Raw genomic sequence first — 144,179 nt, forward strand, 5'->3', positions numbered from 1 at the left:
CTTAAGTCAATGGGAATTTTGCTGTTGGCAGTGTTAATTTACTTCAATTGGACTGTTTGTACAAGTTTGGCCTGTGGGACTTGTTTAGAAATTTTAGTAGATTCCTCAGCTGTTCTATATATGTACTATATATGTAGATTCCTCAGCTGTTCAGGCCTATATATATTAAATCAGTAACAATACTTTGCACTCATATAGTACTATTCATATACCATGGGCTTCATAAATCTCCTAGAGTATGGCTACACAGCAATTAAACACTTATGGCTGTGTCAGATGACTCGGGCTCATAGGGCTATGGGCAGAAGCCTGATCTCAGGGACCCTACATCCTCACTGGATCCCAGAGTTCAGGCTCCAGCCTGAGCCTGAACGTCTACACTGCAATTTTATAGCCCTGCAGGCTGAGTCCCGTGAGCCTTAGTCAGCTGACCTGGGCCAGCAGGTGTTATTTGGGTGGTAATTTTCATACACAATTCCTTGTGAGCTATTTGTGTGCTCTGACTAGGAACTGTTCGCTTTTATAGCTGGATGTGAGCCCTCAGGCGTTTGCTGACCAATGCTACATGAGCAGAGACCAAAAGTGACAAAATCAAAAACATTAGCATAAATCAACCATAATGAGTTGTCAGAAAGCTAACCTTTTCCTGACTAAAAATATTCTGCCCATGCAAAATTCTAAACAGTTGCTTTACAAGGTCATGATGTCCACATTTGAAATATGCTCTCAAGTACACATTCACAGCCCATTCAGATGGTGCTACTGGATGTTATTTATTTTTTAAATTACTTTTGCTGAATCATGTGCAGCCACTGCCCCCTTCTGGTTTTATTCTCATTTCCGTACACACCAAGTATATGCCCATACAAATGAAAGAGTGACAAAACAAGACTCTTTAGGTAACTCATTCTCTTGCTTAATCAAGTTTAGACAGGTTTTTCATTTATATTTATTTTCACCATCATAAATGTGGACGGAATGCAAATCATTTTTTTAACGTTATGAGAAACAAATATGAAATTTTACTGCTTAAAATGTTGTTTTCCAATATTCCAGTTAATATTTAGCCTACCCTTAGAAGCATGATTCATATTTAACCAAGTGCTTTCAAAGGGTCAGAGGTGTGTAATGTAAAAATGAATGGGTTTCACAGTTCTAGAACATATCACACAATTAGGCTTCATTTTGGGCTAACCAACATTTATACAATATGTGACAAAATACAGAACAATGCTAATGTATATTGAAGTAACAAATACTGTCAGAATTAGTGTTACATATTTTCAGATAAAACTCCTACTGAAGTCAGAAGCAGCTATGTCAGAGAAAGAACTGTAGGATCCAGTCCTATGTTTACGTAATTTCGATGTGGTAGACATAAAAAAGTGTTATATGATATTAGAGTTTTTAACAAGGTCAGCAAAAAAATTAATACGAACTTAAGAAAATAATCGTAGATCAAAAGTGTACAATTACATGTTAATGACATTCTTTCCTTAATATATCCGCAATGTTTTCATATGCTGTTCTCTATTGTAAACCAACAATATGTATCTCCATTAGTGAAAATTTATGAAAATATTGTAGATGGGGGGGGAGTGGGAGGTGGAATGCTAGAATCATATTTCAAAGTACTTTATAATAGGAGGAACATAAAGGAGTGGAATTACTGAGAAGTTTAAAGTTTTATCAGAAATTGCTATTTAGCAGTAGACTTCACTTTTATATTTTTGAACTACATATCCTTCTAATCCTTTTATCTTACTAAGCATAGATAAATATAAATGCTAATGGGGACAGTAAAGTTGTTAAATTTGGATGAATATTTTCGCAAACATTAGCTCAATAGTTTCCTTTGTAAAAAAAATTAAATGAATGCCGACTGTCTTCTTTTGTTTTCGTAGATTTCTCTAAAGCTCGGCACCACTTCTTGTCTAGCTACTCAGGTATTTTTTAATTTGTCTATTCTCAAAGTATAAGCCTCTTCCTGCATTTGCAGTTTTTCATTTATCTCAGTCTGTGAAGACAATCAGAAAAAAAAGTGGTTACGATGGAGCTATTTTGTGCTGCACATTGTCTTTGTGGTTTTGACATATTATAGTGCCTTAAGACAGACATTATCCTGCACACACCTTCCTGTTTTTCAGACATTATGGTGTTCCAGCCTGTATTTACGTGATAACACTTTATCATATTACTGTGTACAATCCCAATGTGGTATGTCTGTCATGAACAGGAAGTGATATTGGGACAGCCATTTTTCATATAACCTTAAATTAGGAGATAGGCTAGTTTGTCTGTATTCTCAGACAGATTTCACCACTAACCACCAAATCAGAAAAATTGCTCTGGGGTTTGGTTATTGCAGTGTTTTCTTTCGCTGTAGATATTAGGTCTCCAGTGTAATACATTTTACTGACCCACTACTGGAACTTAGAAAGCATATTGGAAATGAACAATAAAAAACAAGGTTTCTGAGATGTTGCTTGTCTGTCTTGATTATATACATAATAATGAATATATATATTATACATAGGAACTCCAGAATTCTGAAGCATTTCAGTGCTTAAATTTCAATGTAATATTTGCAATGAAGGGATGTGACACATTTTAGCAAATTTGTTGGCAGTGATAATATGTAGCTGTCTGCAATTCTGTTGCCTGTAGAAATCTGGGCACATTGGATCTAAATCCATGAATACCAGAGGCCTTGGAATTTATGTAACCTTTTCAGTATGCATAGATGTATATGTCCATGGAAACAGATGGTGTTTCATAACAAAAATAGATCAGAAATTGAAAGAACACAAGATAAGATCCTTCCAAGTGTTTTAAGTTTTCTATGAAAGTTTGGAGAGGGTAAAAATATACTTTACTGACTCCATACAAAATAATCATAGATTTAGGGCCAAATTCTCTGTTAACTTCATATTAATTTCAAGAGAGCTATGTAATTTATACCAGTAGAAAAACTGGTCTTTAAAATCTAGTGCTGCATTCCATCCAAGAAAATTTGTAGTAGGTTATCTTTCCAGTTAAACTTCAGGCCTTTAGCCTTAAAATCCCTATATTGCCATACTCCAACATACAAAGCAGTGATGGGCAAATCTCAAAAAATTCTGAAAAGCTTGGATAAAGCACCAAAAAATCTGAATTGTTATTTGAACTTTATCCAGATCTTAGCTGAACTTTACTCAGATCTTATCTTATCTACCTTGTTCACTGTGTTTGGACCACTGTCAAGTATAAACAAACAAGTCCATATCCCATTGACCCATGTCTTCTAGGTACATACTTAATCACTTTCCTGAGGAGAACTGAATCTCCAGGTTAATTCTCTCACTCACAACCTAGCTGCCCTTCTGTTCCCATTCTTACATTCTTCTCTGATAAATGTCTTTAATGAAAATCAGCTGTCCCTGTGGCAGCTCCTGCTTCAGTCCACTACTGTTATCGTCACACCTATTTTGAGCCAGCACTGTGATCCAACACTTAATATATTTCCTTGATTCAACAGCACCAGAGGATGTATTACATCCATTGGAGAAACAATGCAGAGTATAAGATCGTAGTTCAATGTCTAAGGATGTAGTGGAAGGATTTTGATCATGGATCCGACAGAATCTAATGATAAGAGCAACTGGGGTTGGGGGGGGGGGTGTCAAAGAGCAGAGGAATCAGTTGCAGGAGAAGAGTCTGTGGAGGACAGTTACTACAATAAAGAGGATATTATTCTCTGGGTAGGTAACCAGAGCTTGACAGATGGAAAAAAATACATCTCTTACTGGATCCTGCAGTTCTTTTTCATGCAAAACTCTCAATGACTTCACTGGGAGTTTTGCCAAGCTAAGGTCTGCAAGATCAAGAGAAAAATATATATTTAATTTCTTAGAAAAGATGCAGGTTCTATTTGCATGTACAGGCCCAGACTTTTTCACCTATTTCTAATGACAAGTTGAATTGGAATACGGAGTCAAACCTGGAAGGCATTGCACTGGTGTCAATTTTCCAGCTGATGTTTCCCATTCATGCATAATCCATACAACTACATTTTAACAATATCAAACTATTTTCAGATAATGTGATATCATTAGTAATAAAGTGTTTCTCATTCAAATATGTATATCACTGTGAGTGGATGTGCAGCATATAAGATTATAATGGTATGTTCTGTTCACAACAGCTAATACAGAGTGATAGGTGCAATGAAGACAATAATAATGGATACTGAACAAGGTTTTGGCTGTTTCTCTTCAGTATGTTCAGATGTTTGATGGAGCAGGATGCAATATGAGATGGTCAAATAGTCTGTTCCACTGGGGCAACTCTTATGTTAACTACATACAAAGAAACTAAAGTATAGACTAGGCTTACATATATTTGTAATACAGAACCTACATAATAATTGAGCGTGTGTATAAGTTTCAAAGGCTGCATGTTTCTGAAAATTCATATTGAGCATATTCAGTATGGCACGTGTTCTCTCACTGCATCAGATTCTACACTACTGAAAAGGAATTTTTCCATTGATATGAAAGAGAGCAAGATTTAGCCCATACTTTCTAAATAACACAGCAGTTGTGAAGACGTGTTGTTATGTTACTGAATCTATTTCTGGCTCTTATTACATGTGAGATGACTAATTTGCAAGTTATGTATATCTGTTAAATCACATTCCTACAGCAGATGAATGTGTTGTTTGCCAGCATAGTGTGGGTACAGTTTACAGTCATTAATTAGCTAATTAACTACAGTTAGAATTAGTGAGCATATTTCCAAAATAGTACCTGAAGGCTGCCAATTATTTCAGTTGTGATCTGACCCAATACTGATTTAACATCTTCAATGGTGAACCCAGCCATAGAATCTATGTCCAAGGATTCTGTTTCTGGTTGGAGCCCTTCTGGATGACATTCTTGATCGATTTCCTAATAAATTAAAAGTAAATGCCACAATAAATGTTTCAGTTTGAACATTCCACTATTATATACAATATCAAAGTGTTGCCAGCCCAAAGGCACAACAACATGCTGTGCTGGCATGTGAGAGTCTAATTTGGGAAGAGATCTTCAGAGTGTTTTTCACTGTCCAATACAGAGAATGCATACTACTGAGGTATTGTGATTGTTTCCTAAGGAATGGTGGGAGAGGCTGACTGAATACATGACATACATGCTCCCTTCCTGACCAATTAATGCATCAATTGCAACTTTATTCAGTCTTAAAACTGAGTGCACATTATACCCTGGTAGCATAAGATGGACAGAGGAATCAAACTGGTGACTTTCACTGTGCTCCTATGGGAAAAAGTGGGGAGGGTGAGGTGGCTCATAGTAGAACAGATGAAAAAAGAAACCCTTACCTGAGTTTCCACCTCTGATTCTGGGGGTAATGCAATAAATGATGAGTACATATCGTAAGATATACCTTCTTCTAGCGGAGCAGGGAAAAGTGGATCCATTGGTTTGACAAGTTCAACCACATTCTGCTTGGATTAAAAAAACCTGCATTGTAATATTGGATTTAATTCTTGCTCACAGCTTTGTGAAGACTTTTTGAAAGGAAATAAAATGCTTGGCTCACAACAAACATAGTACCTTTTTGTTACTATCCAAGTGCTTGAAATTGGAAAGCCTACTGACAACTATTACAGACCACTGTTTGCTTTCTGACACGGTGTCATAAACAGATAGGCCTTGTCTACATCAGAAAGTTGCAGCGCTGGTGAGGGAGTTACAGCGCTGCAACTTAGGAGGTGTACACATCTGCAGGGCACCACCAGCGCTGCAACTCCCTGTTTGCAGCGCTGGCCATACTCCCGTTTTGTCTCGGGTGTAGAGGATCCAGCGCTGGTGATCCAGCGCTGGTAATCAAGTATAGACACTTACCAGCGCTTTTCTTGACCTCCGTGGAATAAGCAGGTATCCCAGCATACCTGAGGAAGCCTCTGGTAATCAAGCTGGTCTCCTTCCCCGGCTTGCTCTCGCGTTCCCCGAACCCCGAGCAAGCAGGTCTCCTTCCCTGAGGTTTGCAGGGTGGTTCGGGGAACGCGAGAGCAAACCGCGGCGAAGCTGGTCTCCTTTCCCGGTTTGCTCTCTCGTTCCCCGAACCCCCGAGCAAGCAGGTCTCCTTCCCTGCGGTTTGCAGGGTGGTTCGGGGAACGCGAGAGCAAACCGTGGCGAAGCTGGTCTCCTTTCCCGGTTTGCTCTCTCGTTCCCCGAACCCCCGAGCAAGCAGGTCTCCTTCCCTGCGGTTTGCAGGGTGGTTCGGGGAACGCGAGAGCAAACCGCAGCGAAGCTGGTCTCCTTTCCCGGTTTGCTCTCTCGTTCCCCGAACCCCCGAGCAAGCAGGTCTCCTTCCCTGCGGTTTGCAGGGTGGTTCGGGGAACGCGAGAGCAAACCGCGGCGAAGCTGGTCTCCTTTCCCGGTTTGCTCTCTCGTTCCCCGAACCCCCGAGCAAGCAGGTCTCCTTCCCTGCGGTTTGCAGGGTGGTTCGGGGAACGCGAGAGCAAACCGCGGCGAAGCTGGTCTCCTTTCCCGGTTTGCTCTCTCGTTCCCCGAACCCCCGAGCAAGCAGGTCTCCTTCCCTGCGGTTTGCAGGGTGGTTCGGGGAAAGCGAGAGCAAACCGCGGCGAAGCTGGTCTCCTTTCCCGGTTTGCTCTCTCGTTTCCCGAACCCCCGAGCAAGCAAGTCTCCTTCCCTGCGGTTTGCAGGGTGGTTCGGGGAACGCGAGAGCAAACCGCAGCGAAGCTGGTCTCCTTTCCCGGTTTGCTCTCGCGTTCCCCGAACCCCCCTTGAAGCCGCCCAACAGCGCTGCAGTGTGGCCACATCTAACACCACTTGCAGCGCTGGTTGCTGTAAGTGTGGCCACTCTGCAGCGCTGGCCCTATACAGCTGTACTAATACAGCTGTAACAACCAGCGCTGCAAAATTTTAGATGTAGACATGGCCATAGTTAAGGGTTAATGCCTCTTTAACCTGACCAGAGGAACCAATGGGGGAACAAGATGTTTCAAAAGGAAGGAGGGAAGTTTTCCTTTGTTTAGAGTCTCAGTTTCAGCCGCAGTGAAAAAGATCAAGGAATCAGCCTCTTATCAGAGTAGTAAGTTTTAGAAAGGGATAAATAGGTTTATGTTTATTTCCTTTGTAACTTGTCTTGGTACCATTAAGGGAATTATCAAATTTGGATATTCTTGTATTAAGATTTTTGCCCGGGGAACATCCTCTGTGTTTTGAATCTGTTGTCTGTGAAAGTAGCTGGTATGCTAATCTCTCCCATAGAGTTTTCTTTTACCTTTCTTTTCTTTAATTAAAAGTCTTCTTTTTAAATACCTGATTGATTTTTTCCTTGTTTTTAGATCCAAGGGGGGTTGGATCTGGATCCATCAGGAGTTGGTGGGAGAAAGGAGGGGGGATGGTTAATTTCTCCTTGTTTTAAGATCCAAGGGGTTTGGATCTGTGTTCACCAGGAAATTGGTGAAGTCTCTCAAGACTACCCAGGGAAGAAAAGTAGTGCTTAGGGGTGGTGGCAGCGATACCAGATCTAAGCTGGTAATTAAGCTTAGAAGTGTCCAGGCAGGTCCCCACATCTGTACCCTAAAGTTCAGAGTGGGGAAGGAACCTTGACACATGGGCTTCCAGGGGCTCTCATTAAAACTGAACAAGTTATCTGGAAAGAGCTCTTGATTTCCATAGGTTCCATAGCACTGCAGTTCCATACCCATCTGGATAATGAAATTTGGAAACTAAAGTGTTGGGCGTATCTTAAAGGTTATTATAAAATATAAAATTGTCACTCCTGAATAAGAATGTTTGTTGTATCTTAGAGTCAAAGGTCCCAGTTCATCACTGCATTATTTTATTAATTTCAAAGGACTTATACTGGGATTCCACAGTGCCAAGTCAGGCCCCAAGATTATAGGATGTACACCTCTACCTCGATATAATGCTGTCCTCTGGAGCCAAAAAATCTTACCGCATTATAGGTGAAACCGTGTTATATCGAACTTGCTTTGATCCACCGGAGTGCGCAGCCCCGCCCCTCCAGAGCACTGCTTTAAGCATTAAATTCGAATTCGTGTTATATTGGGTCACGTTATATCGAGATAGAGGTGTAATAATCTTCAAGTTTATTACTATAATTTAATACTGTTCATAAGTGATCATCGAGCTAGTGCTTCGAAATCAAAGAGTAAAAGAAACCAGTATAAACAATAAAAACTAAATTAGATTTTTAAAATCAATTCAGATTTAATCACCGAATATGTTTTTTTGAAACATAGATAAGATTTTGGGTTTTTTTTTTTTTGTTCATTTGTTTGTTGGGTGCTCCTTGTCTTTGTGGTGCTGCCCCTGGCAATATCCCCTCAGTCTCAGGGTCTCCCCACCCAGGGGAACTCCCAAACCTCTATTCCCACCTTGCCTCAGTCATGGGCTACTGCCAGTCACCATCTAGCAGACTGGGGCAGACTGCAGTATAAAAGCCACTCACCTAGCCTTTCCCCTACCACAGCCCACTCCCAGAGCTGTTTTAAGCCCTTCAAGGCAGGAGCAGGGTAATCACCCTGCTACACACCCTCCCCATTAACAATGCATGGTGAGGGGATCCCTATCGCCCCAGCATCTCTCTTAGCTGGGCCCTGAGGATGTCCCTCTTCTGCCTCAGGCTCTCCAGCATCTGGAGCAGCCGGCTTCCTTCCTGAAGGGTTTGGGTCCCCACCATAGCCCTCCCAGTTCCCACGTGGGTTCCCCCCCTACTTGGGTCCCCACCATAGCCCTCCTGGCTTCCGTGAGTTCCCTGTTCTGTCTGAGGCCTCTCTGCCCCCGACAGTTCCTGGTCTGGGGCACCAGCCTTGCATGTCCCTCTCACCTGGTCAGGCTCAGACTGGGCCACTTGTCTGGTGCTCCCCCTTATCCTAAAGGGGCAGTGCCTTTTTAAGTGGCCCTTGGTGTGGCAGTGGAAGCACCTCCAGCGCCTTCCTCTTGCCACGGCCCTCTCACAGTTCTTTGCAGGCTTAGCCCTTCCCCCAGGGCTAACTTGTGCCCTGTAAGTCTCCTGAAGGCATTCCCTCATTAGGTGCCCGGGCTCCATGCAGGCCCAACAGCTTTGGAGCCCCCCTGTTAACGTCACACTCTGGTCCTTCTACAGTCTGTCTCTGGTGCAGCCCTTCCTTCAGGGCTCGTCTGTGCCCTGCGAGTCTCATAGGGGCACTCCCTCTTCATGTGCCCTGGTTCCCCACAGGCCCAACAGTTTCTCTGCCTTGGCACCAGACTCCTGCCCCAGGTGTCTGGCCCCCAATGAGGCCTATGTGCTCTCCCCCCAACAGCTGCAGCAGCCTTGCTTGCTGCTTGGCGAGACGGGCCACACAGACTCTCCAATAATAGTCTCTCATTTCTCTCCACCTTCCATTCCTCAATGCTTGGGTTCGGCCAACAGTCCCAGCGTCTGTGCCCTGCCCCTTGTATCGGGGCAGACCGCTATGCCCACATTCTCCACCACGATGTATGAGTGCAACGACTCACTGCTGCGGCACCTCCTGCTGATTGTCCAGGGAATTAGCATTTCCAGCCTCCAGAGCGCCCTCTGCCAGCTGACGTCCCACTGCCGCTGGCCCCCATGTGCCTCCCAGGACCCGGTGCCTCGTGTCTTTGGAGTGCTGCCCCTGGCAATACCCCCACAGTCTCAGGGTCTCCCCACCCAGGGGAACCCTCAACCCTCTATCCCCACCTTGTCTCAGTCGTGGGCTACTGCTAGTCACCATCTAGCCCCTGTTCGCTGGGGCAGACTGCAGTATAAAAGCCACACATCATAGGCAACAGGGGGTTGGACCTGCTGCCTCTGTCTACCCGTGGGCTGCCATCTGTAACCTCAGTACCTAATTGGCCTTCCACGAGGCCACAGCCTGGGGGGTTTCCAGGCCAGAGCTCCCCAGCTCCCTTGGCCTTCCCCCAGCCCTGCTCCACTCCAGGTACCTTCTCTCAGCTCTCTGCAGCCAGGTCCCTCCCTCTCAAAGCTAGAGAGAGTCTCTGTTGGCTGCTGGCCCCAGCCCTCTTATAAGGGCCAGCTGGGCCCTCATTAAGCTAGCCACAGCTGTGGCTGCTTTCCAAGCAGCCTAGCCTTTCCCATGCCACAGCCCACTCCCAGGGCTGTTTTAAGCCCTTTAGGGCAGGAGTGGGGTAACCACCCCACTAGAGGGGGGTTTTACCTTAACAGTTTCCCTTTAAAGAGAGTCATATAGTTAAAAGCCAGAATGGACCACAAGTTCAAGGCCACCAACACCAACCAGCACCTGCCCATTTAAACCCAACAACCAAAATGAGACCAAAGTAAATGAGAGTCACAGGAGACTAAATTATTATGCGGTATAGACAAAGAATAGGAGGGACCGAATTGCACTACTGCTTGCGGCCCGTGCAATGGCAGAGAAATGATTAAGAGAGATATACCCAGATAATCATGGCAAATGACCTGCAATCACATGCTGCAGATAAAGGCGAAAACCCCCAAAGGTCACTGATCTGGGGGGAAATTCCTTCCTGACCCCAGGGACTCTTCTTTCCTTTTCTGTTGAGTCTTATAACCACCTTTGAATTGTCAGATTATAACTAAATTACAACACAACTAATTTCTTTTATAAGCCATAACAGTCACAAAATTCAAACAAAAATATTAAAAGTGCCTGACATGGCAAGTAGACTATGAAATATCTTGTTTAGCAATAACAGGTTTATGAGCAGTACTATACTTTGTAGCAAAAATGCAGTGAAAGGGGCATTATGAATTGTCCCTTCCTATATGCTGCATTCTTAATAAGTCCAGGGGAAAATTAGAATGAATGAATTGTGGTGAAAGCCCAGAGCAAACAACTGTATTTAAATGAATCCTTCTAATGCAATACTTTCCTTTAAAAACTTCAAGTAAGTCTTTGTATTTCCTTAGAACAAAACCTTATGTTTAACACCAGAAATGGTTCTATAGTAAAATCTATTTACAAACACAGGAGGAGACAGGGTCAGTATTATACTCCTGCTTACAGTTACAATTTCCCTCAAATAAACTTATAACTTTCTGAAGTCTGTGAACAGATTTAAGACAAATTACACTGATCTATATTAAAATATTTGCGCTGCTTACTGAACAATTCTGAAGATTTTTAATTCTCAGAGAGTTATTTACTCATGACAAAGTTGTGTTGTTCAAAATATCCTTTTAAATCACTATAATTCTTGAGCTGTGAGAAACAGTTTGATGGGGGGAAAAGCAGACAAAATGGATTATGCAATCTATTTGTGCTAATATGGTGTTGCACTTGCCACAGAAATGAGTCAGATCTTTACTGACTGCTATAGGCCCGTGGTGCAAAGGACCCTTAAACCACCCTTAAAGTGGCTGATGAGGATTCCCCCATATTGGAGGAATCCTGGGCTAGCCCCACAGTGCAGAGGGTGTCATGATCAGCTGGGGACAAGGGGAAACATGATAGAGACAGAGGTAGTGGAACTAAATCACAATATGCTTTGCCAGTCTCCAGGTGGTTCAATGCTCCCTGGGGAACTATGCTAACTGTGACAAGTTACAGCTGTCCAGCAGCTGCTCTAACTTGCACTGGAGGTCAGTTTGGTGAAGGTGGTTTAGAACCGGCTTTGGATCCCCCTTCAGCTGCACCAAGTATGAGATTGGTACAGCTAAGGATTGCACTTACTGTTTCAGTGTTACTCTAAACCTATAACCATATACAATTACTTTTCATTTAATTCTTTTCTACTGGAGGTTTGCATAAAAATGGACAAGTCTTAAAAAGTAGTCATATTGTTCCCTGTGTATGTCGTTTGTATTTTTTGTTGAGAACTAGCAGACTGCCTTTTTAGAAATGTGGGCATAGCAGACGATAAAATAGTATAAAAGAATATTTCTAACAGAATAACAGCAGGATTAGTAAGAAATTCTAATAAATGAGTTCTACAGATGTGGTGGTGGTGATTATAAAATTAATTTTGCATAAGTTATGAATATAGAATTACATTTCCCCCAGATGTTATCTGTTACTTAAATTAATGTTGCTTAAGTTACCATTATAATACATTTTATCCAACACTGTATTATATTATTTAAGTTTCTATTGCATAAAAACAAGCAATGGCTGATGACATAACTTTTAATAGTGTATGTAAACAGTTTTTAATATTCTATAAATGACTGTTTGGTATATCTTAATAGTCATAGCACAAATGTCCACTCTCAAAATATTATGGAGATTAAAACCATATTGACTTATGCAGAAATTCAAGTAATTGGAAAACTTTGCAGTATTTACATATGCAGTATGAAGTGAACCACTCTATTCATGGAATAAATGTCAGAGTTTGAAAATCAGCAAAAGCTAATATTAAGGTCAGTTTGGATTTACTAATATGTTTGCAGAAAATCAGAATCTACATTTGATACTTGTTTGTTTCTTCCTGAATGAAAAAATGTAATATTTTGGCCCAAAGCTCTATTTGCTTCAAGCTTTTTGTATCCTAAAGAAACTTTAAACTCTTTTCCCCATCTCACAAACCATCTACAGTTCTGTACTCAACTCCACATGGTTAAAACTTTATTTCTGTGTAGTAAATCTTACCAAAAAGGCAAAAGTGCATGTTATATAAAAAATGAAAAGTATTCCCAAATTTCTGCCTTATGGAACTGATCTAAAACTCAGTGATGTACCAGTGAATCTTTCCACTGACTTCAATAAGCTTTGGATCAGGCCATATATGAATGATAGCCAAATTAGAAACTATTCCTTGTTGTTTCTTCTGTATAAATACACACACCATACTTCAGATTTCTACATGGTATGCCTTAGGGTCATACGATACCTGCAGAGCCACACAGGCTTATATCTAAAAAGTTACTTAAGTGAGATTTCTTGTGAGCCAAAACACTTAATGCAGGATTTGCAGGATTTTACCAGCTAGTCTAAATGTGCTTAATTCCAGATTTGCAAATCTTCTGAGTTTCAGACATTGGGATAAAAGCCTGTGGTTTATATGGTAGAATACTTGGAATAAATAAACTGATGACTAGAGGTCTAAACTCACACCTTTGGCCAAACCACCAGTTTAAACCCATCTTCAAGCACATATGCATACAATTTGCCTACTGTAGCTGGCTTAATAGGCATTAAGCAGAACACCAAAATTCTAAAAGAGCACCAATTTTATGGGGTGGCTGCTGTGGCTCGCTCCTCAAACATATTGCTTATATTACTTTGCTGCAACATGGTGTCCACATTTGAAGACATAAGCAAGCCCAAAGAGTGAAGGCTGTTATCGGATCTATGCAGTCTGAATAGGATGTCAGAATTGAGTTCTACAGTAATTAGGGGCTAAATTTTTCCTCAACATTCTTTACTTGCATGGGAGTTGTGTATTCATATTCAAGGGCAGAATTTGGACCACTTGAAGACAATTACAATTACATAAAAGAAACAGAATAAAAAATCACATTTCTCCTTTACGTTCCTTTTCTTTATCTTAGAATTTATGTTAATCCATTTTAGAAATGGGTTTCTCAGCTATAGGAACTGAGCAATAAGCAAATACTTGAACTGTGAAACTCGACTTCACCAGGAATGAATCTGGCCCAAAATTGCTATTTTAAACACTTTGGTGCTATAACTAAATTCACAAAACAGGATAACTCCCTCCCGCCCCCCCCCCCCCCCCACACAAGCCATAAATCAGTCAGTGACATCTGGCCTCAAGGACATCAGTGTCATCCGAAATGTGGTAATTTATATTAATGAACATCAATATTAATTTTTAAATAAAAAGAATTTGCTGTAGCCATTATGTTTACATATGGGATATTATTTATTGGTTGTGTTCCTCCTGTATTTTGCCCATAAATTATTGTAAGGAGAAACAGAGTCATGGTTATAAATATTTTCCCTCTGAGTTTAATCTTCTAAATATCGTCTTATTGTTTCAGTAGCTATACAAGACACTCCCCTGTTAGCAAACAGCCAGGATTTTCTTGCTACTCCAGCAACTGCTGCCAATTTAAACGCTTGGACAATTAGAAAGGGGTGTTCCTACAGGAAGCAACTAAACCCTTCCTTTCTAGAGGCCCCTCTATGGAAAACACCTCTTAATGTTACATTCAGGAGCTGCAACAGTTTCAGGGACCAAAGAAAAGGAATAATGCCTCCACTTTACTGAATTGCAACATGCTTTCTTTGTTTTTAACCAAGCTTTCAATTAATACTATACAATTCTGAGATGTTAATACATTACAGACATCATTGAGGGGACAATGAAAATATGACCAGTGTGCTTCCACACAGAGGGCATCAATGCAGTACTGATTCACCTTGGAATAGTAGCTGTAAATTCATATTGTGTTCACAGTAATGTTAACCTTCATGGAGTCATGGGATTACATGAGAATCTCAGCTTTCATTTAAAAAAATAAAGTTAGTGTCTAGCCCTTGTGGTTGCTAAGAAAAGATTGCAAATATAAATCCTTGCGGCTCAAAACCAGAAGGCAAATAAAAGAAACCCAGAATTTATTATTTTTAAGTCAATACCATGATTTCTTGGGGCTTGACTCATGATTTTCAAATGCTTGGAGTTAGCAACACTAAGGTACAGTATTACCTCTTTAAGTCATGTACAGTATTGTAGGAGTTTGGGTGTTCTTTTTTTTTAAACACCAGAAAGCATGGCTCCTGTGTGTTTGAACCCTGCAAACTACTTACTGCCATCCTCTCCTGTCTCATTGAAGTTCTGCCAGCAAACAAAGCACAGAAGCTGGCTCCAATGAAAGTTGCAGGATTTTGTTAATACAGAAACACATGCTCCCTAAAGATGAAGGCTCATGGAGCATGCGTGGTTGGCACAACTTTTACAAACTTGCAGGCCAGGCCTGACATTCTTGGTTTGAAATCAGAGTTGTTATTATATATAGAGATAGAGAGATCTGAAATAAAAATCCAGGGACATTTGGACACCAAGTGTTCATCTTAGTCATCCAAACATTGTAGAACTTAGACGTTTTACCAGTCATATGATACAACTTCGAAGATACTAAATTTGTACTCGGCATGTATAGCTACATCTAGGTGATGGAAAATAACCTTTCAGAAGAAGTGTTGCCTATAAAGCCTCCAGGTGAGCCACAAAGCAAGCAGTTGGAAAAGTGAAAAAAACAGCCTTAGATGAGCTGTATGAATTGAACAACAGCCTTCAGCTGTGAAGAAAATATAAGCAATCGCATGGACAAGAAAGAAAAGCAAGGAATATGGAAGGAACACACCATTTGTAAAGACGTAGAGGACAGACTGCTTGTGATGAAAGACACAATATGTAACTGTGAGAATCTAATTAATGCAAACCCTTTATACGTTACACTAAACCGGTGTGAACTGATAATTATGGATATTGATGATTTCTCAAAGGCAGTGGTCAAAGATGCACTGCTGAAGATGGCACCTGGAAAAGCAGCAGGTTCAGACAAAATCATGGTGAAAATTACCAAATGTCAAGGGTTTTTCCCCACTTTGAACTTTCGCGTCCAAAAAGTGGGGACCTGCATGATCACTTTTAAGCTTAATTACTAGCTTAAATTTGGTACGCTGCCACCAGCCAAAATATAGTGTTTGGCACACTTCTTGTTCCCCCAAAACCTTCCCTGGGGAACCCAAGACTCAAACTCCTTGGATCTGAACACAAGGAGAAATTAGCCTTCCCCCTCTTTTTCCCCCCAGACTTTCCCCTCCCTGGGTTACCTTGAGAGGCTACACTGATCCAAACTCCTTGGATCTTAAAACAAAGAGGAATTAACCTCCCCCGCATCCTTTCCCCCCACCAATCCCGGGTGAGTTCAGACCCAATCCCCTTGGGTCTTAAAACAAGGGGAAAAAATCAATCAGGTTCTTAAAAAGAAAGCTTTTAATAAAAGAAAGAAAAGATAAAAATTATCTCTGAAAATCAGGATGGAAAATGTTTTACGGGGTATTCAGATTCATATAGCCTAGAGGGACTTTCCACCCCCCCCAGCCTGAGATTCAAAGTTACAGCAAACAGAGGTAAAAATCCTTCCAACAAAAGGGAAAACATTCACAAGTTAAGAAAACAAACATAAGACTAATCCGCCTTTCCTGGTTATTACTTACTATTTTGAAACATGAGCGACTGATTCAGAAAGACTGGAGAAAACCTGGGTGTATGTCTGGTCCCTCTTAGCCCCAAGAGCGAACAACGAACAAAACAAACAACACAAACAAAGACTTCCCTCCACCAAGATTTGAAAGTATCTTGTCCCCCCATTGGTCCTCTGGCCAGGTGTCAGCCAGGTTCACTAAGCTTCTTAACCCTTTACAGGTAAAAGAGACATTAACCCTTAACCATCTGTTTTATGACACCAAAGCCTTGAGAGAGGTTGGTCACACTGCATGTAACTCTTAGAGCAGTAGTTCTCAAACTTTTTTTTTCAGGGACCACTTGGAAATTGCTGAGGGTCTCGGCGGACCACTTAATGATCTTTCCAAATGTTGTTTGTGCCATTAGCTAACTATCATAAAGTGCTTTGGATAGAAGCGCTATATTAAAAAAACCCTTAATAAGTTTTTTTGTTCTACAAATAAAAGCATACAACTCATATTTTAATATCAGTAGTCCTACCTTTCTAGTGTGATGATGTGCTCTCTCCCGCACCACGGCAGCCCCCGAGCTGGGGCTGGGAAGAAGGGTGGTCTCTCACCGGCAGCCGCAGCCCTGCTGCTGAGGAAAGTCACCTCTTTCTCTTGCCGCTGCAGCCCTGCATGTCCCAAATTCCCCCCAACCCCTCTTCTCACCTCACTGCCTCCCTCCCACCTATATCCTATTCCCCCCAAGGCCACCACCTCACCTGACCTGTTTGGCTCCACTAATTAGGTGGGTGACTATTCATTCTCTTGTGTGCGGCCGCCCAGGCCCGAACCTTAGTGGGAACTATTCATGGACCACCTGAATGGAGCTTGTGGATCACTGGTGGTCCATGGACCACAGTTTGACAACTTCTGTCTGAGAGGGAATCTCTCAGATGTGATTGTCACATCTGCAGAATAGTGGAGCCCATTTGAAGATAGGAGCAGTTTGATTGTAGAAAAGAAAAAAAGAAGACAAATGTTATGTTCACTGTTAAGACAGTTGGTAGAAAAGAAGGTGGAAAGGAAAAGAGTGCAGTTGGGTTTTCCTTGAATTGGAGAAAGCATTCAACAAACTACCAAATTTGCTATGATTTTATGAGGTGCTGGAGGATCTTGTCCAGACAGCGATGGGTTTGTATGATGGTTCTAAGACAAAAGTGCACACGCCCTTGGCCTTCGGTATAGTAGAAGATTTCAAGGTGAAGGCTGGATTCCACCAGGAATCAGCATTTAGTTTATTACTATTCATGACTGGTGGATTTCATATGTAAGCAAATTCAAAGAGAAAGTGGGACAAAGTTGATCTATGCAAAAAATATTGCACTTATGGCTAATAGTGAGGAAGATTTCATCTAGGTGATTGATGCCTGGAACATGGAACTAACACATTTTGTCTCAAAATGAGTAAAAAAAAAAAAAAAAAGTCTGAAGTCCTGTGAGTGACTCATACGGAACCAAGACAGATGAATATCACCATTGAGGGCCTGCTCCTACATCAGGTTTCTGAGTTTAAGTACCTTAGGGGATGGGTTAATAGCAAATGGAGAAAACAACAGAGAACTGCAAGCAAGGTGCCTGAGCGCACAGCAGTCTGGTGCAAGGTAAGTGCAGGATTTATGATCTATGGATGCTCAGACTACTTAAGGGACAACTATACAAAACCATAGTAAGATCAGAGCTTCTATATGGGTCAGAGACACCGGTTTAGTGTAACATATAATGGGTTTGCATTAACTAGATTCTCATAGTTACATATTATATGGATCAGTGACCGAGTGACCAAAGAGAGGCATTTCAAAAGACTTGAAATGAGATGTTTGAGGGCAGTGAGAGGGATGACACTACTGGATCCCATGTGGAATGATGCCATCAGGAGTGAGACCAAAGTTTGCAGTATTAGAGAGAAGCTGCCAGAGAGGAGGCTGATATTGTATGGGTATGTATAAAGGATGGTTGAAGGAAATCCTATTAGGGAGGCATTTGAGACTAGAGTTTGTGAATGGAAAACAAGAGGAGAGCCAACAAAATGGTGGATAGACTGTGTTTGGTAGGGATGAGTGGATATGGAGTGAGCACTGGGCCACCAAGCCTGGAAAAGACTGATCCAGTGAGATCACCCTAGCCAGGGAGGAAAAAGGGTAATAAGAATAAGAATGTGTAGCTACATCTTAATATCTTGTAGCATATCTTAATTGGGCTGTGGTTTTAGATTCCCACCCATGTCTCATTCTCAGAATTGCTAAACCAGTAGGGGATAACAAACATAAAAATGTTAAGCTATACCTAGCCAATTACCTTTGATTATATCTTACAAATTAGTCAGTGAGGTAAGAGGAGGGATTTACACATTTAGTGAAGATTCCTTTCACCTCTATCTTCTTGCAATGAAAGATGGCAAACAGATTTGCATGAGTACCTGCTGAGTTTAGCTGCATAATGGTCTACAATGTTTTGAATGCTTAGATGTAAAAAATGTGGTGGCACTACATTTGTCTCCTGTGGGCTCACCATAGCAGCAGATACTAGAGCCCTGCACAGAGCTGCAGGTTAATTACTATTGGTTTGCCGGGGCAGTTGCAGCTTCTCAGACTTCATCTGAATATAAGGGAGGTGTTAGCAACCCTCACCCAGAGCTAACATGCTGCAAATGTGAAGGAAGGACCCTGAGCGGCACAGAATGGATTTCATGTAGAGTTATTTTGGAATTGCTTTTCTGCTAATAAAATGAAACTGAAGAAGGGGGACTTTTTGATTCTGTGATTATTGGCTAGCTATTGCCTGACGCTAGATAGAGATTCCACCAGCTCACCGATTCTGTGAAACATCAAGGCTTTGTTACACAAATTTATTGTACATCCTTCTTTTCTTATCTTATCCCTCTAATTAGAGCACCCTCTGCATGCAAGAGTGGTCATACACAATTCCCCCAGCCCCAAAACTGAACAAAACAAAACCACCACCCAACCAAAACAAACTATGCATTGTGTGCAGCCTCCAACTGTCAAATGTCCAGGAAACAAATTGTCTAAATTCCTCTCAGTCCATGGGTGGATCCAGTATCATTAATTAATTCTCAGCTGATATATAAGTAAAATAGTTTAATTTTTAAAAGGTTGGCATAAAAAAAGCCCAACCCTAAACATAATATTGATTCTAAGCTAGTAGGATGTACAAATTGCTCATATGATTTAAAAAGGGCAATATGGTGTTTCTTTTTAATATGTTGCACTATAAAAATGTTCTGATGTAGGGTGATATAAAGACAGTAATGTTGCATCCTGTGCTATTAGACATAAAATACAAAGAGAATTGGCTTAAATCTTTGCCTCGGAATGTGTATGTTTCTGTTAAAACAACAATTTGTCCTGTGGACTATAAATTCAGTTTCTGTTTTTATTGGAATCACATTTTGCTTTGGAAACAAGCGTGCAGAAAAACAATCAGTAACTTAAATATTTTAAAAACATCTCAAAACAGGCATGGTTGTGAGATCAGTTGCTATTATTCTTCCTCTGTGAACTGTAATGTGTTTTAAATCTATTTCCATATTTTTAATTAACACCTAGTTCAAACAAAATCTTACCGTGGGTCATTTTAATCACAAATGGAAAAACAAGTTTACTTTATCAGAAAATTGACTAGAGACTGTTTTAGTAACTTATTTTCATTTTCGTATCATTAAAATTAAGTTATTAACATGCATTTCTGGATTCACGGATGTATACCCTGAAAGAGTTTTCCTCTAAAATTTCTAAGTTATAGATTTAAAATTGCACCTCTGCATGTGACACTAATTTGAGGTATTACCAGTTTCCATCTTCTTACTACAATATTTGATCGGCACTCATCAATTTAAAAAAAGAAAATACATAGCTTAAAAATACTAATGTTAAAATTATTTTCAAGGTATCATTATTGCATGACAGTTGTGCTGCTGTATAAATTCGAACTCAAGAACTCCAGTCATATCTTTTTTTGATCTGAAAAAGACAGTATACTTCAGTATTGCTTCAGTATACCATATAAAAAGTTGACCTACTTTACATCCCACTATAAACAAGCCAATAATAACTGGTTCTCTCCTTTTATAGTATATGTTCATCAGTTTATTTATGTTGGGTCAGAAAGTAACTTGAGTGTTTGGGGGTTGGTTAAGCTGTATTGTATGTTCCTGCAATTTATGCTGAATAGAACTGCAGTTGTGGACCGGGTTATGTTTTTGTAGTATGACCACTGTACCAACATAAAAATTAATTTAAATTTGGCTTAAACCTGTCCTGGTGGATGACTGGAAATAAACTTCCTCTTGGTTAGCCTCCAAAGCCAGCTGCACCTTGGATGCGGTGAGTCTGGCTGGATCAGAGGTTGTTATTGAGGGGGTATGAATCTCCTAAGAGAAGGTTTTTCTTCCCTCCAGCAAGGGATGCAAAAGTTTTGGAGAAGACATTTTCCAGTTGTTGGGTTGTAATGGTTTCTGATGGAAGAAACCATTTCCAACAGAATAATTTTTCATTGAACTGAGTTTAAACATAACACTCACTTAAGTCTGTATCCCTCATCAACGGTAATTTAATCTCCATTCTTTAAAAAACAGCTGCATTTGTTTGCACAAGAACTCCACAATCATGTAGAATTTTACCTCAAGCTGGGATTCATGGCGAAGATTTTGAGTTTTAAAATTATACTAAGTTTAATCTTTTGAAGCTGCAGAGAATGTGGCATTTAAAATGGTTGTGTTTGTAGATACTTGCTTTTGTTAGCCTCTTTGGATTTCTAAGTGACTATCAGTGAAAGATTTTGTTATTGACATCCTTGTTTGTAACTAAATGTTCAGATGATTTGATTTATCACTGCAGGACTGTTACATGTAATCTCAAGCATTAACATTTCAGTTTCAGTTCGATGTAAAAAAATTATGAAGATTTAAGGTTCAAACAAGCATCACCATAGCACTGAGGCAGAAGCCTTGACTCTTGAGATTAGTGACTGGATAAAGTAAATGTTGTACTCTAACAGGAAAAAAAGCCCTTGATATATACAAATTATACCTTGTTCTAGATGCATATTTTACTACTCTATGTTTAACATTTTAAAGGGACTTTGCATTTTTTAGATTTATAAATTAATATACCCAGTAACCATACAAAGGTGAGAAATATTTTCATAAGATCATGAAAGTGGATAAGATTACAAGATTAAATCTGAATCTTGATGTTCCTCCCCATCCCCCATAATCAGGGGCAGCTCCAGGCACCAGCGCAGCAAGCATGTGCCTGGGGTGGCAAGCCGCGGGGGGGCAGCGTGCTGGTCTCTGTGAGGGTGGCAGTCAGGCAGCCTTCGGCAGCATGCCTGCGGGAGGTCCGCCGGTCCCATGGCAATTCGGCAGCAGCAGCTATCTGACTGACATGCTTGGGGTGGCAAAAAACATAGAATCACCCCTGCTCATAATCAAATGCACATCCGTATCCTTGGGGGTAGATGAACTGCCAGAGAAAATGATCACGCAGGGTGTGAAGACAGTTGTGTCTACAGTTAGGGCAGTATCTCCACCATGGTCAGTTTTGGAGGAAGAATGTCAAAAGGATTTATTATTTACTCATTCTGAGAGCACTATTACCATGGCAGCTATGCTCTTCAGTTCCAGATAAATGAAACATAAAACAAAAACAGTTAATCAAATGTAAATGAAAAGAAATGCACCGCATCATTACCTGAATGATACCAGCTATGGCTATGATGGACAGCCAAGGGGACTGAATGCTAAAACCAGGTCTCTCAACCAAGAATGTCCTACTACAGGATGTGTTGAAATGTAGGTCTCAGAATCACTCCCTACAGCTGCAAATCCTCCCTTTATCAGAGCTCTGTATCCCTGACAAAGCCAAGCACCAGAGCTGCTGGGTTTCAACCTGACCATCAGAATGGGAACCATAACAGGAACACCAGTCATGTCAAGCCTGCAGGCCAGAGAAGTTGGAGAGAGAACATATGTGGAGCTAGAGGCAGGCAAAAGTTGGGGGCAGGGGCTGACAGCAAAGGAAAGATGGGGAAAGCACAATAGTAAGTCAGCCTTGTGGAGGGAAAAGGGCTTGCGTTGTGGCTCAATGAGATGAATGAGCAAGAAACAGGAAGCAGCTAAGAAGAGGTGGGATGGCTACTAGAGTGGTCAGGGGGTAAATGAGAGTGAATAGATTTCTCTTTACAGCTCTGCCAATATACTTTATTCTTGAGCTGAAGCACCCTGCTATTGGAGTCCTGCATTTGTCTTAAGCATTATCTACCAAGAGTGCCAATCTGTGTCAGGTGGATAAGTGTCTTGAATGAAACCATCAACATTCATTTCAGTTGTGACCCAAGTCAAAATTTAAACTAAATTCTCCAGAGACAAAATGACAGACCCGTAACCCTATGTCAATGACTCCAGTTTAAAGTGTTTTGAGAAGCATCATATTCCTCTTGGTTACCCTGCCATCCTTTTACATAATCCTCTATCAACCTAGACAAGCCAGCATACATTTTATTTACATAAAATAATAATTTTATGAAGAACTCTGTCAATGCCTTCCCTTATGTGGTTTTCCTCCTCTAGCCCTTTCCCTATCTAACACTGGCAAAGTATGAAATTATTTATATATTTGTATTATTCTAGCACCACGGAATATGTCCACACTGCAATTAGACACCCACAGCTGGCCCGTGCCTGCTGCCTCAGGCTCATGGGGCTTGGCCTACATTACAAACATATGTCAGTATAACTATATAATTCAGGATTCAGTGGAAACTCCCACTGTAGACAGTGCTATGCTGATGGGAGGGCTTCTCCCATCAGCATAGCTTCTGCCTCTCAGGGAGGTGGTGTACCTACATCGATGGGAGAAGCTCTCCTATTGGCATAGGTAGCATCTTGAACAGGTGTGACAGTGGCACAGCTGCACCTGTGCAGCTGCAGCACTATAAGTGTAGACAAGCTCTAACGGGCTGGTTAATTGTGGTGTAAACATTCGGGTTTGGGTTGCAGCCTGAGCTCTGGGAACTTCCCGCCACACAGGATTCAAGAGCCCGGGCTCCAGCCCAAGCCTGAACATCTGCACCACAATTATACAGTCTCTTAGCCTGACCTCCATGAACCTAAGTCAGCTGGCATGGGTTAGGTGTGGATTTCTAATTGCCATGTGGACATACCCAAAGAGCCCAACCACGGGCCAGAACTCCATTGTGCTAACTCCCATCATTGACATTGGGCTTGTTTTTTTCATCAGCTAGAAATATTCATTCCTGCACCAACATACTCTTTCTCCAACTCGCAGAATGTATCCGTCCCAGAGTGCACCTATGCAGCTGCTATATATCACATTAGACTAAGGCATTTTTAAGCTTGACTAAACAACACAAGCTAAGAAACAACTATGCCAAATATAAAGGCCAAACTTTCAGGTCACGGCTTCTAATTTTACACATAGTGTCATTTGCAGCATTTATACATGCAAGGATTACTTTCAGGAGCTCATATCATTTATACATGCTAATAAATTATATCTCTTGCAGAACTCCATATGGAAAAACTACAGATTGACAAGAGGCCCCATTTAGGAAGTAAGGCTCCAAAACCACAAATAGTTATTGATGATGTGAAATATCCTAGGCACATGTTTTTGTCCATCTACAGTAAATTAGTCTCAAGACTCCACCCTAGTAGAAGCTCTTCCCATGGAAGGAGGTTACATATATCATAGGAACATCATATACAGCTCCTCAGCTCATATTGGAATGAAATCAGCAGCTGATTTAAAAGTTTTAACAATTTTTTTTTGCAACTAAACTCATTCTTTAAATTATTAAAGTGTTTGTCTTCTTTAAATACATATGTCAACTGGTGTTTTATTAACTCCCATCCTCTTAACCCCACCCACCCCCCTTTTTAATTTTCTCATTTACAGCATCTCCTGGCAGAGAGAAGAGAAAGCACAAACCTTTGCTGATTACTTTCCAGACAATCTTGATTTTTTTAATAAAGTAGAAGTTGCTGATGAGGAAGCAGACAGAAGCATGCTTTGATCATGATACACATCTTGATCTCTTTTATCATTTTTAAAAAACAATAATATTACAACAAAAAAATCATCATACAAGTTTTTCGCTCAAAGCGTGTCACCGTTTGCTTCCCAGTCAACATACTGCCAGAAAGTTGGCAAGCTGCCCAGAAAGAGCAGGCAGCAGCTGGTAGATTTGATGATCATCTATGAACTCTCTAATGTACAGGATAAACTGTTATGTCTCCATCTAGCGGTCTAATGCATTTGGCAGGAAATTTGAAGTCAAGGAAATTTTTGCCATTGACATCCTGTGAGCAGGATTTAGCACACAATTTTTTACCATTTTGAAAATTTGTAGGTAACAAGGAAGGCAGAAAGATAGATACTTAGGCCCCATGTACCATACATAAGTGTGGTAAGTAACCATATTATAGGTTGACCTTTCAGCCAGCAGGTATGTACTGAGCCAGACCATATTTAAAGAGTAGTTCTTCTCTGAAAAGTGGCTTTGCAGCATTTTAGGTTTATTGTCTCAAAGATTTCCAGGTCAAATTTACTCCATTTACAAGTAACAAGTTCCCCCCCTCACCTCCTGACACCCAACTTCAAGGTAAGCTTGGGATCTGAAAAGCAACCTGTGTTTTTAATGGCTTGCACATCCTCACCAGTTACCCAGATGCAACTGAGATGTGTTAACAGAGGTAGTTAATGACCAATTGTGGTATATACCTCTGCACACTCTGTGGATGATATCTGTGTGTGTCACAGATACAGCAGTTTCCTGCAATATCCTTGAAAATCTTATTGAATTAAGTATCTCTGGGTCCATTTACTGTATGCGAAGTTTATATATTACTGTGGGCCAGAATCATATGCAACCTCTGTAGGGAGGAGATGTGGAGTAAGGCCTAGATGATCAAAGGACTACACTGAACAATGTGCCACACAAGAATGGACTTTTTGGGACAATATATGTGAAGTGGATTTCCTGGAAAATATCTAGAGGCATGTGAGTGCAAATTCCAAAGCTCTGGTTATATAAAACCCCAACCTTTTGAAGCTATGCCCTGAAGAGTGGGCCTTTCTCTGGCTGATCACCTGTCACCTGAGGCCAAGATCAAAGGCTAAGCTGCATAAGGGAAAAAAAATGAACTAGTCATGGTTGGTCTGGCTTTGAATATGAGACAGTTATGAACTTGTAACCCTGAGGAAAACCCATTTGTGTGTTTTGAAGGACTGACACCTACTAGTCCCAAGACTGGAGTTAGGGTGACCTCTGGAAAGCTTTTTAGCATATGTGTATGTTCTTTTATTGTTTTTAAATGTCTTCTCTCCAACGCTTTCACTTTAAGAGTAAATGTGTTTGCTCAGAAAGAGTTGTGTCGCAACTTATAACTGCTGGTACCTACAGCTGTTTATAGCCTCTGGAGAGAAAGCACTGCAGGTCAGTGATGGAGCCAGAACTCTAACCCCAGTCTTGGGTGCTATATTCATCAGACCACACTGCCTCTCTAACTTTTAGTCCCCTCTAAAAGCAGCACAGTGACCACTAGCACAACATTTGGACATGTGTTCATGCAAGCAATTCAGAGGAAAGCAGCCCAATGAAAAATCACCAACAACAAAGAAAATTCAGGCTGCTGTAGAATCTGGACTTCTCCCATCCAAATACAGACCAAGTCCAATTCTCCTTACCTTGAGAAACCTGTTGAGGTCACAACACAACAGGGTTCAGTTGCACTTAATGTAAGGACTGCAGGTGATCTTTTATTTTGCTAGGTATTCTTTTTAATAAGGTCTGTGCTCCAAGGCCAGTGTTTTGATTTGGCACATATAAAATACATTAATGTAACTGATGTGTACTTTTATGAGATCAGTTTTCTATTGTGTTCTACCATTTTGTGCACTGAAAGTAAGTTTATTACTCTATAAGGAATTAATCTAACAGGACTCCAATATAATAGCAACTGATACATATGCAGTATGACCTAAACCAGCACACTAGCAAATGTAAAATGTAATCAGATATCTTCCATTGTTGTTTGCAATGCTGTTGTAGCTGTGTTGGTCCCAGGATATTAGAGAAACAAGGCAGATGAGGTAATATATCTTTTATTGGACCAACATCTGTTGGTAAATGAGATAAGCTTTTGAGCTCTTCTTCAGCTCTTGAAGGTGCAACAGACCTTTTCTCTTTCACCAACAGAAGTAGGTCCAACAATAGATTTACCTCATCCACCTTGTCTCTCTAAATTTAATCAGAAGCAGATCTACCTTATAAAGATCACTTATCAGAAAAAGTGTCATCCTGCAAGAAGTTAGCTGTGTGAACTAAAATAAATCTGATATCTACCACAACTGTTGTGCTAATTTATTATTGTTTTTATTTGTGCAGGTTGGAGAAGAGTTACTTCAACCTAAATTTAATTCTCTCTATTTTAATAAGAAATAGGAACCCAGGATATTCCATAAACTTTTTGTTATGATAGAGGTTTTATTTTTCTACTAGGTAAGCACTCACTATTTTTGATTTCTCAGCGTGCAGCATTTGTGAACATAACAAAGACTAAACAAGTATGCATTAGAATGTTAGGAAACAGAAACTGCTGACTGCATGGTGAAGTAATGATTTATAATATATGGATAGAGGCAATAACTGGATAGCAAGCTGTACTCAAAAAAGCCTTAACTCACAGATTTGACATCAGAAAGTCATAACCCATCGATCTGAAATCGGAATGATGGATTATGACTAAGAATATGTAGGCATGTCAGTTTCATGAGCATTCCGGGAATTGTAGTCCAAATTGTTTTACAGAGCTCATTTGAACAATTTCAGCCTTTTCCAATATAGCTGATGCACTAATATTTTTAAAAGTAAAAGTTTTGTTGGACCCATATATTTTTTAGAAAACCCAGAAAACACAAATACTGTAGGCCACTGTGAGTTGCATTGAATTTTTGTAAATTAAAGCTGGCCATCTATTGTTCTCTCTTCATAACAACACTAAAAATCTAGTCAATTTTCAACACGTACCTTTTATGTCAACAAGAATATTTGTATTATTAAAATTTGGAGGTGCAAAATTCATGCTGCAAAGTGAAGGATTAATTGTAGTGATTTGAGCCAGGCATAATGTGGTGCTGTGCAAGCAAGCTACTGCCAATGCATCTCAAGGCTTGTCTCCAAGGAACAGCAATGCACACTACAGGGGTATTATTTCTAAAGCGCACTAATGTGTTGCGCTAACTGGGGCTAGTAGTAGACACTGGTAGTAGTATCCATTAAAAGCTCCTTAATGTGTTTTAGTGTAGTAGTGTTTGAAACAATATTTCATTAAAGAGCATGCAGCAACTTTTAATGCACACCAGCAGGGTCTATCCAGAGCAATTAATGCACAACCCATTAGGCCTCCTCAATCACGCCTCTATAAGTGTGCATTACCCCACCGTGCAGACAAGCCCTTAGTTTTGATCCCTAGCACTTCCACAGCTTCAGCCCAGGGCATTTCTTAAGCAGAGACTGCCATAGAGAAAGCATTTGAGAGGTACTGACATATTCACAAAATAGGGTTGAGGTCTTATATAGACTAAATTCATTTTCTTTTTGTGACAGACAACAGCTAGACCGGGAACTCTACTCTCATGTAGTAATAGGTTAATATATTGACCCCATATGCCATCTAGTCCCCTCAAAAAGGCGTTTGAACTATAACTTCTTAATCAAAACAAGCATGGATAGGACCATTACACCAAATTCAGGAAGTTCAACAGATGCTTATATTGGGCTTAGTGTACTTAGCTACATATCAGCATTTGACAGCAAGATCTGCTAAAAATTTTCCCATTATAAATCAATGCAATTATCTATAAGTGATCTAATACTTCAGGGGAATTCAACAGCTCCAGACAGCTATTTGTCACAAAGTTTGTTCTTCCCTCAATAATTACCAAAAGCCAAAGGAAAACCCCCCTTTAAATATGACTATATGGCCAAATATTTTCAGTTTGTGGATAAATTAAAATGTAATTATTTATCTTCTAATAAACATTACCTTGCACAAGTATTTTATCTGGTCACAAGAACTGTACTCAGGAGTTACAGGACCCAGGACATAAAACAAGTCCCCTACCTCCCCTCCATTTCTGTATTTTTGCATAAATTCCCCCTCCTCTCACATTACTTTTCTCCCCATCCATTTTCTCCTCACCTAACCCCATTTCCTTCAATGTTTTTTAAAACTTAATAGCTTTCTAACCAGTATAATTGTGCTAATTTTCTTTTGCATTCATATTTATCTTACTAAATGTTCCCAAGTGAGGTCACTCAAGAAGGGGCCACACTGCAGTCAGGTAACTGAGCTAGCGGATCTTTATAATGGGTAAAATCCTGGTTCTATCATCGTCAACATAAATTTTACCACTGACATCACTAGGGACAAGATTTCACCCAAGGAGCCCTGGGTCCCATGCTCAACCTAGTTTATGGACAGTACACAGCCTGTGGGGCAATAGCTATTTTCATTTAAATCATTCATAGTTAGAAGGGCAAAAACAAGATATTCTTAATAAATTGTACAGAAACAAGTTATTTTGGACAGCTAAATATAAAGTGGTTAATAATAATAACTGACATGTTACATAGTGCCTTTCATCCAGAGATCCTAAATCTTTCACAAGCTTTACAAAAAGAAATCACATCACTAGAATGCAGTCACCTCTTGAAAGCATGCCTTTAAACACCAATCACAGTTAGCACTACACAGCAGATTCATATTTATAGATTCCAAGGTGATCATCTAGTCTGATAACCTATATAACACAGGCCATAGAACTTCCACAAAAATAATTCCTAGAGCATATCTTTTTAGAAAAATATTCAACCTTGATTTATAAATGGTCAGTGATGGAGAATCCACTATGACCTTGGTAATTTGTTCCAATGATTAATTACCCTCACTGTTAAAAAATTACTTGATTTCCAGTCTGAATTTGTCTAGTTTCAATTTAAGAACATAAGAATGGCCATACTGTATCAAACCAATGATCCTTGTAACCCAGTAGCAAGTCTCTGACTGTAGCCAGTGCCAGATGTGTCAGAGGGAATGAACAGAACAGGGCAATTTCGAGTGATTTTCTACTCTGATTTCAAACTCTCGTGTATGAATCCAAGGATTGCAATAACTCTGCTAGCCACAGCATCACACCAAGAGTTCAGCTGATAATCCATCAGACACCAAAACCCCTTTTCAGAGTCACTGCTTCCCAGGAGTCACATTGTCATAAACAGATAGCTAAGGGTTAATGTCTCTTTCACCTGAAGCACCTGACCAGAGGACCAATCAGGAAACCGGATTTTTTCAACTTTGGGTAGAGGGAATTGTGTGTCTGAGGTCTTTTTTTTCTGGCTGCCTGCTTTCTCTGAGCTTTGGAGAAGTAGTTCTGTTTTCTAATCTTCTGTTTTTAAGTGTAAGGACAAAGAGATCAGATAGTAAGTTATATGGTTTCTTTTCTTTGGTATTTGCATGAATATAAGTGCTGGAGTGCTTTGATTTGTATCCTTTTTGAATAAGGCTGTTTATTCAATATTCTTTTAAGCAATCGACCCTGTGTTGTGTCACCTTAATACAGAGAGAACATTTGTATGTATTTTTTCTTTCTTTTTTATATAAAGCTTTCTTTTAAGACCTGTTGGAGTTTTTCTTTACTTCAGGGAAATTGAGTCTGTACTCACCAGGGAATTGGTGGGAGGAAGAAATCAGGGGAGATCTGTGTGTGTTGAATTGGCTAGCCTGATTTTGCATTCCCTCTGGGGGAATAGGAAAGTTCTTTTTGTTTCCAGGATTGGGAACAGAGAGGGGGAGTCACTCTGTGTAGTTTCACAGAGCTTGTGTCTGGGTATCTCTCCAGGAGCACCTGGAGGGGGGAAGGGAAAAGGGATTATTTCCCTTTGTTGTGAGACTCAAGGGATTTGGGTCTTGGGGTCGCCAGGGAAGGTTTTTCAGGGGGACCAGAGTGCCCCAAAACACTCTAATTTTTTGGGTGGTGGCAGCAAGTACCAGGTCCAAGCTGGTAGCTAAGCTTGGAGGTTTTCATGCTAACCCCCATATTTTGGACGCTAAGGTCCAAATCTGGGACTAAGGTTATGATATGGTGGCAGTGGGTGGGATATAGACAGAATCCAGAAGCCAGTAGGAATATTATATTTTTCTTTTCTCTGCTAAGGGCTTTTTAGCAGAGAGAAACAGTTTGGTTTTAAAAGGGAACCAGAGAGAATTTTTTTTTTCTGCTCTCTCTGGCAGTTTGTGGCTTGCATGTTAAGCAAGAAGTCGTTAAGGGGCTATCACGAGTCTTTTGTCACACAATAGCACTCCCATTGAGAGTCATACCAGCACTATATAAATGCAAATAAAGTGGTTTTTCAGGTTTACTTAACATTGAAGATTAGCTAAAGGCACTGTTGCTAGGCAGACTTCAGGAGGCAACAGAGAGCCTGCAGTTCAGAAGAGAAACACCGGAGGGCACCCCAACACAAGAAAACAGGAACCATGTCTACCAAGGCAAAAATTGAGGCCGAAGACCAATTCAGAGAAGCTGAACACAGGCGATAACTGGAAATAAAACAAACAGAGATGGAAATAAGAGAGAGAGAAAGAGAGGCAGCCTACCAAAGAGAACAGGCAGCCTACAAAAGAAAACTAGAAGAAGAAGAGTTGGCCCACAGAAGGAAGCAAGAAGAAGAAGAGGCGGCCCACCGCCGAGAAATGGAAAAACACCAAAAAGAGATGGAAAAACAACAAAAAGAGAATGAAGAGAAGGAAAAACAGAGAAAACATGAACTGGAGTTGGCAAAAGCTGGGCTGCCTGTGCCAGCCAACCCTAACAACCCGGCGCCAACTATTGCTCCACAGCACAGGAAATTTCCCACCTACAAGGCAGGTGATGACACCGAGGCCTTCTTGGAAAATTTTGAAAGAGCCTGTCTTGGGTACAGCATCCCCGAAGACCAGTACATGGTAGAATTAAGGCCACAGCTCAGTGGACCTTTAGCAGAGGTGGCAGCTGAAATGCCTAAGCAGCAAATGAATGACTACAAACTTTTTCAAACCAAGGCCAGATACAGGATGGGGATAACCCCAGATCATGCCCGTCGGCGCTTCAGAACCCAAAAGTGGAAACTAGAGGTGTCATTTCCCAAACACGCCTACTACATTGCAAAAAACTATGAGGCCTGGATAACAGGAAACAACATTCAAACCTTGGAAGAACTGAACCTCCTCATACAAATGGAGCAGTTCTTGGATGGTGTTCCTGAGGACATCACACGGTACATACAAGATGGAAAACCCAAAGATCTCGCTGAGGCGGGGGAGATTGGAGCCAAATGGATGGAACTGGCAGAAAGCAAGAAAGCTACTGTCAAGGGGAACGATTACCCCAGGGGGCACACAGACCATAAACCCTACAACCGAGGACAGCCAAAGACCCCGCATACCACCCAAGTAAAGCCACAAACACCCTACTCTTCCACCTCACCAGTCTCCAGTAACTCACCTCATCCTCATCAGATGGAAGATGCTTTAAGTGTAATGAACTAGGACATATCAAGGCCAACTGTCCAAAGAACACCATGCGAGTGCAATTCATTACACCACCATCACCCCAAAGATCCCCAGGCCTGGATGCCTCTCAAATACCCTTGGAGCGAAGGGAAAATTTGAGAGTGGGCGGAAAGAAGGTTACTGCGTGGAGAGACACGGGGGCACAAGTGTCAGCTATCCACCAATCCTTCGTTGACCCCAAATTCATCAACCCAAAGGCCAAAGTTACAATTTACCCCTTCATGTCACAAGCTGTAGACTTGCCTACAGCTCAACTGCCTGTCCAGTACAAAGGCTGGTCAGGAATGTGGACTTTTGCAGTCTATGACAATTATCCTATCCCCATGCTACTGGGGGAAGACTTGGCCAACCAGGTGAGGCGGGCCAAGAGAGTGGGAATGGTTACACGTAGCCAAACCAGGCAAGCTTCCAGACCCATTCCTGTTCCTGAGCCGTCCACAAAGGCCCCGTCTGTGTTACCAGAGACCCAGACAGAGGTAGTGGACCCGGATTCCATGCCAACCACTGAAACAGCCACAACACCTCCAGTCCCAGGCCCGGAACTGGAACAGCAACCAGCACCAGCAAGTGCAACCACATCTTCAAACTCAACGCCAGAGGGCACCAGCAAGCCATAACTGGCAGAAGCAAAAGACAGCCATACCCAAAAGGCTCAGCCAGAGCCTGAAATACCCTCAGGTGCACCAGCGGAGAGCGGTTCACCAGCAACGGAAACAACCCCATCACCTACATCGCTTCCAGAGGGACCAAGCCCAAGTCCACAGTCTGAGGAAGAACTGGTGACCCCAGCCTCAAGGGAACAGTTCCAGGCTGAGCAGGAAGCGGATGGCAGCCTTCAGAAAGCTTGGGCGGCGGCACGGAGCACCCCACCGCCTCTCAGTTCTTCTAATCGATCCCGGTTTGTTATAGACCAAGGACTTTTATACAAGGAAATTCTTTCTGGTGGACACCAGGAAGAATGGCAGCCGCAAAAACAGTTGGTGGTTCCAACTAAGTACCGGGGGAAGCTCTTAAGCTTAGCCCATGATCATCCCAGTGGCCATGCTGGGGTGAACAGAACCAAGGACCGGTTGGGGAAGTCCTTCCACTGGGAGGGGATGGGCAAGGATGTCCGGTCTTGTGAAGTATGCCAAAGAGTGGGTAAGCCTCAAGACCAGGTCAAGGCCCCTCTCCAGCCACTCCCCATAATTGAGGTCCCATTTCAGCGAGTAGCTGTGGATATTCTGGGCCCTTTCCCAAAAAAGACGCCCAGAGGAAAGCAGTACGTACTGACTTTAGTGGACTTTGCTACCCGATGGCCAGAAGCAGTAGCTCTAGGCAACACCAGGGCTAACACTGTGTGCCTGGCCCTAACAGACATCTTTGCCAGGGTAGGTTGGCCCTCTGACATCCTTACAGATTCAGGGTCTAATTTCCTGGCAGGGACCATGGAAAAACTGTGGGAAACTCATGGGGTGAATCACTTGGTTGCCACCCCGTACCACCATCAAACCAATGGCCTGGTGGAAAGGTTCAATGGAACTTTGGGGGCCATGATACGAAAATTCATCAACGAATTCTCCAATAATTGGGACCTAGTGTTGCAGCAGTTCCTGTTTGCCTACAGGGCTGTACCACATCCCAGTTTAGGGTTTTCACCATTTGAACTTGTGTATGGTCACGAGGTTACGGGGCCATTACAGTTGGTGAAGCAGCAATGGGAGGGGTTTACGCCTTCTCCAGGAACTAACATTCTGGACTTTGTAAGCAACCTACAAAGCACCCTCCGACACTCTTTAGCCCTTGCTAGAGAGAACCTAAAGGATGCTCAAGAAGAGCAAAAGGCCTGGTATGACAGACATGCCAGAGAACGTTCTTTCAGGGTAGGAGACCAGGTTATGGTCTTGAAGGCGCAACAGGCCCATAAGATGGAAGCATCATGGAAAGGGCCATTCACGGTCCAAGAGCGCCTGGGAACTGTAAACTACCTCATAGCATTTCCCAATTCCTCACTAAAGCCTAAAAAGTGTACCATGTTAATTCTCTCAAGCCTTTCTATTCCAGAGACTTACAGGTTTGTCAGTTTACAGTCCAGGGAGATGATGCTGAGTGGCCTGACGGTGTCTACTATGACGGGAAAAAAGACGGTGGCGTGGAAGAGGTGAACCTCTCAACCACCCTGGAACGTCTGCAGCGGCAACAAATTAAGGAGCTGTGCACTAGCTTCGCCCCATTGTTCTCAGCCACCCCAGGATGGACTGAACGGGCATACCACTCCATTGATACAGGTAATGCTCACCCAATCAGAACCCCACCCTACCGGGTGTCTCCTCATGCCCAAGCTGCTATAGAACGGGAGATCCAGAACATGCTACAGATGGGTATAATCCGCTCATCTACCAGTGCATGGGCATCTCCAGTGGTTCTGGTACCCAAACCAGATGGGGAAATACGCTTTTGCGTGGACTACCGTAAGCTAAATGCTGTAACTCGTCCGGACAACTATCCAATGCCACGTACCGATGAGCTATTGGAGAAGTTGGGACGTGCCCAGTTCATCTCTACAATAGACTTAACCAAAGGGTACTGGCAAGTACCGCTAGATGAACCTGCCAAGGAGAGGTCAGCATTCGTCACGCATGCGGGGGTGTATGAATTCAATGTCCTTCCTTTCGGCCTTCGAAATGCACCCGCCACCTTCCAGAGGCTGGTAGATGGTCTACTAGCTGGACTGGGAGAATTCGCAGTTGCATACCTCGATGATGTGGCCATTTTTTCAGACTCCTGGCCCGAACACCTACTCCACCTGGAAAAGGTCTTTGAGCGCATCAGGCAGGCAGGACTAACTGTTAAGGCCAAAAAGTGTCAAATAGGCCAAAACAGAGTGACTTACCTGGGGCACCAGGTGGGTCAAGGAACCATAAACCCCCTACAGGCCAAAGTGGATGCTATCCAAAAGTGGCCTGTCCCAAGGTCAAAGAAACAGGTCCAATCCTTCTTAGGCTTGGCCGGATACTACAGGCGATTTGTACCACACTACAGCCAAATCGCTGCCCCATTGACTGACCTGACCAAAAAGACCCAGCCAAATGCAGTTAAGTGGACTGATGAGTGTCAAAAGGCCTTTACTCAACTTAAGGCAACGCTCATGTCTGACCCTGTGCTCAGGGCCCCGGACTTTGACAAGCCATTCCTAGTAACCACGGATGCATCTGAGCGTGGTATAGGAGCAGTGCTCATGCAGGAAGCAACAGATCACAACTTCCATCCTGTAGTGTTTCTCAGCAAGAAACTGTCTGAGAGGGAAAGTCACTGGTCAGTCAGTGAAAAGGAATGCTATGCCATTGTGTACGCCCTGGAAAAGCTACGCCCATATGTTTGGGGACGGCGGTTCCAACTACAAACTGACCATGCTGCACTAAAGTGGCTTCATACTGCCAAGGGGAACAACAACAAACTTCTTCGTTGGAGTTTAGCTCTTCAAGATTTTGATTTTGAGATTCAGCACATCACAGGAGCTTCTAACAAAGTAGCTGATGCACTCTCCCGTGACAGGTTCCCAGAATTCAGTAGTTAAACAGTGTTCTTAAAATGTAGAAGTCTGTTAGTTATATACTTAGGGATATATGTAAAGGTGCATGTGTTGTATTAATCTGTTTATTTTCAAGTTCTAGAAGGAAATCGCCGCCAGTGAGCTTCCCCACTGTCTGCAATTTGGGGGGCGTGTCATAAACAGATAGCTAAGGGTTAATGTCTCTTTCACCTGAAGCACCTGACCAGAGGACCAATCAGGAAACCGGATTTTTTCAACTTTGGGTAGAGGGAATTGTGTGTCTGAGGTCTTTTTTTCTGGCTGCCTGCTTTCTCTGAGCTTTGGAGAAGTAGTTCTGTTTTCTAATCTTCTGTTTTTAAGTGTAAGGACAAAGAGATCAGATAGTAAGTTATATGGTTTCTTTTCTTTGGTATTTGCATGAATATAAGTGCTGGAGTGCTTTGATTTGTATCCTTTTTGAATAAGGCTGTTTATTCAATATTCTTTTAAGCAATCGACCCTGTGTTGTGTCACCTTAATACAGAGAGAACATTTGTATGTATTTTTTCTTTCTTTTTTATATAAAGCTTTCTTTTAAGACCTGTTGGAGTTTTTCTTTACTTCAGGGAAATTGAGTCTGTACTCACCAGGGAATTGGTGGGAGGAAGAAATCAGGGGAGATCTGTGTGTGTTGAATTGGCTAGCCTGATTTTGCATTCCCTCTGGGGGAATAGGAAAGTTCTTTTTGTTTCCAGGATTGGGAACAGAGAGGGGGAGTCACTCTGTGTAGTTTCACAGAGCTTGTGTCTGGGTATCTCTCCAGGAGCACCTGGAGGGGGGAAGGGAAAAGGGATTATTTCCCTTTGTTGTGAGACTCAAGGGATTTGGGTCTTGGGGTCCCCAGGGAAGGTTTTTCAGGGGGACCAGAGTGCCCCAAAACACTCTAATTTTTTGGGTGGTAGCAGCAAGTACCAGGTCCAAGCTGGTAGCTAAGCTTGGAGGTTTTCATGCTAACCCCCATATTTTGGACGCTAAGGTCCAAATCTGGGACTAAGGTTATGATACACATACTTCCCAATTCTGTAATTATGGCCTATATTTAAGATTAAGATTTTGTCACGGATATTTTTAGTAAAAGTCACTGATAGGTCATGGGCAGTAAAAAAAATTCATGGTGTCCCTACACTGCCTGCAAAGGTTGGGCAGCTGTGGGGGCTGCTACGAGCTCTGGGGACCCCCACCACCTGTGGGGACTTGGAGCTCCAGGGTCCCCTGGCTTGGAGCTCGATGGTGCCCCTGCCATCCACGGCAATTCTCAAAGACCCCTGGTGCCCACAGCAGCTCAGAATTCTGGGGGCCCTGCTGCCTGTGTTGGCACGGAGCTCCCAGGTCCCTGGCTGCCACGTTGGCCAGGAGTTGTTGAGGCCCCCCACCGCCTGTGGTGGCCAGGAGGTTTGCCCCTGCCACCTGTGTCAGCTTGGAGCTGTAGGGAGCCCCTGCTGCCCAAAGCAACCAGGAGCTGTGGCGCCGCCACTCACGGCAGCCAGGAGCTGCGGCAGCTGAGAACTCTGGGAGACCCCAAGTACCTGTGGCCACAGGGAGTTGTGGGGTCCCCCTGGTGGCAGGGTACACTATCGCTCCTGGCCTACAGGGCTGAATTCACAGAGGTTACTAGAAGTCATGAATTCCGTGACTTCCGTGAAAAAATCATAACCTGACCTACAGTCTTTGTTCCTAGATGTATGTATTTACCCATATTAAAATGCATATTTGTTTGCTGGAGCCTAGTTTACCAAATGATCCAAATCACTGTATCAGTGACCTGTCCCCTTCATTATTTGCCACTCTTCCAAATTTCTGTGCCATCTTCAAACTATCAGTGATGATTTTTTCTTTCTTCATTGGCAAAAATGTTGAAATAGGGTAGGGTCAAGAACCAATCTCTGCAGGACCTGACTAGAAGCACACCTGCTCAGTGAGAATTCCCTGTTTAATTACATTTTGAGACCTATCAGTTAGCCAGTTTCTAATCCATTTAATATGAGCCATGTTAATTTTATTAAAAAAGAGATGAAGAGAGAGTGAATACCTACCTCAACCAGTTGCATTTACAGAGGAATTACTATAGGAAGGCTGGAATTACTCATTTTGAATATAGCAGGACGACACTGTGGTTAGCACTTACTTTTGTGATTTATGTCCTTGAGCTAATATAGGTGGTCAGGACATCACTTTTATATCTTCTCGGACAGATCCTGCCATGCAATGCCTACCATCACCAAATCACAATATTGGTTCAGTATTTATTTTGTCACCAATCATTTACTACAACACCCGAGGGGGGGGGGGGTTGGAAAATTTCCAACCAAGCATTAACCCAACTCAGTCTTACCTAACTAAGAAATCTAATGAGACCATATCTAAAAAGAGTATAGCCGCTTAGAATTCCAAGGTGAGGGGAGAGAGACAAAGATATTAGGCTTCCATCTCTCTGTTCCACCTGTTCGCAATCCCTTGCAGCACCCACCTTCTTTTCTGCTACTAGACTGGTTGTATCTTTTTTCTATCTTGACTGACACCACACATTCATTTTGCATAGGTTACCAAATAGCTTCAGACTTCAATAACTTTCAATTACTACTCATCTGGGCTTGAATCTGTGACTTGAGGTGAAAGGGTCTAGATCAATATTAAACCCCTGAGTAATCTAGTGCCCTATGCTGGTCCAGTTTTATATACATTTCATGTATTATATAAACACTTATGCAAAACTACTGTTCCCTTTATTTTGTCACGGCACCACATTGCAGTGATAAAAGTTGAATTATAAAAATTGTGTGTGTTAGTGAAATATAAATCAAGCAAATGTTAAACCATTGCATCTACTTCAAAAGTTTTGACATATTTAGTACAAAGGATTTAAATTGCACTTCTAGCCCTAAGGCTTGCAATGAGGAAGCCTGCCCGATTAATGTAATTAAAAGGACCACTTAGCTCACAATTCATTAAAAAAATTAAATAAATTTGGCCTTATTGTTTGCTTCCAACTGGCAGTGTGGTTTGTAGCTAAAAATGTCCGCTGCTTTATACATAACAAATTATTTTAGCACATCCCTTTCCTCTGCTCTGCATATGATTAAAGGAACAGAGGTTAAACACAGCCATAAAGAATTTGGTGAATTCTATTTTTGTTAACACTGGCATCCAGCTCTCCTGTCTCAGCTTTACAACACTCTGGAAATATAGTAACTTCACTCTGAAATTAGTTAAAAAGCCTACTTCTATTGCAGAAGTTATTTAAACATCTCAAAGTTTCCTGCTGTACTAATTTTGCACTGTCCTTCATCCAATGCACCAATCAGCAGTGGTGGGGGCGGAAAAGAATAAAAACAAGTTGGCAAATATACACAGACAAATATTTCATTCTGGCACTGTTCTGTTTTAGAAAATACTGCAATAGCAGTATACTTCTGCTCCCTTGATCATGGATAAATAAAGCCAGTAAAAATCAGGGGGCAGGGAAAGAAAGAATCAGGGCTAAAATATTTTCAAAGGCATGAAAGTCTTTAATTATGGCTCTGTTATTTAAATTTACTTGCCATTACTTGAAATTTACTTTAGTCTATCCAAGAATTTAAATGCTACACATGCATAATAACAAATATAATTTCTACTATAAATTCTACTGCAACATTCTTTTAATGTTGAAAACTAAACATCACAGTTACTTTAATTTAATGCTGATGTAATGGGGTTACTGTTATTGAGCACCCCTTCATGGCCAGAGGTCACTCAGCGGCATCCTGCCTCTGTTTCTGCCCCCTTCAGGTTTCCTTAAGAACTGCAGAAAGGCTTGTCTCTGGGTTACTACCACACCCGTCAGTGGCTGGCTTAATAACAGAAACAGAACTTAATCTTCAGGATCCCACAAGAAAATCCGTAACAACCAAAAAGTCAATATTTAGTTCCGGTGTCGTCTTCTGTGCCAGTATGTTCTCACAGCCCATCCTCCCATCTCTTCCTAGCTGAAGCTCAGCCTTCTAGCACTGGCCTCCAGGCCCAAACCCACTCAGGGTTTCTCACAGCAGTCTCCTGCTCACTGAGCTCTGGCCCCCAAATCCCCTTGGTTGTCAGGGTTTTCCTGTAGGAGCCTCTCTCATTCCCCACAGTATCCTATGCGTCTCCCCTCCATGCAGCTTCCTGATGATATTTATGGGGAAATGGTCTCCTCTCTCCCAGATACGCCTCCTTAGTAATCAGAGCTCGCTGGTCCCAGGCCTCCAAAACTTAAGGGGCAAGCCACTCTGTTACAGCTGGAAATAAATAATACAAATTAATAAAAAAATGTTTGGAATATGAGGTATTCTTCAGGACTGACCTATAAAGAAACTACTACACCACTTTCTCCTATCCTGAGCAAAAAGCTGCACTAGTAAAAAGCTGCACTGAGAGACTATAAACTAGGGATCTTTGCATTCTTGTGAGATCATCCTTGTGTTTAAATTATCTGTAAGGATTCTAACGTGGGGCCTGATTTTGCTACCTTTACTCACAAAGTTAGTACAGGAATTTACTCTGCAAACAGCAGCTGACATTGTCGGGATCAGGGCCGACTCTATGTTTTTTGCTGCCCCAAGCATGGCAGTCAGGTGGTCTTCAGCGGCGTTTCTGCGGTAGATCCGCCCCGGTCACATGGATTCGGCACACCCGCCGCCGAATTGCCAGTGAAGCCGCGGGACTGGTGGGCCTCCCACAGGCATGCTGCAGAAGGCCACCTGACTGCCACCCTCACAGCAACTGGCGGGCCGCCCCCCGCAGCTTGCTGCCCCAGGCAAGCACATGCTGCGCTGGTGCCTGGAGCTGCCCCTGGTTGGGACTACTCATGGGGTAAGATACTAGTCAACATGAATGATGGTGGCACAGTTGGATCCTTGTTGAATACTCAGTTTTCCCAAATAGCTGCAATAGTAGGTGAAATTCATCTCTCCCCATACAAATCCTGTGTAATCTGGGCTTTGTGCAGCATGCTAAACCAGACAATGGAAGATAAAATTCACACAACCCACAGACAAGCTGTGAGGCTGCAACCCAAACCCTGCACAGCCTCTCTTCCTTCCAGTCTATGAGGAACAGCATGCAGGGGTTTGGGCCCACTGGGTCTCCAAGAGACTCTCCAGAGTCTGGTTCCCCACCACCACCATAAACTGTGCGACCCTTACTGGAGCTGCCTCAGAGACACCCTTAACTGATGCCCAGGAAGTGCAGCAGTCCTTTCCGCCTCCACCCCGCAAAGTCTTATGTGGGTCCTGTGCACCTGGGTAAATGTCACACCGTATGATGCATTTTGTTAATATTCACACTAATCCTTCTGTGCTCACACCCACAACATGTGGGAAGAGTACAGAGGGAATTAGGAAAAAAAAATTCACTCGTCCTGTACAGAATGATCTTGGAGGCACCATCATGGCCAAGCAATTCCCGTGTTTCCAAATTTCATTGTCTGTTAGCAAATTGGTGAGAGCACCTTTTTTTTTAAAAAATGACCTTTGTTTATTAGAAAGTAAGTGGAAAGCAGCTCATTTCACACAGTCTGCTGAACAGTTACTCCATATTCAAAATGGTGACTAAGAAGAGAAAGACCCTATAATCTCAATATTTATTAATTCCCTGAGCAATCCAGTTTCCCTCATTTTATTATATTTGATATACTATGTATGTATGTATGTATATGAGGCTGTATTTCTTGTACGATCCTTCTGAAATCTTTTCTCCACATAAGTTGCATCATTCCAGACTTAAATTTTATTCTAATGTGTACGTTTCATATGTATTTAATGTACACTGTACTATGAAGGAGAAAAATAATCTACAAAAAGACAAATTCTCATTTTCTCTTGCAGTAGTCAAACACCAAAACTCAGTCTGTCAGACTTCTAAGCTTGTCTAATGTCTGTCATCTGCATCTGAAATTAATAAAGTCTACCCATGGTGTATGATTTTTCTATTGCTCTGATATTCAATATATACAATAATTTGTCATTTAAATTCACAGAAATATATGCTAAAGTAGCAATGTGTTTTCACTGTCAGTTTTAAAGACTATGAACTTTATGACTGACATCAAAGCCCTGTTTTGTCCCCCCAACTCACTACATAGCTCTAGCAATACTTGGGCTGACCAATTACTTCTAGTACTTTGATGGTGTACTCTTTTTCCTTTATTACTTATCATTTAATTTAGGTTTGATAAGAACAAAGAGAGCCTATTAAATATAGGGCAATAAAAATACCATTAATAATAGCAGAAATATGAGTTACACCAGCAGAAGCTAGGAAATGCAGAGATAAGACTAATATTCTGTTTTTAACCTCTCTCATTGCATTTTGCTATTTTAGGACTCCAATGAAAAGGGGATTATTTTACATTTTAGTAGTAATTCAGACAGTTTTGTTTGCAAATGCAGCAGAAAAGGACAAAAGGTAAAATACTTTTGGGAACTATTCTCATGACTAGTGTGAACAGGATTTGCCTCAGAGCTCCCATTCTCAGAGAGACTAGAATGTAATTATGTGTTTAGAATTCCCACATGAGGGCACTATAGTGCACCTCTGGTAAAAGAGTTTAAAAAAAAAAAAAAAAAAAAAAAGCAACCTTGCCTCCAGCCATCAGTTCCTTTTAATCTGGGTCAGCAGGGACAATAGTAATACTAAAAAAAATACATATATATAATCTCCAATAATAAGAATGGGTCAGAGTAGAACTACATTAAATACTTCCTTTGAAGTTACATCATTACAGGTAATTTAGCATTTTTCCAAAGGTAAATCTTCAACTAATTCCTAACTCGTGGAGAATACAAAAGATAGCAAAATTTCTTTGTTAGAACAAAGAAGAATCATTAAGGGGCCTGAATGTATAACAGATAAAAATTAAAATGATAAACGGACATCATGAATACTAAAGGAATTCTATGTGAGAAAAAATAAGTGAAAGTATTCAGCAGATATTCAAAGAACTATAAGAAGAATTAAGAAGTGACCCTTTCACCCCAGCTCCTTTTTTATTTTAAAAGAAACAAGAGGCAAAGCTTAATTAATATGGAGCCTAAGTACATTTTCCAATGTTGCACATGTCAACATCCCCCAAGCCTGTATGTGCAACACATAAAATGCATTAAATGGCTTAAAGTCTGAGTCTATGAGACACAGTCATGAATTCCAACTGCCCAGTGTCCAAAACTACTGGAAGTTTTGCCAATCCAAAATTCAGCATAGAATGCTTTCAAAAGCCTAAAACCACATTTGTATTGTCTTGACTCAGTGGAAGTAGAATACTGTGCAATCTATACCTCTATTGCTTAAGAATTATACCTTATACTGCGTAGTTCAAAAAGAAATTCCCATGCTGTATTTGCAACCTGCATTCAAATACACCACAGACCCACTACCATGGTATACAGCAGGCACTGCTCTTTGGGCAGAATAGAAAGCCAGTGAAAGTCTTGACACCTACAGGATATCTCAAGGGCTGGAAATAGGACTTTTGTATAAATAAATAGTATAAAAAGTGTGGGCCCTAAAATATGTGTTGTAAAAGTGTCAACATCATCTCCTACGGCATATTTTCTCAGTATTATATGAGGGGGTTAGAACAGAATCTGCCACAAAGGTCAGCAGGACCAGCATGCAACACAATACTGAATATTACAGGATAAATGTTACTAGAATTTAAATGGGCACATTCAGAACAGGATGTGGTCCAATCTTTGGCCCAACACCATCCATGGCATGGAACCTCCAGAAGCTGTGCAGGCTATCTAGGCTCTGCAGTCACAAATAAAGCAGATGTTGAGTGCAAAAGCAGCTTCAAGGAGGCCACATAATGCTTATACAGCCACTCAACACCTCCCCATCCCAGGGTCACAGTAAAAGATTTTACTCATTGCTGTATACAGGGGCATCAAACACCAGGTGTAAGGGGAGACACTGAATGACGTTCAAGTGGGTAAGAAGATTCCTACCTAGTGAGTTATAAGTCAGTTGAGGACAGACTGAACAGGATTACTTGGCTGAACAACTGTATATGCCCAGAGTACTATAGGAAACTGAAAAGGGGTAAATCAGGAAAATAATCTCTGCCACTTTAAGTGTATTCTGACAACACTGGAGTTCAAGGATCCAAGAGATGTCTTCTTTTCAGCCTGCCTTCAAAGACCCAACTTTCATCTTCCTTTAATCTACTACATGCCACTTTCATGAGTGCAGTAGTTGTGATCACACTACAAGCTCTGAGATTTTGCAGACAGTCCTGTAAACCAAAGAGAAATGCCCAAAGCCGGAAATTAGGCAGGTTTGCTGACAATTCTGAAATGGACTTCAGCTAAGACCAAGCCCGACCCAATAACCCAACCTCCATGGCAATGATGGAGAAGTTTGGGGCAACAATAGAGAGTCCAAAAGCCACAGTTACTATCACCACCTCCCTGAAAAATCAATTTTTTCTCAACAATGACAGGGTATAAGAATCTGGACCCAGTCCCTTCCCCTCCCATCAAAAGAGCTGCTCTTGGGTTACTACAGCTCTAAGGTTGGAACACTTCCCAGCACATAGGGCAGAGAGCTCATGTATATGAAGTTTCCTCCTTGGGCAGACTAGGAGCTCCCTGTTGTACTAATGGTACAGGTTCCCTCTTTGCACACCAGGTGCACAGTGCATTCAGACGGCCTATCTGGATTCATGTGCCTCCATCTTTTGATATATGGGGCCTGTGACTTAGCACTATTGGTGAAAGTCCCTCTCATGCAGACAGTCTATACAAAAAGTATGTACTATTTATGTCCCATTTTTAAACCATTCAGTTTAAATGGTTAAGTGGGACTCCAATGGTGTATAAACAACATTGCACAGGTATATTTTGGCAGGCTGATAAATTTAATTAACACAGAAAGTGAAAATATTTGAAGTTCAAAGCCCTGGATAAAGTGGTTGCTTTCTTAATTTTCCATATACATAACTAAACCTTTAAAAAGTCTACATATCTATAAATTGATAAAAAATGCAATCCAATACAAAGAATTGCCATTTTCAAGCTTAGCTAAAATATCAATTAAGTTGAAAGAAGCTACCCACTTTTTTCCCTTTAAACAAAATTACATGAAATAATTTGAAAAGTTCACCATTAGAATATTGTCAAAAATGACCTCTGCACAAACAGAATACATAAATTATAACAAAGATGGAAAAGTCGGTCCCTATTCAGAGCTCACTGCCCTATCTATAAAATTCATCTCCTCAGTGAGAGAAAATAATATATCGCTCTAAAGCAACATTTTAAACATGGTTAGGTGAAGTGGATTTGAAATTTGTTCAGGATTCTTGCATTGTAAAAAAAAGTTTCCTTTGTCTTTTTATGTTTTGATTAGTGAGTTTAAAGACTTGCCAACAATCTAGATTGTTAACAGACCACAACTGTTTATCTTTGAAGGCTCTTATTTTTAAGATAATAAATATAATGAGTAAATATATATATAAATATAAATTATCTTTTTATTGAAACAAACTATTTTCATTACTAAGGTTTATGTATAAAATACAAGTTATTGCACTTATCAACTGAACATACTGTACAAAATGCAAGTATGATTATTTAAATCACGTTATGAGTTTTGATGAGGTTACAAACAAGAGATAGTCAATCAAAATAACATTATATCAATTAAATGCTTAAAGATTGTAGATCCAATGTTAGGTAGACAAACTCTCCATTGTAACATATGACCATATATAACCACATATAAATATTGAGATGAAATTTAGAGAACACACTGAACTTTCTGAAGCATTTTAAGAGGATAGCAAAAACTATCTTCTTATTATTTAAAATATGAAGAATCCGTTAACTCTTAATAGCTAAATGGGTAAAGGTTGTTAGAGATGAAAATATATCCACAGGCTAAAAAACATTTATCGTTAAAAAAAAATATACTGTCTTAGTGAAGATGGTCAAGCTCTCCATTCGCAACAAATTCACGATGAGATTTCAAGATGGCTGTGTAAACATGTCATATGGATATTCACATGTGAAGATGTATTTGCATGAGTAACCATAACACTTTCCAGTTCCAGAAACATTTTTGTGAACACAATTTTTGTTGCACAAATTCGCATGAAAAGCAAGTAAATGGAAGTCACAAAAGCAGTTACGCAAATTCATGACTTCCATTACAACAAATGTTCATGAATCTTTGTGTGCAGTAATTGCCTACGTCTAATTGCCAACTAGCAACAACTGTGGTGGTGATATCTGCAATATGTACACTTGGCCTTACAGACTGGACTGTAACCATCAAATGATATCACACTGGATGCCAAATGACAAGCAGATGGTATCAACTCTCAATCACTAAAACTTGGACTGAATTTGAACTGCTGACCTAATGTGAAAGACTATATCCCCTTGAACAATTTGTTCACCCACGCTGTCCTTGCTGAGGCATTTTAACTGAATACTGATGTCTTATTCTAGATTCAAATAAGATGTTTCTGGTCTTTTTGACAGATTCCTCACTATTTCCTTTTTTTTTTTTTTTTTTTTTTTAAGAGCTTGTTGGAAAAATTGACAAAACATTTTTGTAAGAATTTGCTGATTCATCCAAAGTGAAATGTTTCACAGAAATGATGCTATTTACATGACATTCTGCTCGAAACCAGGCAGATTTTGAAACCTGTCTGGTTTCCTCGTAGCTCATCTGCTTGCCTCTTCAGCAGGAAGGCTAATGGGGAGCCAAGAACCTGGAAACCACGTCACCCACCGCCTTCTGAATGGGTTACCGTATTTTGGGGGCATTTTTGTTGTTTTACTTGACTAGTATATGAAAAATAATTAGCGGTGGGTGGAGCACCTCCACAAAAGATAATTACTGTCCCCCGCGCAGCTCTATTTAATTATAGAACTAGTCAAGAAAGCCATTAAGAATGCCAAAGGACACAGACAAAGTAACCCATTCAGAAACACTATAGAGGCAAACAAAATTCGTACTCAATCACTTTACCCTGAGCCACTTAGCTTCACCATTGGAAAGGTCTCCTGGTCAATAACGTACTGCCAAGCTTGTGAAGGGCTTGCACTAACCTCAACAGCACTTCTCTGTCAGTAACTCAATAACTTTTAAGTGCTGCATTTAATCAAATCCAAAAGTTCAGGGAGTATTTTAGGCATCAATGGCCAGAATTCATACTGATTTGGAGAAAAATTAGAAAACTGGAAGGGTGACAGTGGATACATGAAACTCCTGCTAGCTCTTCACCACAGCCATAGCCTCAAACACCTCTGCAATTATATATAGATCAATTAACTAGCTGATGTCAGCCATTAACACATTCCAGCATACTACTACCCTTATAACAATCATTGCTTCTTCTTCCAATAGAGGTTTACATGCTGACACATTGAATGATTTCTCTCTCAGACAGAAAAAATAATAATCGGGGGGGGGGGGAGAATGGGACAGAGAAGAGGAAATGGTGAGAAGGGGAAATGGAGTGTGTGCACACAGCCCCAGCATGGGGATGAGGGAGAATGGGAAACCCTAGAATAGGTGGAAGGGGGCACAAAGAACCCTTGGTATGGGAGACGGAGAATGGGGACCACCGTAATGGAGGCAGGGGGGAACACAGAACCCCTGGCATGGCAGGGAAGGAGGGAATGTGGGGCACACAGAACCTCTGGTGGGGGAGAGACTAGGATATCCTGATATGGGAAGAAGGAGGGAAGGGTGGGAAAAATGGGAATGAGATGCATACAAATCCCCTGCCATGATGGAGAAGGAACATAAAACCTCCTGATGAGGAGAGATTGGAGAGATCTGACAACAGGAAAGGGGGGGGGGCACACAGAGCCCCTACCTGGGAGGGAAGAGGGGTAAAGGCGCACACACAGATCCTGCCATGGAAGGAAATGGAGGGCCTGGGGGAAGGTGGGATGAGTGTGTGTAAGGAGCTCTGGTATGGGGGAGAAGAGGAGACCCTGATATGGAGACCCTGGATGGGGGGCACACAGAGACCCTAGCAGAGAGGAGGTTAGCAGCAGTTGCAGGGCATAGTTGAAAAACAGGGCGTGGCAAACAGGGTGTCTGTGGTGGAGAATGGAGGAATGCAAGGATACGCAGAACATACAAGCTCAGCTTACACAAGCTACAAAGTTTGCAACCTCCTAGCTTTAAACAATCATAGTAGTACAGTAAAACTACTGAATGTACTTTCTTCAATTTGCGTTGATGTTTTGGCTGAAGTGATACGTACAAAACAAAGCCAAGTGAAGACATGAACATTTAAAGAAAGACAGCAAGCTTTGAAAAGTGTGCATTTAACTAGCTAATCACTGTGCCCCTAAGTGTGAACTTTAGGGCAGGTCAATGCTGTCTGGTAGGTTCAGACTACGGAGGTGTGAATAACAGTGTGCTTCCAAGTGCTGTGCTGTAACTCCCCTATGTGGAGTCTGCTGGTGAAAACTTAAAACGTTCCTACTGCACATTGATGTAGTCCTGTTTGAAGGGGACTACGTTCATGCAAACTAGGAACCTTTTCATTCATGCCCACAGCATCCACGCATGGGAGTTACAGTGCAGCACTTTGGTGTGCACAGCTATTCAAAGTCCAGTACTCCAAACTGTGGGGCAGAGCAGACATGTCCTGTATGCTTAAGGAAATTTTCTAATATATATGTTTAGTGTGTAAATGTGTGCAAAATGTTCAGTTCAAAATGTCAGAATTCATTAATCAAAATCATTTCTCACCCCAATCAAAGGGCACTAGTTCTATGTCAATATCAAGTTTCAAACTTCAGCTCTTTTAGAGTAGCTTTGTCTAAAAAAGTTGTAAAAGAAGTTTTTACAATATAAAAAGCATATTCCCCTTCCCCGCTCCCAAACTCAAACACAGAAAAGATACTGTTCAAACTTAAAAAAAATAAAACAAAATAAAACCCCACACATTTGGGTAGAGAGCAACCTTAGATAAATTCAGCTGAATGTTTCTGAAAGCCAGGAGAACACAGAAAAAGGACATTATAATGGAAATCGTTCTGAAACTCTAACTATACTGGGTGATATCTAGCAACTGCTATAATATTGAATGTGAACTGCCATTAAATTTAATCTTAAATATTGTTATTGCAACCTGACTCACTATGATATCTTTAAAGAAAATGATATCATTTAGTACTACTTCAAGAAGTGAAACTCAGCTAGTCATCTGGACCATAAAATAGCAGATTACTCCATCGTGCTGGCTGGAGCAGCTAGGAATAAAACTAGATTTACCAACCACATTATTTTTATTAGGAAATGTTTCAAAGCAGACATCATCCCAAAAGACTTTAGACTCATTCCATCCAAATATACGCTATGGAGAGCAGCAAAAACATGTACTGTGTAAAGAACAATTTGTAAATGTTGTAGAAAAATATTACAAGATATGCTGTAATATATCATCCTATCTAAGTAAAATAAGTTAACTGAAGACAGAAATAGAAAATAATAAAAACTTCTATGCAATTCATGTATTAACAATTTAAATCTTTATGAGATCTGATGTGTGTTAATGGGAACTGCTCCACTGAATCCCTGTACATCAAGATTTAGTCTGGTACCCCACTTGCTCTTTCTGAATTTGCAGGCTAATATAAATACATTAAATCACAAACTAGATAGTGAAATCTCTGGACTTGGTACGGGGAAAACAACACCTGAACGAAAATCTTGTGAAGTTAAAGGTGGTAGGTTAGTGTAAGTTTTGTATTTGCACACCTAGGCTCAGACTGCAATGAGCTCTGAAGGGCACAACAATCTGCCCCATAAGTTTTCACTGCAGAATTGAGAAACTACTTTGTAAATAATTTATACAGCAATTGCATGCACAAATCCGGTATCTGCATGAACAAATGTCATTTTGTGTATACAACTGTACATCCAAATTAAACTCATATTTACATGCCAAAATCTTTTAAATATTAAGTCCAGAAAATTCATAGTGCTACCATTTTGACACTGAGTTCATTGACATCAATGGAGCTATGCTGATTTGCCTCAGCCAAGGATTTGACCCATTTTCTTATTAGAACTTCTTTCTATACCCGAAGGGGGAAGCTACCATATAACAACAACACTGTTTCTAAGAGGAACATTCATATACTGGTTAAAAACAAAAACTGAAGGCATTTACACAACTATCCTATAAATTTTCACCCCTGTCATTCTCTGTCATTCAAAAGACATACATGTATATCCAATTTTTCAGTCTTTGTAGAGTTGGAGTGAAGAAGTAGTAATGGAGTTGACAATTGGACAGGCAAGCCTAAAGTCACCAAACTTGGTAATATGCATGCTGTGTGTTTTATCACCTTACCAGACAAACCATTCATCTCTTTCAGTTTTGACCTTTTATTCCTAATCAACATAATCACCTCAGCCAATATTATTCAAAATACTTTAGCTGAAGTGAAAATATAGAACAAAAACATATAATGACCAGTGTTTTTTAAATAAACCACCAAATGCAGTCTTCCCTTTAAAGAGTTGGTTCTATTATGCTTTTGTCGTAAAAAATATAGTATATTATAATATTAGTCGGACCATGCAGGACCACTAATTATGAATTGTATTTATGTAACTGAAATTTTGTTAATTGGCATGACCAGGGATAATGTATGAATAATTTAACCTCCTTGATTCATTTTCCATTTCTAGCCTGATTGGTTCTACACAAGTAGTAACATGGTCACTTAGCAATAACTGCAGTGAAAGATCAGAAATGAAATCTGACTGAGAATACTGTACAATTGTTTGCATTAGAGAAAAATAAACTTTAGTAGTCCTATAATCCATTGCTCCAAGTTTCTTCTGGGAATTACACGTTTCAATTTCCCTAAAATTATCTCTGTTATAAAATTCTCTCAGTTCTGATTTGTTGTAATGATGTCTCTTTTGAGGAAGCATGTGTTGGGGTTAGAACTCTAGGCTTTTAGTCAGGTGATATGGGTACTGTTCTCAACTCTGACATGCTGTGTAACCTGAAGCAAGTCACTTATCTGATTTATCTCCATTTCTACATCTGTAAAATGGAGATAACATTAACTAATCCATATCCCCCTAGCCGTGTCATAGTTACGACCATTCAGAACCTCGCAGCAGCTCTAAGGACAGAACCTAGATCCTCTAGCTCGAAAATAAGAGGCCCTTCCCACTTGAGCTAATAGAGTATTTCCATCAGCTGCTAGCAGCAGAGGGCTTACAAAACAAAACTGAGACCACCTGATTCTATCCAGTTGAGGGCAGTGGTGTATATGTTTTAGTGATTCCCCCATTTTGGAGAGAACACTTATGTGGATGGGAGAGCTTTAGACCGCTTGCCCTTTTCCACATCTGTCACAACTGTTCAGTAAGGAAATTGTTTTAGCCCCAAATACCAAATTCAAGCTCAGACTGGCCACTGAAGAGATCTAGGGCAGATGTCAGTATTAGCATTGCTGGAAACAGAGCTCATTACTGAGCACAGGTATGGGGCACCTCCACCAGGAGGGCTTACATGCCTTCTATGGGCGATGAGCTTTGAGTTGGGCTCTTGTTGTTAGAGGTACCACAGCCCAATAGGCTTGAAGCATGACTGTGCCTGTAGGCAATATTAATGGAGGCAGACAGCCTACTTGGTTGTCTAAGGGACTGCAAGAACATGGGGCTCTAGGTGATATACTGTTTTCCAGATAAAATCTGGAAATGAAATCATGTTGAAAGCAGAGACCTTCAGTCATATAATGGGCCTGATTCTCATCACAGGACATGTTTGCACAAATACTTAGATATTTGCATTTAGAGAAAATTACTTTATTGAATAGCTGGAAAGCTTTAAATTATAGCTTATTAGAGTGAGTGTAAGAAAGCAAAGAAAACAATATATAACTATCAATATTTATTAAGCACTGAAATGTGGTCGGAGCTGTACAATACAAAGAAGATCACATAAGTGCTGCCACAGGACCTTACAGTCTAAAAGAGAAAGACAGGCAGGCATATAATACACTAGATGATCGGAGGAAGTTCCAAGTTCAAAACTGGTGCAAATTTTTGTTGTGGTGAAATTTTTGTAAATTAGATTTGTTGCTATGCAGAATCATCACTGGAATGCTTCACCCCATAAGTTTATTTTAAAGATGGATTTGAATATTACAGGATAATTGTGTCCTGATACTAGATAAATGCCAAGGCAAACTGGGTGACATTTATTCATGACAGTGTTCTTTTCCAGTGCTTTTATCCCTACTGCACCAAATGATTAATAAGGAAGATGGTGTCATTTTGGCTAGTAGACATTGGTTTAGCTGACATTTATTCACTGTTCCATTACTGAAAAGCCGCATTCTGACTCAGATAATTGATTTTAGCCATTCAGAAATGAGCTTTACATAAAAACAATTTTAAAAGATTTTCAATTAATTTATAATATACTAAAAATGTAATGTATCAGAGGGGTAGCCGTGTTAGTCTGGATCTGTAAAAGCAGCAAAGAATCCTGTGGCACCTTATAGACTAACCGACGTTTTGGAGCATGAGCTTTCGTGGGTGAATACCCACTTCTTCAGATGCATGTGGTGGAAATTTCCAGGGGCAGGTATATATATGCTAGCAAGCAAGCTAGAGATAACGAGGTCAGTTCAATCAGGGAGGATGAGGCCCTGTTCTAGCAGTTGAGGTGTGAAAACCAAGAGAGGAGAAACTGGTTCTGTAGTTGGCAAGCCATTCACAGTCTTTGTTCAATCCTGAGCTGATGGTGTCAAATTTGCAGATGAACTGATGCTCAGCAGTTTCTCTCTGAAGTCTGGTCCTGAAGCTTTTTGCTGCAGGATGGCCACCTTAAGGTCTGCAATAGTGTGGCCAGGGAGGTTGAAGTGCTCTCCTACAGGTTTTTGTATATTGCCATTCCTAATGTCTGATTTGTATCCATTTATCCTTTTCCGTAGAGATTGTCCAGTTTGGCCGATGTACATAGCAGAGGGGCATTGCTGGCATATATTACATTGGTGGATGTGCAGGTGAATGAACCAGTGATGGTGTGGCTGATCTGGTTAGGTCCTGTGATGGTGTCGCTGGTGTAGATGTGGGCAGAGTTGGCATCAAGGATTGTTGCATGGATTGGTTCCTGAGCTAGAGTTATTATGGTGCGGTGTGCAGTTACTGGTGAGAATATGTTTCAGGTTGGCAGGTTGTCTGTAGGCAAGGACTGGCCTGCCACCCAAGGCCTGTGAAAGTGTGGGATCATTGTCCAGGATGGGTTGTAGATCCTTGATGATGCGTTGGAGGGGTTTTAGCTGGGGGCTGTATGTGATGGCCAGTGGAGTCCTGTTGGACATATCTACACCAGCGACACCATCACAGGACCTAACCAGATCAGCCACACCATCACTGGTTCATTCACCTGCACATCCACCAATGTAATATACGCCATCATATGCCAGCAATGCCCCTCTGCTATGTACATCGGCCAAACTGGACAATCTCTACGGAAAAGGATAAATGGATACAAATCAGACATTAGGAATGGCAATATACAAAAACCTGTAGGAGAGCACTTCAACCTCCCTGGCCACACTATTGCAGACCTTAAGGTGGCCATCCTGCAGCAAAAAAACTTCAGGACCAGACTTCAGAGAGAAACTGCTGAGCATCAGTTCATCTGCAAATTTGACACCATCAGCTCAGGATTGAACAAAGACTGTGAATGGCTTGCCAACTACAGAACCAGTTTCTCCTCTCTTGGTTTTCACACCTCAACTGCTAGAACAGGGCCTCATCCTCCCTGATTGAACTGACCTCGTTATCTCTAGCTTGCTTGCTAGCATATATATACCTGCCCCTGGAAATTTCCACCACATGCATCTGAAGAAGTGGGTATTCACCCACGAAAGCTCATGCTCCAAAACGTCTGTTAGTCTATAAGGTGCCACAGGATTCTTTGCTGCTTTTAAAAATGTAATATACCTCATAAATTACAAAATGTATGGGTGAAACAATTTCTTACCTGAAGCTTCACTTTTTAAAAATAATTTTGCCAGTATGCAAGTGTTAGCTAATCAGGTGAATGGTTAGCTAACACTGAAAAATGAAACAACAAAGACAAAGGGAAATCCTGATTCCATTGAAGTTAATGGGGTTTTGCCAGTGACTTCAGGGGAGCTAGGATTCAGCTCAGTCAATGAATGATAATATGCCCTGTTGCACTATTACAGGTAAAATGTAGTTTCTCTAAAATGCTAATGACTGCTTCAAGAAGCAAACCTTTCATATGTTTTATTAAGCCCGTCAGAAGAAACATGGAAGAAATTGGGTAGTACCATCTGTAAACACAAACTGCCAGCTTCAAGCATAAAGGAAAAATACTGAACATTTTTTCCCTTTATTTCCATTAATATTTATAAGCTAAAATTCAACCTTTTTTAGCAAAACAACTGATTGCCTCCTCTCATAAAATAAAAGCATAAAAGCTTTTCAATCTATTGTGAAATATATCCTCAATTAGTAGAGTCAAGCAGAAATAAGCAGATGAACCTGAACATTTGATTAAAGGCTAAATCTTGAGTCAATGCATTTTTGATAAATGTGTCCATGCACACGCATAAAAATTAAGATATATGTGACAAAGTTTATCAACACAATCACCTGTTGTTTCCTGAGTGCCTCAGAAGTCTTGCATGTCTAATTAAAAAGTTCCTGTACAATCAATATAATTATCTGTTGATAGCTGCTATTAAAAATAATGGGCCTAGGTATACTAGAACTGTGGTTATCATGGAGTTACTGTACGTAATCTTTTCTGATTTGAGTACTAATTTTAAAGTGGAGTCATGCATTATCTAATTAAAATCCTGAAGATCATTATTATAAATACTGTACATGAAGATATTTTTAACTCAACAGATTTAACATTATAACCAGAAAACCACATTTTTCTAAGCCCATAACTCATTTTGGAGACCTATATCACCGTATCTAACTTCTATTCTTTAATCTGCTATTCTATATTGTTAGCACCTGAGCAATTTTGACAAAGTTGCTTTGAGCTTCATAAAACAGATGACACAGGGCATGCATTAAATAATTCTGCTTAATCAGTTCTATTCATATAAATTACTTACCTCATCGCCTATTACAAGTTCTTCCCTGGGTTTGTGGAAAAGATATTCATATAGTTTATAGTGTTGAAATAAACTGAAAAAAGAAAAGAAAATGCAGCTCCAGCACAACCACAAATCTTTGGAAAGGAAGTATTCTAAACACATTTGTTACCCTAGGAGTTATTCTCTAGGTCAAGGTGACAGATACCTGAGCACTAATAAGAAGAGACACTTCTTGAGCTCTAATTCTAGCTACAATATGTAAACCATTTCAGGTATTACAAGATTCATATCAGTTATAATAAACTCAATATGACACTTGAGATATCAGCCCTACCATTGTGAAATTGAATTTTGGGGCTTAATATTCTGCTCTGAAAAATGACTCAAAAGTTAATTGTTATAAGGGCATAATTTGACCTGCAGGGTCTTTATTATTCGTGATGGTATGGGAGTAGAAATGAAGCCAACTGGACTTTCAGTTTGTGCAGAACACAAATTAATGCCCAGCATCTCAACCTCTCACTCCATTTCCAAGCCAGGAATGAAGAAGTTAGTAAAGATAGTCTCTTAAGGCTACCTTTCAATTGTTAGTACCTTAGTTTTCTCTCATTCAGGCTTTAGGCCAAGGCAATGGTATTGAGAGAGCATTTGTGCTGATGGATAGCCACCCTCCTGTCCACAGACAAGGGATGTAAACCCAGACTCATCCTGTTGTATCACACCTGCAGCATTTGGTACCACTGATCACCAAACACTCCTGTCATGGCTCCAAGAAACTGCAGTTGTAAACAGAAACATCTTGAAATGTCTGAGTCTTTATTCACAGAAGGCACGTCACCTCCTAAACACTCACCTGCTGAGACCCACAGGGCTCAATCTTCTCTCCTATGTTATACAAGATATACATGTATAGTATAGTAAGTGTCTGAAAAAATACATTGATTTCAATAATACAGTTCTCTTGACCAGATTGTTAAAGCCCCCCATCCCTCCAAAAAAAATCACCAGAAGCAATCCTATCTTTCAATATAGAAACAGCTGACAGAGGTGAAAAGCAGTAATTCCTAGTGTTAACACCACAAAAATTTTATAAACATTTCTTAACAATATGGAAGAATTTGGAGTAACTAGTTTAGAAGGAAAAATGTTTAACCTTGCTTAAGTATTCTTTCACAGAATTCTAGAGAGCAGAGAATTCTTGTTCCTCTATACAGGCATGCAATAGTAAGGCACTGGAAATGCCAGAAACACAGTTAGCATTTAATCTGCAATATCAGCCACTGCAGGAATTGAGCAAGACAGCCATAAAAGCTGCCTCCCCAGGACCCACTCATGAGTCCAGGCATACGGGAAGGTCAGGAGTGGAGCCATAGCACTGAGGATCACAAGATTCTAAGCAGTGCTGCAGCCCAGAGAGCAGCCTCGGTCAGCTGCTGTAATTAGACAAGACCTCAGAGCAGTCCAAGTAATGCTGGTGGCCTCTCCAGACCTGGGAGCAGCCCAGAATCAGGGGGATACAGAGGTGGTTTTGCCTGTGCCTTTTGGATGATAATAATAATAAATAAATAATAATAATAATAATAATAATAGTTTTCCAACAGACTTGCACAAATGCATTTGCAAAGCTTTCGAATTTATGTTTGTGTGTGCGCAAACAGTTCTGTGTATGTAAGTAGATGGGCAACTTTATGGTGGCTCCTTTGAAAGTCTGGCCACTTAACTGTATCTACTGAGCAGGCCCTACAAAACGTAACTGTAGAATATAACTATTTCAGCCACTCAGTTTAATTTCTTAACAAAACAAACTGGGATTACAAAACAGAAATATAAACAAGAAATTCAGCTATGTTAAACTACAAATTCTCTTCACCAGGCACAGATTACACGCACAACTAATTTGATCTACAGTATCTGCCATTCCATTTACAGTACATTTTGTCTGCAATACTTCAGTTCTGATTCCTGCCATGTTCTGGTAGTGAGATATACGCCTATGTTTACACAGGCTTCATAATTTATCTGGAACTAATTCAGAAAATTTTGACTTTCAGATGACTCTGACCTTCCCCACCTCCTTTGCCATTTTTGGTAACATTTTAGTGTGGATCATTTGTAAATGCCAAAACCAGAGGTGAAAGTAAGCGGGTACATCCCGGTACGCCATACTGGGGTAGATCAGCTTCCCCTGGCAGCAATTTAAAGGGCCTGGGGCTCCCAGCAGCAGCGGCTGGAGCCCTGGGCCCTTTAAATTGCTGCCAGAGTCCTGCTGCTGGAGTCCTGGGGAAGAGGCAGCAAGGCTCAAGCGGTGACTCAAAGGGCCTGGTGCACCTGCCATAGTTACCACCCCAGGCCCTTTAAATAATCCCCAGAGCCCTGGGGTAGCGGGGGCGAGGCTCCAGTGGCTATTTAAAGGGTCTGGGGCTCCGGCAGCCGCTACCTCCTTGGGCCCTTTAAATCGTCCCCGGAGCCTGCCAGAGCCCTGGGATAGCAGCGGCAGGGCTAGGGCAGCAATTTACAGGGCCCAGGGCTTGGCCACTGCTACTGCCCCAGGCCCTTTAACTTACCGCCGGAGCTCTGCCGCCGCTACCCCAGGGCTCTGGCAGCAGGGTTCCAGGGACGATTTAAAGGGCCCAGGAAGGTAGTGGCAGCCGGAGCCCCAGGCCCTTTAAATCACCGCCCAAGCCCCTGGCTGCCGCTGCTACCCCAGCGCTCCAGCAGTGGGACTCAGCTGGTGATTTAAAGGGCCTGGGGCTCCCACTGCCGCTACCCTCCAGGGCCCTTTAAATTGCCACCTGAGCCCTGCTCCTGGAGCCCTGGGGTAGACGCAGCGGGACTCTGGCGGTGATTTAAAGGGCCAGGGGTTCCTGGCTGCTGCTACTGCAGCGGAGTCCCGATCCCATTAAAGCTCCACCAGAGGCCGGGGCCCTGGGGTAGTGGCAGCAGCCAGGAGCCTCCTCCAATGGCAATTTAAAGTGTCCGGGGCTCTGCTGCGTCCGTAGCTGGTAGCTCAGGGGGGTGATTTAAAGGGCCCGGGGCTCCCAGCTGCTGCTACCACAGCCCCAGCCCTGGTCCCTTTAAATCCTGATTTAAAGCACCTGGGGATTTAAAGGCCCCATCTCTTCCGGCAGAGGCCACACTTCTTCTGGATGAGGCCCTGCCCCCTCCTAAGGACTCCAGAGTACTAGTAAGTCCTTTAAGTTACTTTCACCCCGGCCAAAAGACATGTGACTAATAAATCAAATACCTTGTTTGTCTTATTAGCCATTAGTTTTAGACCTTTTTATTTTATGTATTTACTGAAAGTGCCCAGAAAGGAGCCAGAATGACAGTGCTGAACAATCAAATCCTCTCTTTATACCCAAAAAATATTTAATGGTATATTATAGTGGATTGTCTCTTATGTATAATAAATAAAATGTCATAATCATTATGATGATTTTGGAAGTTCTGAATTCATTTCTATTTTTAACCTAGCACCCATAATCCTATGTTGAGGACAAAAATTCTCTAAGAGATACAAATTTATATGTACTTGTCTTTGTTTCTGTTGTTACCAATGGTGATTTTTTGGGGGGAACCAATGCTACTAACAATTGCACACATGATTAATTTTACTCATGTAACTATTTAAAGGATAGGAGCTTTTATGATGTCATGTAAGCAGGTGACGGTGATTAAGACTGACATATTTTCCTAGATCAACTGTTTCCTGAAAGAAACTGGCAAGAAATAAGCTGATGTGTATTTGCGAAGGGAAACAAAATGAAAAAGAGGATAACAGTCATCTTTCACCAAACCTGAAAGCTGCTGAACAGTTTGTGCCGATATAGCTAAGCATTCATCCCTATTTCCTTTATACATCTCAGGGATTCATAAATCAACTGTAAAAATTTGATCTGAATTGAAACATAACATATTCACTTTGAGGATAAAGAGCTACAGATCTATAATTTAAAAATTAAACAAATAAAAGAAAGATATGAAAATACATTAAGCAAAAATGTAACAAAAATTAGTTATTTTTGTGTTTGTATAATTTGAAAACAACTTCAAAGCTTAAATTTACCAATTTATTTTTTAAAAAATATGTAGCAACTGAAATAATGGTATACTTTAGTGTATGTATATATATTTTGCCCACAAATTTGGGAAGGATTTTTAATATTCATGCACACCCTTGATTAACAACCAGATTAGCTGTTAGCCGGATTAATATTCCACTGGTAAAGGTATAGGGCCTGATCCTACCCCCACTGAAGTTAAGATTTCAGTGGAAGTAAGACTAGTTCTATGGTCTTGTAGATCAAAACACTATGAACTACATGGACCTGATCAGTCTAAATACATAGTTATCCAAGAGCCATTGTGGTCTTTCAATTAAAGAACCTTTGTTCCATAAAAACATATGAAAGTTTTAGAAGGAAAAAAAAGATAAAAAGTTAAGATGACATTCCTAAATACCAAGACATCTTTTATTTCAGGGCCAGACCATGACATTTTGATCTAGTCCAAAGCAAGGGGCAGTTCATTTTTGCACTTTGCCTGGAGTACTCTGGGAGTGAGATTTTCAGAATCCCCCATCTCATCTCCCCACTGCTCAAGACAGGGAGTGTGCTGCACAGGTGTATACCTAGTACGGTGTATGCTCCTCAGTGTGCTGGAGGTATTATTCTCCAGTACCTCTCATCCCTTTTTTCCCACTTGCAAAAGCAGGGGATACAGTGGCTCTGTGGCGCATGCCACCTGTCATGTGCTGGAAACAAATGGTATGGTATATTGGGGTAAAGCGTGTCTTACGTCTCCTTACTCCCTTGCACTGGTATGCAGGATAAGCCACTATCTGGCCTTTCATTTGTTACATTTAAAAAATACATATTACTGCTTGTTTGCAGCCACATCTTTTCTTGTGCTTACAACGGCAGTAGTTTACAAGCTGGTGATAGACCTCTTTTGTACTGTTATACAGGCTGCCTAGGAAAGGCAACACACTAATGATTTTTAGAATAGCATTGTACATAAAATGCTACTGGATTTCCTAATCCATTCATGAGACCATCCCAACTTGGCTTTGAACATAGTCAAATAATTGTCATGTTTGCAGTGTTGTTATAGTTGTGCTGGTCCCAGGATACGGAAACACAGGATGGGTGAGGCAATATTTTGTACTGGACAAACTTCTGCTGGTGAGATAGAGAAGCTTTCAAATTACACAGAGCTCTTCTTAAGGTTAAACAGATGAAAGTCACCTGAAGAAGAGCTCTTTGTAGCTTGAAGCTTGTCTTTCACCAACAGAAGTTACACAATAAAATATATTACCTCACCCACCTTGTCTCTCAAATAACGTTCATGATTAGTATTTATTCATTATGGCCATGAGCCAGTACAGTACTTAAGAAAGTACATAACTTTAACCACGTGAGTAATCCCACTGAAATCAATTGAACTACTCACTGGTTTGAAGTTACATACATGATCAAGTGCTTTGCTGGACTAAGGCCTAAAACTATTCCATTTATAACTGAATCATTAAGATAACACTCTATCCTTTCCCTCCCCTCTTCATTCCTCACCAAAAAAAAAAAAAAAAAAGGAATAACTTGCTGCTGTCCAGTTCAAGAACAGAGAATCTTCACCATCAAGACCATGAAATAGGATAGAGTGTTAGTTTAAACTTTGAAGTCGTTGGGTTGTATCATTTGAGGTCAGAGACTTGTTACTTAAGTAAATGGTTTTGGGTTGTTGGGGTTTTGTTTTGTTTTTTGGGGGGGGTGTTAGTGTAATGTTCAGGAGTTTTTGGCAAAAGTTTGATCATGTTAAACTAAATAACCCTCTCTTTTTATTGGCAGATACTTTACAGTGCTGAACTATTAAAATGGGGGTTCTCAAACGGGGGGGTCAAGACCCCTCAGGGGGTTGCAAGATTATTACATGGGGGGTCGCAAGCTGTCAACCTCCACCCCAATCCCTCTTTGCCTCCAGCATTTATAAAATAGTGTTAAATATATTAAAAAGTGTTTTTAATTTATAAGGGGCGGTCGCACTCAGAGGCTTGCTTTGTGAAAGGCGTCACCAGTACAAAAGTTTGAGAACCCCTGTATTAGAATATAAACATACCTGATCTTCAAGTAACTGATTATAGCCTTGGCTTGATCAACACTGAAGAAATCCAAGCCACCACTTTTTTCTGAATGAGACTCCCCTATTCCAGCCATTGCTCTCCCAAGCTCTTTTATGTTGTCTTCTAGCGTAATACGTTTGGCTGCAATTCAATCCAGAAGAACAAAAACTAAACATAGATGTGACAGATGTTTTCTTGGCACAGTACTGAGAGACTTTTTTAATGTTTGAATAGTTGCATGTGAAGCCATGTAGAATATTTTTTTTAAAAACTGGACAAATTTTATTGCTTTTTTCCATTATTCTTATAAACAACAGTACTCTTAACATTCCTTCACAACACCATTGATGGTCACTTTGTCCTGTAGGGACAAAAGTAGATGACATACAAACTTCTTAGTTGATAGTTTATTTACTCAGATATTGTCACCATAATTACATGAACAGAGAATCAGGGACAGATTCTATTTCAGATGCATGGTTTGTATAGTTATGAATCTTTTAAAAAATATATCCAGTACTGCTCATGCACTTGTGATGCTGTCAACTGCAACATGAAGAAGAAATAGAAGAATCAGATGCCACTTGGGGTATTCAGTATTTTTTGAAAAATTTAATCCAGTCACACAGGATTGATTAAATTTGTAAATAAATTTACTTTTATTAGAATTAAAAGTTTTCATATCAAACTGGGGAGACAGGTTTTCAAAGGCATAAAGGACAGTCAAATAGCCAACTCTCATAAAAAAGTCAATGGGAGTTGGGCACCTAACACCCATTTGTGCTTTCGAAAAGTCTCTCTCTTAACCATTTAAGACAGGCCAAAATGTGAGGTTTTCATGGCTTCCATTTATACTACTTCTTTCTCCTTGCTGTCAAAACTTAATGTGCATTTCCTAATGGGAATAAATGTTACAACAAGAAAGTCTTCGGTCAGAGGAGTCAAGTTCAGTCTTTCCAATTGAAACATCTGGTAATGTTTGTTTGTTTTGGTTATAGTTGAAAAGAAAGAAATGCAATAATGTGAAAAAGCAAATCGTAGTCCACTAAACTCTGTGTAACAAGATATGACTATCCTGGATAAAGGCATATCTCTTTTCAGTGTGGATAGATATTAGTAAAAGATTAGATGCAATTCTCACGACAATGGAAAGGAGATTTGAAAGCAACAGTTGAAGATTAGGATAGCAAATGAAAACATGGGGCATTACATAATTTCTTTATGCTATTTTAAATTGTTGATGATGTTTGGTACAGGCTGCATATAGAAGACTAAGTTTCCTCAATGGAATTAGATAGATAAGCTATTTACTAATATGGGGCTACCTAGTTAATAAAGGATATGAGCATAGAAAAAAGTGTTTCATATGACCTGCTCTCCAAAATAATCCTTGCCATGATCAGTTTTGGGGTCTAATTTTCTTCTCACTCATATCAGCATAAATTCAGAGCAACTCTGTTGAGGACACAGATTTTGATGACTAAAACTGGTGTGACATTAGAATTAGGTGCTGAGTGTACTTTCTGAAAAAGTAGTCTGTAGACCTCTACCTTGATATTAGGCTGTCCTCGGGAGCCAAAACATCTTACTGCGTTATAGGTGAAACCACGTTATATTGAACTTGATTTGATCTGCCGGAGCATGAAGCCCCGCCCCCCCCCGAGCACTGCTTTACTGTGTTATATCCGAATCCGTGTTACATCGGGTGGCATTATATCGGGGTAGAGGTGTATTTCCACAACGTTTTTTTTCTTATCTGAAGACATTACACTAAATTGCCATTACTCTCAGATTACAATTATACCTATCATATTGGGCAACATAGTACTAAAACTATGAAAGATACAGTTACCAAAACATCCACCGTTCTGTCACCATATAAGGTACTTAACTAGACGGTTACTTTGTTTCTACCACTGACTTTGAAAAAGTCCTACCAACATGAGACTAAAATTCAAAAGGTTGTGACGATACCATTGTTTTTATAAACTAGATTGACAGAGGAAAATTTGCAAATGTTTCATAATTTCTTATAGCAGTCACTGAAACTTTGGTTTGATGAGAAAGAGGCTTTAACATTATTGTGTGTCTACCAGGACTACTGTGGACTAGAAGCTTTTTAGCAGTTTACTTGTTCCTTTATGCTATCATGAATCCAGACTTCAAAGCGGATAAGTACACAACACTGGTGTAACGGCAGGTTTATTTACCATACTACTTAAATTCCCTATGGATCTACTCCTTTGGTTCTTTGTACAGGAAACAAATTAAAAAAAACAACTTACAAGATGCTTATGGTGTTTCAGAAATCAAAACCTTGTAAAGTTCACCTCCTGCGCCGAACACAGAGGTATCAGAGAATAGCCATGGTGGAAAAAGAGAGTAATCTAGATACGCAAAATGGGCCGTGAACAGGGAGAAGCCAAAGGAAGTGGAAAGACTGAATGATAGAATTGGGAATGCCAACAAATGGGGAGTCCCCTAGAAGTAAAGCAAGAAAGAGTGAAGCTGTGGGGTTACAACAACAACATGAAGAAGGGACAGAAGTCACACCTGAAAGGGAACAGGAGGCCCTGACCACTCCTGTGAGGTGCTGGGCACCATAAACTCCCACAGACTTCAGTAGCAGTTGAAGGTGCTTAGGGATCTGAAGGGATCAAATCTGGGCATCAAATACTGTCCATGGCCATATTTTCTACAGGCTTCAATCTTCAAGCTAGATTGCAGTCTGAGACAAGCCCTACTTTGAATTAGCAATCTTCTAACTGAGGCACAACTAACAGGTCACCAATCCAAAGCAGTATTACTTATGCTGCCTCAGGTCCTGTTTCAGCATTGTATTTAAGCATGTACTTAACTTTATGCACTTGCTTAAGTCCAACCACATGCAGCAAACCATTTTAGCACAAGATGAACATTAAAGACATGTCAAAGTGGTCACTGACTTAAATGGGAATTCAGCACATGCTTAAACTTAAACCCACATGCTAATCTGCCTCCTCCAGCTTCTCATTCAGTCTTAGTGTTCACCTTTCCACTCACCTCTTTTCCCCGGTCTCTTTGTCCAATCAATCACAGTCCTCTCCTCCCACCTCCCTACACTGGTTCTCAGTCCCCGTCTCCTTGCACAGTGAGTCCCAGTCTTCTCCCTAGCTTCCAACCCCTGTTTCCTTGCTAACCAGTCTCAATCTCACCCTGCACCCCAACTTCTGGTTCTAGTCTCCCTACCCCTCCAATCAGGTTCCAGTTCCAGTCTTCCAATCCCAATCTCCTCTCTCAGGTCCAGGTCATGTTCCCATTGCATTTGAAAAGGCAGCTTTCTTCTCCATACTCATTCAAAGGGGGGACATGGAGGGTCACTGAGATAACAGGAGACAGACTCCCTTGTTCTCAGATGAGGCACAGCTCATAGCAGAACAGCAACTGCAAGGAAAGTCCTGCTCAGTCCCAGGATGGAACATGCCCAGTAGAGACAAAATCTTCAGTGAGTTAGCTGCTAAAATCTAAAAAAAATCTCACTGAGTATGTGTAAATAGTGATTTTTTCCCCAAAAAGTTTATAAGTTGGCCAAATTTGGGCAGATTTTCACAAGGACAGAGAAAGACACATCCCTGATACACAAGCCACCCTCCTCCTAATTTCAAGTCCCTGCTCCAAAGCATGAGATGCTACATCGCTTAAAAGAGGAAAAAAAGGTCACCAGGATATTTTAGCATGAGCAAAACAATGCATTCTTCCACATCCTCATTGAAACAACTGAAGTATTTCCAAAAAAATTCGGCCTGAGGAAGACACCTGGCATGGAAAATTTCAGCCCAAATGGCTAAAGTTTAACAAAGTTTTAAGCAACTGAAAATAGGGTTTTATAATGGGAAATGTCAGGAAACCCTAACAACAGGCAACACTACCAGTCCTTCCTATAGTATTATATATACACACACATACACCCGGGAAAACTTATTTCTGACATGCTTCCATTCTTCTCCATAGTTTTGTTAGTACAGTTAATTCATATTAAGGTATTTGTGCAGTGAACACTCTGCAGCAAGACAACTGAAATTCCTAACAATAATTTTCCTAACCATGAAGCATATGTAAATTCTGGCAAAATTCCTAATTAATTCTATTCAAGGACCTTCTGCAAGGTAATAATATGGTAAAAAAGTTATGTGTTTAATTTTTTTTAAAATTCACCTATTCTGTTCTAAAGGAATCAAAGTTTAACTGCAGCCAAGAGTTATATTCAAAATACAATTTACACAGCATGCTGATACTCAGGGAGAAAATGAATCATTTAATATTTATTTCTAATAAAAAATATTACCTCTTACATTAAAAACAATTAATCTGAGAACATGCAAAGTTTCTGTTCAAGTGAATATTTTAAGAATTATACTCACTGCTGAGGTTCTCCAACAGAAAGTTTAAGATGGCCATGAATCCTGAGAGCTGTAGATGAGTGAAGTCCATCTCTTTAGCCCACCAAAATCCCGACACATAATAATCTAGTAAAACAGCTTCCTTCAAAGATGTCTTAATTTGTCTGAAATTCAGAAACTCTTCCAGTTTTCTGTGGTAGAAAGGTGAAGTGTAAAATCAAGTGAGATTCCACAAGTTTGATTTAGTCTGCCAGCAATCGTGTGTACTCCTGGCATCTGATTCAGCTAAATCATTCAATATATCAGGGATCCCCAACGCGGCGTCCACGGGAGCATCTATATGTGCCCGCGTCCTGTCCGGTGGCTGAGCACCCGCCGAAATGCAGCCGAAATGCTGCCGAAATTCGGCGGTGACATCTCTGGATGACGCCGTTTGCCACTGACACGTGACATCATCCAGAGGCGTCGCCGCTGAAATGCCGCCGGTTCTCGACCGCCGCCACGGTCCTTCATCTGGTGCCCACTAGACGAAAAAGGTTGGGGACCACTGCAAAACATTAATGCTGTTCACAGGACAAATCAGTAAATAGCAACATGAACCCAAGTCTTCATAAGCAGCAAAGCGTCCTGTGGCACCTTATAGACCAACAGACGTATTGGAGCATGAACTTCCATGGGTGAATACTCACTTCGTCGGATGCATGAATGGATGAATTCTTCATGTTTCCCAAAGAAATATTAAAATACAAGTCATGATAACATCATATTTAAGTGTAAGTTATGAAGAAAAAAATGGTATGACGACTTCATCTGTATATCAACGGGTGCACTTGGCATGTTTTTACTGATCAAGGGTATCCCGTCTTGTATCTTTAGGGTGAGATGTGGAACCACAAAGCCAAAAGTCTTTTATGTAACAAAACATGTAACAGATATAAAGATCTAAAATTCACGAATCACTGAGTGAAATGAAGCTGAAAATCAGCTTTTATTTCCTTGGGAAGTTTTAGGGTGAAATGAGAATAGAAAGGAAAATACCATGAACCCTGTCTCCACATACACTTATAAAAGTAAGCTTCATTGCAACTCCACTTTCTACAAAAAGGTCCTAGCTGCAGTTCCATCTGAGAGCAAAGTTGAGGTTGCTGTCACAACACTATGACTCAAACAGCATGATAACGTGACACTTGCTTTTATAATAATGATAATGAACATAATACTCACTGGTGATGATAATTGATTTTACTATGTTGTACTAAGAAATCTGTCTGGAACACTCAAAAATCAAATGGGTCATGTACACAGTGTTAAGATGTAAATTAGGTTTAGGCTAGAGGATCGTGTTTGAGGCCAAATCAGGGCTAGAGTTTAGGCTCAGAATGGATGGTGACAAAATCCCACAAGTCATTTTTGTGCAATTTCAGCATCAAATGGCAGAATTCTCATACCACCATTTATTGTTGCAATATTTCCTAGGGTATCTGTGGTAAGCCACGGCCATTCATGCACAGGCCCATACTCTAAACACTGACCCCTACCATGTTCCAACAATGCAATTTCAATGGCGCCTGCTCATAGGGCCTCCCCTTGACTGCAACAGCCTCCACAACCCATCAGATGACATAGAATAGAGAAAACTTCCTAGGCTGTATTTTTTGTCAATATAATGTAATTTTCGGTATTCTTTTTCTTAGTATGTTTAATATAACCAAGCATCCTATTTGCCTTTTAACTGGAACTGTACTGAATAGGCACTGTAACTGAATTAACTCCTCTTAAGTCTCTTTTCTCAGTGGTTCCTGCAAATTCATCAACACAAAATTTCTTCACTCATGCTTACATTTTTTCAAAATTTAGTTTAATCTGCAATGAAGTTGTCTAATACTCAACATGTTTAAATCCATCTGGGGTTTGTCACAATCCTCTAAATCTTTACTAATCAACTGCACAGTGCCATAAGCAACTTTCATCAACTCACTGTACACTTCCTCAGTCACCCTATTATTGATTTCTGGGGACCTCCTTACCATTTATCTCTCTCATTATGACTCTATTTCTCACTGCTACACAAGTTTTTAATTGATAATAAGACTTTGCTCCTTATCTCAGGCTATTCATGTTATTCAAAGTTCCCTTATGAACAAACCTTACATTAGATCTGAAAATCCAATTAAATAACATTGAGTAAAATTATCAAAAGTGCCTAACTGATTTAGTAGGATAAGCTTCATTTTCAAAAGTAATTTGGGCACTTAGGGGGCCCAAGTCTCCTTGAAAGTTAATAGGGCTTAGACTCCTAAGTCACTTAGGTGCTTTTGAAAAATTTTCATAATCTTTATTTTTTTCTAAATAACTATGTTTAGAAAGGAGCAATTTCTCCTTAGAAAAGCCATGCTTTTTTTGACTATATTCATTTATGCCTATTGTATTTAAATGCAGAATTAGTACTATCTTTTTTTCTTTTCTTTATTTTTCTACCTTAATGTAATAGATTAGAAGTGGACAGGATTGGGGACTTCAGTTTGCAATTCTGCCAATGTACCTCAACTGTGTTTTAGAGAAAATAGGTTAGCTTCCATGTTCTTTCAGTCCTTGGCCTCTCAATTAAGATGGCTAGTAACGGTGCCAACTGTGATAATTGTTTTTACTTCCCTAAAAAATCTGAATATTTTTCTCCACTTCTTATTCCCTTCTAAAAAACAAAAGTACTATCAGATATACGAATAGGCAACTAACTGTTTGTTCATGGTGTTCACAAAGCCGAAAAGTGAAATTGTTGAAGAATACAAAAAAAAATGTGTTTTATTAATCAAAGGCTCACTAGTGAACAATATAAAGAACATAATTCATTAAGTTTTGTTTAAAGCATTACTTCTGTTCTACATGATGAATTTGTCTAGTCAGTTAAAAACACTTAGTCATGTACTGAAATGGAAGTGGAGTGTGGCCAACTATGAACTTTCCAAAGTTTGAAACAGTCCATAACCTCTGTCTTGTAAGCTTTTGCCAACACTATGCTTTCATAATCAGTATTTCAAGGGAATTAGGTTTTTTCTGATATTCATTTTTTCAGTGTTCTGCAATGTATGTGATTGACACAATGATAGATTCTTTATATATCTTCTATTATTACTATTGCTATTTTTTTCATGGAAGATGCTCAGGTACTATAGTGGTGGGCAGCAGTATAAAATATTTGGCTCAATAGATAAAACAAGGAAATTGCTATAACACACCAGACACACAGTCCATCAAGCACAACAGTGGCCAGGAAACTTTACAGTATAAAATGATGCCCTATGGTGAGACACAGATGTTTCAATACTGGTACTAAATTGTTTATGCTACCTAAAATGCCCTTGAAGCATCCTCTTTTCAGTCAAATGCAGTACGTCATAATTAAAGATCCATCTGTGAATGTGTGTGGTGTCTCAGTATTTTCCTTTCTAATCTTAGATGAGAGATTTTGACAAGAAATTGTTTTACAGGGTGATAATGAAATTTGGTCTCAATTGATGTGAATGTTCCATTCTCTAATGCTACAAGTAGAAGATCTATTGTGCACGGCAAAAGAGTAAATGGGAAAAGAAAAATTTTTAATATTAGATGGGGAAAAATGTCTTTCCAGTTTCTCTATGGAATCCCACTAGGTCAGCAATAAGTGATCTTTTTTCTAACAACAAAGAGAGAGTATTTCAAGGTAATGAATCTTTTTAATCTTACCTAAAACATTTGTATTTATCCACTAACGGCAGAATTTTCAAAAGTACCTAAGTAACTTTAGAGCGTAAGTTCCATTGACTTCAGCGTGCTAAGAACTCACTAGTAGGTGACTTTTCAGTGGGACGTGTGTTCCTCAGTCACATAGGCAGTTTTGAAAATGTCACCCCTGAAACTTAAGGCCAACACATTCAATTGTGGATGCCTAAAGTTTGACTCTTAAATCCTTAAGAACTTCGATACCTTCATATGATGCTTTTTCCCACTTTCCTAAGGGTCAATTTTCATTATATCCAAATTCCTTTATTTTTTCAGCTTTAGATATTAATCTGAAACCTAAAATTGTTGTCTAAGACACTGGAGGAGGCAGTTTAAAGTGCACAGTTTTGCGCTACTCTACTCATGTTGAAGTCAATGGGAGCTTTACCATTATCTACAATGGGAGTAGTTAGCCCAACACACTGAACACTTTTGAAACAAATCACATCTGATATATATTTAAAAATCTCAAATTTCCAAAAACATATCAACTTGCAATATCCATACAAAGGAAGTGAGCAAAGGAGAAAGAAAGATGAAAAGATGGAGAGAATATAGGAGGAGAGTACATTCTGAGACCAACATATTTTTTTATTTACTCTATTATTTCCATTGTCCACAAGTGTCCCAAAAATTGGGTTAAATCATCATTCACTTAGCATACAGGTCTTCCAAAAATGCCATTTGCCCATATACATAAATACATATTGCAGTGCTGGTGGAGTTAATTTAACCAGCTATATTGAAATAATTTTCTTGCACAGAATACAAGTATCATTCATTTCTTTTGCAAATGAGATTTTTAATTTCAATAAAGTCATGAATTAGTATCATAGTGAAAGATTGAGGAAGTAACAAATTCACTACTTTCCACCACCTCCAGAATTTGACTTAACATAAGTCTTTTATAAAGGCAAGACCACACCAAACGATCAATATCAGTTAACACTCTGGATATCTTCAACAAAAACAGTTGACGGATAAATCACACAAGCCCTCTTTCACCAAACCACAAGCACCAGCATTATCTATATTTGCTATATATTATAGTTACTTACTTTTGAACCCCTTCTACATTTTGTTCTGACAAAGCACTAATTTGGGGAAGAGAAAGAAACGTCCATGCCATAATCTCTCTAGCTACAGGATCTTGTTCTTGGCCTTCTTCCTACACAAAAACAATAGATTGTATTTAAAAAAATCATCTAATTTATATAACACTTTTGATCTCAAAGACCTTTACAGAATGTACATACAAAGATAATTCATCCAACACCAAAACAGAAATGCAGCAGTAATTTTCTGCCAGAAATACAAGACAGTAACAGTGTTTAGGGATGGAGGTGAAGTTAGGTGGATACATGAAAAATAATTTATTCATCCACCTTAAACTAACGGAGAACTTATACTTCTACAGACAGACACAGCTCTATCATTCTATTTGCTCTGTACCCAGAAAAACAAATGCTTGACTTTTCCCTATTCATCTCAGTGGGATGTTAACCACTAAACTCATTTTTGACAATTTAATTCTGTACAATTAAAAATAAATACATGATTTTCTAATAATCTAACAATAAAAAAACTAGAAAATGTATACTGTGATCTAAATTATACAACTACTTTCCCAGGAAAATGTATACTCATAGTGCTGAGAGTAATTGTTCTCCTGTAGTGCGAATAAGAAATACTCATTCAGAAATATTATAAATATTACAAGGGAAATACTTGATTGGATTATATAATTGACTTCAGTGGGAAAATTTAGAAAGTCAATCAGTAGGCAAATAAAAATTTGTTATTAGAATAGTTAGGTAATGAAACAAGATGTCAAGAAAAGTTATGAAATCACCGTCAGTGACTGACACTTATCTATTGGCTAGTCTACACTACTAAAATGTCCTGCAATTGGTGCAGATGAACTTGTGATGAACAGTTCATACACAAGCTTAGACAAAATCAAACTATGTTCAGCAACATTTCACTAACTGTGATTCAGCCTTGCTGTGAGGATTCAAAGCACTTTAAAATGGAAGCTATATCATTACAAAATTTTAAAATGGAATTGCTGTGCAAAAATGAATATCTGTCTAATAGTTTTTGGATATTTCTGTACTGAAGCAAAAGAAAGTGTTAGTAGCATTAAAATATCATGAATTGTATACATTTTTATACTCCTAGGATTCAATCATATATCACTGAAGTCTATAATAACTTTTTCATTGACTTGAATGAGGAGGGACTAAGCTCTTGGAATAAGGTTTGTGCTCGGTTACACACAGAGAGAAATGGAAGAAAGCCTCCAAAGGTAGCTCAGTTTTAGCATTACTGACATTCACACTTCAAGGCCGTGAGAGTACCGGTAAGGTGGGAGTACAATTTTGGACTGGTGCTCTGCTAATTCTACTTTTAGCCATAGAGAGAGAGAGACACTGCGGAGTACCCCCTTTGCTGCAGCAGAGTTGTAGCATGACTTCCAAAACCTTGAACATGGCGTAACTGGGCGGCTGATTATGGCTGCAGAAAACAGGACTGCAAGAAGCAATGAGTATCAAAGATCTACTGGACACACTAATATTTGCTGGTTAAGAATTAGTCTATTTTCATATGTACTATAGTTGATAATACTCACTCTTCTTAGCTTTTCATTTTATAGTCTCCAACTATTAACAATATTGACCTAAAGTACAGTGTTTCAAGACAGTTTAACAGCATGAAAGCAATGAAGAAAATAAAAACTTCTGACACAAGTAATATGTAATTGCTTCCATTTTTAATGGTAATAAAGCATTTATTATGAAAAAAACTATGTTAATAACGTTATTATATAGAGTACAATATATTGCGAGATTATTTTCCTATCATGCAGCCACAAACAAGTAGCTCAATATACTAACATTTTACAAATACTGAAAATAACCTCCTGCTTCATTAGAAACAATACTAAAGAGTTCATAAATTACTACCAGTGTCACAGATCAGCATAACCCTTCAATTCATTTGCAACAATGATAGCAAGGCTGAAAAAATGGCTGCTACCCACATTTCTGAAATGTAGTTTAATATAGGACCATTTCTCTCTCTCAGAGAAACAAACATGTAGGGTACTCTGATATGTTAATTTACACACTTTTTATACAGTAAACATTTAAATATGATTTTACATCTTTAATATTTAAATCATATAATATACTATAACTGACATCTGTGGCCTAAACCTAATGTGAACCTAAAATAAATTAACTAAACATGGCAACTAGGTTCCAAAGTCTGAAAATGGCTCTTCAAATTCTGTGCGTGCACATGTAAAGGGTGCAAGCTACATTTGTAACCAGGGCTTTGGAGCGGAGAGCGGAGCTGGAGCGCGGAGCACTGGAACTGCAGGTTTTCACCCGGTGCTGTAGTGGAGCCAGAGAGAAAATTTTGACTGCTCCACTGCTCCGTTTTTTGTTGTTTTTTTTTCATTTTCAATCCAAAATGAATGATATTTAGCAAGAAAGTCCTAAAAGTGCCAAAAAGTTTCAGATTGTATAACAACTGATATTAACATCTACTTTACCACTTTACGTAATATGTCACAGTTATTCTCACTTCGGCTGAAATCAAGATTTAATGTACAGATACAAAATTACGAAGTTTTTTGGAGATATGTTTTATTAAAGAATCAGATAATTATCAGACATCCCGCAACACTGCAGACTGCTTCCACTCTTCTGCCAAGGTTAGGCGAGTACGTACTCACGTAGATTAGTTAGATACAAAAGAAGTATCAACAGATACTAATCTAAGGGTTGATCAACAAGATGTGCTGCGTGCTGCGATTATGGGAAAGTGTGACGCAAGACGCATCATTTAAGATATCACAAACAGCTATATTGCAAAAAAAATATTGTTTATGTTATTGATATATTAAGATATTGCAAGAGATATTAACCACTTAAGCTCATTTCTCACACGAGCTCCCATTACCGGTACATTTGTTCATTTGTACATGCTCCCGTATCACTCTGGCAGACTTATTTTATATGTCATCTGTTCAACGGTCTTTTGGCAGCACTGTCTGTAATTTTAAATTTACTGAAAAAGTCGCATGCAGCAGGCATATAAATATACAATAAACATTTTTGCATAAATTAGGAGTGATTTCTGTGATATATCCAGAGTGATTGGAAAATGTCCAACACAACTTTGGGGGTCAATCCTTAGGTCATTTTAAGAAAAAACATTTCTGTGAACACATGTCCTAAAATTCTTCCTAAGAGAGCTACAGTCCCTTCAAGGAGGTGATGAAAAGTTAATTTCTGATTAATATCTCAAAAACGCTTTAATATAAAGTAATGAAGTTATGTCTGTGTCTTAGCATTAGTATGTGCTACCATATTACATTATCCAAAATTATTTAAATCATAGGAATCCCAAACTGGCGGTTGGTCATTTTTATTTCATATTTCAAGAAAGGTTTGTCGTTGCCTGCCCCTGGCAAGGAAGGTTAATATTATGTTCCATAATAAGTTAATAATTTTTGCTTATTATTTATTACATTTAAAATTTATGGTTCCAAATTTGAAAAATAAGTAATAAGTAAAATTGTTTGTATAATTCTAAGAAGATTAAAATTTTGAAGTTTTCTCAGAAACAGTTAATTATACAAAATAAATTAAGAGTACCATTTTAATGCATGTATTAGCATTAAAGGATATTCCAGGGTTAAATCTGTTAAATAGTTGAAGATTTAAAAAATATTGAATAAAATTAGCCCAGTCCCCCTAGTTTGCGACGCCTGTAGTTTAAATAATTTTATTTGAATGATGTTGTATGATAGAACGTTGGAAATAAACTTTAATGGGAAAGCGGATTCAAATTACAAGCATAGTACTCTTAGTAAAGAGAACAAATTTTTGGAAATATGTATAGTAAGATGAGGCCCTGAAACATAAACTCTTGTGTCAGAGGCCCAGTCTGAGGCCTGAAGCCTGAACCAAAGTACTTCCAGGCATTGCTAAGCAAAAGGTGGGCTGTGAGCCAGAGGCAGGCCTCACTCACAGAAGTTGGCGAGAAGAGGGTTGCTAAAAGCAGGTGCATTCACATATAAGTGCTAATAAGAGGAACTTGTGCCAAGATGGCACCTGGATAGCCCGATACAAGGACACTCCATAGACACAATAAGGAATAGGCAAGTGCATCTTAAAGACAGGACAGCATGATGGATAGATCTGTTTGTCTGGAACAACATGATCAAAGGGGAGACAGCACCCTAATGAGCCAAGAGGCTGTACCTCAATACATCAGTAGGGATGAGTAATCTGTCCTGTAACTGTATAAAAGTAGGTCCAGGAGTGCACATCTTTGTCTAGCCTAGGGAGCAGTGGAGTGTCCCGCCACTGACTGAGCTGTGTCCACTGCCAGGGACACATATTCGTAGTATGTCCTGTAGAGTCTATAGGAAACTATTACTGTGCTTCATTTGACAATAAACCTGGCTCGGGTTCCTTCGTACCTTACTAGAGTCTGTGGTTATTGGGGGTTCTCTCGGGGTCTGCTGTGTCAGCTATCCGCGCAGAGCCGGGGCAGCACACAGAGGGAACATGCACGCAGTCGACTGTTATCATCATCGACAAAGAGCAGAGCACCACATCGGTAGCTACTGACAACAATATGTTTTTCCTTCATCATGCTGGAAACATTATACAAGATAGAACTTGTGATTTGCTCTTGTATAATCTATTCAGGCTGATGAAACAAAACATATTTCCAAAAATTTGGTCTCTTTACTAAAAGGATTGTGCTTGCAATTTGAATCCGCTTTCCTGTTAAAGTTTATTTTCAACCTTGTAACGTGTAGCCTCATTACTGCCCAACAATTAATGTTGTAGAACAGCGATAGCACGTACTAATGTTATGGCACATACCAAATTTAATTGATATATCTATATTAAAGCATTTCTGAGATATTAATTAAAAACTTGGAAAATATTTTGAATATTTTTACCACAAAATTTCGTAAAAAAAAACTAACTTGCAATTTATAAATGAAAATTTATGTTCATTATGTATATTAAAAATACTTCTTACTTCATTAAAACTGCAAGAAACATGTTAAAATATTAAAAAATACTTTGATAATAATTTTGTGTAAAAAGAAAATGCAATCATTTTTGTCCAGAAAATCCAAAATAAATTTGAAGTACCTTAAGTGGTTAAGATATCACAAGCAGGTACATTATTAAAAAAAAAGTAATGTTTTTGTTAATTGCTTTTCGAAGTTCAAAACAAGAAACATTTGAATGCAGTAGCAGCACAAGATTTGGCCGTGGCTTCAAAAAAAAAAAAAAAAAAAAAATCAAATCTGCCCCCCATGATTGATAGCCGATTTATGGAAAATGATCTCAACGACGTCTTTACTTTTGAATTTGAAAAGCCCAAATTTGGGATTTGGGGAAAAGCAAAGAAGAAATCGGCAACGTGCAAGGTGGAAAAGGAAGTGAATGGCAAGCTCAAACCACATAGCTTCAAGACAAGTGAAGCAAGTGCCGTGAAAAGTTTCAACCTTTGGTGGCATGTAAAACGTAACCATCCTGAAAATTATGCAGCTCTAGTTACAAAAAAGGACCAGGAAGATGAAGCAAAACAGAAAGCTGATGTGGCTAAACAACGTTCATCTGGCTCTTTGAAAACTCCTGGAGAAAAGACTTTTTGCGGAGCTTCATCTGAAAAGAAACCCAAAATTGAGCAAACAAAACTCATACTCTTGACTTATACTTGAGGTCCTCAAAGGTTACAGTCACCAGGGATGCCAAAACTTTCCGTGAAGGGCTGACAGAAATGGTTTGCTTGAGTTCAACACCACTCACTACCTTCAGGCTAAAGAACAAAGGATTCCAAAAAATTGCAGGTGAAATGGGTCAGCAGCTTGGCGTTTTGATGGGGCACGATGCGGTTCATCATTTAGTTGTCAGCACAGCTGAGTCTGGTCGCGAAGAGCTCAAGAAAGCTTTGGAGCAAAAATTGTGCTATCTGAAAATGGATGCAGCAAACCACGGAAACAGGAATTTCCTTGCAATCAATGCTCAGTACTACAAAGAAGGAAAAGATAAAGCTGTGGTAAAAACCTTGGACATAATCGACACTGAAGGGTGTCACAATTCTTCGTATGTGAAAAGTCAAGTAAAAGCTATTTTAGAAAAATTTGGAATCAGTGAAATGTAAGTGCCAAGCATCTGCGCTGACAATGCAGCAAGCATGTGTGCCATCAAAAATTTCAGCGAAGACAATGAAACCATTTCTACCTCTTAGAACAGGGATGTGGACAGAACTGAAGCTACTTTGCCTGATGAAGGAACTAAAGGAATGGATGAAATCGAACTCAACATGGATGCTGCTGCGCAATGGGTTAATTATCCTAGCCTGATACTTCCAACATGGCTTCATGAGGACAACTCAAAAGTCCAACTGATGAGGTGTGGTATTCACACTCTTCAGCTGGAAAACCGGTATGGACTGAAAAAAGAATATGTGAAGAAATTACTGGCAAAAATTCGACAAGTCATTGTCAAACTATGAAACCCATGTATTTGAAGTGTTCTGCTTGATCTACATGGGGTAACTCAATCATTGGATATTGTGACTCACTGGGGTTCAACATTTGCGATGATTAATTGGCTTCTCGTTTTTCAATCTTACTGTGAACAAGTGGCTGCTGCTGGAACAAGAGAACTCAAGTTAACAAAAGCTGAATGGGACGAAATGAAGAGCCTGCGAGACCTCTTGGCAAAACCAAACCAAACCACCATGAATCTTCAAGCTGTCGATGTAACCCTGGGAGTTTTAATGAAGGAATGGCCAAAACTGTCAAAATTCTTGCAAGAAAACGGTGGACAAATTGCAGAAGGAATTCTATCCTCCATGCAGAAACGCGAAGAGAAGCTTTTTGACAATATTCATTTCCTTGCTGGAGTTTATATTGACCCATGGTATCGCATTCTTCTTACCTCAAGAGAAATACCAAAGGCAAAGGAAGGGCTCCTTGATATTGCTTGATGACTCAAAAAACAAAGTCTATTACTACATTTGAATTCTGCGAAAGAGGTTGGAGAAAACGAAACACAACAAAAGGAGTAATCAACAATTGAATCTGCAGTTTCGGAAAGTTCACATCCTTCAGAAATAGCAGGCTGTTCTGAAACTTCCGTCTCCACTCCGAACTTGGTGAGCGTCCATCCCTGAGATGCCTTCAGCCATCATGGGGAAATGGAGATAATTCAAGCATCAATTCTTCAGAAGATGATGTCTTCAAAAAGGAATTGGATAAACAAGTAAGACAGCGACAAATTTCTGCAATTCATAATTGTAAAGAAGCATTATTTAAGAGAAACTTTTGGGAAGATTGTGAGGCAATGGAGTCTATTGGTAGGCTAAAAGTAAGTCTGTTTTTGAGGCCAATCACAGCTATCCACACCGCATTCAGGCTGCCTGTAGAATTGCTTGGAGCATGCCAACAACTCAAGCTAGTGTAGAGCGACTGTTTTCGGCTTTAAAGTTCATTTTAAATGATTTGCAGCAGCCTATGAAAGACAACTTGATTGCTGCAATAAATTTTTACAGAATTAATTATGACTGATTCTAGCTTGTATCATTATTGGTGACATTTAAATTGTTTTTTAAAAGTCTGAATAAAAATAATGTTTTTTCAAAATTACAGTGTGCACTTTTTTATTTAGTTAAAAATTAATTTGAGTCGGAGCACAGAGCAGAGTCGGAGCAGAGCTGGAGCGCCGAGTGGAGTCGGAGCAGAGATGGAGCACTCACTCTTGGTGCCGGAGCGGTTATAGAGCACAGCAATTCAAAAATGTGATTGCTCCAAATCCCTCTTTGTAACAGATTTCACTCCACCACTTAGTGTGTTCTAGCTGTAATTTCAGCAGTGGTACAAGTTTATAGCCTGACACTAGTCAAGATACGCAACAAGTTGCAACAGGTCAGTCAGTATTCCTGATAAAGAAGAATACCTGGCACCATCTACTGCCCATTTCAAGTGAAGAACACTGGTGAATTACTAGTAAGACTACAACTGACTGTCAGTATTTAATTATGGAGAATAGAGCAAATTATTTAGAATACTAAATTTTTTAAGATAAACATTTGCATAATTTAAAACATTACTATTGTATTTGTAATGTAATGTTTTGTCTTCCTTGAAAGAAATTATCTAGCTTTGTTGAATATATATTACATCTTTCTGCCTATTGAATACAGCATTCTGAAACACTTAGTGTCTTTTGTCATTAGAGCACAAGATGGAAACACCAAACAGACTGCACAAAAGATGCAGGAATCCTATATTTCTGGAATTCCTCAAGCAAAGCTTCCAAAGTACTCAAAGAAATATGTTTGCAGGACAGTCATAAGGTTAAACATCAAATATTGAAGAGCTCCAACTCCTAAGTGAAAAACAAATAAGTTAATGCTGGCTTAAAAAGTATACTATCAGTAATACCAGAGAGGGTCTCTCGACAGACTGGTATATCCATGAGGCACATCTGAAAATTACTGGTGATATGATATCCTAGAAGAAAACTGAACTATGTCCCTCAAAGGAGACAGAGAAAAGTGAATGTAAAAGTCTCTGTACTTCTCAAAGATATTTATTTATTCATATTTATATGAAATTACAATATAAAGTACTCATCTAGTGCTTTGGGCACCCATACAAATCTTTAAAAAAAATACACTAATAAATAAACAGACCCATCAAAGTGTAGAAACCTGAGCTCCTTCTCCAAAACAGTGCCAGAGAAGGGCTGGGGGCTACGACTGTAGACAAAATGGAGGCCAAACCACTGTCATATAAAAGGTTGCAGCCCACTTATTACTACCTTACAAGGCATTTTATTATTAAATTAACTATCAAATATTTTAAATCCAAAATCTGTCTACATGAAAAGATTAAGATAAATAAATTGTTATTTAGGATTAGGAATTGTAAGAGAGCCTCCGTTGTCCCTTCCATCACTGGAAAATTAAAATCAACAGCCCCTAATTTTAACCCCTGTACTTTTCTTGCTGTCACATAAATAAGGAAGAAAACAAAACAGCCACGTTAATTTCAATTCCATTCAAAAGAGAGAAATAGATATGTCACATACAAAGGACAAAGCCTATAAGCTAAGAAATGGAGGATTGTTCTCATATGTTGGTGTGCATTTAAAGCAATAAAAAGTAGAAATAAAACAAAAAAAATCAGAAGCACTTGTGTCCTTTTAATGACAAAATACTGTATTTTTCTGAGATGTCACAATTCAGATTTCAAGATGATTTTGGATCAGTATATATTTGTTCTGAAATTAAACTTTTACTATTACTAGACAATCAGCAGCTCTGAAAACAATTAATGATATCTCAGTAACAAAAATACCAAATGAAGAAATAAGACCCTAACTGTTTATACTGTATGCTGCACTGTTTATGATTCAGATGTTGTGTTTTCTGCTAACAGTAATCTATAACTGTATGTTTCTCATAAGCTCAAACAATTAAGACAGTTTAATCAATCTAAAACAAAACTGTGTATTGAGATCCTGCAGATGATAAAAGAGGAAAAATAATAGCAGTGTACCCTGTTTTATGTAGTGCACGTGAATAACATTAGATTCTGCCAAAACCTGAAACGTATGTAATTTAATGCAGAATACGTGACTTCACCACATTTGTAATCAAACAAATTCTTGAGAAAATAGTATTCACTATAAACTTAATCTAAAATACATTAAATGAACTAAGAAATCTGAGTAAAAGATTATAAAACCTAACAAAAAATAGACTGTGAATACATTTACTCTAAACTCTTTATAAGAATTGTTATAAAGTTGTATAAAAAGAAAATACTTCTGTTGTATATTTCAAATACAATATATTTTCTACAACTTGCTTTCTTTTGTACAGTATACTTATTTTAAACCACAATTTGATTGAACTCTACCAATTTTTTGCTGTTTTCCTGACCAAGCTGTTTACAGCTACTAATATAAATAAAAGTAATATTTTGGAAAGTATGTAAACTTCTCATAAAACACTATAATATTTAGTAATACATTTTACAGAAGATTTCCTTCAACAAGGGTTTTTTAAATTCCCACTATCAAAGAGAGAAATAATCTTAGTTTTGTAATAACAACCCATCACCACAGTGTCTGAGTGCCTAAAGATGTAGATATGTTGCACTCCCTGAAAGTTAACCCAGATCAACTGCTTGAAAGACAGCCATGATAACCACTACACCACCAATACTCCTGAAAGTGCAGATGACTGGAGCAACAACTCAGTGAAATAGGTCAAGCTGACACATTGTAAAGTATTGTCAGCACTTACGTTTTTACAGGCCAGATCTTCTGTCTGCTCCACTTCACAAATTTGAGGAATTTAACTTTATTCATGCATTTAAACATCTGAAACCAGCACTTCTGACTGAAATGAAGGTCAGGTTTATTTTCTAATGCTCTAAAGAGAAGGACATGGAATGTGCATATTTAGGCATTTGGGGTTAAATAAGCCCCCAGAATGGACAGAATTAGTAAAATAACACTATCTCATGATACCATCTGAAATACATGTATTTGGAGGTAGAAAGTTTGAGCTTAAGATAACATTGACCTAAAGAGGAATAACTTGTACTCTTGAGCTTCCTCTGAAATGCAGTCCATAGAGAGTTGTGTGGCTACCCGTGAAATCACAAATCTATCAGTCAAATCAGAGATCCTAGAAAAAAAGAGCATTCAGGAGGAATGTTGTGAGGATTTGTGAAACTCCCTAAAAGGCTTTGGGTGCATTAATCAATGAAGGGATTACATAGAGACCAAAATATATCATCTCTGATCAATCTAATCTTGTTCCCATACTTTTCATGTCACTTAAAGTACTGCATGCAGACCAACAATGAAATTTTAAAAGTTAAGATGCATCTCTCAGCATGAATAAATGAAGAAAAATCTGTATAATGAAAAGTGTCTATAAATGACACAGCAGATCCTGGGTACAATACCTATATATTACAAAAACTTTGTTTAAAAACAAATTATAGCTGAGTAACAATAATAGACTTACCAATCACATAACTTACAAATTCACAAGCACTTAAAAGCAAATATAGTTAAGGACATCATAAATGTTACAGTCCACGTAATATGAACTAATTATTCCTACTAAGTATGATGTAAAGTTACTTTATCACAGCACAACCTTAATGCTGATAACCTTCGCTAGTCGTTTCCTTGCTTTTAATGAGGCAATCAGTAAATTAACAGAGTTGTCAGTTAGTAACACCGACTGATTTTAGAAAAGTTTTTGGTATGGGAATTTCTCAACTTGTGTATGTGTGTGTCCTTCTTAAACTCTCTTTATTTTAAATATTACCATACATAATACTTTCCTTTCTCATAAAATATGAGGGTTGGAAGAGACCTCAAGAGGTTACCTAGTTCAACCCCCTGCTCAAAGGAGGGCCAATCCCCAGATGGATTTTTGCCCCCGATCCCTAAGTGGCCCCCTCAAGGATTGAACTCACAACCCCGGGTTTAGGAAGCCAATGCTCAAACCACTGAGCCATCTCATTTCACTTTCACGAACACTTTTAATACGTACACTCTTCTTTTTCCCTTTTGTGCAGCTTATCTGGAGAACTAGTAACATCTCAAGGGTTTAAATAAACAGGATGTGACTTGTCAACAAATTATTAAACAAAAGGCGTGAGCGCTGCTAGCCAACCTCATAACAAGAGGCCTGCCTCTTGCAAAGCACAGCTGGCCAAGCTCCTCACATGCAGGAGGCGGCTGAGCTAGCCAGGCCTGGCTGCACCCCTTCCCCTCCACCCGAACGCGGGGCTAAGCCCTCGCACATTCAGTGTCAGTCCCGAGCCTAGAACCGCCTTCCGCCCCGGCCCCCGCGCGGTGCTCTCTGCGCCTCAGGCAAACTTGCCACTGCAAACCCGTCCCGTGAGCCGGGTCTGGGGGCAGCAGCGCGGAGCTGGGGCCGGTGGGCGGGAGGCTGCCGTGACGCCGTCGCTCCGGCCAGGCGCGGTAACGGGGCCAGCCCTCGCCCCAACACATGCCGCCCGCGAGCGCAGAGCCCCTGGGCAGGCGGACGGGGCTGGGGGCAGGGGACGCTCGCTAAGGGGCGGGGAGCGGGCGCGGGGCCGGTACCTGCCGGCTCTCCTTCCCCTTTGTCTTGGCCGCCATGCCGGGCGGGCCCGCGTCTCTGCGTTGCCCTGGGAGGCGGCGTTAGCGCAGGGGCAGCGACCGCGGAGGAGGGGCCCCGTCTCGAACCCGTGCGCTTCCCGTGAGTGCGATCCGCCTTAGCACCTATGTGTGACCCTCTGACATCACAGCACCCATCCCTGTGTGACCCTCTGACATCACAGCACCCATCCCCTGTGTGAGCCCTGCCCCATAACACCTATTCCTTGTGTGACCCTCTCACAGCACCCATCCCCTGTGTGACCCTCTGACATCACAGCACCCATCCCCTGTGTGAGCCCTGCCCCATAACACCCATCCCCTGTGTGACCCTCTGACATCACAGCACCAATCCCCTGTGTGAGCCCTGCCCCATAACACCCATCCCTTGTGTGACCCTCTCACAGCACCCATCCCCTGTGTGACCCTCTGACATCACAGCACCAATCCCCTGTGTGAGCCCTGCCCCATAACACCCATCCCTTGTGTGACCCTCTCACAGCACCCATCCCCCGTGTGACCCTCTGACATCACAGCACCCATCCCCTGTGTGAGCCCTGCCCCATAACACCTATTCCTTGTGTGACCCTCTCACAGCACCCATCCCTGTGTGACCCTGTGACATCACAGCACCAATCCCCTGTGTGAGCCCTGCCCCATAACACCTATTCCTTGTGTGACCCTCTCACAGCACCCATCCCCTGTGTGACCCTCTGACATCACAGCACCCATCCCCTGTGTGACCCTCTGACATCACAGCACCAATCCCCTGTGTGAGCCCTGCCCCATAACACCCATCCCTTGTGTGACCCTCTCACAGCACCCATCCCCTGTGTGACCCTCTGACATCACAGCACCCATCCCCTGTGTGAGCCCTGCCCCATAACACCTATTCCTTGTGTGACCCTCTCACTCTCAGAGCACCCGTCTCATGTGACATCCCTCCACCCCCACAACAACCATCCCCTGTGTGATCCCCTCACCCTGTGTGACTCCCTCACCCCCACTGCACCTGTCCTCTGTGTGAATCCCCCTGCCTCCATAACACCTATCCCTTGTGTGAGCCCCACACAGCACCCATCCCCTGTGTGACCCCCACAGTATCCATCCTCTGTGTGACCCCCACCCCCAGCACTCATCACCTGTGTGACCACCATAGCACCCATGCCAGGAGTGTGATCCTTCCCACAGCACCCATCCCCTTGGTGACCCTCCCCCCGCTCCCATAGCACCCATTCTCTGTGTGACCCTTCTCACACTTCCACAGCACTTATCTCCTGTGTGATCCACCCACCTCCATTGGACCCATCCTGGGAGTATGACCTCCACCCATCCTCTGTGTGAACCCCCCCCCCACACACACACCCACAGCACCATCAGGTTGCCAACTTTCTAATTGCATAAAACTGAACACCCTTGCCCAGCCCCTGCCCCACCCCTTTCCCAAGGCCTGTTCTGAGGCCCTGCCCATGGCTCAATCCATGCCCCCTCCCTCTGTTGCTCACCCCCCCCCTCTCACTCACTCATTTTCACCTGGCTGAGGCAGGAGGTTGGGGTGTGGGAGGGGGTGAGGGCTCCAGCTGGGGGTGCAGGCTCTGGGATGGGGCTAGGGATGAGGGATATGGGGTGCAGGAGGGGGCTAGGAGTGTGGGAGGGAGCTCAGGGCTGAGGCAGGGGATTGAGGCATGGGAGAGGATGTGGGGTGCGGGCTTCAGGAGGGACTGGGAGTTTGGGTGTAGGAGGGGGCTCAAGGCTGGGGCAGGGGGTTGGGGTGTGGGAGGGAGTTTTGAGTGCAGGCTCTGAGCAGCACTTACCTCGGGTAGCTCCCCAGAAGCAGTGACGAGTCTCTCTGGCTCCTAGGTGGAGGCATGGGCAGGCAGCTCTGCACACTGTCTCTGCCTGCAGGAGCTGCCCGTACAGCTCCAGTTGGCCACGGTTCCTGGCCAATGGGAGCTGTGGAGCCAGCGCTTGGGGTAGGGGCAGCGCATAGAGCCCCCGTGGCCATCCCTCCGCCTAGGAGTCAAGAGACATGTCGACACTTCCCAGGAGCCATGTGGAGCCAGGTAGGGAGCCTACCAGCCCCATGCCAACTGGACTTTTAACAGCCCGGTCAGCAGTGCTTTCTAGAGTCGCTAGGGTCCCTTTAGACCGGATGCTCTGATAAAAAACCAGACACCTGGCAACCCTAACAGCACCCATCCCCTGTGTGATCCCCTCCACCCCCATATCACCCATCCAGGAATGTGTGACCCCACACACCCAGCTCTCCATCTGCAAGGGTGTGACATCCCCAAACACCCATCGCTGCCATCCAGGAATTTGTGACTCCCCCCTCACGCATCCATAGCACCCCATCCCTGAGTATGTGACAACCCCCACACCCAAAGCACCCCATCCACTAATATGTGACACACCCCTTCCCCTCACACCATAACACTTCCCTGTTGCTAGAGTCTTTCCCTGTGGCGGGGAAAGACCCAGGCAGCTCCCTGCAATGGGGAAAGTCTCCATTAGCACAGGTATGAGTAGCAGTGTAGATAGAGAGTGAGACACCACTTAGGCTAGTAAAGGCTCCCTGAACCCTGTGGATATATCCCCAACGTGGCTGGCTGCATGCCCAAGCAGTGCCTCCCATGTCTATACTGTTGTTTTTAGCAGTGCAGAGTCTCGCTGCCTCCTAGCTGCTGGAAACTCTGCACTGCTAAAAACAACAGTATAGACATGGGAGGCACTGCTTGGGCTTGCAGCCAGCCACGTTGGGGATATAGCCACAGGGTTCAGGGAGCCTTTACTAGCCTAAGTGGTGTCTCACTCTCTATCTACACTGCAACTCATACCTGTGCTAGCTGTGGGGGGAGGCAAGGGGGTTCTAAACACCACTGAAAGAAGGTTGCAGTGTAGACATAGCTTCTATGACTCAGTCCCCACTCTGTAAAATTAGGGTAATACTACTTCCCCAAATAGGAGAGATTGCAAGGATAAATTCATTAATATTTTGGCTATGGTCTCAATCCAGCAAACCACTTTAAACACCCGTTGACTCATTGACCCAGCATTTACTATTCCACAATAAAAAAAATCAAGTAAATATCAAATAGCTTTGGAAGCAATTGGCACAGCAAACTACTTACAAATTTATACAAGCAAAGTAAACTTTAACATGTGTGTAACTTCAGGCACACTAGTAATGCATTGACTCCAATGGGCCTACTCACATACTTGAAGTAACATATATGTGTAAGTGCTTTGTTTGATTGGGGCCCATAGTACAGTAGAACTTCAGAATTACAAACACCAGAGTTACGAATTGACTAGTCAACCATACACCTCATTTGGAACCAGAAGTATGCAATCAGGCAGCAACAGAGACCAAAAACAAAAAACAAACAAACAAACAAAAAAAACCCAGTACAGTACTGCATTAAACGTAAATGACAGAAAAAGTAAAGAGAAAGTTTTTAAAAAGAGATTTGACAAGTTTAGGAAACTGTTTCTGGACTTCTTTCATTTAAATTAAGATGGTTAAAACAGCATTTTTCTTCTGCATAGAAAGTTTCAAAGCTGTATTAAGTCAGTGAAAGAACAACCAACATTTTGTTCAGAGTTACGAACATTTCAGAGTTACGGACAACCTCCATTCCCGAGGTATTCATAACTCTCAGGTTCTACTGTACTTTTCTTAAGAAATTAATTGGAAAACCCCCAAAACCCAAATCACCTTCCATCTCAGGTAATTAGTCTCCCTACTGAAGATCCCCCTGTAATTTCAACTGGACCTATTCTTTTATTAACTTCTTGTACTAAATTGTTCTATGTTGTTCTAAAAGCTGGATAAGATCATATGGAGAAGGTGGCAAAAATTCATAGAGTTTCACAACAAAGACATGAAAGAGATAAAATATAAAGACTCTTATAAAAGTGGTGTACCTATTCAAGGGCAAAAGGGCAGGGACAATGAAATCAGTGAATTTATATTTTTTCCCACAGACTTTACATGTTCTTAAGATATAATAATAGTTTCTTATCTTTGCTTTGTATAGCACTGCATTGCTATCTTCTTTGGTCTGCACACAAAATGAAACAATAATGTTAACTGAAAAGCCTAGTTTCGACTATTTAAATATACTTTTAAGATACTTTTTTCAAATAAGAAATGTCTAACCTTCAGCATGAAGCATAATTATTATAGCATGTTCAAGGCTGTCAAAAATAAATGACAGCCCTTTCCCTAAAGAGTTTAAAATCTAAAAGATAGACATATAGAAGATAGGGTATTCAGACCAAGGGGTAAGGGTTTTTTTAATGTAATAGTTTAAATACATATTTTTAAAATTATATAACACTTTTAACATTTGTTTATCTCTAGCTTTGAGATTACAATACTACTTGTTGTACAGTTTGGGACACTGGCTCATTCTTCTCTATTGTATCAAATATAAGTCTTCACTTTCAAGGCCCTTCACAGTCAATCCCCACCCTACCTACTGTCTCTCATTCACTCTCCAGTTGTTGATGCTCACCTCTGATCAGCCCACGATATAAGCCTCCTCTGCTCACATGTTAAATTTTCACTCAAATACCTTTGTGCTTTCTCAGATGCTACCCTTCCAACTTGGGAGGCACTCTCTGTAAATATCACAAAGCTACCTCATTGTTTTCCTTCAGTCCCTCCTTACTTGAGAATGGTTAGGCTGCTGGTATGCTGTTATCAGTGCCTGTCACCACTATTGTCTCATTGTTTCCTTGTACTGTCCTGTCTGTCTGTATCTATCTGTTGTCTCTTGTCTCATGCTTAGCCTGTAAGCTCCTTAGGGTAGGGGCTGTGGTTTTGTTCTGTATTTGTACAGCTCCTAGCACAATGAGTCCATGACTGGGGCTCCTAGGTGCTACGGTAATACAAATAACAACAGCAGCACTCACCTTGGATGTAGGAGATCTAATTTCAAATCCCTGTTGCAATGACTATTCAAATATTTATATAAAGTAGAACAGTTTCAACAGGAGAGTTTGAGAGCGACCCACCCCTGAATATCCCATAGTTCAGTGATTAGGGCACTCTTCTGATCCTCATCCAGCAGAGGGAATTGAACCTGAGTCATCTATAGCCACACAATCCTAGCATTGATAGGCATCTACCTGGTCTTAACTCCTTTTGAGAAATGGTGCTTAGGCCTTGTCACATTCTGGGATGCAATCTATATCACTGAGGGGTTGTGTCACCAGCTGCCCTTTAAACCTGGGTACCTTAAATGCTCTGCTGCAGCTCAAAGCCTGGACACCAATAGCCAAAAGACAAGCATGCATGGAGTGTCTGTGAGTTAAGCAGCTCTGACTCAGCATTCTGATTCCAGCAGCGTTCTTGTCACACCCCAGCCACACTCGGTTATCTACCAGCCTTGGTTACTACCAGCCAAGTGACTCCAACACTCTTCCAGTCCCGAAGTTTCCCCAAACTGTGTGCTCTGCAATGTCCAGCCACTTCCTGGACCATTCACAGGAATAATGATTTTTGTTTGCTCCTTTAAAGAGTCAATACCTAGCAGCTTGCCACATTAACTGGAGTTAACAATCACGTCAATTCAAATACAGCACTGGTTTGGTTTAGACTAAAATAGAACAAGTTTACTAACATAGATTAAGAAATGCCATGTAAAAAATAAAGGTAGGAGATGGTTACAAGGTAATAACAGTGAAAAACACTCTTCTAAAAGTCTAAAACTTGATCTAGCCAGGTGCAGCCTTTGTTTAATAAGGTTTCTCTCACCAATCACTTTTAGGTCAGTGTAGCTGACTGTCTGTTAGTCAGGACCGTCCCTAAAAGTATAGGAGCTGGTTCCCCTTTGTATTCCTAGGTGAAAGATAACTCAGGGTTCTTTGCCCCCTCTTTTATAGCCCAGGGAAGAAGGATACCCCCCAACCCCCAAAATGAAGTTTATTCAGGCTGTGAGGAAGGAGACATGGAGTCTGGCAGTAAAACAAGTCCCATGCTGGTTTCTTCCCCTGCTGGTGTTTGCCAAAATGCAAATTGATTTGACATGTGGTTGCTAATCGATTCTGAGGATACCTGGCTGGAGGCACTGGCTTGCCTGTTGCCTGGGAGAAACCTGTTTACCCAATCCCCAGACTTGTCTGGTAAACACATTTGGGTTCCACATTTCCTACATATTTGTTTACCTCACAAGAATATTAATGATCAATGCATTAATAATTTTCCAATTATACCTTACTTGACACGTCAGATATAGTTTATGACATTAATGAATTAGGGTAACTGAACTAGTCAGGCCTGATGAAACTCACTGCCAGGTACCAATGAGCCCCTGACCCTCTTTCACTGGGATGTTGTTAGGGTCACAGCCACACACACTTTTCTTAGCATTACCTACCAGCTAGCTTAAAAGGCTCCCTGCTCAGTTTGCTGGCTTTTGTGGATCTCATTCTTAGGTGCCTAACTCCCCTAGCATCGTACAGGAAGCCTAGATGCCTAATTCGGGACTGTGGATTCCATTAGGTGGCAGGGTGCCTAACAGTAGGCATTGCAATGATGACCCTAAGTCCCCTTGTTTATTTAATACCTTGGGTGAAATCCTGACCCCATAGGAGTTTTCCAATTGACTTCACTGGGGTCAAGAATTCACCTCTTGTTGCTAATATGCCCAAAGACATATAGTCAACCCTTGTTAAATTATTATTCAATGCCATCAATGTACTTAGTGCTGCATAGGACACAAAAAAGGCAACTCCTGTCCAGAGGAGCTTACGGCCTTATTTAACGCTTAACATTATTCTTGTTTTCCCCTGTATCAAATTTGTGAATCTTGACAGTGCATTCCTTTATAAAGGTTGTCCGGGAAATTCACTTAGAACTATTTTTATACAACTCTTCACTATCTAGTATGTAGATCTTCTGAGACACTTGTCAGCCAAGTTATCCACATTTCTTTATTTTGTGCATCAGGTCTCCAGGTTTACACTCTTAAAATCAATTATACTGAGTGATGACAGAACCCTAAGAACTCTCAGTTCATGTTGATGGCACACTGCAGTACTACATACACATTTACATTACTCCTAAAATTTAGTACATGGTCAGAGACTAATATGAACTATTGATAAATAAAGTCAGTGTTGGCAGGAAAAAGCACAGGTCCCAGGAGATGAATTACATATTCTTAATGGTCTTATCCATATAATTTCTAAAAATTCTATTATCCTAAATTCAATCCTTGGCACTAACTATTTAAATCTTTTGGCTGAGATCAAGAATAGTATCAATTTATTATTTGCTTCTATCTTCTTGATGGACTACTCCTTGCAAGGACAAGATGATGGAATCACTGATACAACTCATGTTTTTCTTCTTTCACTTCTGTGAACTATGTTATTTTAATACTTGGCAGTTTGTAAAATTAACACACATCATAGATAGAGCACTGGACTAGGGCTGAGTTCTCTCCCCAGCTCTACCATAGGCCTGCGGGATGATGTTGGATGACTCACATTACCTATATGTGCCTCAGTTTCCCCATCTGTAATATGGGAATAATGATACAGATGTCCTATGTAAAGAACTTTGATATCTACTAATGAAAAGCGCTATAACAGCTAGGTAATAAATTATATTATATTTATTATTAATTAGGAATCCTGATATTCCTACTCCCAAAAAATCCCTGTTGATATTAATGGAAGCTTTGCCTGAGTAAGTACTGAGTGAAAATTAAGGGGAAGATTCTGGGTTGCGCTTCTTGAAGACACAGCACAGAAGAGACAGCCAAGGGTTGGGTGTACAGCAGGGGCTAGCAAACTTTTTGGCCTGAGGGCTGCATCGGGTTTCCAAAATTGTATGGAGTGCCGGTTAGTGGAGGCTGTGCCTCCCCAAACAGCCAGGCATGGCCTGGCCCCACCCCCTATCCAGCCCCTCCTGCTTCTCGCCCCCTGACACCCCCTCTCGGGACTTCTGCCCCATCCAACCCCTCCCTGTCCCCTGAAAGCCCCCCGCCACCCTATCCAACCCCTCCTCTCCTTCCTGACTGCCCCCCCCAGGACCCCTGCCCCATCCAACCACCCCTTCTCCCTGTCCCCTGACTGCCCCCCAAACCACTGACCCTGACTGCCCCTTTCCACCCCATCCAACCCCCACTCTCCTTCCTGACTGCCCCCTGTGGACCCCAGACCCCTTCAACTCCCCTGTTCCCTGCCCTTTGACCGCCCCAACCCCTATCTACACCCCCACCCCCAACCACCACTCTGAACTCCCCTGCCCTCTATCCACCCCTCTGCCCCCATTCCCTGCCCCCTTACTGTGCTGCCTGGAGCACCAGTGGTTGGTGGTGCTACAGCTGCGCAGCCCAGAGCATCAGGACAGGCAGCCGTGCTGCCCGGCTGGAGCCAGCCACGCCACCGCACAGCACAGAGCACTGGGTCAGGCCCCAGCTCTGCAGCTGCACTTCCCCAGGAGCTTGCAGCCCTGCCGTCCATAGCATGGTGCCGGTAGCAGAGCAAGCTGAGGCCATGGGGGAGGGGGGAACAGCAGGGGAGGGGCCGGGGGCTAGCCTCCCAGGCCAGGAGCTTAGGGACCAGGCAGGAGGTTCCCGCGGGCAGATGTGGCCTGCGGGCTATAGTTTGCGTACCTCTGGTGTACAGGATTGGAGTGGAGGGGAAAAAATTGTGCATGATTGATTGGCTCTCTCTAGAAGGTCAGACATAGCTTTGCATGTTGTAAAAACAGTGACCACCTGGAGTTTATGTTTCTTTTTCTTAAAAAATAACCATGCATTGACTCTGTGAAGCTTATAGCAGAGAAGGAAAATATAAAACTGGACCAATTAACTGAAGTGAAATAATTGTCTCTGGATAGAACAGCTTATTGTGGTGTACATTAAAAAGGAGGAGTCAGGAGAATGATTAATTGCTATGTTAATATTCTTAAGTATGATGATACAAGATCTGCTATTAAAAGCCACATAGCACTGATGCAGTCCTGCTTTCACAAAGGGCATATTTGTTATTGAGGGAATGAAACCTGCAGTGTTGTGCAAGTTACTAATCCTGATACAAGTTTTCCTGAAATCTAAACCACAGGGCCAGTATTTAATCAATTTGTTGTCGTGAGTGGACAGCAAAAGGGATGTGTGCATCATATGTGATTGTAACAAGCACAATTCCATTAAGAATTTCCACCTGCTTTTCATCCTGAGTTTACATACCTATGATTATAAACATGATTTATGATGCTTAACTAAAGGTGAATGGAAAAGCTTTTGTAAGTAAAAATCTGTTTAAGGACTCTATCAATAATAGTTTGTGTGTGGATATACTTGAAGTGACAAATACATTTGCATTTTGTAATAAAACTTGTGAAAATCATTCCCTCAATTTTTTAGTGCCAAGCTAAGAAATTATGGAGTGTTTAAGTTGGATCTGTCAAATTTGTTTCCACCTCTGTGGAACCTGCAAATCTTGCATTTACAAAAGTCAGTCTGGTAATTACAGTATATTGTAAATGGCTCCATATATATACTTAAATGCGCATTTGTGTGCACAAATGTGGATTTTGTGAACATAAGAGGTCCATGCAACAATTATGAAAGAGCATCTTAGTTGCCTGCTTTTGAGAATCTATCCATTTATATCTACACATATATTTTGATACTGACTTACTATCTTGAATTAAAAATAACAGAGGCTATGGCATTCACCATTGAAACGGCAGATTGAACTCCAGTCTTCCACCCAATAGGAGTTTTGCTTGAGGAAGAAGCAAGCCCTTAATATTAAATAAGAAAAATGGAATTACTTAACCTTAAAGAGCTTGAACTTCCATTTCTTGCACATTGAAAATGTTCACTGAAGCCAATGGGCATTTTTGTTGCAAAAGGAATGCAGGATCAGGCCCAAAATCTACTCATTACCTACCAAATTATCATAAGGAATATGGAGAATGTTATATTGCATCCAAAAGGCACATTTAATGCCATATATTTTCTTTACACATTATTTCATGCAGCGTTTGTAATTCTGAATAACGTCTTTATGTGGTTGGATTAATATACAGAGTAAAAGAGTTGCAGCTATACTACTGTCAGATACAGAGCATTGCACACATTGTAGGAATTCACAGTGTGTACTCTACATGGAGCCAAACCAATTCTGTAAAATACTATGAATAATTCTACAAAACACAACAGGATCCACCTCACTGAACCCCATTCAAACAGATTTCTGATTTTTTTTTGGACAGTGATTGGTATACATATGTCAGGGAAGGTCAGAGTTTCAGAGCAGCAAGAAGCAATTACACACATGTTGCTTCTCGAACTATAAATCACAAGCTTAGTGGGTAATGGGCGGTTTCCAGTTTGTTGTGACCCAGCTAAGGCCCATGTTTTGTACTGAGCATTTTTGTACATTATAGAACATATAATGACAACCTTCAAAAAGTGGCAAACTGCTCAGACATAATGGCAAGCCTTGAAACAGCTGCAAGACTCCCAGGAAGTCTAGCCAGCATGTAGGGCATGGCTAAGAAATAATTTTATCATACAAGGTCTCTGAACACATCAGTAAACTTTTCAAAATAAGTTACTGTTCCTCCTTGCTCCCATTACCGTATTGTGAGTTGTTCTCCATCAAATACTTGCAATGGTAGTGGATCCTACAGGTAATGTGATACAGACCTGACAATATGCAATACAGACCTGACAGAAAAAGTACTTTAGTCCATCATATAGTTTATTAATTAAACTATAAGTAAGCTATAATAAATTAAGGTAAAAAAGAATGGGGGAAGAAAGTGGAGAAAAGGGGAACATAAATATATGCAAAACATTCTCTACAACTGTACATCCAAATGCAAAAATAGTTTAGGCTATACATTTTCTCCCACTTGTTACAAATTTGTAAATTTTCACCAAATCCCAGGTCAGACAAATAGCTGTGACCAGACCCTCAGCTGGTGTAAACTTAATACACTGATTTGCACTAGATGAGACTGACCCATAGTTCCTTGGGGTGACACTCAGTATTTCAGTTACTTATTTCTAATATGCTCCCTTAAAAATCTGCAAAGATTCACATGAGTAATCCTTACTCACACAAGTAATCCCACTGAAGTTACTGGGACTACTCCTGGTACGAGTGCAATGGTTTGTTTAATATCTAAACATAAAAGGTCATTCTGTGATCACCAGGCAATGTGATTACAATTATGACAAGGCTGTATAGTGTCACCCTTCCCCTTTTCTTCTCTGATTCATCTGAGGTTAAGGACAGATCTTGGCAGAGTACATTAAAGTAAAAGGGTTTCTAACACAGTAATCAGTCTTGGGAGCACTTTCCTTCTTGGATTCTGAGTTTGAAATATATGCCGTGCAAGCAGATGTTTATAAAGAGCTGCAAGGAGGAGTTAATGTCCATATTCTCTCCAAAAAGATTATGTGCTTGCATGTAAAAAATGAATTTGCAGAGCTCTGGAGAACTTAAGTATATCACTGCTAGTAAAAAATAAAACTAATTGAGCAGGGGACCTGAGGCCAGTACATATATTTATATAGAGAATATAAGCACTCCTTTTTTTAACTGTACAAACACTTGGCTGTGATGTTAAAAGGAACATTCATAGATTTATTCTAAAAGCAGGTCAAATCTTTTCTTTAGATCTACATGCTGTATAATCAAGGTAGGGGTTGACATTAACTTCTTTGAGGAAACTACAGTCCACCCAAATTCTAGTATTCTCCGAAAAATACATGCCTCTATATCTACATCCAAGTTCAAAATGGGGGAGGGAGAGGGGAAGGATGGCACCCCTTCCATCCACTGTTTTCCCTTGGTGTATAATAGCACCAGTAAGAAGTGTGTGTACCCAGAGTCAGTTTGGGCACCAATTCATACATCATATATATCTAAATAACCAAAGGATATTCTGATCAGTAATGAGAAGAATTGCCAAAATACTGGAGTTATTTTATGCTAATATATTTCATAAGAGGATTTACATACACCATGCAAGTTACAACATACTTTTGATGGAGCACAAACTTTTGTTTTTTGAAAACCCTGAGATCTTTAACCAGGAGCACTCTCTGAATATAATGGGATCTGATTCTCCTCTCACTTACACCAGTGTAAATCTAGAGTAAATCCAAAATGTTGATGGAGTTACATTAGTGTAAATCAGCATGGTTTCAGTGTCTGATGTAACTTCCCTTCTTCTCTGCACCCAAAACATGTACTGTATATATGAGGATGGTATTTTGTCATGTCTTTGCATATAATGCCCATTAGTAACACTTCATGTAACAGGTATTATTTATCACTTATTCTTATTATTAATAAGGCACCCAGTACTCTGGTACCTAGGTACACTTTACTTAGTTTAAATCACGAGCAAGCACTAATTTCTCCCCTAAAATAGGGAATATATATATACTCTGTGATATTCAGTTCATGGTACACTGTAACAGCCAAAGTATAATTTAATTACGTCTGATTGGATTACACTACTCCAATAATTTTGTAGTTTCATCTGAGAAAGACAACATATTGATTCTCTAGTCTTCCCTTCCCATCATTTTTTTAAAACAGTCTGTGGAAAAAACACTTCTCATCAGAAATTACTTATGGAGAAGGTATGAAAGGAAGCATGCTCAGAGGTAATATAGCAGATTAAAAAGTTTACCCTCATTTTGACAATGTCATTTCCATGAAAAACCATGAATCTTTGTATTAAAGTGTTTTTTCCATCTGTGTAACTTGTGCAGGCTATGCCCTAATTTAGTCTTTGATGACCTTGCAGTAGATAGAACATGTCCTTCTGATCAGGAGACTTTGTTACTGTAATTCCTCTTTAGTAGTAGTACTTCCAGCAGTTCTTATCTGCCACTTTCAGTTTGTGCAAGCTCCTGTATTACATCATGGATTGAGTAGCCATGATCATATTAGTTTTCCGCAAAGCTAGGTTAAATAGGGCAGCAGCATTATCAGTTCACATAGAAGCATATAGGAGATTTGTCTGTGTAAGACTGAAGTATTGAGCCCTTAATTTTTTTTTTACATGAAACTTCAGAGTTTGTAGAATGCACCAAAAATCACAAAGACTCTAAAGTTGCAGAATCTTACAGTTTTTTTAATCTATAACTCTGTACCTATAGCTCTTTTCAGGCCCAATGCTGCTCCTGTTGAAGTCAATACAAAATTCCCTTTGATGCCAATGGGAACAGGATCAGGTTCTTAAAGAAGATTTTGCTTCATGAGATATTTATTGTGTCTCATATACAAAAAGGGAAACTGAGGGCAGCATCTCTTGTGCCTCTAAAGCAAAAATAAATTGTAGTTCTTCCACCTCCTGTGTTGGAGAAGGGCTCACTGAAAATGATCACTAATTATTTTTCAGTTATTATCCTCCCCTTGCCCATGCCTAACAAAGGCACTACTTCTAATTAAGGACAATTTAACTTCCATCTTCAACAAATTTTTGCTAAAGCCATGCTTTAAAAGTATCATTAGATTTTTTTTTATAATATAAGAGTTTTTGCCATCCCATAGGCTAAAATGGCATTAAAATGTCTCTAAATTCTCAACAAAACAACACAAAAAAGCACTTTGGGGCTGACACCAAACATGGAAAGTTTCAGCCCCAAGATAGAACTTTATAAAAAATTATCAGTGTCTGTAGTCTGGGGGTTATAATGGAAATAATTTAAAAAGTCATTGCAATAGCTTTTGCAACTGTCAAAAGCTATGCGTTCATTTCTATTTGTATAATAAAGGTCAGTAGTCATATTTCTTTCTGTATTACTTCAAACAAGTTCTAACTACTGTACCATTGTTAATAAAATGTAAAATATTATATTAAGTTGATAATATTTGGCTATTTGGGAACAATGTAGCCAATCTCCATCTCCTCTACACTATAATTAAAAAAATCTGAACAATATTTTGAGCCAAGCTTTCATCACAGTGTGTACTTTTAATAGGTATTGTATATTTCATTTCACACATACACTATACTGAAATGTAATACCATAATACTACTCCTGGGAACAAGCGACATAATTAAAATTCTTTGTGAGTTTGATTTGCTTGTTACTTTTTGCCTTTAAAATAAGTAAATTGTAATTAAGAGCCACTTTCTTGGATTTTATCTATTGGTTGTACAGTTTATACTTTAGATTTAAAATAGCGATTTAGACAATAATGCATAACAGCAGAGTCATTATTTATAATAGCTGCGCACCTGTGGTTGACTGTCAGTTGTAAAGCAAAGCTTAATGCTTTCAATTCTCTTGTGTATTATAATAAGAGTGGTAGTGACCACTATACGTGCAAGAGTTTAGGATGTAATGATACTTTCACTAGAGCCTTACTTTTCTGATTGCTTATGACTTTTCAAATATATTTCTTTTGGATAGAAATTCTCCATAATTAGTACCAGCCCAGATGCGTATGAATTTTTTGTTTGTTTTTGTAAGCTCAGGCAAAATCCATTTACTCGTTTGTTAGTTGAGTATGTGTAAATGAAATAAAATAAATGAAAAAAAAATATCACAATTGTCCCATAAAGGCCAAATCAGATATTTCACACATGCATAACTCAAAAAATGTCTGTCTGGATTTTGTTTAAATGTAATTTCTTCCAGTGCTCTCACTTAGATCTGTAGTTTTAAAGCCATACACTGAATGTTTTTCTCACATAAATATACAGTAGGATCTTCCATTAGAGTTTTTTGCTGTATCTTTGTCTTTGAATGCTGAGGGTATACACATGCAGTGTACTTGGCTATTTAGTTTTTCTTTTGATTCTAACAGAGCTTTGAACTATCTGAAAGGTGACCACACAGGTCAATTCTGTGAGTGATGAAGCATAGATTTGCAGTGAGAGAACTATTGCAATGATTTGGTTACAGCAGAAGAGGGATGTGTCCACACTGCCACTGCACGGATATAACTCCCATCAGTGTGAAGTTACTTTGGATGTGAACTGGAATTACTTCCACTGATAGATGTTTGAAGAACAAATTTGTGTATGGATGCATGGAAAGTCATTTATACAAATATAAGGACACTTCTTACCTGGCTGGAGTTTTCATGTGTAGACAGAACGAACCTTAGTTTCCCTCGTCTGTGAAATAGGTGTAAAAATATTTACCTATCTTACACTGGTATAATGAGGTATAATTAGTTAAGGTTTGTAACGTGCTTTGAGATCTTTGAATGAAAGATGCTATCTGATGAAAGTGCAGTGGGTTATTACTATTGTATTGTTGTTAAAGCTATGCTAGTTTCTATCACCATTAAAATATAAAGGAAAATGGAATTGTTTGCCAAACTGAAAAGGAAAAGTAATTTTCATAGGATCTGAGGATCTAAACAATGAAAAAAGAAAATATTTCAAAAAGGAAAGTACTGACCTTTGAAGAAAATAACTGTAAATGAGACCAGCAATCAGCTTACTCTGGACTGGGATGATGTCATTATCAATTAGTGAGAGTACTTTCTTTTATCACAGCCATCTATCTGGTCTATGTCCTGATTTAGTGTACTGCCACAGGGCCAAAGTCGACTGTGGAGTAACTCTGCTTGGATCAATGGAGTTACACCAGGAATTAGCTTGACTAGTGATGCAATGTTCGTATGTGACAGAAATACTTAGAGAAACTTTGTCAGAAAAGAGCAATACGGAGAGATTCATTTCTGCCATAAATCTCTTCAACATCATGTTAACGTTATTTATTCACTTGAGATAGAGAGTACGCCATATAATATATGTATATTGTGTAATATGGTATAGTGGTTTTGTAATGTAAACTGTCCATTAGTAATGCAAAGCAACTTCTTTTCATCATCTAGATCATTACTGCCAGTTTTTCTTCTAGGTTTCCACATATAATAAATCCTGGTGAAGTCACCATCTTGTTCTCCTTCCCTTATACTTCTGCTCAAATCATTCTGCCCTAAAATGTGTTTAAACTGGCCCTGACATCTTCCAGAGCTGTTTAGTTTTAAGAAAGTCTGTCCTTCCCTCAAGTTCTGCACCTGAAATCCTGATCCCATAGAGGTTAATGGGAATTTTGCCATTGACTTCAACAGGAACATTCTTTCACCCTTTTAATGCTGCCTGGAGTGGCTCACGACCATGAGTGCCTACTTCACGGCAAACTGTCAAAAAGCCAGGCAGACATCCCAAACTGGTGGTATGGTCTGTAATTAGATTTCATTAACCTAATAACAAATGTGAACTCCTGAAGTACTACAAGTACAATAGTCTTATGATGGAGTCACAGACACTTAGACACTCCAGTCTATCTAGCTACCCAGGCAAGCTGGACTTATTGATAAATAGTCACTTATACCAAAAATCACAAATATTCCAGGTTACACTCAGTACAAAGAGACCAGTCACTCACCTAGGTTGATTTGCATCCTAGATCTCATACCAAACACAATACTGGTAGCCAATTGCATATAATTAACTAAATGTTTACTAGCTAAAAAAAAGAAATGAGAGCTATTGAGAGGTTAAAGCAGGTAAAATATATGTACAGGTGAGTCACAGTCTATCACTCCAAACGGTAGCAGAGATGTAGCAATCTGTCAGTTTCCCAAAAGTCTCTCACGGCTATCTATAACAACCCTGGAGATCTCCGTCTTCTTGTTCAGTCATTCTGTCCTGTTAGAATCCAAACAGTCCAGAGATGAAGAATTTTTCCTTGTGTCCATACTTATAGCTTCTTTTCACAGCAAAACAATCTGACACTGTCACTACCCACATGGGCTCTTTCTTTGAGGGTGGAGAGGAATGTATTTAGAGTCTTTGATCTCCGATCATCACACACAATGACCACTTGCTTTCAAATGTGCAAGAATTAGTACTTGCTACAGTGTAAGGTATAGAGCCCATGTAATGGCTCCAATGCCATACCCTCTCTCTGTGACCAGAGTATCGGGCATGATTGGGGTTCCCCAGCATGCTAGCAATCCCTAACTGCAGTATGAGTTCCTCTGGGCCATTGGCCATCCTATAAGGTAGAGTAGCCTTCAATTGCTTGGTGTGTGGCTGGTCCAGGATCTAGGGAGCACAGTGATGACTTTAAAACACCTTTACATTCCCTTCTTGAGCTGTGCCATTATGAATGTAAGGAAAGGCTATATGTATTTCTGTTTTCAGCTCTTTGCCAGCCAATGACACCACTCCAAATCTAGTAGCTGCTATCACATAATTAAAATCTTCTAAAACAGTTGACACTTGTTAGTGTTTCACATATAAGCTTTTGTACGGATCAATACATAACATTTATTTTACATGGTGTCTTTTGGGTAGATGGGTAGTCTACCATGGAGGGCAGTAATACCTAGTGGTCTGTCCACCCTGCCATGTAGCTGCTATCACATAATTAAAATCTTCTAGAACAGTTGACACTTGTTAGTGTTTCACATATAAGCTTTTGTATGAATCAATACATAACATTTATTTTACATGGTGTCTTTTGGGTAGATGGGTAGTCTACCATGGAGGGCAGTAGTACCTAGTGGTCTGTCCATCCTGCCATAACACTTTAAGGCAGAGGTCCCCAAACTATGGGGTGCACCCCCAAAGGGGGGCACAGAGGACACTTTGGAGGAGCATGGCATGGCCTGGGCCAGCCCCCACAGGAGGCAGGGAGGGAGCACCACCTAGCCCCTCCCCATCCTCAGTTCTGCTCCGATCCTGCCTGCAGCCACATTCCCGGCTCCTGGCCCTGTGCCTGGCCCTGTCCACAGACTCAGTGCAGCTCTGCTCCCAGTCGTACCCCCTGCCTTGGCCCCTGGCTGCATCTTGATCCCTGGCTCCTCTCCTGGCCCCAGCCCTATCCTCAGCTGCAGCCCCAGCCCTGGCCCCCTTACCTCTGTCCAGGACCTCCACCACACCTCAAGCCAGGGCCCCACTCTCAACACTGGTGGTGGGGGGGCGAGAGTGCTGACAGGGGCTGGGGGGGCATGACCCTCATAAGTTTGGGGACCACTGTTTTAGGGCATCTTTTCTAGTCCTCTTCCGATTCAGGATCAACAGTACAGTCCAGAAAAGTCAAAAAGGCCAGTTTAGCCAAAGACTCTACCAAACTATAGACAGACTTAAAAACATTCTATCTAGTTATTTATATAGTCTCCCTGACTGTAGTATCTAGATACCTCCTAAGTACTGAATAACCAAAGTCCAAGAGCACTTAAATGCAGTCTTGTGGCTATAGATATCAGTATCACCTCATCTAATACCATCACTTGTATTTCCTCAGACTGAAAGTTTTCATTCTCAGTGTCCAGTCTGCATTGTCAGATTTTCTGGAAACACTTGAGTTGAACACACAGCTTAATTTTCAGCTCACAATTTTGATTGGTCAGACTGATTTGAACAACTCCAAAAGTGTAACATATAAACCTCTCTTTTGCAGCTCTGAACTGAACTCAGGTAACAGTGTGTTCTCGGAAAACAGGACAAAATTGCTTATGGCAAATATAGGTCAGCCATGGCAACACAATCTTAGAGCAAGGGCCTGGGAATGAAGGTTCCTATTGCCACTTCTGTCACTTACTTCATTTGTGGCTTTGGCCAAGTCATTTAGGGCCAGATTTGTAAAGATATTTAGGCACATAATCATGCAGAAAGGCACCTAGAGGAATTTTCAAAAGCACCTGTTTGTATGTTTTGATTTTTAAATACCTTTGAAAAATTTGCCTTTTAGCTTCTGTAGGTCTCTGTTTCTCCAACTGTAAAATGGGTACAAGTAGTATGTACTTAGCTCCAGAAGGATCTGAGGACTGCTTCATTCATATTTATAAAGCACTATGAAGCTGTAAATCTATATAACTGTGAAGTATCACAATTTTATTGTTAAATATATTTATTGGTTGGAGCATCAAAGTTTAATAATATATACTCAATGGGAAGCCAGAAAAATAAATACAATACAGATTTAAGTACTGTACTAAATTATCTGGGAAGAAGTATCTTGGGAAATCTGAAATATTTGTTAATGAAGAATTATTTAGGAAATAATCAAACCTATGCAAATTTATCCTGGTATAAGAACAATCTCATCTGTGCCAATGGCCCAGTTTTCACCTCATAGTAGAGTCAGACATAGCAATTACAATTCTCTGATTCTTTCTCCATTACAAGTTTTCCTGCATGTCTTTGAGCCACTTTTCTATCCTTCAGAGAATATGACTAATTGACCAGAAAGGGCAGAACCTTCAATTTTAAACTGTACTATGCTTTTTTTAAGTGGCTTGACCAACGATATGCTAATAAAAATATTAATGCATTATACACCTTTCCTTTTTTTGTCTTTCATTCCAAAGGATCCCCTAGCACTTCACAAACTATATACATGCAGTATTGGCAGAATTCAGCCACCTCTGGAGCAGTAGGAGGCATCAAAGAGTACGTCTAAACTAGACTGTTTTGCTTCTGTTTTAATTCAAGTATCCTGCTTGCCAGGTAATATGATTGTTAATGCTTGTCTACACATGCCCAAAAGTTTGTGGCTTTCTTTGGGGTCCAGCCTAAAGCCCAATCCTGTTCCCACTTTACACTTCCAGAGAAGAAAGGTATAATGGGGACTTAGGGAAAACTAACTAAACAAATCAAACACAAACTCCCCAGAACCACCTGCTGTACCACCATGTACCTCAACCACATGCCACACATTGTTCTTTGTGTTGTAATGGTTATCTGTTCCACTTTTCCTTGGCGGTATTCAGAGACATACCACAGCACGACAGCTAGTTAAATATGAACAATTCAAAGTTATCTGACAAATTTTCTATTACCATGAGTTGCAGTTATGAATGATGTAGCTAACTAGCATGTAATGTCTACCTTGCCGCTATATGAGGTAATGGCCCAACACTTTGCAACTTCTCCATGACTTTAGTTGGGTGGAAATAGTCTCCTTCTCTGCCAGATCTGTTGCTGGTGGTTTTTATGAGGCTGGACCATGTCTTATACATGTCAAAGTAGTTGCTGCAGCAGAATCTTGTTTGCTGACCAGTTTTTTGGTGCCATTCCTCCCACCAAAGAGTCCATTTCCCACATACAATCGTGTGTCAGAAGTCACTGGCACTTTCCTGGTTTGACAGTGTGCAAGCTAACTCATTGTTACATGGTGTTGTCACAGCCTTGTTAATTTTAACAGGCTGAACAATGTGAGCACAGGGGTTACATCTCAGTATCAGAGATGAATATTTTGTGCATGGCAGCCCTCAGTTTGGCCACTTTTGCTAGTGGCTTAAACCTGCCATCCACTCAGCTAACCTCATCACTGGCCAGCATGAGGGAAACTGAGTACAATCCCCACAGTCTCTGTGTCCCACCTCGTGGGTCGGGAACAGGCCCTTTCCAATTTAGACCTTCCCTTCTGATGTTTCTCACAGAACAGGTCAACTCCTCCTGTGTCCGATCAGGAGTTGGGGTGATGGGGGGAACCCGGGCCCACCCTCTACACCGGGTTCCAGCCCAGGGCCCTGTGGATAGCAGCTGTCTACAACGTTCCCTGTATCAGCTGCGTGACAGCTACAACTCCCTGGGCTTCTTCCCCATGGCCTTCCCCCAGCACCTTCTTTATCCTCAGTGCAGGATCTTCCTCCTGAAGCATGATCACACTTGAACTCTTCACTCCTCCAGCAGCATGCCTTCTCACTCCCTGCTCCTTGCACCCCCCCACCCTTACTAACTGATGGGAGGTCCTTTTTAAACCAAGTGCCATGATTAGCCTGCCTGCTATAACTGATTCTAGAAAGTTGTTAATTGGTTCTAGGTGTCTTGATTAGCTTGCCTGTCTTAATTGGATCTAGCAGGTTCTTGATTGCTCTAGGGCAGCTCCTGCTCTGGTCACTCAGGGAACAGAAAACTGTTCATCCAGTGGCCAGTATATTTGCCTTCTACCAGACTCCTGTACCCCACTGGTCTGGATATGTCACTATATACGTATATAAAATTTTCTAGAGTCCCTGTGGGATCCAAAAGATGTCTGAATTGAAAAGGCTGTTGGGAGTAGTACATTCATACCAACATTTATGGCTGTACCACCTAGTTAATTGTTTTTAGTTTAGTGACTGGATTTGTTCCTGATTTCTACAGTTGTATGATTCCCATGTAGAGATGGCTGAGTGGGCAGAATGGGGTTGATTATAATTGGTTTCATAACCAAAAAGTAATTTTTTCCATTGTTTGTTCAGCATTTTACTAAACATGTGGCGTAATTACAGTTACATTGGCTTGTCGAAACAATGATCTTTTGTTTTATTTTCAATCTGATATTGCTTATTTTGTTGAGTTGCACTGATTTAAGCAAAATATTAATTGAAATAGAAAACAGATTTTCTTACCATCCATGAAAACACCAGTAATTCACATTTGTTGTTCAATGCATTTAACTTTTCTTGGAAATCACTGTTCACAGCTCAATTTGGTACCTCACAAACCCTCTCTTTTTTGTGACAGTAGTAGCACATGTGCCACATGCTGCAGTAATGGGTCAGACAAACTCTGGTTTTTCCACTAAAGGAATTCCTTTGAGTGCCACATTTGGTCTTAAAAATATGCTGAGGTAGCTGCTCAGTATCAGTGTGATTGCAATAATTGTATGCAACTGTCTCCTTAAAAAAAATTCAACTTTATATAGCCATAAATAAGCTACTGTGCAGTTGTAATTTCTTCCCAGGCTGTTAAGTAGTATAATACAGGTACTTTTGATAGGATAGGTAATAAAAAAATCTACCACCTATATACATAGGCATCCTGTTTTATTTTCAGAGTCATGTTTATATTTAATATCTGTAGTGAATTATTTAACCCAAATGTAAACTGAAAATAATATGCATTCAGAGAAAATGTAACAATATATCCAGGACGAATGTCTCTATCTCATTTTCTCTTCGTGATTTTAATTCAATGCATTGAATTTCAGTCATTCATAAACTAAATATATTGTACAATCAGCTTTATGACCAGATATACAGTATGCTGAATTAAATGATTTTGCACAGAAACACATAAAATCTGTCCACTATCTTTAGGAAACAGTAGGAAACTTGCAACCTTCACTATCCACTAATATGATTCGACGTCAACTGTGAAATATTCCAAATGTTTTCTGGGTAACAGCTTCTGCAGTAATCACAGCAACGTTTTAAAAACAATAATTGTATGTTAGAAACATTGTACAATGGGGTCTATTCTCTAAGGGATGCTTGGAGGTCTCCAGCCACTTAAATCTCACAGGAAGGTTTGCAATAAAATGCAAAACTCCAGATTTCAGATTTCCCTACAACCTTGAAACCAGATTCAAAAGTCTTGGTAAGGTTCTTCTAAGTGATTCTGAGCCAATTTATAACTTTGCATTGAAAGCATGTAGTTTCTTATGGCTTGACACAAAAGCAGGTCACAGAAGCCAAAGGAAAAACAGGATGTGAAGGAAGCAGAAATGATCCACAGTATCAAATGAAGCAGAAATGGGAAGGAGGATAAGAATGGAGTACTGGCCTTGAGACACACTGAGGAAGAAGTTGTTTAAGATCTGGTGAGAGCTGTTTCAGAGGAATGGAGAAAGCAGAACTGGACTAAAGTGGGACTAGAGTGATCTTAAGGTGAGGAAGATGACACAATGATTGTGGACCACCCAATCAGTGAGCTAAGAGGAGGGAGATAGAGTGATAGTTGGAGAGACTGGTAGAGTCAGGAATAGACTTGGTTTTGGTGAGTAGTGAGGACTTCATAGAAGAAATGGTTGTAGGGGACAACCTTGGTTCGAGTGATCATGAGCTAATTCAGTTCAAACTAGATGGAAGGATAAACAAAAATAGATCTGGGACTAGGGTTTTTGACATCTCAAGGGCTAACTTTAAAGAATTAAGGAAATTAGTTAGGGAGTGGATTGGACTGAAGAACTTGTGGATCTAAATGCGGAGGAGGCCTGGAATTACTTTAAGTCGCAGCTGCAGAAACTATCAGAAGCCTGCATCCCAAGAAAGGGGAAAAAACCCTTGGCAGGAGTTGTAGACCAAGCTGGATGAGCAAGCATCTCAGAGAGGTGATTAAGAAAAAGCAGAAAGCCTACAAGGAGTGGAAAAAGGGTGGGATTAGCAAGGAAAGCTACCTTAGTGAGGTCAGAACATGTAGGGATAAAGTGAGAAAAGCTAAAAGCCATGTAGAGTTGGACCTTGCAAAGGGAATTAAAACCAATAGTAAAAGGTTCTATAGCCATATAAATAAGAAGAAAACAAAGAAAGAAGAAGTGGGACCACTAAACACTGAGGATGGAATGGAGATTAAGGATAACCTAGGCATAGCCCAATATCTAAATAAGTACTTTGCCTCAGTCTTTAATAAGTCTAATGAGGAGCTTAAGGATAATGGAAGGATGACAAATGGGAATGAGGATATGGAGGTGGATATTACCACATCTGAGGTAGAGGCCAAACTTGAACAGCTTAATGGGACAAAATCGGAGGGCCCAGATAATCTTCATCCAAGAATATTAAAGGAACTGGCGCATGAAAATGCAAGCCCATTAGCAAGAATTTTTAATGAATCGGTAAACTCAGGGGTTGTACCATACGACTGGAGAATTGCTAACATAGTTCCTATCTTTAAGAAAGGGAAAAAAAGTGATCCAAGTAACTATAGGCCTGTTAGTTTGACATCTGTAGTATGTAAGGTCTTGGAAAAATTTTTGAAGGAGAAAGTAGTCAAGGACATTGAGGTCAATGGTAATTGGGTCAAATTACAACATGGTTTTACTAAAGGTAGATTGTGCCAACCCAACCTGATCTCCTTCTTTGAGAAGGTGAGTGATTACTTAGACAAAGGAAATGCAGTGGATCTAATTTACCTCGATTTCAATAAGGCATTTGACACAGTTCCACATGGGGAATTATTAGTTAAATTGGAAAAGATGGGGATCAATATGAAAATTGAAAGGTGGATAAGGAACTGGTTAAAGGGGAGACTCCAACGGGTCGTACTGAAGGGTGAACTGTCAGGTTGGAAGGAGGTTACTAGTGGAGTTCCTCAAGGATCGGTTTTGGGACCAATCTGATTTAACCTTTTTATTACTGACCTTGGCACAAAAAGCGGGAATGTGCTAATAAAGTTTGCGGATAACACAAAGCTGGGAGGTATTGCTAAGACAGAGAAGGACCAGGATATAATACAGGAAGATCTGGATGACCTTGTAAACTGGAGTAATAGTAATAGGATGAAATTTAATAGTGAAAAGTGCAAGGTCATGCATTTAGGGATTAATAATAAGAATTTTAGTTATACATTGGGGACACATCAGTTGGAAGCAACAGAGGAGGAGAAGGACCTTGGAGTATTGGTTGATCACAGGATGCCTATGAGCCGCCAATGTGATATGGCCGTTAAAAAAGCTAATGCGGTTTTAGGATGCATCAGGCGAGGTATTTCCAGCAAAGATAAGGAGGTGTTAGTACTGTTATATAAGGCATTGGTGAGACCTCATCTGGAATACTGTGTGCAGTTCTGGTCTCCCATGTTTAAGAAGGATGAATTCAAACTGGAACAGGTTCAGAGACGGGCTACTAGGATGATCTGAGGAATGGAAAACCTGCCTTATGAAAGGAGACTCAAAGACCTTGGCTTGTTTAGCCTAGCCAAAGGAAGGCTGAGGGGGGATATGCTTGCTCTTAATAAATGTATCAGAGGGATTAATATTAGGGAAGGAGAGGAATTATTTAAGCTTAGTACCAATGTAGACACAAGAACAAATGGGTATAAACTGGACACTAGGAAGTTTAGACTTGAAAGTAGACGAAAGTTTCTAACCATTAGAGGAGTGAAGTTCTGGAACAGCCTTCCAAGGGGAGTAGTGGGGGCAAAAGACATATCTGGCTTTAAGACTAAGCTTGATAAGTTTATGGAAGGGATGGTATGATGGAATAGCTTAATTTTGGCAATTGTTCTTTGATTATCCGCAGATAAGTATGCCCAGTGGTCTGTGATGGGATGTTGGATGGGATGGGATCTGAGTTACTGCAGATAATTCTTTCCTGAATACTGGCTGGTGAGTCTTGTCCACATGCTCAGGGTTTAGCTGATGGCCATATTTGGGGTCGGGAAGGAATTTTCCTCCGGGGCAGATTGGCAGAGGCCCTGAATGTTTTTCGCCTTCCTCTGCAGCGTGGGGCATGGGTCACTTGCTGGTGGATTCTCTGCAGCTTGAGGTCTTCAAACCACAATTTGAAAACTTCACTAACTCGGACATAGGTTAGGAGTTTGTTATAGAAGTGGATGGGTAAAGTTCTGTGGCCTGCTTTGTGCAGGAGGTCAGACTAGATGATCATATTGGTCCCTTCTGACCCTAAAGTCTATGAGTCTATGAATAGAGGTCTGATTCTTATTGACTTTGCTTTGGTAGTAAAGTGGTCTTAAAATGGGTCCATGTAACTTTCACTTTGGTATAAATGAAAACCAGGCCATAGATTTTTAAGGATGGGAGAAGGAAGGGCATATTTGTATGCAGTGGGAAAGAAGCCAGAGGAAATAGACAGGTTCACAGTGAGGGAAAGGAAGGAGGGCTGTGGTTGGGACAAGAGAGGTTAATAGCTGAGACGGAGTAGGGTGAAGGCCAGGTGGAAGGATCACAAGTGGGAAGTCAGTGAGAGATCTCACAGTCATTAATAGGTGAAAAGTATGGGAGGTGAGGCGAGGAAGAAAGAAGCTGGGGGAAGGGGAAAGTTACGACAGATCTTGTCAGTCTTCTCCTTAAAGCTATCTAGTATGGGAAATAGTTGTGGAAATTGTATGCTTTTGTCAAATGTTCACTTTTTAATGATAACCACTACACATTTTCTGATACCCTAATTTAAAAATACTTTGGGAGAGAAAGGGGATAGAAGTAAATAAAAGTATAAGACTGTACTTCTCAATGCTTGATTATCTTCAATGGTAATTTTAGAAGAAATCTGGAGGAAAGTGAATCCAGAATTGCAGGATGGATGAAAGAACCGTGGAGGCTAATTATGGGTTCCTCATCTATTTTGTCACCACTGAGCCTTATGGCTTGGGGTTTGAAGCTGCATTAAAAAAACCCAACAGACCTTGATATCTAAATGTGCTCCGTGTTTTATTATACATCATGAGCTATATTTAAACTATTTTTCTGTTTATATCAAAATTTATAGTAATTAAAATGGAACTGTAGCCATCAATGCACTGTGCTGCTCTTTCTGAAATCATAATTGCAATTTTAAACAAATAGATAATTTCCTAGAGTTTAAAGTGAATGTTTATGTCCTTATAAACTTCTTAGTGGCAATACTCTTGCTGTGAAAACAGCAGCTGAAGGAGGGTAGATTAAATTCTTTTGGCCAGATACTGTTCCTTGTTGTTTTTATTAGAAAAACTCCCACTGATTTTAATGGGAGATGGATCAGATTCTGACTTTAATTATATGTAAGTCTTAGATGTGTATATATAATATCACCTATATATGTATACACACTAATTTTAATGTCAGCATTCCCTCATCAAGATTTACCCATACAGAAAATGCTGATCATGTGACATATACTCACTACTTTAAAATAAGTACAGTGTGATATTTTCAAAATATCATTTGGGTTGGGGAAAAAGGCCAATGTACAGATTCTAATGATATTTAGACTCTAAGGTTTTCATATTTGGATGATTTTGAGACTCCTATATATTGAACTCTGGACCTGATTGAATTCAGCTCCTCCTCCAGCAGACCTTAAAATGCATCTTAAGAGGGTTTATTTGGGAAGGTGTGTTGGTGGTTATTCAGTAGCCAGCAAACACTTCTTCCATACAGTCCCCATCATTTCAGAATTTTCAGAGGGTCCTGAGCAACCTAGTAAGCCAACTATCTTCTTCAAAAGGTATTCTGGAGGACAGGAGTGAAGAGGGCAAAATCTTCCACTCACCTATCCTGCAGCAATGAAAACAAGAAACCTATTACGACATATTAACAGGCTAGGGTCACTGGCTTCACTAATGGGTTTACATCTGTAAATATTTGTGGGAATTATAAAATCAGTAAGGTTTTTTTCCCCCTGAATATCTCTAAGGCATTCAGTGCTTCTGTGTTTGGACCTATTCATGTGGATACTGTCTGATGTTCAGCTTCCTGACTGGATACAAATAGCTAGCTTTCATATTCAGAGAGAAATTTTTAAAGGGGCCTCACCTGGGCAAATATATTTGCTTCTGAAAATTGAAACCAATAGGAGTTACAGATCCATAGCAGTGTTCAGAATTAGGCCTGATTTTGCAAATTCCAAAAGCCTACATAGTAAAGCATGTGAACGTTGGGGTATTTATCCAAAACAAATCCTCCAGCTCCTTGAGGCTTCATCCATGATTATTAATAATCCATCTTTGTTTCACCTTTTGGAAGAGAAAAGTTGGACTAAAATGACAACTTACTTTCCTGTGCAGAGGCTGTTTCTCTGTGTGACTCATCTATGTATTGTATTCCAGAGCACAAGTATGAATCATAGACCACTGATAGAGGAATACGAATGTATCTATTAAGGTATATTTCCTTCCTCACTTTTGCTTTTTTACTTTAAAAAATGAACACATTTTTCCTCCCAGCTATGAAACTTTCCAGAATAAAATGCCTCTGGGATGAAAGCAAAGTGAGCTAGCTGGCAGTGTTAGGGAATACTGCAAGAGATCTTAGTATTATAAAACAATGCAAGACCCAGCTTTTCTTGTGATTGAACCTAGCCAGAGACAGAGATTTAAGGCAAATTATTCAGCAGCATTTCTTCTGTGCTAACTTTCATATGAAAGGGAAAAAACTAATTTCTTGGGCTGGGATCATCACAATATTCAAGATCTCTGCTATTAGGTATCACAGTAATGGGCACTCTATAAGAACCTAGATAAATTAAACATTGTTCCCAAGATTAATAGCTGATGTGTAATAAATAAATATGTCTTACGAGAGTCATTGCTGATAAATTTTTAAGAGAATATCTGGCATTCATTAAAATTGGTATGAGCATGGCCATTGACTTTAATGGGTGCAGGATCAGGCTTGTGATTGTAATGAAAGGTGTCAGAGTAACAATACTGAATATAGAAACTAAGGCCTCCTCATTTCCTTTATAGGAATAGTACCATAGTTTTACTTTGCTGCCCACAGTACATTAACCAATTGAAACTATGTGGATATTTAACTTTCTTATTTAGTCTTAATCTATTTTTAGTCTTCAGTCTCCTCTATTATGTGTGTGTGTCACCAGGGTGTTGTGTGTAAAGGGGGAATGCCCCCGTTTCGCATCACAATGTTGTACCAGACACTCCCCCTGAATCTGCTCTTTTTGCAGAGTTGTCGAATCTCATTCCAAAAAGTCCTCAGCCACACCCTTGCTTGCTGGGTAGTACTACCTCTGGCTCTAGCCCTATGGGAGGGACAGCTCCTAGCTTCCTGGCAAGGCCTGACAATAGCAGCCTGAGACTCTGGCCCTTTGTACAGGGCGAGGCAAACAAACAGTCCATAGCCTTCTGGCTGCGGCAAACAATAGCAAACTGAGATCCTGATCTTCTGGGTGGGGCAGAGCAAAACAACACTCTAGCAGTGACCCCCAGTGGTAATGCCTAGTGGCAAGCATAGGGTCAGGGTAGGCAAGCCTGGGTTCTGACCCAGGACCATATGAAGTGGTTAATCTTCTTATTAAGGATTCAGGTGTCAGCTCCTGACACTTTCCCTGGGTTATGTCTTACCCTTGAGTCCCCTGTGGGCTTATCTTCCTTGGGCAGTGGCTTGGCGTCTTTGTCAGCCTCTGCAGTCAGGGGATACTCCATAGTGTAGTCTGGGGTACCCACCTGTGCAGTCTGGAGAGCTGATGTTTCTCCCACAGGAGCTGGCAGTGTCCATTCATCCTCCAACCCCAAGTGAACTGACTAGTTGCCTTTTGTCTGTTCCCTCCCTCAGAAGCATGCGCAGCAGGGGTGAAGGAGTGTGGCCTCCTCTGCCAAAAGTGGGTGGTTAACCCCACCTGACCAGTGTGGGGTTTATACACAATTTCAATATTTTTTTTAACAGAAGGCCCTGAAGATAGTCATTCCTTTTGATTAAATTAAACTGACAGAGCCATTTTAGTATTCACCTATAGATAGATATTAGGGTAGTTTGTATTTAACAGTATTGAGTTGAAGTGAATGTCTCCGCACCACACTATTTTTCTTCTGAGAAGAATATTTCATGTTATGTTTGATTCTTTACTAGTGGAAAGAGTTTTAAAAAGTAATTGCAAACTATAAGAGAGCTTAAGAAATGCAAGGCTAGTGCTAATATTTACTTTATGCTGTTTCTTTGCTGCATAATTATGTATTCAAGACATGAAAAATAATACGTAAGCCTTCACAAACCTCAATCTATAATTAACATCTGACAAGATTATTTGTCCAGCTGACAAAAAATGTCACTTTTAAAGGCATAGTATGCAGATTGATAAAAACAGGCAAAGGGAACAAAAATTGTTCTGTGTGTTTTCACTGGTAGAATATTCGCAGTTTTTTCCCCCTTTTTATAAGTACTTATAGTGACTACATTGACTTGGCACGCAGATCAAAAGACTGACAGACTTTATTTGTGTTTCTGTGCTCTACAAACAGTGACACGTACAAGCCAATCTGTGCAGCTTTGAGCCAGTAATTGAAGGTAAGTGCAAACAAAGACTTTAAAAATGAGTAGTGTACAACTTGATTGTTAGTAATGGATAGCTAACAGACGCTATTGCTATTTCATCGAGTTTCTTACACCTCTACCTCTCATTTTTAACAAGCATCTTTGACATCTTGCCAGTAGACAGGAATAGTCATTAACTGTACAAATATATCAATTCAGAGACTGTACAAGAATAATATGAAGTACTCTGATTTCTTATAGTTAGCTTATGTAGAAATGGAAAGTTAATATCACTAGATTGAAATCTTTTGCATTCTGTCACAGATATTGGTCGCTAAGTGAAGCTGCATCTGCAAATGAATAAAAATGGCCCTGTTCATTTACAGGCAACACATTTTTTCTGTGTCTGGCTGAGTTGGAAATTAGCTATAGTATTTCTCTTTAGTAATTTCTGTTGTTGGTGTATTATTCCAAACATCATAGTACAAGCAATTCTGTTTTTAAATACAATATTCTTTTGACTAGTACTGAAGCAAATGAATAAGAAATCACTAACATGGCAAATTATGCTAGGTCAACACATAATGCTTTCATTTTCCAGATGTCTGAATTCAAGGCATTTCCTCTAAAGATGTTCATAAGTATTCCAAGTTAATGCATTTTCCTGTTATGTCTATCAAACTGTCACTATATCCATGTTGAAGTCAGAGGCGATACATGGATTTAAAAACAGTATATCCAGAAACCTTCCTTTCCTCAGCATTTCTTTTAAAGATCTTACAGCAGATCAATTAGATTAGTACTTTATTCAAAATTGTTTGTCTTCCATTTATGGCTACAGATAGTCTCAAGAGTAAGATTAGTTATGTCCTCATCCCCTTTATGATGCTATTCCAAATTTGTCCTAATTTTAAATTGTTTGGATCAATTCTCCCCGTATAAGAACAGTGTGTTTGCCTATTTACTTGAAATTGAAGACCTCACTAACTGGGAATAAAAAAAAATTACAGTTTCCTAGAATTTAAATCTACATCCCAGACTTAGAGTGAAAGCCATTGAAGAAACACAGATAGTAATGGTGGTCAATTTTTTGTCTATTCTGTTTTTGATGGCAAATTGGGGGTTTTGATTAAGCAAAATTTGGGGAGGGAAAGTGTCTCCTTTCCATAGAAAATGTAAACTTCATTGAAAAACCAAACACCTGGAAACCCAAAGTGTTTTCACTTTTTAATCAAAATCTGAAATATTTTGATCTGGATATACTACCACATTGCCTCATATCACCATTCTTCACCAGTTGGATTTCATCTTGCCCATTGCACTTTTGCCATGCAAATCCCATGATGCACTTTTACAGTTCAGAGAGCGGAAACCAGGTGCATCATGGGGGGAACACATGGCCTGAACAGGGAGCCCAACCTATAGAGGAGTATGGGAGCATGAGGCACCACAGGAGCATTTCTGAACTGAAACGTTGTTAGTTGGGCAAACGATTTCATTTTTCAGTCAAAATATTTTTGGTTTAGATTTTTTATTTTTATTTTTACTGAAAAAGCACAATTTTCTATTGCAATTTTTTTCAAACAGTTGCCATGTAAATAAGATGAAATAAATTCCCTGGTTTGGAGACTGCCGAAATTTTAACGGGTGTAGAACTGAGTCATATAGTCCATTCAGGAAGGCACTGCATTAATAGTTTGGAAGCCAATAAAGCATAAATCACCATGTTGGCATTTGACCAATACAGTAGGAGACAAAGTCTAGAAATATTATTGAAATGGCAGAATAGTCTAACCACATGCTGTTAAAAGACACAAAACTGGGCTATTATTTAATTTTCTAATTCCTAGGTAATAAATTCTTTGTGGCATGGACCATGACTCTCTCTGTTTCCGTATAGCATTTAACACAATGTGGCTCTGAGCAACGCTGGGGCTACTTGGTGCTGCCATAATATAAAAAATAAATAATGTAACAAGTTTCCTCTTGAAACGTGTGAATTGTCTCTATCTTCAATTGCTGTTCACTTCTGTGTCTATGTATTTGATTTTTGATTGTCCCTCTTATGTTTATGGTTTCAAATTCTTTCTAGTGTTACCTCTTAATTCTCTTTTGACTAGTTTGGTATCATCGTGCAAAATTCAGAAATTTAATGTTCAATTTATTTTAAACATCAGCTATTGATAATTCAGCTCTTCATAATTGGAATTTCTGGACCAAATTTACTCCTGCTGTCAGGGGCGGCTCTAGACATTTCGCCACCCCAAGCAGGGCAGCATGCCATGGGAGGCACTCTGCTGGTCACCGGTTCCACGGCTCTGGTGGACCTCCCGCAGGCGTGCCTGCAGAGGGTCCACCAGAGCAGCCTGCCGCCCTCCCGGCTACCGGCAGAGCGCCCCCCGCGGCATGCCATCCCAAGCACGCGCTTGGCGTGCTGGGGTCTGGAGCCACCCCTGCCTGCTGTATGCATCTCAGCCAGGCTCCTCATTATATTGAGAACTCTATCATCTGCAGATTTAAATCCAGATAAGTCTAAAAGTAACGCCCTACTATTGGTTACATGTTGTGCATCACTACACGTCTTGGAAAAAATGTGAACATGCTCTGCTTGTGTGAACATATAGAGAAGTTGATTTTCTGAAAGATGCTACATATGCTGCACATCAGATAGCAGAAGGCAGGATTGGAAGTGACTAAGTAGTTAAAGAATGATCCTGCAACACAATATTAACTCCCGAATTTTAAAAGGGTCATCTCAATAATTAAAAGCCTGATGAATGGAAGTGATAAGCAACAGGCTGTTGGGTGCAACTGCCATATCACCTCCATTATGTGACAATAATAACCAGTTAGAAGTCTGTAAAAACAGACTGATGTAAAAAAAATGGAACTCATTTATCCAAAATTAAGGGAGATTAAGCTTTGTTTCATGGCCATACTATTCAGTGCTCAAACCTACTTTGATTGTTTTAAGTTACTGAAAAAGACTTTTTATTATGAGATTATGTGCATTTTATTCTTTTGCCATACACAACCTACTCAAAACCAATTTCTCATTGGACAAGGGGCAGGTGACTCAGAAATGAATCAAAGCCAGAAAAGTTTAAGAAGCTCATGAGAAAAGGGTGGGAAAGGGCCTTATCAATGAGACATTTTATTTCTACATTTGTCTGTTTAAAGGAATTACTGCAAGATGCAAGTACATACATTGGGCAAAGGAAACAAGCAATTAAATATTTGATGTGAAAAAGGAGCAAAGAACTAATAGATTACATCCCTTTTTATGTTAGCCAAAGGATGGCTGTGATAGACTAGTTTAATCTTGCATTTGGTAAGAAGTAAAATTCAGTGGAATTTGTCTTGACTATTCCTGTCCTATCCCTTTGGGAATAGTTGGGCACTGAAGTCTTCTCCTTTTCCTTTCTTTTTCTTCTCTGCATATAACTCTAAGCTGGCAAGAGAGCAAAGGATAGAGAAACTTCCTCTGTCAGCTTGAATAAATAATGTTGAACTCCCAGACTCTGGGTCAAAGGAAGTGTTTCTGACACAATTGAGTGATGGACAAAACTAGGATTTTAAAAAAGGAAGCTTGATCTTCTAGATTTCATACTATACAAGGGAACTGTGACTTTAAGGTATTTTCATTGCTAACAGCATCTTAGAAATGTACAGTGAAAAACTGTTTTCATTTTGAAACTGAATTTGTCTTTCATCATTTCTGTAGCACCTCTATCAATTTCCCCTTCCTGCCCATTGTCTTTATTAACCTGCCAAATCACACACAATTACTTCTAAATCTGTATCTTCTAGCTAGTACTCAACAATGATATGCTACCTAACTGACTCTTTCTGGGATATGAGGATCGTGACTACCCTCCTTATTTTTATGGGCAATAGGAAGGGGATTGCTTTCTTCTGTTGCAAAATGGGATCACAGTACAGAGGAGGAGAAGAACCACAGATCTAGGAATAATGAAAGTCACTCTATTTGTTTTCATTGTAAAAATAAAGGTTGAGTTAAAAAAAATGTAACCAGCATCTTCTACTTTGATTCAATTATTTCAGTACATTATGAAGTTACAAGTATGGATTTGAAATTGAGGACAAAACTACTGTTTGGGTTTTTTTCCCCTTCTCTTTGGGCTCAGATCTCAGTTGCTCACACTTAACATGGTAGAAGAGCGGGGAGACTAACCACCTCCCCTGGTCATAAAGCTGCTGTATGCTGAGTCCATGAAGAGAGTTAAATCAACCTTGCACCAGCAGGACCTGTCAGCCAGCTGAGAATTCCACCAGGAGCCATACCACCAGCTGGGGATGGCTGGAGCCAACCAGCTTTGGCCATGCCCCTCCAACCATGCTCCAAAATCTCTCCTTTGTGGAGGGGGCAAAGAGAAGATGAGCTGTGCTGGTTTTGGACAAACTCCTTGGTAATGTACGACAGGGGAAGCCCCAGCTGTCCTAATCAGCTTTTGGTCCCTTTTGTCACATCTGGAATAGGGACAAAAGGACATAACCTGGTTAGGAATTTGACCCCTAATGTTTAAATTTGAGGATATACATTTAAACACTAAATAAAATAAAAAACAGATTACAAATTCAATTACACCTGACCATACTGTCCTACAGATTATAGATGACATGAAATTAGTCTAATTTCATCACTGTGATCTGCATTTAGTACCTGATTCTGATCTCACTGACACTAGTTTATACAGGTAAAACTACATTGACTTCAGTGCAGTTAATCCAGATATACAACAAGAAGAATTCAGAATTAGACCCATATATATATATATATAGTAACATGTTCCAGAGGGAAGCTTGCCCATCTCCAACAGCTGCTTGTTTGCTATGTCCGTCTGACTTTTTTTTTAAAAATGGCAATTTTTCCAAGTTTCTAATGCTAATCAGTGCAACATAACATCAGTTTTCCCTTTTGCAATCAGGTTTAAACAATCAAAGCCTGATGTTGTTTTCATTTACAACCTTGATCCTCATCCAATAAGATTTCAGTGTTTTACTATCAAAAGCCATCTTCACTTTCCTTTCAATGTGACAGGCTCTTAATGCTTCCATAATCTATTTCACCTTGGCATTCTGTATTGTCACAAATACAACATGCCTGATCAACCCTGAATGTTCGCCTTTGTGTTCTTTTCACTTTCTTTTCTTGTTTCTTCTATACAGCACCCTTTTTAAAAACCAGGTCAGCTCAACATACATCAGGGCATTTCTCTGTATTAAGATACTTAGAGATAATTAACCACAGGGTGGGACTGGGGAAGGAGAGGTGGAAGCAGATGAAAATTTATCTATTTCAAGATCTGAACTTTAAAGAATTGCTTGATCTTTTTCTTTCAGAGATTCTGCTCATATTGAGGAAAGATACAATTGATGTATTCTGTACAGTCTGTGGGGACTTTTTTCATTGTTTCATTTTATGTGATAAAATACAGACGATTCTGCATTTAAGGAAATGTTTCTGCAGAGGATGTAAAATGAAATCTTGTAAACAACAAAGTCTCCACATCCTATGCTGCTCATGGACACACGGTACAGCTATATCCTTGTATTAGTAAGATTAAAAATAATCTTATTCATGGGGGAAGGTAGGAACAGTGGGCCAGATCCTTTTCCAGGTATCGTTTTCTACATATGTCTCAGGGCATAATTTAGATCAAAGTGAGCCCCAAACCAGTCATTGTCAAAGACCAAGCAAGGCCAGTGCTACCATGAAGGCGAAATAGGCAGTTGCCTAGGGTGCCAAGATTTGGGGGTGCCAAAAAGCCAATTTTTTTTTACAGCTGTTCCTCCCCAAGCACGCAGTCACTGCTCCACTTCTCCTGCCTCCCAGGCTTGCAGCACCAATCAGCTGTTTGGCGCTGCAAGCCTGGGAGGGGAGGAGAATTAGAGCGGGGGCGGCATGCTCGGGGAGGACACAGAGCAGAGGTGAGCTGGAGTGGGGAGGTTCTGTACGGCTCCCTGGGGGGGAGCAGCTGCTGAGGGGTGGCGCCTCAGGGCGAGGGGGGGAGCTGCCACGGAGGGGGTGCCTCCGGGTGGAGCAGGGGGCAGGGAGTTGCCGCAGGGCTGGGGGGTGCAAGGTGGAAGTTTCGCCTAGGGCATGAAACTTCCTTGCACTGGCCCTCAGACCAAGCATAATAAAATTTATTCAAATGAGTCTTCAAAATATATGATAGTTTCTCTGTTTTGAATACATTCCATGTTTGATTTCACCTGTTCTGAAACAAGGAATGCTGAGGCCAACTAATAGCAATTGAACAACCATTTTTTTCCTGAGGGAATCTCCTGGGTCATTGCAGGACTGGCGCTAGGGGTTTTAGCACCCTAGGCGCACAGCAATTTTGCCACCCCGCGGCCTGGTCCCGCAGCTCCAGTGGAGCTGCTGCAGTCGTGCCTGTGGAGGGTCCACTGGTCCGCGGCTCTGCTGGAGCTGCCACAGTGGTGCCTGCGGGAGGTCCACCGGAGCCACGGGAGCACCCGACCATCCACAGGGGCGACTGCGGCAGCTCCACTGGAGCCGTGGGCCAGCGGACCCTCCGCAGGCACGACTGCAGCAGCTCAACCGGAGCCGCTTGCCGCCCCTCCGGCAAAATGCTGCCTACCAATAATCCTGGTGCCCTAGGCGATTGCCTAGGCTGCCTAAATGGAAGCACCAGCCCTGGGTCATTGTGGTTTAATATAAGTATCACATATAACATAATGGGGATTTCAAAGCCAACGCAGCATTCAGTGTAGTTTTCATAGATTCATAGAGTCTAGGACTGGAAGGGAGCTCGAGACGTCATTGAATCCAGTCCCCTGCCCTCATGGCAGGACCAAATACTGTCTAGACCATCCCTGATAGACATTTATCTAACCTACTCTTAAATATCTCCAGAAATGGAGATTCCACAACCTCCCTAGGCAATTTATTCCAGTGTTTAAGCACCTTGACAGTTAGGAACTTTTTCCTAATGTCCAACCTAAACCTCCCTTGCTGCAGTTTAAGCCATTGCTGCTGCTTCTATCCTTAGAGGCTAAGGTGAACAAGTTTTCTCCCTCCTCCTTATGAAACCCTTTTAGATACCTGAAAACTGCTATCATGTCCCCTCTCAGTCTTCTCTTTTCCAAACTAAACAGACCCAATTCTTTCAGCCTTCCTTCATAGGTCATGTTCTCAAGACCTTTAATAATTCTTATTGCTCTTCTCTGGACCATCTCCAATTTCTACACATCTTTCTTGAAATGTGGTGCCCAGAACTGGACACAATATTCCAGCTGAGGCCTAACCAGCGCAGAGTAGAGCGGAAGAATGACTTCTCATGTCTTCCTCACAAAACACTTGTTATTGCATCCCAGAATCACATTTGCTTTTTTTGCAACAGCATCACACTGACTCATATTTAGCTTGTGGTCCACTATAACCCCTAGATCCCTTTCTGCCATACTCCTTCCTAGACAGTATCTTCCCATTCTGTATGTGTGAAACTGATTGTTCCTTCCTAAGTGGAGCACTTTGCATTTGTCTTTGTTAAACTTCATCCTGTTTACCTCAGACCATTTCTCCAATTTGTCCAGATCATTTTGAATTATGATCCTGTCCTCCAAAGCAGTTGCAATCCCTCCCAGTTACTGGACTCCTTCCAGAATGGTGCTATTGGATGGACAAATACACATTATTGATACATCCTCTTTGTTGTCTAGCATCTTTATTATTTAGGCCCCAATCTTGCAATCTGATCCATGTGCACACTACCTTATGCCCAATGAGATCCTTCCACAATCCCACTAAGTCAATGTTGCTTCACATAGGTGCAAGGGTCCATCTGTCAGTACCCAGACAGCAGTATTGGGGGCCAACAGTCCAACTTATTCGGTAGAAGCCTTATATTCATGAAATATAATTTTAAAAGAAGGTTGTATAGTCAAACTAACAGCCAGTGATCAGCATTGACCTGAGCCTGTAGTGGTGTAAAGATCTGGCATGTGAATTGACAGAACATTTGACAATGGTGAGACCTCATTTCTCATCAGGTATCATGCCAACTGCTGAAAGGAATACAGTACTGTACATCAGTTGTTAGACAAAACACAGGCTGCTGTGTGGATTATATTCTTTATGCCAGAGATTCCCTAGTTCATTTTTATTTTTTTTTAAGTTATTTGCAAGTAAAAGATTATGAATGCAAGTTAGAAAACATTACTCTGCATATCTGAGTAATTTACCCAAATCTCTGTCTCAAAATTGCATTCCATTTTAACATCTACAATTTCTTTACTAAGAAGGCTGACATTTAACAAGATTCTTTAGATTGTTGCTGTAATGTGATATCCCTAATGAAAGTCAGCCCACCAACCACTTTATCTTTACAGGTAGCCTGCTAACTTTAATTTGATTTTCTTTTTAGTTGGCAAAGCTTTTAAGTTGGAGATATAGATAGAGGCAGGTTGGGAAGTTGCTTAAATCAAACTATCTTTAAGCTGCCAAATGCTATGTGTGTAGAAAAAAAATCTGTAGAAAAAAAAGTGAATTAAATTGTTGTTAATACAATTGCTTAAATTGTATTAGCCGTTTCTCATGGCTTTTGGGTGTCTGACTGGCACCACTGCACAGCTGGCTAAAGAGACTAACACTGTTATTTGGTGTTACTACTCATCACATCTCTTATTTAGAGAAGATATCATTGAAAGGGTGAAGGATCCGATGTCAAATTGTTCCAGTCCATTGGCAGCGAGGTGGAGCAAACTACCGTTAGTGAGCCATATCTGGAATTGAACTGCTTAGAATCAAAGTCTGCCAGTCAAACGCTTCCCTGCTGCAGACAAAAGTAGTGAAACTGAAAATTGCAGTGGACTGCAGAACACATTATTTTTGCAGATGTTTCCTTGGGTGCAGCTCCCATGTCTGCATTTTTGCTGAAAGCAATCAGGGTTTAGCACTTACCAATGTCCATTTGAGTATTCTGTGTAATTGCCATGCAGCCAGAATGCATGATACTTGCTTGGTGGCTTTGAGGACTAAATCTTACCTATAGTGTCGGAAGTTCAGGATTCAAATGCCAGGAAAGACCTGATGGTGGATGTGAAAACTATAGCGCCTTACATTTGAGGGGGAGAAAGACTGCCCTAGTTTAAAAGGCTCTTGCTGTGACTCAGGAGAGCTGGGTTAAATTTCCTGCTTAGCCACAGGCTTCTCATAGAGCCTTGGACAAATCACCTGTACCCTCACTTCCCCATCTGTCCAGAAGGTTTAATAATTCCCTACCTCACAGTAGTATTGTGAGGATAAAATCTATTATTAATGTTTGTGAGGTGTTCGGGTACTAGATTGATGAACACACCTTAGGTACATAGCTTTGTAGTTTAAATCAAATAATCTCATATAGAGTCCAGACAACTACTTCAGCTAAGATAAAGACATAGTATAAGATAATTTCCCCAAGTCTAGTATCATAATTGTGAGTTACATTTAAGAAGTCAGGCAATGCTATACTACAGCTGATATGCAATACACCATTTTCTGCATAAACAGTTTCCATTCTCTTGTATTCATTCTCTCTCCTTTGCAGTAAATAGGAAACTTGTCTGAGAAAGAATTGCAGGACTTGGCTCCTCATAACAACAAGAAATGATTAAGCAGAACACAGAGTAGTTTTTAATCTACATGATGAACCTTCTCTACTCCCTGCTGGTCTAATTTAAATTAGAGGATGATCAGGCACTATACTAAAAATTGATATTAATTTCTAATGTAGTGAGACAATCCTGCACTGGAAGAGCAGTGGTGGATGAAGTATATTGCAGTAGGTGGTCTTTTCCAACTCTAATTTCTGTAATCCTGTGTTACTAGGTTTGAGTGGTAAATGAAGAACAATAGTGTAATCCAGTCATTAATTTATGGACTTAAAGATCTCCAGAAACTGTCACAAATCTACATGATGTCCATGCTCATGAGTGATAGATTTTGTTTTTATGTCTCCAGTGACATTAAAGATGCCACCAAAAAGGTCCTATTGGCTACACATCTGAGGAGGGTCAAGAGTCTAAGTTATCCTAGCTAAACTTGGAAGTAATTTATGCTTAATAAATTGGCTCAAGCTCTGCTAATTCTAAGAGCTAAATCACTTTGCACTGTGTCAGATGCCAAAAAAAAAAAGGTACATCTTTGGAATTTTTAAACAGAAGCTACATCTACTACCATAGTTGACATGGTGGCTACATTTCCCAGCCTGCCAGAGAGAACTAGAGAGATTGAGACCAAGACTAACTGGAACCACCAAGATCTAGGTGGATAATTCACCATAGAAAAGAGAGGGGAGTTTGAGCCCTATTGACTGATAAGGCTCTTGCTTTTCACTCTAAAACTGCTCATCAGCATGGACTTATTTATAAATCCTCGACCATGTCCACTCCAGGGCCACACGGGGGTGGAAGTGGAGGGGAGACAGGGCAAGTGGGGCAATTTGCCCCAGGCCCCACAAGGGCCCCCACAAGAATATAGTATTCTATAGTATTGCAACTTTTTTTTATGGAAGGGGCCCCTGAAATTGCTTTGTCCTAGGCGCCCTGAATCCTCTGGGTGGCCCTGGTCCTCTCCACTCTGTGACAATGTTTACTGTCCATAGGTATTGTTAATAATCTAGAATGAGGAAAATCTGGTTCATTAGGGTTCCCCTCAGAAATCTCAAAGGGCCTGATTCCTCACCATCTTTACATAGAAGTATCAATCAATATATTGCATGCAAAGCAACAGGGAACCAGGCCGTTGGAGAATAAAATCTTCTGAGATAATCATTGTACATTCTTTTGATCTTTTGTTCCATAACTAGTCAGAAGACAAATGAGCTCATTGTATCCTGAAATGTACAAGATATAAAACATATACTCCTGTATGGGTAAGGGAGTCCATCTTCTTTAATGGTGTTAACACACTGTAATGGCATTGGCACCCACCTCTCAGGAGCAATTTTTCCAGTTTGTTCACTCTGTACACTAGATTGCACTTTGGTATCATCAGTTTCATTGGTTTGTTGAAGGCCAGATACAGATTTTGTCTCCCATGTTGGCATGACACCATTGATGCCCTCTGCACCTTCCCTTGCAAGAGGCTGAGGTCTGCTGTTTTACATTTAAAGTGGAGGAAGACAAGAATCCTACACAATGGTTGGAAGGTCTTCTTCTACTATTGGATTGTCCCCTCCAATCTGTGCTGTATCACCTTCTGCAGAGAGCAGCAGACATGCAGGCTGCTTCTAGGGCATTAACTTCCAGGTAGTCACAAGTGGAGTACAGAGAGTGCATGCGCCCTAGCTCTATTTCCTAATTCCTTGAGCACACAGATTTAGCAATGAAAGGCTCTCTGTTGCTTGCTCTATTGATTGAGCATTAGTTATATAATTAATAAGAAAAGTAAATTAACACAGTAGTTTGTCAGGGTTCTGCCCTGTGACCAGAGCCAGAGGTATTAGTTATTATGAGGAACTCAGTGTGTACTTGAGAGGCACTTACACGTAGGAAAGGTGTTTTGCCTTTGTAATATTTTTATTAGCAGTTAGCAAAAATCCCAAACACTCCAGCCAAGCAAAGCATATAGATAATATAAGATGATCAAAAAATCCCACATCTGAGCATCTATATAATCACACCATCTCTTGCAGAATAACTCAAAGTGCTAGTCATCATCCTCATCATCATCATCATCACCAGCACCAATGAAAGTCATTCTGCCATCTCCCAAGGCACACAGGCCATATACAGCTTTTATAATATGGAAAAAGCAGCAGAGTCCTGTGGCACCTTATAGACTAACAGACGTATTGGAGCATGAGCTTTTGTGGGTGAATACCCACTTTGTCGGATGCTTGTGGTACTATGGTACTAATTCTTAATGCATATAATGCCTACTATGCCTAATGCATATTCAGTAGGGACTTCAGCCCCTTTTCCTTATCTGTATTTCCTCATCCTACTAATGATGGGGTGTCCTTCTCCCATAGGTTACTAGGCCTTCTACCATGGCATTCTTATGGTTGAATGTCTACTGATGCTGGTATAAACTGGCATTTTGTCATTACCTGTTATCAGTTTATTCATACATCTTACAGCATTCTATCTTGTGATATCTTATGATCCAGAGTTACTCCTGGTTAGCTGCTTATGCTAAGGTTTTTGGGCCATAGGCCTTGATGAGTTTAGCTAATCTATTGCCTGATAGGCCTTGAGGCTTATAGGCTCATTGCATTACTGCCTTAATTTATACCCATACCTTACTTACCTATACCTTCAGATTACATCTCACAGGATCCTGGCCTCAGGTGGATGGTCATGCAGCTGAACCTCTGCTGTCCCTACCTTCCATATTCACTACCTTGTGCCTGCTTTGGCTACCTTCACTCCATGGATGGAAAGAAGATCACTGGGACCTATAGTAATGGTGTTTGCCTTATTTCATATTTCAAAAAACATTCTCTTCAACAGTTTAATAAGAAATAATACTTTTTTTTAGAAAATAAGATATTAACTGTTTCCCACAAGCAAGTTCTTTGAGTTTTAAGGTTTTGTGTTTTTATTCCAACTCTCTGATTAAGGTTTCAAGGCATTCATTTTGATCTAACTTTTTCCCTGGTTGAGACAAGACTTATAAAATCATCCTCTGAATATGACTTTTGCAGCATTCCACCTTGGGCTCCAGAGGTGATCCTGGCAATTACAGGCCTGTAAGCCTGACTTCAGTACCAGGCAATCTGGTTCAAACTATAATAAAGAACAATATTGTCAGACATATAGCTGAACATAATTTGTTGAGGTAGAGTCAACATGGTTTTAGTAAAGGGAAATCATGCCTCACCAATCTACTAGAATTCTTTGAGGGGGTCAACAAACACATGGACCAAGGGGATCCAGTGGCTATAGTGTACTTAGATTTTCAGAAAGCCTTTGACAAGGTCCCTCACCAAAGGCTCTTATGCAAAGTAAGCTGCCATGGGATAAGAAGGAAGGTTCTCTCATGGATTGGTAACTGATTAAAAGATAGGAAACAAAGGGTAGGAATAAATGGTCAGTTTTCAGAATGGAGAGAGGTAAATAGTGGTGTCCCCCAGGGGTCTGTTCTGGGACCAGTCCTATTCAACATATTCATAAATGATCTAGAAAAAGAGGTAAACAATGAGGTGGCAAAATTTGCAGATGATACAAAATTATTAAAGATAGTTAAGACCCAGGCAGACTGCAAAGAGCTATAAAAGGTTCTCTCAAAACTGGGTGACTGGGCAACAAAATGGCAGATGAAATTTAATGTTGATAAATGCAAAGTAATGCACATTGGAAAGCATAATCCCAACTATACATATAAAATGATGGAGTCTAAATAAGCTGTTACCACTCAAGAAAGAGATCTTGGAGTCATTGTGGATAGTCCTCTGAAAACATCCACTCAGTGTGCAGCAGCAGTCAAAAAAGCCAACAGAATGCTGGGAATAATTAAGAAAGGGATAGATAATAGGACAGAAAATATCATATTGCTTCTATATAAATCCATGGTATGCCCACATCTTGAGTACTGCATGCAGATGTGATCGCCCATCTCAAAATATATATATTGGAATTGGAAAAGGTTCAGAAAAAGGCAACAAAAATTATTAGGAGTATGAAACAGCTTCCATGTGAGGAGAGATTAATAAGACTGGGACTTTTCAGCTTGGAAAAGAGACGGCTAAGGGGAGATATGATTGAGGTCTATAAAATCATGACTGATGTAGAGAAAGTAGATAAGGAAGAGTTGTTTACTACTTCTCATAACACAAGAACTAGGGGTCACCAAATGAAATTAATAGGCAGCAGGTTTAAAACACATAAAAGGAAGTATTTCTTCACACAACACACAGTCAACCTCTGAAACGCCTTGCCAGAGGATGTTGTGAAGGCCAAGACCATAACAGGATTGAAAAAAGAACTAGATAAATTCATGGAGGATAGGTCCATCAATGGCTATTAGCCAGGATGGGCAGGAATGGTGTCCCTAGCCTCTGTTTGCCAGAAGCTGGGAATGAGTGACAGGAGATGAATCACTTGATGATTACCTGTTCTGTTCATTCCCTCTGGGGTACTTGGCACTGGCCACTGTTGGAAGACAGAATACTGGGCTAGATGGACATTTGGTCTGACCCAGTATGGCTGCTCGTATGTTCTTACATCTATGTTGTAAATGTTTGCATTTGTGTTTATATTCCAATTGCTCAACAAAGTAGTTTGGAGTGAATGTAGAATACAGGGAATATATTCATATTATACTTATTTGATCCTTGGGCCAGATTGTCATCTGGTGTACATTAGGATAGCATAGTTGAAATCAGTGGAGGTTTGTTGCTTAAAATCAGGGTAGGATCTGGCCTTTAATGTTAAACCTGAACATTGATACCACTAATTCCAATTTAGAGGCAAAAGACTTGGTTTTCATCACACACTAGTCTTACACCATTGACTACAGTGGAGCTAGAATCACTCCGGACTGGCACTGGCATAAGTGTGGAGACAATTTGGTCATCTCAGACACAGTCAACTAGACAAAAAGTTTCTCTGATTTTTTTTTTAATCTAATTTAAGCAGGCGTGATTCTACAGGGTGAAATTTTGCAAACATATCTTTTGAAGTATTTTGCATGATGCAAAACATATTAGCTTTGTCCTATATCCAATGGGCCAAGTTCTGACCCCGCTTACTCTGGATTTACACCAGTGTAACTACATTAATGTCAGAGTTATTCCAGATGCACCCCAGTATAAACAAGAGCAGAATTCATCTCTATGTTTGAGAGGATTCCATGTCTATTGTGTACATTTTCTTCCATTACAGCTTTCATGTATAGTTTGTTTCTTCATTTAACTTTTATTCGCTTTACTTTGAGATATATTTTTGAAGGTTGAGCACTGTTTGAAGTATGCTCTTTTCCTCTCTTACAAATCTATGTATGGATAGCCAGGTATCCCCTACAACTTAATGAACATCAGAAAAGTGATCACCTCTCGATGTCACAACCAACCATTATTTCATCCTTCTTATAGTTAACGGAGATTGAATTTTAAGCTCAATAATAAGGTTTTGTAAAGAAAAGGGGTTTTTAATTAACCTAATGATTAAAACTGTTTTCATGATTGTATTATTACTCGCAGACTGACCTCAGCCAAGTCATTTAACCTTTCAGTGCCTCAGTTTCCTCAGACATAAAATGGAAATACTAATAATTGCCACTGTCAAAGGAACGCTGTAAGGCTTAATTCACTATGTGTACTGTCTGTGAAGAGTTTTCGGATCCTGGGATTGAAGGCAATATGAAAACGCAAAGTATTTTATTTTATATATATGCACATTGTGGCAAGGCACCTTCTCAGTCTCCCCAGCCTCTGCTGCTTTTAGCCCTGGTGAGACAGGTTTGGGTAATGCGGTCCCCCTTGGGACACAGGGGAAGTCTGCTCCCCATATCTCCACCAGTCCTGTTTAGCGTATTCTTACTCCCTTGTGGGAGAAAGTACTGCCTCTCCTCCTGGTGAGTCTCACTGTTTTGCTGCTCCTACACTCCTGGCAGCAGGGCTCCTTCTCTCTCTGTTCTCCCCACCCCCCTTCCTCCCAGGGAAAGGTTTTAAAAGGTCTCAGGCAGCCCCAAGTTGGAATCAGTTGATCCTAATTAACCTCAGGTAGCTCCCACTCAGCTGATTCTAATTTGCTACCTTGGTAACCCTTTCACAGCTGAACCTGATTGACCTGTGGTTGCCTCTCAGTTGATAAGGAGGAGGGCCTTTTAACCCTCTGGGACTGATTCCTACCCCTCCCTTGCAGCTGTCTGTCCTGAGTTTATCACAACATACACACACTGTAATAAACAGCTTACATTATTTCTTCTATTATAGCACTGTATACAGTATAGTGTGTACTAGTATTACTAATATATTATTACAAGTTAACATGGTTAGAACACATGTTAATAACTTCATATAGAGTACAATATTTTACACACTTTTACAGTGACTTCAATTCTAGGATCTCAAATCCTTGCTTCCTTCTTCCTTGTAGGCCTTCTTCCAGAACCGAATGGAAGAGGTCTCCGGGGAACTCCAACATTCCTTACTATCTTAACCACCTCTGACTCAGAGTCTCTGCACTCAGCCTTTTTCTGTGGTTTCCCAGCCCTGCATTCTCCACCAGTGAGCCAAAGATCTTGACCTGATCCATGTCAAATCCCAGAGACCCCAGGAAGGGACCATTCCTGCTGCTCAAGAACAAACAAACTGTGCTCACTTTATTTCCCAACCTTTTGGTTGGATTGCTCTGAGCTTGCCTGGTCAGTTCCCAGACTGCACTGGCACAGTGTCCTTAGCCCATAGTTTCACCTGCACTGAATTGCAATATTTCTTTTTCAAAAAAAAGTGATCACGGTAGCAGCTCTCTCATGACAAAGTAATAAACGCACATGTAGCTGTAGACTAGCCTCATTTGTAACTACCTTCCACACAGGGGCGGCTCTAGGTATTTTGCTGCCCCAAGCACGGCAGGCAGGCTGCCTTCGGCGGCTTGCCTGCGGGAGGCCCCGGTCCCGCGAATTTGGCAGCAGTCTGCAGGAGTTCCGCCAAAGCCGCAGGTTCAGTGGACCCTCTGCAGGCAGGCCACCGAAGGCAACCTGCCTGCCACCCTCACAGCAACCAGCAGAGAGCCCCCTGTGGCTTGCCGCCCCAGGCACGCGCTTGGCGTGCTGGTGCCTGGAGCCGCCCCTGCTTCCACATACAGAATGAAGACAGGAACACACAAAACAGAGCATGTGAATTCTGAGGGAAATTTGAAACAAAAAATTTGAAATGCTTCTTTTTAAGCCAGATCTGTAAATGCCAAGCACCTCCAACCCCCACCAACATATTTTCAATTCGGGCTCACTTTCATATTTCAGACTTTCTGTATAATATTAAAAATGGAAACTTTCACTGTACAGTACTATGATATAGCTAGCATCACAACAGGTGAATTGCTCACTGATTGTTTGGTACGTAATATCAGCTTCTTTTTTTACCCTTCTGGCTGGAGGATTCTTCTGGTACAGACTATTAGAAGTGAGACTTCTCAAGCAAACCAGAAAACCAGAAATCACTGGAACATAAGCACAGGTGACATTTGTTAGGCAAAGCTGCCATCTTAAGCTTCAAGGGCTGGATTTGTTCTCCATCAGTGAAACGTCCATCTTTCTTTATTAATATACTGGAAGCATTTCATGTTAAGCTGATTCTTTCAATTGACTTTACCACAAGCAGCTCTTATGCATTTTCATTTTTATGATAAAAGAGCATTGTGCTTATAGAAAGGTTTGGATTTCTTTTTAATTGTAACAACTTTGCAAGTTTCTTTTGAGTGCCTGCCTTTTTAAAATGTAAGTTTTTTTAAGACCTTCCCTGCTGGAGTTCCCTGGGGTACTTCTGTACTGCTGTTTTAAATGGACATCTCACTGAAATCAATGGTTCATGAGAAATAGTAAAGTTAATTCTCAATATATATATATTAGACAGCATTTTCAACTTATTTGTCAAGGTTGTCTTCATAAATTGTTTCAAACAGTTCTAAGACAGACATTTTAGTTCTTGGAGACAGGGATTTATTCTCTTGATTTTGCAACTATGTGAGGTATGTGTGCGTGTTTTTTTTAAAATGTGCTATTGTTGGTTCTTGATACTTTAACACCAATACTACCTTTAAAATGGCGCTATGCCAATAAACATTCAGCACTTTATTTATTGAGAATGATTTTATTTCCTGGTGTCTCTTTTAGGCTCTGATCCTGAAAACACTTACGTACATGTTTAAATGTAAAGCCAAAGGGATTATTTACATACTGAAAGTTAAGCATACATGTAAATGTTTGCAAGATTGGGGCCTTGGTTTCCATCCTACTCCTTGCTTGGAAAGTTTCTGCATTTCACATTTCTTTTTCTCTTAGCTACACAAAAATTCTCCTCTTCCCCCTACCCCTCCAATTATTTCCTTACAACTTTCTGGTCCATATGAGATATTTTTCCTTTACGTGAAAAGGTTAATTTATTTTTCAGTTTTGTGTTTTGTTAGTAGTCCAAAGAATATTCACCCCTACATTCCTCACTGATATTCACTGGCTAAACTGAAAGGATTTTTTCAACCACTTAGTCATTTATGCTAATGAGGGATAGCTCAGTGGTTTGAGCATTGACCTGCTAAACCCAGGGGTGTGAGCTCAATCTTTGAGGGGACCACTTAGGGATCATGGGCAAAATCAGTACTTGGTCCTGCTAGTGTAGGCAGGGGGCTGGACTAGATGACCTTTCAGGGTCCCTTCTAGTTCTATGAGATAAGTATATATATTATATTATATGCTGCATAATGAGTAATGGGCCAAACCACCCATTAACAGCAATATTCCCAAATAGCTCAGGGCAAAGTCCCTCAGTCTGTTTTCAGTTTATAGATACTGAAAGCTACACTCACTCCATTTATGGTCCCTTTTAGGCCAAGATAACAGATTCATATTTACCAACCATAAAGGTAGATAACTATCAGTCTTTGAAAACACTTAATTCAAAACAGTTAAGGTTGCTAAGGGCAAATAACTCCCAACTCATACCCAGGACATTCAAAATAAAGTTTCACAACTACATATATCACTTTCTCTTAGATACATATCTATACTTCTCATAAAACACACACCATCCCTACCCTAAGCAAATAAACATTCAAGTAACCACAGTGACACATAACCTTAACTCTGTCCCCAATAGGATGATTGTACATTTCCTACTTGGTATGAGTTTGATTTGGGCATTATTTGTCATTAAGAAATTAACCATTTTAATGATTTTTCTTCTTCAAATTATTAATATTGGTTTGGGATCTATATGATGTTGCCATAACTAAGGAGGGTAGATATGTTAAGGCTGCCTGCTTACATACAGCAACATACTTTTCTATAATTGTTTGCCATAGTAGTACTCACTAGCCAATTTGGATAACAACAAGTTTTATTGAAAAATAAACTACATGAGGCAATTATGTTTTATTGCAGATTCAGTTAAGGCAACACTGTATGCCATTAGCAAAAAGTCATTGACATACTGTAGTATCTGTTCAGACAATCTAATCTAAGTTCTCTATAGTATTTCAAAGGCATGTATCACCATGGCATACATCACTGGGTTTCTGTTATTCCCCACATCCAAAGATAGTAGTTTATGGCCATAAAGGTGTCCTTTTGGAAACAGAAATGCCAGTACTGCTAAATCCAAAATTTGAAGATAATTAATGTACTTTAAATTTATTCACTGAGTCATACACTTTATCCTCTGCTGAATCAACCATTGGGGAAGGTTCTGAATAGCATCATTGTGGTGGGACATCTGCACCACACTGGCAGAAGAGGGTTTAAAGCAGCCCCGCAGAGGCTGCACATTAGAAAAATGGCTTGTAGAGACAGCCAATTGGGAGAAGTTTTAGAGAGACAGCCAGCCAGGGACAGGCTGAGCCAAATGAGAAGGGCTGGTGAATAGAGCCACTTCAGTCACTCACTGGAGTTTGAGGAGGGAGGACTGGCTGCCCTGAAGGAGGTAGAAGAGACAGCACCATGGTCAGAGCAGTTCTGGGTGGGGACAGGGGAGCATGAGTGAGCTCCTGGCTGACTGCTGCCAGATTGAGGCCTTGATAAAGGGAGGAGAAGGTGCTAAGGCTGCAGGGAAGTGGCCTAGGAAAACAGATGGTGGGAGTTGGAGGTGACTCAGCATGTGGCTGCCAGCTAGAGGGCCAGAACCCAGAGTAGTGGGTGGGCCTGGTTTCCCCTACTCATTGGCCCCAGTTGCCACTGATGCAGGTGGCTAGACCATGGACTGCAGCATGCCACTGTGGCAAGTGGGAGTGCGGAGGATTGCTGGCCCCCTGAAATGAGGGGGAACCAAGTAGGGCACAGCTAAAGGGCTGCCTCCTGAAGAGGACACTGTGGTCCTGAGAGCAACATGGGTCCTGATGACAGAAGCCATGGCAGCAAGACACCACTAGATGAGGGTGCACTGGTGAACCAGAGATAATTCCCAGAATGGCCAGCAGGAGGTGCTGCAGTGGTGAGTCACGCCCCATCACAATCATAAATAACTAAAATGTTGTCTAGAAAGCAGTACAATATTTGATTATTAACTTTTTTCCTCAAGCTTTTAAACAGACTTACACCAAACATCATCTTCAAGCTGTTCTGTGTGCAGGGAAAACATGCTTTAAACAGTTTATTACAGACTTTATTGCACATCTTAGCTCATGCATAGAAAGTCAAAAAAATCCTAATACTTTATACAACTCAGAGCCTGATTAATTTATAAAGAATATTCCACATATCATTGTAATATTTTGAAAGAATTGTGTAGCATAGACTAAATTAATTTTAGCATTTATGAAATTGTATACAGGGAATCACATGCATGGGATCTAATCAACAAATGATTTACACACACTGTCTCAGATTCTCCTGTATGTTGACATCCACTCAAACCAAACAGGCAGGCTGACTCAGGGAACCACTTTCAGCTCCTTGATCTCTAGACCAACCTACACCAGCCCTTAATTAGGTTACAGCAGCCTAAAGGCTGCTCTAACCTATGACAATTAGCTCCATCCCCAAGGGATTATATGACAGTAGAGGATTGCTAAAGCACACTGCATTCTGGCTATACTCCTTACAAGCCTTGTACACCAATAGTCGATGAAGAAGCTGACTATACCAGCTCTAGATCTGCTGGGGAAATACAGGGACTTTCTGCTCCCTTTGCACTCTAAGATCGGTGCAAAGGGAGTAGAGTCAGGCCGGGAAATGTGGGTCTTAACTCACTTTCATGTAAAGCAGGTTCTTGTGTAAGTGCATAACAAAGTTCATGATGAGCTCTTCCCCTGTAGCACACAGACAAAATGCCAGACTCTGCACTCAGCTACAAAGGTGTGTAAAACTGAACACTTTTGATGGCAATTTAATTATTCCACATTAATACAGGCATATCCCCAGATCAGAATCTGGCCTCATGGTTTAGAAACAGATGTCCATCACTATTGGGGCTGGAGGAACTGGTTCAGATAAAATAAGAATGGACTCACAATTCAAATCGAATTTACCATGAGGTGTGAAAAAAGTTTGATAAATATTTTTTATTAAGGTGCCTTTCTCTTCCTGGTTTTGGCAATATTAGTTGAAATATTGCTTTTTTAGCAGTATGTCTAACCAAGCCTAAATTGGGAAGTGCTGCAAATCTCAAGAGAGCCTATGTCAGATTTCCTGCCCTATGTTTACACTGAATACAGACTAGATAAACATCTAAAATTAATCACTGGATGTTCACTCACCACTACAGAGAGGTAGACAGATTTAGAGAGCTGCTATACAGTGTAGTCTTTCCCTGCTCTGTCTGTACTACTGTTACTCTCTCTTTCACACAGATTGCGCACCAAAATCTGTTTGAAACTTCAAACAACTGGTGCATTTTTCATTTCTGGGATTATATCCTCAGCTGCTGTAAATTGATGTAGCCCCACTAAAGTCAGAAGAGTTTTGCTGATTTACATCAGCTGCGGATCTGGCTCTTGAATTTCACCTAAACTGTTTCAGCTTCATTCTCTTTGGATTACTGTGCCCACTCCTCCGTTTGGACTGGAGCACCATTATATGCTTATGGGCCCCTGTCATCATTGCCAAGATTTATTAATGATGTATATGAGCAAAGCCCATTGAAGAGAACAGAAAGCCTCTCATTGGCTTCAGCTAGCTTTGGGTCACCACTCAGCATCATGTATAAAATGGAGTTGCAGTCCCTAAGCACTTAGAGAGTAACAGGTGCAGTACAGTTAATACAAGGACTCAGTTTGGAAGCTAGTGCACATCTCATGGAACAGGTGGGTCTTTAGAAAGCATCTGAAGCAGGAGAGGGAAAGAGCGTAACCATTTTGAATGATGAATGAATAATTTAAAATGCTAACTCAAGATATCTTGCATTTCATAGGTGGAAGAAAGAAAAAGCAGGGAAAGAGAGTTAACCTGTTTAAAATCCTTAGCCCTAAGGATGGGGGAGGTTTGGAAAAGCCAGTAAGAGGCAGTGAAAGTCTTCAAACCTTTGACTACAATGATCATTATATGCTCTGCAATTTTCATTGCAGTTTTTTGAAAGTACACATTTGGTCACTTTATCAATTGCAGGGGGGGATTCAAGTGAGCTCTCTGATTGATATTACATTTTATTAAACAGACATTTTCTTCTTGATGTGTTACTAGAGGATGCCATTAGTGGCTCTCTCTTTACGACCATGTATTATATGGCTACCTTTAACGATTTCAGAACTCTCCTTTGGCTCCAAGAACTCACTAAATAATGTGAGTGTGGTTCCCATGCCTTGAATCCAAGCTCTGGGGGAAAATATTTAATTTACATTAATTTCTATAATTGTGTTATGAAATGTAATTGAAATTCATGCATATATGGTAGTGGAGTATGGTATACACTGGATGCTAGAGTCATATAAATGCTCAAACATTCACTAGATACATTAAAGAATTTAATTATGAAAGAAAGTTAATTCCAGTGCACCTGCTCTACTAGATGCTTTCAGACATGAAAGATATTAGAGCCGGTAGCAGTGTGTGTGTGCGCAAGAGAGTGTGTGTGTGTGTGTGTGATACAGTAGAAGGTGAATAGAGCTGGGAATGAACTAGAGGGTAGTGTTGTATATTGAGGACTGTGTTAGAATCGCAAGTTATTAAAGTGTGTGTGTGTGTGTGTGTGTGTGTGTGTGTGTTTGTGTGTGTGTGTGTGTGTGTGTGTGTGTGTAGGGAAGCATGGGATCTGGGCCTCAGCAGTCAGTCTTGCGAAGAGACATCTTAGAACACAGTGGAGTAAGTCGTGCTTCTCTGCCTTAGGGAGCAGCCTGCTTTGTGTGTCCCTGTTTTTGGTTCTTGTGTGTTATCTTTCTGGATTCTAAGAATAACAGTAGTGTTATCTTGTGGCCTTAGCAAAAGAGTCATTTATGTTGTTTTGTTTTAAATCTAACTTCCTTGTTTGTATGCCGTGAACATAAAATGTAACATGGCAATCTTAAGAATAATGGTAATCACTGAAGTGAAACAGGTTTACACCACTTGAATTTGCCCCTAAGATTGGGGCCTAAGAGCATCCTTGCAGCACCCTTCATTATCCTTGCTTTTCTGATCAAACAATCTATCCAGCATATGGTTCTAAAAGAGATTGAACATATACCTCTACCCCGATATAACGCTGTCCTCGGGAGTTAAAAAATCTTACCGAGTTATAGGTGAAACCATGTTATATCGAACTTGCTTTGATCCACTGGAGTGGTCAGCCCCCCACCGGAGCACTGCTTTACCACATCCGAATTCATGTTATATTGGGTCACGTTATATCGGGGTAGAGATGTACTTCAAAATTTCATTTATTAGCTAAAAATGACTGGTTATTTAACTTCCTGATCTAATTCTTCACCCCAGCTGATGACTTGTGTTGTATTTATCTGATCTAATTTAGCTGTATTTGCAGGAGTGAAACCAAAGCATAGTGCTTGAAGTCAGTGGAACCACTCACAATAAGTTAGCACTGTGCTTGTTAGCAGGAACTGGCAATAGGGAACTTTCCATTGACTTCAATAGCCATTGATCTGACTTCTGGCTATAACTTTGGGACAAGGATTGTCTCAGTCTATTACGTTTGTACAGCATTGCACATATTTATGATGCTACACATATTACTTAATTGCAGTAAGCAGTGTAGTTGTAGTTGACCTGAAGAAGAGCTCTGTGTGGCTCAAAAGCTTGTCTCTCCCACAGAAGATGGTCCAATAAAAGATATGACCTCCCCCACCTTGTCTCTTTAATTGCAGTAAGTTATTCACTGTTCTTCTCCCAGATGCTGTGTTGTAATCACTGTTAAGAAGGACCTGGTACTCTTAGTAGTGTAGTATGCTCAGCAACAGGGCTTAACTATCATGATATTGAGCATAGGGAGCATTAGAAATTGTTGGCAAAGATATATCTTCATATGAAATCTATTTGGGTGAGGGAACCTCAGGGACACTGATTTTCAACAAAATTCTCTAGAAAGAGGATCTCGATTATAGTAGTGGTATTTTGACAGTGGGGGACAAGGGAGGTACCTCTGATTGCTAAAACACCCTTCCTTAGTTTTTTCCCTGTGTTATTTAGCCCTTTGTCTTTCAGCTATGTAAAATCTTAACTATTCCATGGGGATTTTCATGTGCTATATTTCAGAGTTGTTCCATGTGCAGTGATGACTTCATCTCAGATTAGCCAAGATAAACACTTCTAGCAATTTCATGGCATTTAAAATCACATTTGTTAATAGTTTCCAGATTTTCAAGGGCTGTTCTATATCCCTGTGTGAATCTGGTAATAAGCATTATAGAAAATACTACCTTTCTGCTCTGCTATTGTCTCACTGAGTTAGCTGAGAGAAACATTTTTCTAATCTGAACTTTTATTAAGACAATTCAGCTGAAATGGCTTCATCACCCAGTGCTTGAAAACCTAAGCATACAGAATTAACAGAATTTGGGCCAAATCCGATCCTGTTTTAAAATCAAGGAAAAATTCCTTTCCACTGACTTCAGTGAGAGTGGATCAGGCCCTTAGTTAGCATTCTGTAAGACTGGAATTTTCAAAGAACCTAAACCCCATTGAAAAGTAGCCTGCTTTGAAAACAGTAGTCTGGGCATTTATTGGAGTTGTAGAATGACTGCATAGCCCCACCAAAAAAAAATCCCTATTAAAACACACATTTCAGAATAAAGCAAACACATTTTGTTTCATGGGCACAGTAATAAAAATGGTGATTGGCTATATTTAGGAATATAGGAATAATAAATGCTAAATATATTGAATAATTTAAAGGGCCAAGATTTTAATAGACGGCTACAATGAAAGGGATTTGCTGGTGCTTAGCACTTTTGAAAATTAAGCCAGATAAACATTTAAATAAGGACTTAGAAGCCTAAACTGTAGGGTCCCATTTTTGACAATTGTGATCAGAATGATATCCTTTGCACTGTAAATCTTTTTGCGTAATTTTGAGAACAACTGCTACTGAATAAGTAGGATGAAAAATCCATCTGATACTGAGCACATTAGTGTAATTTATGTATTCATAAAATTGATAAGACACTTTCTCTAAAAATCTTTAAAGTAAAGGTAATAATGGAGCCAGTCAGCAATTTGTCACTTACAATTAATCACTCTCCCCATATTCACAATATTCAATTTTGTTCTTACTAGTCAAGAGAGTAATGATTAATTGATAAAAGTTTAGCAAGTGCACTAATAGGTGCTCCTAATTGCAAAGTCTCTGGGATAATTCTGTCTGAACTACTTTATGCTAATTTGTACAGCATTAGTCATAACAATCTGTGATTTTACTTTTAAAGCTACTTTTTCCTACAGTCACCATAATCTAATTAAGAATTTTAACTAGTTACTTGTATGCAGGACAAGTTATTTCTATTGAATGCATTATAAATTTGTTAGCCTGATTAACATACAAGATTAAAGAGATGATGCTTAAAAACACAGTTGACAATTAAAAGCATTGGTTCTTTATAAAGATCCTGTTAATTAGCTTACAAGGGTAGAGCTCCATTTAAAAAAGTTGTTAAATAAAACACTTTTCATATACTTCCAAATCCATCTTTAGTTTGGATTCCTTTGTTCCAATTTTCTGAAATGACAATTTCCTTAGTATTAAATCAACAAGGTGTCCAGTGGCACCTTAAAGAGTAACAGATTTATTTGGGCATAAGCTTTTTCTTGGTATTGACACCTCCTCATCAATTATTGGGAGGGGACTACATCCACCCTAACTGAATTGGCCCTGTCAACACTGGTTCTCCACTTGTAAGGTAACTTCCTTATCTTCATGTATAGTAATACCTGCATCTATAATTTTCACTCCATGCATCTGAAGAAGTGGGTTTTTTACCCATGAAAGCTTATGCCCAAATAAATCTGTTAGTCTTTAAGGTGCCACCGGATTCCTTGTTGTTTTTGTGCATACAGACTAACATAGCTACCCCCAGATACTTAGTATTAAATGTTTCCATAGATATTTCTCAATTAGAACTTGATCCAAAGTCCACTGAAGTCAATAGAAAGTCTTGTGACTTTAATTGGCCATTGGGTCTGGCTATTATTTTATATGAGGATTTTAAATATTTATTCTCCAACAAAGACCCAATCCTGCAGTCCTTGTGCACATAAATGTCCAAATGAATGTTGAAGGTATGTCAGCTTTGTCATGTCCATCTGCAGAACTGCCTATAGTGAAGCTTGCTGATCTACTCAGAAAATCCCGTTTATAGAACCCTTTCCCTGACCTCTGTCTAGTTGTCAGTTTGTCATAAGCTCCTTGGGGCAGAGACTATTCCTCTTTCCACACAAAGTGCCTAGCACATTACAGGTGCTATCACAAACAACAACAGACTTTAATTTTATTTTTAAAGGAAGGAAGTAGCCCTAATTACAAAGAACAAATAGTAATAACCACAACAACATCATATCATTACATCTGGAAAAGAGAGAATTTTCTACAAGACAATTAAATGCCTGATTCAATACCCATTGAAATTAATGGAAATTTTTCTGTTGACTTCCTGGGGCATTGGATCAGGCCCTATCTTGCTGAAAGATGAGTCTGAACAGTTAGTAAGTCAAAGATGTTTAGATGTTTTCTTTCTGCACTTCCTAATTCCTGATGTCACTGCTTTTCCTTCATAGACTTTTTGTGATTGCATGCTATAGCTTGACAGCAAGAAGTGCTGGGGACCTGAGCCCTGTGAAAGTTTTCCATGCAGCTGCCAGCCCCAGAACTGAGGCCTAGCTGGTCAGATAATCCAGAAGCAGAATTAGAACTGAACCAAAGATTAATCTCTTATCCTTAGCTCATAAGGGGTGAGAGACCATCTCAGTTGTGATCAGTGGAGACGCCTGATCTGGAACTCCCTCAGTTTAATGAGAAGCCACCACCATCAAGGAGTTCTTGGTGAGGGACCTTCAATTTTGCACTTCTCTGCTTTTGTTTCTTCTGGTGCATGGCTTCTGACAGAAGAAACATTAATTATATGTTGGGTAAGTTGTCATAAACAGATAGCTAAGGGTTAATGTCTCTTACACCTGGAAAGAAGTACCTGAAACACCTGACCAGAGGACCAATCAGGAAACCAGACTTTTTCAGATCTGGGTGGAGGGAAGTTTGTGTGTGAGTCTTTTGTTCTTGGGTCTTCTGCCTGTACTCTCTCGGCTATGAGAAGTGATTTTTTCTGTCTCCTGCCTTTCTAATCTTCTGTTTCCCAGTTGTAAGTACAAAAGATCAGATAGTGATTTATATGTTTTTTTTGTATCTACATGTCTATAGTTGCTGGAGTGCTTTGAATTGTATTCTTTTTGAATAAGGCTGTTTATTCAATATTCTTTTAAGCAATTGACCCTGTATTTGTCACCTTAATACAGAGAGACCATTTTTTATGTATTTTTCTTTCTTTTTACATAAAGCTTTCTTTTTAAGACCTGTTGGAGTTTTTCTTTAGTGGGGAACTCCAGGGAATTGAGTCTGTGCTCACCAGGGAACTGGTGGGAGGAAGAAGTCAGGGGGAAATCTGTGTGTGTTAGATTTACTAGCCTGACTTTGCATTCCCTCTGGGTGAGGGGGAAAGAGAGATTAGCTCTCGGTACTTCTGTTTTCCAAGGCTGGAAACGGGGAGGGTGGAATCCCTCTGTTTAGATTCACGGAGCTTGCTTCTGTGTCTCTCTCCAGGAACACCTGAAGGGGGGAAGGGAAAAGGTTTATTTCCCTTTGTTGTGAGACTCAAGGGATTTGGGTCTTGGGGTCCCCAGGGAAGGTTTTGGGGGACCAGAGTGCCCCAAAACACTCTAATTTTTTGGGTGGTGGCAGCTTTACCAGGTCCAAGCTGGTAACTAAGCTTGGAGGTTTTCATGCTAACCCCCATATTTTGGATGCTAAGGTCCAAATCTGGGACTAGATTATGATATAAGTGATCTAGCCACAGTCGCAGCATGTTCGTCTGGAGACATCAAGCTCATCCATCCCCATCAATGTAATAAAGAGGGAAGTCCATAACCACATGGCATCCTGTTTGTTCTAGAGCTCCCTGGGGACTGGACAGATCACTCAAGAAGCCCCAACAGTAAAGATGTAAATTAAACTGCTTGTAATCACAAGGTATCCAGTTGTAACAAAGAAGGATCTTTGTTCATATGATGGTTCTGAGGTGCATGCAAGGGCTGATCTGGGGATAATAGGAGATGCAGTTGTCTATGCTGCCCCACTCCAGCAGAACAGGGGTTAAAAGCAGCCCTGGAGAAGGTTGCAGTGGAGGAAAAGCTAGGCTGATTGGGGAAGCAGCCACAGCTGGGGCCATGCCCAATCAGGCCACAGCTGGCTCTATAAAAGGGCTGTGAGCCAGGAGCTCAAGAGGCATCTCGCTCTAGCTTTGGAGGGAGATGGACCTAGCTGCCTGAAGGAGCAAAGGGTACCATGGACAGAGCAGTGCTGGGGAAGGGGCAGGCTGAGCTGGGGAGCTCAGGCCTGGTGACCTCCCAGGCTGCGGCTTAACAGGAAGGCCTAGGGAGGTACTGAGCTGCAGGAAAAGGCAGCAGGTCCAAATCCCCCTTGCCAATGATGAGTGGCCATTGCACTGCAGTCTGCCTCAGTGAACGGAGGCTAGATGATGACTGGCAGTAGCCACTGAGGTGAGGTGGGCTTAGAGGGTTGGGCATTCCCCTAGGAGGGGAGACCCAGAAAGTGGGGGTCCTGATGGGTCAGAACCCCAGGGTAAGGGGCACTAGGGTCCGGGAGGGACACGGGGCCTGAGGCAGGTGAGACACCTGCTGGCAGAGGGCGCTCCAAGGGCTGGAAAGAGCTAATTCCCAAGATGACCAGCAGGAGGCCCATGCCAGTGAGTCTCACAACACTACATAGTGCAATATACAACAAACTCATCTGAAGCCCAGGTGTGACAGTCACATCTGACTACGTGAACTTCTGTATTCCATTTTGATTTTTATGAACTCTCGGTATATTTATACCCTTATGGTCATCCTTCACTGCATCATACCCCTTATGTTAAGAGGAGGGGAACTGGTACAGATATTGACCATCAATCATTGGTGAAACTTGCCTTAGCAGGGCACTGAAGACTCCCTGGAAGGACTAATGATTTGCTAATTACTCTTATCAGCTCCATCCCCGCTCTGAGACAAAGGGGGTTATGCACCAGAATGCAGCATGGCTACTGACTGCTCACAATGGAACTCATAACCAAAAGTATGCTTATAAGCAGGAAGGCTCCTGTCTGTGGTCAAGCAGAAAGAGACCAGAACCAGAAAACAAGATGAGGCAGGAGAAGAGGGGGTGCAGAAGAATCCTGGACTTCCTGCAAAACAGAAAGACCCAAAGGACTCTCAGGAGGGTGAGGAAACGGAGGCAGTATCTTGCATGCATGTGTTTATTTTTCGATAGATCTGTAGATCTCTTGTGCTTTCACAGGGTAAAGCATGTGAGTGTTTAGAATTTCCTTTACAGAGTCAGTGTGTTACTTATTTACACAGTCCTGTAGCCCTCCTTCACCCCCAAAGGGAAGTACTAAATCAGAGGGTCCATAGCTTCCATGGAAATCTGAGAGCCTGCAGCAGCTACCAGGGTGGCTCCGGAGAGCCAGTGCTAGTTTCAGGGCCTAAGCAATTGGACTATGGCACCCCTCTTAGCAGTGGGGACCCTCAGACACTGGGTCTGTATGTGGAGTGTGTGCCTAAAGGCTTGGAGCCAGAGAGACCGTGCCTAAACACTGCCCAGCCCCAGCAAGCCAACCACACGCAGGACCCAAAGTTTGGGTCTGGAACAGCAGCCTTGTGAATGTTCAGGGGAGAGGGAGCTCATCAGACTTGTATCACCACAATAAGCCTCAACACAGAGACTACAATGTTGAGAACTTTTTAAAAATACTAATTTAAGGTCCAATTGCTCTATTCTATGTAGGTTCTTATGCCACACATGTCACTGCAGTATCTGAGCACTGTTCAGTATTACATTATGCAATGTGACTAACATCTGTATTAGTTCTCTGGTTTCAACCTCTCCCCAAAGGGAGAAACACATGCAGTGGAATGTTTTGTTTTGGTAGGGATTTTTTTTAAAAAATGTATATGCTATGATTTGTTTGTTGGAGAAGACCAGGTCAAAAGAAGTTTGCCTTACACTTGGAGCAGAAGGCGATGAGGTTTGGGATGGTCTTTAGTTCCCGGGGGATTTCTTTCCACAGCCTCAGACTGGCCCACAGACAGCTCTGTCTTCTGCATAGATTATCTATATCCTTATGGTAGAAAGCTCCACTGTTCCTCAGATGCTGACTATGATCTTCATCCCAGTGCTTTAAGCAATCTTTTACTTATCCTGGACCCAGACCAGTGAGTGCTTAGCAGATAAAAACCAAGACCTTGAGCTTGACTCAGTGTTCTGTGGGAAGGCAGCATAAAGAGTATAAGATAGTTTGATGTGCTCACAGTAGCCCACGTTGCCGAGGAGAGTTGCTGCAACATTCTATTGTAGTTGCAGTTTCCTAAGCAATGAAGGCTGCATGTCTATGTATATTATATTGCTCTAGTACAGCTGAGAGGTGAGAGAGGTGTGAATAACTGAGACCGGGTCACTGTCTGCCAGGACAGATGGAGTTTCCTAGTCAGACAGAGAGAGATGGTAGAAATCCTTACTCACACATTCATCTATGTGAGAGTTTAGCACCAGAGCAAGATCCTGGAGCATTCCTAAATTGTGGAGTGAATAGAGTAACCATGGGTGTGCATGTTCAACCAAAGGAGACTCCATCATGGCTGCAAACTCTTAAAAAAGCTTTTCTCTACCCACCAGCATCACCATTCTTCATCCATGATCTGATTTTGCCCAAACACAGGGCCATGTTGGTGGCAGTAATATAGTCATATGTGGTGAAGTAGAGTTGCATCTTATCTGCATATTTCTGGCACTTACGTCCATGTCATCTGGCCAGTTCACCTGGTAGCTGCATGTAGATGCTAAAAAAGACCAGAGAGGGCACTGATCTTTGCAGAACTCCACAAGTGAGGGGTTTAGTGGTGCAGGTGCAATTTCCCATTATTAGTCATTGGGTACATCCCTCCAAAAAGGACTCAAACAATTTTAACACATTATCCTGGACCCCTGCCACATTTCTAGTGAGACTGCAGGATCTCATGATGAATAGTGTCAAATGCTGCAAAGTTGCAAGAGGAGGAGATTGGATGTCTGTCATCTATCCATTGATAGCAGGAGATCATTTATCAATGCCACTAAAGCAGTTTCAGTCCCATGTCCCAGCACAATCTGGATTCAGGCCAGGTCTAGAATATTAGCTTCAGTTAGATGGCCGCAAGTTAGCTTCTCTATAAGCTTGCTCAGCAATGGGAGGTACAACACTAGGCTCAGGGTGAGTTCTCTGGGATTACTCATGTGAGTGTGGGTCATATGGTCATGTCAACATAACTATTCATTATGCTGCATTATGATGAGATCTCATTGCTGTAAAAAGTCATGTCATAACAGGATATCAATGTCAAAACCAGAAAAGATATCTCTTTTGAAATCCAAAAGATAACTGCCAGTGGCACAGTATTGTTCTTGAAAATCTGGGCTGCTCTAACATCTGTTGAGCTAACAGATGTTAAAGCTGTATCCGGACACTTTTCTGCCATTTTCTGCTCATGCTAGATGGATATAAAGGATTTCCTGGCCTACAGCTGTTCATGGTGGTTTGTGAGGTTTGTATGTCAATTTATGTTTGGCATAAACTTTAGTTTCCTTCCTTGATCATGCACCAGCTCTGAAACCATGTCATATTAAATATGGATGCCTGTGTTTCAATGTATTGAATATACTGGGTTTTGTTTTACCAGCATGTCAATATATGAAATGCCAAAGTTTCAAAACATGGCCTCCATTATGCAGCTTTGCACATAGAAATGTTTGAGCATTTTTAGTACCGTCATCTATTCATGCAGATGACTGATTCCATCACTTGTGCAAACAAGTAATAGATTTGGTTGATGTAAAGATTATATCATGTCCAAGCTTGGGATGCTGCTCAAAAAGTCTGCAAGCCACTGTTGCATTCACTCAGAGCCATGCATGCACAAATGCAAGTTATGTTGAGGCTCCACTGAAAACTTGGTCCTTGTATCAATGAACAATAAGTTAGACACTAGTTCTGAAGTCACTATAGGTGTGTCAGTAACAGCCTTTATTAAAAAGTGTTCATTTTCTGATACTATTAATTTTTGACAAAAGAAAAATATAGACATACAAACTATACTCGGCTTGTCCTTGTAGCTAATAGGTATTTCATATTTTGCTCTTTTCCACATGCACATGAGCCCTCTTTTTTAGCTGCATGCGTTGCAT

At 40.5% G+C, this 144,179-nt stretch overlaps 1 protein-coding gene across 4 annotated transcripts; it reads right to left on the reverse strand.

Moving 5' to 3' along the window:
* Positions 1-778: 778 nt before the first annotated feature.
* Positions 779-82,042, reverse strand: CABCOCO1 (ciliary associated calcium binding coiled-coil 1). 4 transcript variants are annotated; one of them, XM_030570852.1, is made up of 8 exons: positions 81,953-82,042; positions 69,821-69,930; positions 65,025-65,194; positions 60,621-60,765; positions 54,525-54,597; positions 5,363-5,485; positions 4,788-4,928; positions 779-2,017 (listed from the first exon to the last, which is right to left on the reverse strand). In XM_030570852.1, exons 1-8 carry the CDS (start codon positions 81,986-81,988, stop codon positions 1,943-1,945), a joined length of 873 nt encoding a protein of 290 aa, XP_030426712.1. In that variant the 5' UTR covers positions 81,989-82,042; the 3' UTR covers positions 779-1,942. The 4 variants fall into 4 exon arrangements, with proteins under 4 accessions (XP_030426712.1, XP_030426711.1, XP_030426714.1 ...); XM_030570851.1 differs by having other exon boundaries at positions 5,363-5,488; XM_030570854.1 differs by lacking the exon at positions 81,953-82,042 and adding an exon at positions 81,739-81,837 and having other exon boundaries at positions 5,363-5,488.
* Positions 82,043-144,179: the final 62,137 nt, after the last annotated feature.

Source organism: Gopherus evgoodei, chromosome 7, assembly GCF_007399415.2.
Source record: "Gopherus evgoodei ecotype Sinaloan lineage chromosome 7, rGopEvg1_v1.p, whole genome shotgun sequence".
NCBI lineage: Eukaryota > Metazoa > Chordata > Testudines > Testudinidae > Gopherus > Gopherus evgoodei.

Excerpts from the sequence above, each read along its gene's own strand:
- CABCOCO1 (XM_030570851.1), bottom strand. The coding sequence starts at position 81,988 with ATGGCGGCCAAGACAAAGGGGAAGGAGAGCCGGCAG. Across the intron at positions 69,931-81,952 it reads AGGGGAAGGAGAGCCGGCAG|GAAGAAGGCCAAGAACAAGA; the intron begins GTACCGGCCCCG and ends GTTTTTGTGTAG. Across the intron at positions 5,489-54,524 it reads AACTTGTAATAGGCGATGAG|CAGAATGTGGTTGAACTTGT; the intron begins GTAAGTAATTTA and ends TTTTAATCCAAG.